We start from the raw sequence: 144,179 nt of genomic DNA, 5'->3' as shown, positions 1-144,179 counted from the left end.
AATCTATAATACATATATATTTATATTTAATGTAGGGTCACCTAATGATTACAGAACAAGTGTCATTACAGATGATGAGATATGACTATACAATTTTTTTTATATATTTAACAAAGTGTATTATCCAAGTTATCAAGTGCTAACTCTTAACATCTCCCCATTTATGAAATTCCTTTGGGATGTTATCATATTGGATTACTTTAAAAATTGTTTTTCTAGGTCAATTTGTCTTTAAGTTTTTCTTTAATTTGTTAACTTAAAACTGTTCGAATTTTCCCCCTTTTGAAATAACAGCCAAAAATCAGCAAATTTGCTGAACCCTCTTCTTCTTCTGTTCTCACTTTGCCGCAGCCAACTTAACTTTTTAACAAGGCCGGTCGCTTTTTGCCGGAATTCTGCAAATATTTTATGCCAACTAATCTCTTAACACTCTATTGAGACATGTAAACTTTTAATAGCATTTGCTGTTGCAAACTCTGTGGGTCCGCCTTCTATTTTGGTGTTGCAAGCTTGACTTGAGTGTTGGGGAGGCATGGTTTGGTTTGGGTAATACTGGGAACCTGGGCCCTTGTCGAAAGTTTGGCGCTCTCTGCTTGTTTTATGGCCTGCAGCAGTTTTCGTGTTTGAACATCAAAAGTAATAAATTCATCGAACCAAAATTTTGCACGCCAACGGCAATGGCGACAGCGAAGACGACGACGTTAATGTCAGGTGGCAACGCCAAAGCTGCCTCATTGTTGTTATTGTTTTAGGTCGCGCCTCCGCCGTACTCAATAACTTCCGGCGGAAGCCCCCAGTTCAGTATTTTCGAGTATATTGCCTCCTGTCGTTCATTTCACTGACCCATCTACCTATTCACCATTCTTCCTGCCAGCTACAAAGTTATTTAAGTAACTGTCTTGACTTGTTTTCGCCTTTGCATTGATTCTACTCCCGTCACACTATGCTAGTGGGTGGAAAAGGGAGATCAGAGAGAAGATTGGGGGTCTTCATAAATATCTGTAATGCATGTAAGTTTGCTTAGCGTGCGGATTGTTCGAAAGTTGTGCGGAAGAATTTTGGAAAAGTCCAGGACTTATTTATTTATTCTATTTGTGTGCCTGGAATCGTATTTCGTCTTGTGGTTAGTTCCACTTACATACGTTTTCCCTTAAGTTGTGAACTCTGTCACAAATACTACTCGGATTTAAGTGATACAATTGAGAATGGGATAAAATATCTTATCAAGCGCTAAACTAAACTAATTGGATAATTTAACGAGGTTTTAAAGTGCTTAGTTGTCGAAATATACATATGTTTGATTGTAGGAATACAATGTCTCTTATTTCAGCTTTTTTCATTTATAGCTAACTAATTTTTTATAAGTTGATGGTTGCAAAAAGTAGTGAATAAGAATTTAAAAGGATCACATGCATAAAAACAAACTATGAATTTATAATTTATTTACTTATATATGTATATGTATATATGTATAATCTATATAATTTTTCTGGAAACGTAACCCACCAAATGTGTAATATTATATAAGAAAATAAACTTTATCAAATGTTTATATTATTTGTTATCAATGCTGCAAGATACCAAAATTTTGGAAAGGAAAAAATATTTTTTAAGCCTAGTTTGGACACCACTGCTCCATTTAAAAGACGTTCTAAGTTGAAGTCACTAGCATATTTTGCTAGTAAAATAATTATATTACCAAATATGTTAAGTTGTTTAATTGACCCACTACTAAATTTAAGCGCAAATTTGTTGTCTAATGGCTTAACCTTACAAAATATTTTCGTTTTATCTGAATTACACGATATAGCGAAAAAAAAAAAGATGTTAAGTGTAGAGGATCAAATACGCGGAGAGCCAGTGTAGATAAATTGCTCATTTCGCCCACTGTGCAATGTGTGCAATAATTACAAGTGAGTACTAAGTATGTACTTAAAAAAGAAAAGGAGAAAAAACATCGGTTAAATAAGAGTCACGTAAGCAAATGCACAGCGTGTCATTTCAATAAAAGCTGCTCGTAGTTGTTGTTGCTGTTGTTGCTGCTGGTGCTGTTGTTGGGGTTCATAAAAATGGAATCGTGGGCTCGGTTAAAAAAGACAAAACGCAAATTGTAGAGACGAAGAAGAAGTGTACAAGTATGTATGTGTTTGTGTGTGTGTATTAAAAGAATTGCAGTGAAATTAAAATAAAATAAAATTTACGTTGAATTAAAAAGGCAAAGGAAACAACAACAGCAACAACAACAGTAAAGAGCAAAACAAATAACTGAAACTGAGCGCTGCCGACGACAAGTCGTGACTTCATTTGCTTGACACTTGCTGAGCAGCGAAATGTGAAGGGCATCGGCGTTAGCAGCGCTGCTGGCGTCGAGTGTGTGCTATAAAAAAAAAAAAGGAAAAAAAGAGAAAAAGAGAAAAAGTGCGAGGTTGCGAGCAGCGCAAAAGAAAAGGCTGCAAACGATTCCTAATTGAAAACTATTAAATTCTGCCCCGCTTCTTTTTTTTTTTTTTTTGCATTTTCACGCTACTTATTTTCTTCTTTGCGCTTGCTGTTGCCCACCCTCATCCTTGCTAGCAGTCTCTTTTCCTCTTTCTCTGTCTTCAGTTCGTTTGGTCCAAATTGGAACTTGAATTTCATTTCGAATGACATTCGCTCCATCACGCGTCAACTGCAGCCAACGTCGGCAGAGCACGTAGTCGCCGTCGACGGCAGCGGAGGCAGCGGCAGCGGCAGAGACGAAGGCGAAGGCGAAGTAGAAAAAAAAGCGGACATTTTCATTTGAGCATATTTAATTAGATGCAATTATTTATGGTATTAAATAGATGAGGCAGTAAATGTGCTGTACACTGGCGTTTTCCCCCCCACTCTTCCCTCTACCCCTCTCTCTCCCTCATTCTATCTCTCTCACAGTGATGTGAAATGCAAAGTGAGATAAAAAAAATAAAAATTGAAATAAAATGCTAAAGAATTGCGTCGTCTTTTTCCATCGTTCGTCTGTTGTCAAACAAAAAAAAAAAAAAAATTTCAATTCCTGGCACAATTTCTGCAGCGTTGCCACGCCCATTCCACTCGTACCACCGCCCCACTCCCCACACGAGCTGCGCATCATTTACCAACACAGCCATAACAATGAGCTGTCTCAGAGTCACAGGACACGGGACACGGGACGTAGGGCCACTTTGGCCGAAGGAGTGCATTTAAATGGCAGGAAATTTGAAAAAAATTGAAATTTAAGTCTTTGATATATGGAAGTCGATTTATTAGCCGCCTTTTTGCCACTCCCAAGTGTTAGTCATTTCTTTAAACTTTGCCACCGACTTGACCAATTCCCCACACCCTTCCCACCATCCCACCTTACTCACCATAACTCCTGCAGCGAATGATGTTCACTGTTGTGCTCTTCTCTTCAGCTTCTTTCTTTGATTAAATGACGTCAGTCGCGCCGTCCTCTTTTAAGAATCCGTAAGTAACTCAACTAAATGTTTGGACGTAGGTTTGTAACAGCTTGAAGATAGAAGCTGTTTTTTTTATAGAGTATATTCTCTAACATTTACATACATACATATATCAAGTTTTAAAAGTCTCTGTAAATTTAGAAATATCTGAGAAGAATCTACCAATCCCTCTTCTTAAAAGATAATAGTATTCTCTATTTATTATAAATATCTGATTTATCTATTGTCGGCAGAAGCTTCTGTTATGAAGAACACTAAAAATATGCACACACAATGGTCTACTCAAGTGCTGATAAGGTTAAGGAGTTGAATAATGATAAATGTACACAAGGTAGACAAGTCTAATCGGTCGGGTGGGTCGTTCCTCCATTAGTTTTTTTGGGGGGGGGGTCGCAGTTAATAGCGCGTGACCATGGCATGCCAGTCAACCCTTTGGCACCTTGTCCAACGACAACTAACGATGGTCAACCGACAAGACAAATCACACACAAATTGACAAACGTTTAACATAATTTACACGCCAAAGCCAAACGACTTACAGTTGACCACACTCACGATGACGACCCAAAAGGGGATAGCCCATAATATGCCGTTCAGGTTGTCGTATCCCAGTATTGACCCTTTAGCCCTGGTCAAACCCTTGTCAACGTTGCGTAACCGAAACTATTAAAAATATCAACAGACACTTAGCCAAAAAAAAAACAGACAAAAAACGGAACAACCTTCTGAAATCCAAGAAGTTTCTCGATGGAGCTGGATTGTCATTTTTCACACGCTGAATGACGTAACATATGTTCATGGTCAAATCGATTAAATAAATCATTAGCATCTTTTGTAGCCAATTTTCTTGCCTTTTTGCCACTTTTTGTGCTCCCCCAAGATTTTTTGTTGTCCTTTGTGGCGCGTGTCGCAAATTTTACGAATCTTTTTTTCATTTTTTTTTTTTCTCTCTCGTGCGTGTGTGTGGAAATTGTTTTTTAATACGAGTGTGGCCGAAAGAGTCGGGAAGGGGACTTGCCGAAGGACTCTGAGTACTCTTTGTGTATGTGTGTTCAAGTAAGTCCCTCCTCCGAACAGTTGACATTTAATTTGTTGCGCTTTTGTTGTGAAACGCAAGTTTGCGGTTCGAGTCGAGTCCGACAGGCAGCGAGCTAATTTATTAGCTAAACTCCCAATAAGAAAACGCCCCACAAATATCCCAACGAATTCAATAGCAATGCACAAGTAAAAGACGTAGCATCGTTAAACCCTTGCCCAAGCACCCTTATCCAGTTGAGGTAGCTTTGAACTGATAGAAAGCTTGAACTTCAGATGTAATCGTTACATGGAGTACATCATCATGATTGTCTGTTTTTTATAATTAATTGACTTTTTCCAAATTGATTAAATTAGTGTCTTTCGTTAGATTAATTTACTAACTTGCTAGATTAATTAATAGAATGTATTTACATTTTTTAATTTTTACAATAGATTTGAAACTTTGGTTACTTTTATTGTTTAATTATAACTAAATTTATAATTACGGCCTTTTTTTTCAGTTAAAAAAAACTGGAAATTAATAAATTAATAATTGTAAGTAGACTTATCTAATTTACAATAAAATATTGTTTTCCTAAGCGTATTGAAACTTCGACTTAGCAGGCACCATACTATTATTAGGTGTATTATGAAGTACGCTTTTTATTCCATGCCATTTCTTTGTGCGTCCCGGGGCAAATCAGTCCAGTGTTTATTTTCTATAAATATAAATTAAATGGGTGGCGTGCAACTGTCCAATAAATTTTGCCATTTTTATATTGTGAGACACCTTTTTATGCGGCCGGCATTGTGGCCGTGGCTTTTGTGTCGCATCCCTGTCGCAGCCACGTCGAACCCTTTTCATTGTGACCGATACCCAACCCGGTTCCGGCTCCATAGCCAAGGCGCTGTTAAATTCCTACAAGAGTCCGGCCAGAGTTGCCGTTGCCTTTGAATTCGAATGGGGGAAAAAATCATGTGACAATAGTTGCTTTATTTTGTCCTTTTTTTCCTGATGTTGTTCGTTGTTCGTTTGTTGTTGTTACCTCGTCTGCCATTTTATTTATTTTTATTGTTTGCTAATAAAATGCAATTTGTTTTATGTTTATATGGGGCCCCCCAATACCAATCAGTCCGTTCTCTATTGTGATAAGTGCTCAACAGGTTACATTTATTTATTGCTGAGGGGGTTAGTTATGTAAATTAAAACTGAACATCAAGCTTAGAGTTGCATTTTAAAAATTGTCAATAAAAATATCGAAAGGTCGATTCATCGACTTATCTAACAGACAAGTGTAGGGAACAAAACATGATTAAAAATCGTGTATGTACAATACATTGTATATAACATGCTATTTAAATCTGTTGCATAATATTTACATTGCACATGATAACGTTAAAATCATGTTTAACATTTGTTATTCAGCAATTATAATAAAATATGAATATATGCACTTATGTACTTGTATTCACAGCTGACTTGCTCGAAAATTCAAACCAAATTTTAGAACTACACAAAATAAATACTATAATTATATGATTTGATAAACTTATTGTAAGTCTCCCTTGGAAAAGATTCAATAAATAAAGGCAATGTAATAAAAAAAGATATACACAAAAATTTTTATCATAGACATCGATTGGTTTAAACCAGTTTATCGGCATAATAAAAATTGAGTAAAAATGTATCATTTTTAATTATTCGGTTATCCAATTTATCTAATATGTTGTGCTGCCAGACTTTCAGAATTATATTTAATATTGATAAAAATCATTCAGGTATATATTAATTACCGTTATTGGATAACTTTTAAAGATTCTACAAAGCTACTTATCGAACATTTATATTTTCAATTTAGCTGCTTGGTTCTTCTTCAAATTGATGTGTATGTACGAATTATATTTATGTCTATTATATCTAGGGAAGCTTTTGTTTTAGTTGCTACTAGAAAAAGCCATTATGCGTGGATATTAAAAAATGAAAATAATACAAAATAAATAAGATATAAAAGCAAACAATTTCTTGTAATTAAAATCCATGGCCTTTTCAGTCGGCCCGAGAGTCAGTCAGGTGCTCAGCTGCGCCAATCAGTCACAGTCGGAGTCAACCACCGAGACAACATTCTGTAAGGTGAGGCAGCCACCCATCCACCCACCCACCCAACCAGCGATTTCTGCCAGCTGCACTTGTCACTGCAGCGCAGACCCCAAAGGCGAACCTTTTTAGCTCTGGTCTATGCAACATTTTCTTCTTTTTTTTTATTTAATATACCCTAACTGAGGGTATAATTATGTTATCAATAATATTGTAACATTAAAATTAAACTTACAAGTAGTGATGTAAGTCCAAACTTAAGATCGAGTTTTATATCGAAATAGCAAATCGCTAAAAATAAGTATCGAGTTGTCGATATATCGGAAAATAGTAAATCGAGTTGCAAATATCGAGTTTTTTCAAAAGAAACTTTTTTTTATTTGAAAACGCAATTGTAATCACAAAATACACGCATACTTTTATTAGAAATGTTATTTTTCTTGCATCGTTTTCATGTTTTATTCAAACTACCTTTGGTAGGTTATTTATTACGGTCGTTCTACAAAAATTGAACGACCAAACTCAATTCTATATATTAACCATGATAAACAATCCTCTGTGAGTTGTCGATTTTTCATGGAAATCGATTTATTCAACTCGATAGATCGTCAAAAAAATCATCGAGTTGAAGTACTCGATAATCGCTTCCGAGAAAATCGAGTTGTCGATATTTCGATATATTTTTACATCACTACTTACAAGGGAGAGATATACCGAAAGTGCTGAAGTCTGTATCTTAGTTAATGTAATTAGAGGAAACATTATTTGTTTTTCGAGAATTTTTCAACGGAAGCGTAATGAATGTATGTACGTATGCAATAAATACTACAATTTTCCTCTTTTGGAAGAAGCTTTCGAAAAGTCAATCTAATGACTTTACTTTATTTTTCATCCAATTTTATCATATTATTTTTATAATACTAAGTAGAGTATTTGAACGTCGTTCAGCTGCTCGATAGTTAAGTAATTTTTGTTATTTTCATGATTTTTTCTGGATTTCCTGTTGGCAATTTTTTTGTATGCATCTTTTTGTTCAAGAATTACTGATTATTAATTCATTTTGAACCAGTGAGGCATTCATATTTCTGCGGAGCAGTGGGTCGACAATGTCCTTCGACAGTGCTCGTTGTCTGTCAATGTTTTGCGTTCGTTACGTTTCGTTTGGTTTGGTTTGGTTTTGTTTTACTTTTTACTGGTATATTCGTAGTCTCTCTCATATACACATAGTACAGGTATATACATAAATATATATATATCTATATTTGTATAGCCTGGCCGGACCATGTCGCGAACCTGGCCAGAAGGCGACGCTGCATTCATTGTTAAATCATTGAGTTTTTACTGCAGTTTGGCAACGGGATTCGACGAGCGTCGCATATCCAACCTCAATTTCTGACGTTCAACTTGTTGTTCAACTTGTTGTTGTTGTTGTTACTGTACTCGTTGTACTTTCAAGTACGAGTAAGGGGTATGAGTACTTTGCCTTTGCATCGCTATCCATGTAAACAAAGTCAGTCAGCAGTAAGAAAACAAAATGTGGACAAAAAAATAAAACTTGCTGTTCGTATCAACTCGTCTTGTCTCGTCTCGTCATCGTTTCCACTCGTCTCACCTTAAGCCCGTCTCGTTGTGCAACTGTAACGAGAGGACACCTGCTCTAAAATGCAAGCATTGCCTGGTCGAGGCTTGGGCTTGTTAGTCTGATTGGGTGGCTGATTGGTTGGACTGGTTGACTAACTGACTAACTGACTAGCTGACTGACTGACTGACTGACTGACTGACGGACGGTTTGAATCTCAGCTTCTCAGCTTCTGCTGTGGCATCAAGGCGTCATCGTCCTCGTCATTGTCGGCCCATTGCAATACCCAGTGACAGTTGCTCTGGCCGAGGCACCAGTTCCTAACAATGAAGCGGAAACAATGTTTACAATTTTTACAACATACATACATATACATATATAAAGATATCAGTATAGAGGTATGCAGACTACTGTGTGTATATATGTATGTATGTATGTATGTACACTTGGGTAGCTGCAACATTCACAATCACACTCACATCCATTCCAATGACAGTCGCAGGCGCAGTCTTATTTTTTCAGTTCTTTTCCTCTCTGCATTTTGTGTTTGCCTTGTTATGCTTTGTGTATTGTATACACATTGTACCTGTACCTCAACCTGTTAACAGCGCTATGTTTGACTGTATTTAGCCAGCGGTCATAAAGTTAATTTGTACAAAACTTGAAAATAATTCAAACATTTTGCTACATTTCTCTGCCCTCGTCACTTCTTTTGTCTGTACAACAAAACGATCACATGCAATATGACCTTATCGAGTCTGACTTGCATTCATCATGAGCATCAAATGCATTTAAAAAAAGTACATTTGGCATTTCATTTGGGAGCTGTGCTAGCGTCATCAAAGTTTCCAAGAAGAACATTCGAATTCAGATAAATTAATGTATTTGTGCATTTGGAAATATATTTAGTATCAGTCAACAAATTTTAAATTGACAACTTGAAGTTTTGCTCCAAATGAATGAACTGAAAATTAAATAAAATAACCTGAAGAACTTTGTTGTTTATTTGACGAAATATTTCTTCCAGCATCAATAAGGAAAAAAAATTCTGGGTAAACATTTGATATGTATGCGACATGTTACGTGCGACATTGATTTAAATTAAATAAAAAATTAAACTAATAAATTTTTTTGAAACAAATTAAAAACATTATTAAAATGAATCAATTCATCAAGTTTTAAAATTAGTCTCATTAAAATATTCCCTCAGGTTTCGCTCACTTTAGTACTTGAACTGTTTGCCGTAATAACGACTTCTGGTTTTGTAGCATGCAAATGCTGTGGTTTTTTGTAATTATTTTAAAAAATCATAATACCAATTATGGTACTAATCAAGAGCTATAAGTTTAGCATTTTGTCAAAATAAAAAAATGTTTTGGCATATGTTTTTCATACTTCTTGCATTTCCAATACTTGAACAGAGAAGTCCATATTTATAAGTGTCTTTTTTGCCTACTCTGTATTTATTCAAGCAAGTGATGAGAATATTCAACGGCAACATTCACATCAAATTTGTAATTAACCAAAAAGCCTATTAAGGCCAACAAGACTAGCACACACACACACACACACAAAGGACACTGAAAATGTCTCTCCGCAGTGCTACACTATTTTATGATTAGGCAACTGACAAACATTCAACACCTTTTAGCGGTGCCTAATGAATCACTCGCTCTCGCACTCGAGTTCGTATTCATATTCGTACTCGTACTCGCTACTCGTTATTGTTGTGTTGCTGCTTAATCCGCAGGAAGCGCATTATTTTAATTATTACAATTTTATATTTTATAGATGAAAGTGTGGGGCGTGGTTGGGATGGAAAGTTGGGAAGGTGAAGAACATATTCCAAAAATTACCAATTTTGTTGCTTACGATTATTACCTTGAAAATGTGCGAGTTGCATTCGTTTTTGATGTTGTTGTTGTTCTTACATATTAGGCTTGGCTTTTTGCTACACTCTGGAGATGACTTAACACGTAGCACATCATTAAAAATTTTGTGCCATTAATGCATAACACACACACGCAACATGATCAAATTGCCAATATGTCACACACACACACACACACTCGCATATATATGTAACTCCTCCGTTGGGGTTGAGTAGAATGAATGTCAAAGAAGGCATAAGAGAGGGTGGTAAATGGAGAGGTAGAGGCAAAGGCGGGTAAACTAATAACGACAACACTGGCGAAACATCATCATCTTATTTACGTCTTTTTAACACCTTACCTGGGCCCAAGCAACACTCAAGGCATATGCCCATACACACACACACACACACACCACCAACACAACACACAAATCCAGGCATCGTATGCCGTTCAACAATTAACAAAAGGTAATGTAAAATTATAATTATCACACAAAAGCACATTTGTTAATTTAAGCTAAAACAAACACCGAGCCAAACAGCAACTGGAATATGTATGTGGGTCTAATGGTTGATGCGCTGCCTCTTTGTCTTGTATCTCTCTCTCTCTCTCTCTCCCCCTTTCTCTCTTTGGCTGGCTCTGCGTCTTATGATACAAATTTTGTCGCCTAGTTTCTTGGCGCTGGGCAAAACGACCGATGCGTAACAATGAAAACTCCCCAATGTAATAAATATAAAAACAGCCGAAAAATATGCTATAAAATTATTTTGAGCCGCAACAACCATGAAACTTCTTGCTAGAGATGGGCAAATACCAAAATCCATTAGAATAGAATATCTATTAGAATGTAAAAGGCGTTTCAGTCAAGGAAAAAACTTATATTCTTCTATTCAATAATAAATAAAAGGGACTTTCGCTCCAACCTAATGTACATACCTGTCTTTTGACCGATTTTCAAACTTTTTTATTACATATGATTGACAATATGAAAATTTAAAAAGCTGATTGCTTGTTTTGCCTTGTGTCTGTTTTGATAATTTGTAAATATATGGGTTAATTAGATAATATTGGAACCTTTGATAAGTGTTTTAAATATGTTTTAGCATCGATATTGGCTAATTTCAAAGAACTTTATATTAATTTGTAATTTTCAACTGTTTTTGATGCTTATTGGTATGCATTTTTTGTTGTATCGATAAGAAAATTGTTGTATTTATTTTCTCAGAATTTAGTTTTGGTGAATATTGGTCGCACTGTTCAAATACTTAACTTACCAAATAGTCAAATACTCTCTCATAGAAATTTACGTCACATATCTCATAGGATTGAACATTCATAATGTAAGCTGTGAAATCAAGCTATAAGTTAAACCCATGTTCTGTAAAATCTGCTTGCTATATCAGAGTACTATTTTTAGATATATTCCACCAATAATTAATTTAAAGTACAATTTTTGTATTCCAATAAGTTTTGTAATATACAAATAAATCTAATTTATCTTTCAAGATTGAACTTTTAGAAATGCAATATGAGAAAAAAAAAAAATTCGTGTCACGCGTCCATCACTAACTTTGCTGCTGCTTAGTGGTCACATAGCGAATTTAGAAGAGGAACAAGTAGACTTAATAGATAAACAGAGGGAGATAGCGAATAAGCGAAGAAAACAAAGATAGGGAAAAGAGATTGGAGAGGTTTTAGACTTCATTGCATTGATAGTCAGTTGCTCAGCTGTCGGTTGATTTTTGGTTCGTTTGTCCTTTTTGCGGCACATAAATTTTATGTGCCAGGAACTCTGCCCTTTTCCCAGCGAAACACATACGCACCCACACATAAAACCCTTTTTGGTGTATATATCACACACACACATACACACACACACACACACACAAATACACACGCAGCTCATTTATGGCTCGGTCTGATAATGTATTATCATCTAGCGAGGAGTCGCTTATAGTTTTTGTTCTTGTCGCGTTGTTTAGTCAGGCGACTTCAAAATATTTACACACACTCACACACACGCCTTTGAGGCGTTAATAATTTTTGTGTTTTTATTGTTGTTACATTTGTTGTTGTTGTATTTTTAGTATTTTTCTTACTCTTTGCCGTAATTTATGGCCGTTACATTGTGGCGCTTCTTTGCATGTCGCACACTTTGGCATTTTAATGGGCATTAATGGCAGGGTGTGAAATCGTGGATGGGGGAAATACGAGTGCCAGTGGGAGTGAGAGGGGGTCTCCAGTTGGGCCGACTCACAAAACACATTAAAATTATTGAAGCCGACAACGGCCATTAATTCGTTGCGCTTAGCGCGCAATAATGCCGCACATAATTGTTTATTAATGAACTATAAGTATTTTTATTGGCATCGCCTTCAGTTCCACAAACCAGTTCCAGTTCGCTCTTTATTTATTTGAGAACTGTCTCCATAATATGCCAAGTATGAAATGATCATTAAATAAAAATATTTAAACTGTGTTTGTGTGTTTAAAATGCATAAAATTATTCATAAAAAGTGTTCAACAGAGTGCAAGAAATATATTTAATTCATCAGCCTTATCGCCTCAGTGATTGTGGAGCCTACAGATTTTAAATGTGATTTTGCATATAGCAAATCTTACAAGTCAATTAAATGTGCCTAAAAGCTACATATGTTATATTTACTTTATTTATTCTTATCTAAGTTAAGCAAATACAATTAAATCCTGCTTCCAGAACATTCACAGTTAATAAGACATGACTTATAGGCTATTTCCACGACCACTCACATTTGCCACATTTGCTCACATTTGAATGTGGCTCATATTTGGCTTTCCACGACCAAATGTGAAACTGTTAAGACACCCAAAGCAAATCAGCTGTTCGGCTTCTGTGCACAAATTATAAGAAGCAGACAATAACAACATTTTATTATTTATTATGATATTATAATTGGCGCAAATTTAATGCCTACCGATTTTATTGATGAAAACAGCTGGTTAAGGTGATAATTGCTTTTTTTACGAGCTTATCGATAAACATCGCGTGTTCGATAAAAAAATACTGAAATTCACCGGGGCGAATGGCAAAAAATCGGCTCATTCATTATGAATGAGCCAAATGAAGTCCACATTTGGGCCAAATGATGAAAATGGCGTCGAATGAGCCAAATGTGCTGTCGTGGAAAAAGTCTATTAGACTACATATTGGTACTCACAACCTATTCTATCTGCCTTTACCTAAAATCTAGTTGACAAAAATTCTACAGAAAATACTAAGAATACTTAAATGACTTTTTTAGCTTAAAAACAGCACTACAAAACTAAATATTTCATTGAAAGTGCCCAAAAAAATATTCTATGATTTTTTATCCATTAAAGAAAAACCCTAATTTTATTTATATTAGAGCTAGAATTCACAACTTTCCCAGTAGACAAACTCATCCAAATAACTTTTCCAAGAAACTGTTGACAATGATTTGCTATTGAACATGTTCGCTGAAATGCATACGCGTACTCCCATACTCATACACACACCCACACAAATGTGCAGTACATACTCACACCCATGTGAGCGAAAGGGTTGCAGCCATTAAGCCAAATTTCCATCCCCCATGTGAATGCGCGCGTCGAAACCGATTGAATACGCATCAGATATCAATACTTGGACACGGACACAGACACACAAAAGCACACACACACACATGCATACAATGGGGAAAAGGAAAGGGAAAGGGAAAGGGGGCTGCGTGCTACCCTATGTACGGAGGATTCGATTTCGGTGCCACACAATGTGGCAAATGTGGCAACCAATCGCATGAGTGCAGACAGCTGATTGGACAAATTTCATGAGACTTTGACTAGTCAAATGGTCAGAAGTCCCAAGAACTGAGACTCTATCTTATACATATATAACACATACACATAAAAAATAAAAAGAAAATCCAGAGCTATTTGAAAAATTACATAATATGCGCTGAAAAATGTGCGTACATTTTTATTTAGCTTTTTATTCGGACTGACCATTTGCTGAGTAGCTTCGTTTTGTTTGTTTTATGCAAAAGTTTTGCGTTTTACAATTCATTGCATATTCAATTTGGTTGGGTCGACAACAAAGAAGGACGACGAAGACGACAAGACGAGGACGAAGGCCAATGGTATGGAGATTGCCACAAGGGCACCCAAAAAGCAAACAAACAGCAAAGGTCCAAAGCATATTAATAAGGATTTCATTAGTTTTATACATTTCTTTTTTATTCTCTACTTTTTTTATTTTTTTTTGTTTTAAACGACATACACACACATACTTATGGGTCGATACTTTTTATTTTCTTTTTATACATATTAATTTTTTTTTTTTAGCCGGGGAGGTTTACTTGGGGCCGCTCTGTACATTTCAGTCTCAGCGCTAATAAATGGCTAAACGTTTAGATAAATGTCTGTTATTTTGTATTATCGTAGTTTGTTTAATATGAAAAGTTGACCAACTAAGCACTCAGTCAGTCAGCCAGTCAGACCGTCCGTCAGTCAGTCAGCCATCCAGCCTGAAAGACAGAAAGTCAGAGGTCAGTTAAAGTTATTCGTATATTTGTCCGGGGACAACACATTCAGTGGGGATCAATCAGGCATATGCTTACCGACAATCATAACAGGGCAAGTGCTCAAAACGAGTTAACGCGACTTGCTAAATATCCTGTAAAAACTGATATTAAAAAAAAAAAAAATATATATAGAGAAAGTTAAAAGCAAACTCAATACGATCAACATAAATAATCCAAAGTATTCATGTAAAAGAAAACGATATAATTTAATTAAAATCTGAATTAAACATATATATATTTAATGAAAATCTGAATAAAAAAAAACAGATATTTATTTAGAAACTACACCAAAATAATTTTCAAAATATTTACCTTAGATTGAATAAAAGGAATTTAAGTTGATGAAAACGAAAGTTGAGAATTTTAAATATATCAAACATAGTTTTATAAGTTTCTTACATACTCAAAATTATTGTCAAAACAAAAAAAAAAAAATATTTGCATACCCTAGATAATATAAATAAGTGAGAATTTGCTATTATTAAGCTAATATAAAGTATATTAAATTCAGAAAACTATCCATTAAAATTTCAAGATTTTTTAAATGTTGACTGATATGGTAAGAAGAATTCTAAGTCAAAAACAAAAATTTCAGTACAATTCTTTGCTATACATTTCAGCTTAAATAATATTTGAGATTAAAGTAATAAATTTTGATCAATCAATTTTTTTTTTCAATGCTAAGGTTTGAATAATAAAATTTGTAATCCAAAGTTTCAACTTTTAATCAACTTCGTATGTCAGTAGTTAGTATAAAACAACACTTATACAACTTAAAATGTTGCAAAATTGATTTGCTGAACCGGTACGTACCGGTACTGATACCGGAACCGAAAGGACTAAACTAAAAAATAACTTTTAACCGAAATAGTTGTTTCAGGACGTACCGGAACCAAAGACCGGAATCAATATTTGTTTCGGTTTGATTCTTCTATAAAAATATTTCAAAATTTTTACATATTTGACAAGCATGCAATCTAGAGTTGCCAAACTTGGTGCTGGCAGATATTTTTGGTTTTTTTCTTTCAAGTTCTACCCAAATCTTCGAAATGTTCGCATCTCTTTCCATTCGATATCTGAAGCGAACTCATATTGCCATATCCGTTGTGGACTCGTTTCGTTTATGGGTGTGTGTGTGTGTGTGTATGTGTATGTGTGTGTTTGTGTGTGCGAAGGCTTTTTGTCTCTATTAAATTAATCGACGCTCATTTTTCCAACTTAACAAAACGCAGTGAAAAAAAGTATAAACGATAAAACATTTGCTGGCTGCCATTTCCCCTCAGCCACTGCATCTACTTATTTGCCAGTGTTGTCGCAACCATTTTACATTTTTTCTTTGCATTTCGCTTCTTTTTTTTTTGCTTTTAAGTAGCACTATTTTTTAAGGATTCTGTTTTGGGCGCCCCCCCTTCCATTGTCCCCTTCTCCTCCCTCGCAACGCATCTAAAACAATTTTATTTTCTGTGCGTTTTTCATGCTTATCAAATACAAAACAAACGCACACGAGGGTTGACTCTGGGATTGGGTTCAGGGTTGGGTTTGAGCTTGGGATTTTTGTTTTTTTTTTTGTTTTCTTTCTTCTTCGGTTGTTGCGGTTGCTGGGGACTGCTTGTGGCATTTATGTTTCATTTGGCATTTTTGATGCGTTTTATTTTTTAATTTTTTGTCGGTTTTCTTTCAAGCATCACATTTAAAGTGACATTTCAATCAATCAGCGCGGGTCACCGGGCATTACGAGTACCGGGGTTAGGGCTTGGGTTCGGGTTCGAGGTCCGTGCCCGAGTCCAAGTCCGGGACGTTTAAATGCACGATTTATTGCTGGCCATAGATTGTCCGATTAGGCCGTCGAAACAGACAGTAAAACTTTACATAATGTAATTGTGATTTTTTTCTGTAAAGAGAGGCATGAGAAACTGTTTAACACATTGCAGTTTTTTAAGCCCTCACTCTCTCTCTTTTTTTTCTCACAATCTTTTAAATTAAATAGCCAAGTTCGCATAATTTATTTAGCAATTAGTTTCATTTCACTGTCTCACACTGTACATTTTTTAAGGCTGTTTTAAGTCTCGCATTCACCAAGATATCACAGCAATCAAAAATCGACCCCCAACTGGCCCAGTTATCGGCTAGACTATGTCATATACCATCATGATATAAGCACTTTTCAGTTTTATGTCCTGTAACATAAAATTCGTTTGAACAAAAGAAAGCGCCTGTGACTTTGGTCTTGAGAAATGCTCGGGAAATCAGTGAAAATCATAAGAAAGGCAGCATAAATAAACACATCAACACAAAGGCAAAACTTTTGCTGCCCCACGGCAGACTTCCAGCTCCAACTCCGCGCTGGCATTGCTGTCTACAGGACTCATCCCCAGAACCCATTCCCAATCGTAATGCTAATCCCCTTCATATGTGCGTGGAATGCTCCTTGGCTTTGTCTGAAGATGACGACAACGCAGCGGAAGTAGAAAACAAAAAACATTTTTTAATTGCTTCAGATAAGACACGGCACACATACATAACATGCCGCTCATACCGCACCCCTCCCTTTGGGGCAACAAATAAAGCACAAAAAAAATGAGAAGAGAAGAATAAAAAAGTAAAAGAAAAGCAAGCGGCAATTTTACAATTCAGCGCACATTTTGATGAGCTTCATAATTTTTGCTCCTCATTGACGTTCCCACTCATATCACTTTGAAAGTAAGTTACCCCTTCCGCACCTTTCTCTTCTCGTTCTCCTTCACCCGCACTTCCTTAACTGTTGACAGAGCCTGGATGGCTAACCTGAACTCATTTACACACTGGAGCTACAAGGCAGATAAGACCTAACAAAAGGGGTAACAAATTGAAGCAGCGGATAGTAATCGATTAGCAAAAGACTGAACGACAAGTTCTCAAAATGTCAAGACTACGAGACAGCCTAGTTCAGTCCTTTAGGTACAGACATATCTATAAAAGCTTTTTACGTTAAAACATTGAGAATTGAATAACAAAAAATTTAAAAAAAAAATAAAAGGAAATAGGGAAAACGAAAAACTGAAAAGCTACTCATGTTTCGAAAAACTTCAGAGCACAAACAAAAGAAAGGGAGATAAAAAAATTGGTATGCGTGTATTCAATACAATAAAAATTAATAGAGGAGACCATGACAAGTAAAAACGGAAAATTAGAAAAAAAAAGATCTAAGTAAAAAGATCTCCTTATTCAAGAAGAGACAATCTGAAGAATTCAAACTGAACACTGATTAAAAAAAATGTTCTAAAATCAAAATTTTGGTCTCAAAACTAAGAATTTTGATCTTAAAAATGCGTCGAGAACATACAATTCTTGAATTAAGAAAGCACATCTTGGTTTTAAGAGTATTTCAAATAAGACTAGGTTCCTATTTTAAGAATAAAAGTTCTTAAGATTAAAATAAACAAATAACAAACTTTAATTATCATTCTTCCTTTTTTTAAAAATGTTACTTTAGTTTTTTATTAGAGTGGGAATCGAACACTTTGTTTAGATCAAAATTCTTAGTATAAGTAATATGGTCTTAAAATGTTCTTGTTTATAAAACAAAATATTTAAGATGAATGTTCTTGATTTTAGAAGTAGGTCTTTTTTTCAGTCAAGAAAATCAATGCTTCAAATGAAAAGAGGGCACTAACAAAAAATTATTTTTACAATATATACATTGAAGATTATGTAGAGAGAAACAGAATAAGATCGACATTTCAAAAAAATTGTAAGTAAGTATGCCATACAAAGGGAAACAAATACTTAAAAGGAAAAACATAAGTTTAGAAATAACAATTTAATTGTAGAGCATTCATATTGTAGTTCCACAAGACCGACAAAGACTGCTATCAAACCTGCTAAGATTTTATGACATTTAACTTGGCGCTGACTTGTCATACATTCTATACGTGTACATGGATATACGAGTGTGTATGTCTGTAAAGTATATGACACACAATTATCAAACGCTCTATCTGTGCATCAGTCAGTCAGAGTGGCACGCCCACAAAAAAAAAAAGGTGGGGGGGCAACTGAAGATGTAACGCCCAGTAGGCAGGCAGTTGGCGTGTTTACACAATTACATGCATTTTACGCTACATAAACGAGATTAGTGCGTCGCTTACTTTTGCCTAACTTCTTTTGACACAATGCCACACGGTACGCGCAACGTCAGCCCCATTAAGAGAGCATCCCTACAAACTCCTTTGCCATTCTTTACTGGAATTGCCAACAGTTCAGCCTAGACGAAAGTTGGCTAAGAGATATAAGGCAACAACTCTTTGAGCCTTGAATGACTCTGACACAATGTGGAGGGAGGCGGCAGCGTCAATTGCTTTTGTTTTTTTACTTGCCTTGAACTTTTTCTCTCGCTCTCTCTTTGTCTCTTTCTATCTATTTCCTTCCCCCACCTTTGCATGAGTTGGGGTTGTGCGTGTGTGTGTGAGTGTGCGTGTGTGTGTGTTACTCGTGCGTTTGCATTGTTAACAAGCGCAAATTTTGCACATCTTTTGTTATACGACAAAAATTTATAGAGAGAGACCGAATGCTTATATGGGAACATACTCCTTCTACACAGACATATCTATATTTTTTATGACTTTTTGTTGATCTTGACAACACTGGCAGGCAACACCGCTTTCAGCTGTCTTGTTTATGTGTTTAACAAGCTCTATCAGCACTTGTAGACTGGAATGCATCTCATAATTTCCATTTTTGGGCATTTCAAATGACTTGGCAGTTGACTTAAGCATCGACTGGAAAACGCCTTACACTAACCTATAAGCGTAACCTTTTCCCCTACACTCAGAAAACCAAATCAAGATTTCTGTACTTAAACAAAGGATGTTTAACTATAAACGATTTCAAAAGCTGTCTGATTTCGGAATATCCAAAATAAAACACAAGAAACCAATTTCAAATCGCTTTTCGCAAGCCCGGAAATTTTAAAATGAGATTTTTCTGTAAGTAAATTTTGAGCTGTTTTTCAGTCAGTAAAAGATCGAAACATTCAAGTTTAAGTACACCAAAATTTTGAACAACTCCCAAAATGTTCTTATTTCTAGTAAACTAAACATTCTCATTTATAAGTTTATTTGAATCTTAAAAGAAATTATAATATTTTAAAAATTAAAGATTAATATACGTGTAAGTACCTATATTTATTATAATATAATTTAAATTTTTCATAATGTTTGAAATTTTTAGGAATTAATACATAAATATTAATAATAATAATAAAAGCTGTCTAAATAATGCACCGTCGTACCTAATTTTAGGATCTTTTTCTGAGAATACTCTTTTTGAAAATTAGCTTGGGAATGTCAAAATGAAAACAACTGTAAAACAAAGAGGTCTACCTTGCATTAGATCAGTCAGTGAATTAATCAGCCAGACAGTCAATCAGGCTATTTAAAACTAAAAAAAAAAAAAGTCTTATCAAAGTGCTTGATCAGTCAGCTAACAAATCAATCAGCTAGTCTGCCAATCAGGCTCTTTAGCTATTATCCTTTCATGAAGAAGATATTTTTTGAAAGTAAAATTTAGTAAATTAATGAAGACGAAATTGAGTTTTTTTATCAACTAGTAAAAGTTAATATCTTTTACTTAATCGAAGTCTTTAAAGCTAATTTCCTTCCTTTCCCTCTAGAATGCATGCACATAAAAATGCCAAAAACTCATTGACTTATGGGGCAGGACTTGTATGCGACGGAGTTTCTAATTGCAATGCCCCGACCCAGCTTTATTGGGGGCAACTTTTGGAGTTAATGTGCTTCGGCTAAGGGCATATTAAAATTGGATTTCTAAATTGGTATATAAGTGTATAAATGTTGTATATATATATACTTATTATTATTATTATTACCATATCTATCTATATGCTTATAAATTAGCATTTCCGGCGGCCGACGTCCGTTCGCCTTGGAATGCGTTATTAATGGCAAATTAAAAGCAATAAAAAACAGATGTGCTTAACGTAGCACATTTTACGCGGCACTTTCCTCCTTCCCCTCCCCCTCCCCCAGTCTCTTTACCTCAGCTGCATGTTAAGGGGGGGTGAGGGGGGGTGGGGGGCAGCCTGGGTTACAGCTCATCAGCTGTGCGGTGGGTGGGGCAGAGGAGGTCTCACCTTAGCCAAGAAGTTGGCGTCGTTGTCGTTATGAAAATGACTTTGCTCTTTGCTGTTTTTTTGTATGGCAATGGAAAGGGGAGGATTCGTGGGGGTTGCGCATGGGGTGGGGGGGTGCACATACACACACTTGTGCAAAAAAGTTTTGCATTCGAAATTTTTGGTCTGTTGCTGCTGCTGCTGCTGCTGCCGTTGGCTTATGCAGTTTATCATTTTGCTCCATCCAGGTGGGTAATTTTAATTTTAAGCTTGAGTAATGACAATATTTACTTCCACTTAAGCGACAACGTCACACGCTTTAATGGCATTTTGATTTGAGCTCTTCTTCTTCTTCGTCGTGTTGTTCCCATCATCATTGTTGTTGTCTTTCGCCTTTTGGCAGTTATTTTTTGTCGCTCACTGTGACCATGCCGAGTTCAACAGCTGTTGACAGTTTCTTCTGTTTGTGGCAACATTAACAAAGCAAAAAAAAAAAAATCGCTTAACTAAATGCATAATTCAAAGTTAGGTGTAGTACAGTAGAGCTTGGACATAAGCAACTGAGTTTTGATGAGTAAATTATATAGGTATCAATTTTCTAAATTCGAAATAAATTATTTTTGTAGACCACTTTATTGTTGTGAAATTAAACCATGAAATATTATAATAGATACATTTACTTTTTAAATGGAACAGCTAGAGAAAGTAAATCCATTTGAATTATAATAATGTATTAAATTGTATAAGATCATATAAGATGGTAAATAAATTTAATGTCAAACAAATAATAGTAAATATTTGAAAGCAATTGAAAGTGTTTAGATTTGTTGCGCTATTTTTATAATGCACTTGTCAAGATTTATGTTAAAAAAAGAGTAATTTATATTGAAATTTAATTGAAAATTGACTTTTAAGTATCTGTACTTGTTCAAAATTTTTGTATAATAGCAAAAACCAACAAAAGAACAATTTTCATCTATAGTCAATTCAATTTTAAGCATTGGAACTGTTTTAGCATTCGAAGAACAAGTTCATTAGCAATTGACATGGGTACACCACGAGGCATTCGGTAGAAGAATATGAAAATTGTTGCGAATTAAGTGTGGGCATTATCAACAGCATTATTAGCATTATTGTCAGGACTCCTGTGTCCTGTACAGGGATGAGGTCTCTGAATAATGCAATATTCAGAGTCAAAAGCGAGCTGAAGGAAATAAGGCATAAGAGTGTAGAGAGTGGGGTGTAGGGTGTAGTGTAGTGTTGGGTAGCGTGTTGAAAGGGAATGCAATGGCTTGCCACTAACCAACCCGTTCGTTGTCGTCGTCGTCGTCGTCGTCAAATGCGAAAATCGCAAGGCGAGCTTCCTTTTCCTTTCACTGGCTGTGCAGCAAAATTTCCAAAAATTCTATTATTATTAATAGTGGCGAAAGCGGGGAAAATGTGAGAGGGTGAGTGAGGAAAAGCTGGCAAATGAATGTGACTGCCTAGGCATAGAGAACGGCGCAAAGGCGACCATGACGACTGCCACGCGAAAGGATGGAGAACAGGAGGGAATATAGGAAAGACAAAGAGGAGGAAGAGAACACTGGCTGTCGTCGTGGTATGCGTTTGTCTTTTGGCCAAGAGTAGACTACAATAACCCGAAAAATGCACACAGTTTGCATTATAATGCGAAATTTTCGATTGCTCATTTGTGGCATTTACTTTTTACTATAAAAGTTTTATAGCCAGGCGGCTGAAGATGGCGCGACCAGTGACAACAGCAACAACAGCAACAACAGCAACAACGACACCAACAACAATGAGAACCACGACAACAACGAGCACAACGACAGCTACAAAATTTTACACAATGTCATCAACGTCGCTGACAAAGTTGGGATGCTGCTGTTTCTGTTGCTCCTGGACAGGGTTCCATTCGGTCCAGTCGGTTTTTGAGGCAGTATTCGACTGACACTACCTTTTCCCTTCCCTCTCAATTTCGCTGCAACCCCTACACCCCTCTCACTATGTCTATGTGTCTGTCTATGCCATGTTCCATACAATTGTGTGTGCAATTTTTGCGCTCTAAACTTAAAGGATTACTTTTGGCTAATTTTCCAATGGAATGGGTAGAATCAGAGGGGCTGGGGGGAAAGGGAATGGTGGTAAGAGGGGCCAGCCTGTTGAAAACTTAAAAGATCGTCCAATTGGTCTCGGCATTTCGACGACAAGTTGCTTAGTTTTTAAAAATATTTAGGGATTAAAAATAAAAAATTATATGAATAAGAAATATAAATATAGAAATACGTTTTTCGAGATATGATAAATTTTAACCTAAACTTTAACTTAAACTTAATTTTTATCTAGTCAGTTATGAATTAAAATTTAATAAATTATAATTTGATTTTTAATTTGTATTTAAAATTGTATTTAAACTTTAATTAGCTATTTTTTTCTCAGTCGGCTGCTTTTAATCAATCTATTTATTTATTTACTGTCAGGTTTTATGCAGCCGACACGTTAAAATTCATTTAAATTAATAATTAAAATATAAAAAAAAATAATAAATTATTAATATATAAAAATGAAAATGTTCTGGGGGTATCTGAAAAGAAAAAGAAAATGATTGGTTCAAATGGTTAATAAAAATCCATTAAAACTTAATCAGACGCAGCTAAACTTAGAGATTAGTTAGTAAGTTAAATTAGTCAACGTTTAATAAATAAATGAATGATACAATATATTAGAGATAAGAAATATGATATATAAATAATATTATATTTGATTTAATCAAGGCTGCAAGCTGGCTCTGAACCGAACCTCGTAGAACCGGTTCGGTTCGGGCTTTTAAGCTGCCTGAACCGGATCATGACCGAACCCTTGATATTATTTACTTTGCGAGCCCGAACCTTAACCGAACCGCTGTCTAAAATAAAAGGTTCGGTTCGATATAAAAATAATAACATAAATTTTATGGTTTTCTAATATTACGCAATGATTTGAAACTTTGGATTCAAATAAGTCATATTTAAATCTTCAAATAAATTTAAATTAACATCAAAATTTGATTTCTATAAAAAAAATATATATTATTAGTTCAAAATTTGGAGAAAAATGTATAAAAATAAAAATAGTTTTTTGTATGAAATTGAACCAAGGTTCGAACCCAAACCTTGGGTTCAGGGGGTACATAAACCAATTCGCGAACCGAATCGATGTCTTGCTTTATGGTTCCTTTAAAATTTTTTTGGAGGCTTGCAGCCTTGGATTTAATATATAGATATAATTTACTATCTTTAACTATACCTACATATATCATGTATACATATAGGGACAGGGTTATTAATAGGAATAGGGACACATTTACTCACACTCTCAATACTTATTTGCCTTGGGGTTCATCTGTTTCCATTTTAGCCCCACTCGATTGTGGTGCTCCATCGACTGTTTAAGGTTTACCCCGACTCCAAATTCAGGTAGATTAAGCACGACAACGACGCAGTCAGCCACATCGTTGTCTCGTCCTTCGCATTTGCTTATATTAAAACCATTTTTCGCTTATTACCAAAAAATTTAAATATTTTGAAAATAATAAACTGCGGGTGAGTTACTAAGTGGCTGACTGCCTGGTGGGTAAGATGGCTGATGGCTGCGCGGGTGGGTTGAGTGGCTGGTTGGTTGGATGGTTGGTTGGATGGTTGGGTGGGTTGGTTTTAGGATCATCGTAAGCATTGGCATTGCCATCGACAAGATTTGCAGGCGGCAGCCGCAGCCGCAGCAACGCCCACAATAGAGCAAACAATGTTGCTGGTTTCTGACTGAGTTGGGAGCATGCCTTTGGGTTTGAGGCAACCAAATGACGCTAAGCATGCGCTGGCCCACCTTTAACCCAACTGGCAGGCTGGCAGGCTGGCAGGCGTCATTACTAATCCTCCAACCCAAAAAACCAAACCAAACGATGACGCTTGCTGTGCGCTATCAGCGCGACTCGTGTTGATTGTCGCGCGTTGCCATCATTGATGCCACACACACACACACACACACACATACACACAGACAACTGGCAACTGCCACCTGCCCTAACTCCGCTTAGCTGCTACACTAAAAAAAAAATGTTCTAAATCAAGATATTGGTCTCAAAACTAAGATTTTTGGTCTAAAAAATAAGAGAACATAAATTTGATCTTGATTTTAAGAACATTTTATATAAGACCAAGTTCTTTTTTTAAGAATAAATGTTCTCAAAATTAAAATTAAAAAATAAAAATTATTGTTTTTATACTTATAATTTTTTTTTTATTTTAGTTTTAGTAATTTAAAAATTGTTATTTTTTTTATGTTCTTATTTTAAGAATAAATATTCTCAAAATTAAAATCAAAAAATAAAAATTATTTTTTTTTATGTTTATGATTTCTTTTTATTTTAGTTTTAGTAATTTTAAAAATGTTATATTAATTTGGTACGAGTGGGATTCGAACCGCCGCCTACTGCTTCACAGCTGAAGCGGTTTCTCTAACCAGAGCGCCACGGGCCACCATTTGAAACCATTAAGTTCATATTTATACTTTCCTTACAATTTAAGATTTTCATTCTTATATTAAGATTTTCAGATTTTTTAGATTAACAATCTTATTTTTAGTAATTTGGTCTTAAAATAATCTTATTTTAAAAACAACATATTTAAGATGAATGTTCTTGATCTTAGAAGTTGGTCTTTTTTTTTCAGTGTAGCCAGGCCAGCATATCCATTTAGCCGGGTGTTGCGGGTCGCCTTTTCAGCTGTAATGAGCATCATGCGTTCTATCTTGTTGGCCATGTCAGAGCTTCCACATCATCATCATCATCATTATTACCATCATTATCATAATGATGAAGTCGCATAGTGTCATATTTTTATGATTTTTATGTTAATTCATAGCCAGCCCCATCGCGGTTGTGCTCACGCGTCGACAGCCGTGTTGCCAAATGCTTTTTAATCCTTTTAATGAAAATTAGTTCCTCTCAATATCATTTAATATATTTTCTTTCGCTTGGGTTTTCATTACTCTGCAACTGCTGCTTCTCTCGATACCCTCTCCCTCTCCCTTCCCCTCCCTTACCGTACCATCCACTCACCTTCTTCACTCTGTTCTCGTACTATTCTGTTGTTTTCACAGGCATTATCATAATTTCTGTTTGCAACCCTAAATCAACACTCTTGCCCCATGCTGTGCGTCTCGATAAAGGGTTACTGACTGGTCCCCCCCCACCCGTGCCCCTTTCGTCGTATCCCATTCGCTGGTATCCTCCCACCCCCTCTCACCCCCTTTGAATGTGGCATATATCACTAGTCGCTTCAGCTAGTGCTCTCCTGATTCCAGCTCCTGTTCCAGCTGCGACTGCGACTGCCTTTGTCTCTGCCTTTGTCTTTGACCTTTTGCGTTTGATTTTCTATGCGGCGTTAAATGCTCGTCTCCGTCTCCGTTCCCGTCCCCATCCCCCTCCCCATTCTCCTCCTCTTTCTCGTCCACATCGTTGTCGTTCACGTGGCTTCTTTGGCAAATTGAAAACCCAAAAGCACTAAAAATTAATGTCCGTAGCGAAGGTGTTGCCATATTTCTTCAAACCAACTGCCAGACCAGCTATCGACCGTTAGCGTAAAGTGGATTTGGCGATGCCACAGAGAAACCTTACACTCAGCGATATTAGATAAATAATCAAAAACTTTGAATTTTTGTTTGCTTAGATATAAACATGTTCTTCTTTTTTTGAAAATATTTAATTATTTTCATTAAAAAAAACTGCAAGATATAGGGTATCTATATGTCGACTAAAGCATGTTTTGATTTTTTTGATGTAAAAGCAAAATGACGCTAAGCTTTATTCTCTAATTATAGAAAAAGGTTTCAATAATTATAGATATTTGTTGTCTACCATAAACACAGAAAAACAATTATCTAGTTAAATAATATAATAAAATTATATGCACATGTTTATTATTTAAAAAAATGCATATATTTATTGAAAATTGTATGTTGTAGTCGAGTACAAGTATCACACAAATTGATCACAAATCAATCCGATAATCCAACCAGAAAAAACGGGAAAAAGAGTAAGGAATAAATAAAAAAGAGGACCAACATTTTTTTCTCAACTGTTTTTTTTTTTTTTAATCCATATATAATCTAACCCAAACTTAAACCATTGGACTCATGCTTCTAAGTGTTCTTTGTTTTTTAATTTTTTGCATTGCAGTTGATAAAACAAAAACACGAAGAATTAAAATCAAAAACATAATGCAAAATGTAGCCAAATTTTGTTATTATATTAAGTGAGTTTGTATGTGACTTTGTTTTGCCAAAAAGATTTTTTAAAAAGCAATAAGATTCTCAGTATATCGAATCGCCATGCATGATTCGAACTCTGGACCTCTTGCACCTGATTCTAGCACACACCCTCTCCGCCATGCGGCACAAAATGCGCCGATTGACCAAACACAATTAACTATAATACAAAATAAATGCGAACTTTAACCTCGTACTTGATTCACTTCGCATGCGAATTATACACATCCCCGACTTATATATTATTCAATTTGTCTTAGTTACTATATGTTGTCGACATTTCCGGCTTGTACAACTTACGATTTGGGTTGCACAATGATCAGTAAGTCAGTCATGACAGAGTTTTCTATATGTTAAGATAGGTACGCTAAGCAATTCTAGTTAAATTTTTAACAACAATTAATCATTTGATTTGATTAATATGATTTGAATTGAAAATTAAATTCTTAAAAAAAAAGCATGCTTTAATTTTATCAATTTTGAAATTTATAAAACAAGATAGATTCCTTAATAGCGGATATCGGATATTTTTACCCGAATGAATACATTTTTCAGAAACGCTGAATTATAGTGCATAGACAAGCAAAACTGTATTAATATATATAGTACATATGCGATTTCGATAAATATTGTTAATTGTAATGAGATGTCAAACATATTGTATATACCAAGTTATTTAGTTTATTGTGTTATAAATATTATTGAGAAATGATGCACAGTATGTTCGAAAAATACATTTGATAGTTTGCAATTAACTGAAGATTTACATTTGCAGCTGATGGTCACTTTGATCAATGTACATATATCTTACTCGTTAATTCTCATTCTCTCTCGTTTGCTAGCTATCTCTTTCCGTTTCGGTTACTGGTATTATGTATCCCGTTTGATGTTGCCAGAGCAAAATGTGCTTTTAATAGCCCTCGCCTTCTGCGACGTCTTCCCGATTCGTTGGATATGGAACGTAGATGATGATGATGATGGCGTTCTTGTATGGCAAGAGAATTTCAGCGGGAGATACCGTTGACGGCGAAGGGGGTAGGGGGGCGGGGGGAGTGAATGTGGAGCATAAAACTATGCTAAATAATACACATTTCATAAGCAATTTGACTGTTTATGGCGCTGGCACTGGAAAACCTGCGGATATCGGGGCAATGTTGGCCATTAAATGCCATCGATTAGCATAGAAATGGAAATGTGTTACCACTAAAAATAATAATGGGGCGAACGAAGAAGTTGTTGCTGTTGAAGTAGTGACTGTTGTTGCTCTTGTTGTTGTAGCTGATATTAATCCTCGTCGTGTTTATCGTATGGCGGGCCAACTTTACGATCCTTGGCATTCTTGCTGGAGTATTTGGATTTGGTTCGTCGGCCAGAATTATTTCTACTGTACTGTTTATCCAACTTATCCTGATTACGTTGCTGATAGGCCAATAGCGCCTGACGGCGACGGTTCTCATTGAATTGAATCGCCGCCTCCCAATCACGGCCCATGGCATCTCGGGTTCTCTCGTCGGGGCTGCGCATGAATTGTTTGCGCAGCGAATGGGGTTCGGTTTGTTTAAAGTCGGGTCTATAGCGACGGGGATCGCGGGGACTTAGCCATTTGGTGTCCAACTGCTGTGGATCCTTCCACATGTTATCCTCGCGCATTATGGGTCGTGGTGCGGTATCTCGTTGCATCGTCGTCGTTGTCGTCGTGGATGTCGTCTTGTTCGTTCCTTTTGTGGGAACCTTGCCAGAGCTACGCGACGCCAGATGGCGTGAGCGCATCTTGGAGGATTGTAGATGGCGCAACGTCAAGAGATGTGGCATGGATAACTGCTGCCACATGCAGCCAAAGAACCGAGTCGATGTACGTTGCATATTGCGTCCCCTTCTTCCAGCTGAATAACATTCATTTTATTATCATTCCTTCTTAACCATTCTATATTCAATGCTCATATTTACCTGAACTAAAAATTTGTATTCTGAAAATGTCGTAAATTTAAAAAAACAAAATTTTATTTTAGCCGGAATTTTTGTAATTAAAACTTGAATTCAAAAATTTATTTCTTCACATGTGCTCTGTACTTTGAACGGGAACCGAATGAGAGTAACTTTAAAATCTGAGCTGGAAAATTAGATTATTGAAAGCAAGGCCTGCTAGGGATTTTGAAAAATGAAAAAACACATCACGAAACGGCAAACTACTAGATCTAGATGGGAAGAAAATCCAAATCGAAATATTCACTTTGAAGTGAGATTAAACCGAAACAAACTGCAAGTTTTGTTCCATGTCACAATCTATGTACACAGCTTATGCAATTATCAGAGTAGGGAGGAACGTTGCCACATCTTGAAGCAATTGCACATCCGTTGCAACAAGAAGAACCATTAACTGCCTGAGTAAGGGGGGCAGTACTTGGACCTATGACTTAAATGCAGACACTTGAACTCTTTTTGATTTTACATGTGCCACACACACACACACACACACACACACATACATACACATATGTATGTTCCACACAATTGCACAATTATGTTAAATATCGACAAGTGGCCAGGAGGCCAGCAAAAGCTTTTGTTTTTGCCGCAGCACAAATATTAATGACGACAGGTATTAAATACTCGAAGCAGCTGCAACTGCACTGCTTGGTGGCACTTGCAACAATCGAAAACAATTCATGGCCTGGGGTATGGGGCATCAACTGTAATACAGGTTGAGTGCATCATAATTTTCTATGCTTTTGTTGCAGCTTCTGGCTAACTGGGTGAAGTACTTCGTACTTGCCTCGTTCTCATACATACTTGTAATCGTTGCAAGTGATGTCTGTATTTGCCACAAACATACATACATACACGTATACGTATACTTGTGACAGCAAACAGCAACCGATTTCATCAGCAATACTGAGGCCAAGCAACAACTTATAAATTCACTCTTAAACATTTGAGAAAAAAAACTGAATCGTCAATTTTTCTATTAAATGTGCATTTTCTGAACTTTATAAACATGTATCGAAACATTTTTACATAGGTTTGATTGACTGGAGTACACAAAAAGTGAGATACGTTACAGAACTCGATTCTTTATATCCAAAAATAGCTTATTTGCGCAGTGCCGAATGTCACAATTTTTTATTTTTATTAATAATTTTGAACTTAATTCAAAATCGTTGGTCACAAAATTGGATATCAGGTATTTTTGGCATGGAAAGGTTTACGACACTAGACTTTTACCTCTTAAAGAGTTTTTTTAAGATAAAAGTCTACACTTATTCTCAAAGCTTTCTGCTCACGTCTTCCACTCTCTCCGCTCTCCTTATCAAAAGAATAGTACTCAATATAATAGTTATCCGCATCATCTTTAACCATTTTAATAGTCTCACTCAATTTTTTTCCATGGTCCAGGCGTGCCCTTTGCTCTTCCTGCTCCCAATGCTCAAACAGTTATGTTTTGATAAGTGGCGCCAACAAGACGCACAAGCACTGGAACGAACAAAATACATGAAAAAAAGGCGCCTGATCGCCAGAACTAAAATTAAATGATTAATAACTGATCTAAGAATATCGTCCAGCTTTATACAGCGCTGAGAACTTCCGAATTTTTATTGCAAATGGGTTTCTTGAATTGATCTCACAGTCCTATAGTTAGAGTCCACAAGTCCAAGTTGAAAAGCGACTTGAAGATTTTCATAAAACACGCGCGTTACTTAATTATGCAATCTAAATGCATTGAATCACCTCAACCAAATGACAATAATCATAATGACAGCAGCCAGCGGGCAAGGAAATTGAAGTTGGGGGTTGTCATTGTAGTGGGGGTTGCAGGTAGTTACATGGGGGAATGGGGTATGTCATCAGTGGGTACAACGATTGCCAAGGCTTTTGCGAAGCGACGCCAAAAATGTTAACTCATTTGTTGTCCTTTTGCTCAGAAGGCTGACAGGCTGAAGGCAAACCGCACAACAGTCTCAAGTCTTCTATGGGGCAGGTGTTATTCTCATTCCGGTTGTTGTTGTTGTTGTCAGGTTCCCATCCTCAACAGACGACAAATCTTTGCAATTTATTTACGTGCCATTTCGTTAGATTTCTTTGGCTTGGCGGAATTCCAAGACAGTCACCAGCTTCCCAGTCTGCCAAGTTGTCGACGTTGTTGTTGTCGTTGTTGTTGTCGTTGTTGTTGTCGTTGGTGGCGGCTCACAAAAGTCATGACGCGCTGATGACGTTGCCAGTGGAAGGATTTAATGGCACATTAAGAATTTTATTACCGCACACAACAACAACAATACGAATTTTGTATATATATATATATATGTATATATATTTAGTGAAGGCAGGGAAAAGGTGAGCTTAATAGTCAGTCGACGCCTGGCATCGCATCATCATCATCCCGCAGAATCCCATTGCACACCTTGGCAGAAAAATTTTTCGCGAGCGTACACACAAAATTTTGACAGTCCCATCGTTGGGCGCCATGAAAATCTTACGGAGTCAACAAAATTTTTCATCGCTTGCACGGATTTCACGAATCCTTCGAATTCCCCCTGCTTTTTGCGACCATGCCACAGTTGTCATTATTACAAGTTTTGCATAAATGAATGAATGAATGACATTTATGTATTCCATTAAGCCAGCACAGCACAGCAGAGCAGTACTACAACCAAATCCAAGAAGCCTGACAGACAGATAGAAAGACAGTCAGTCAGTCAGTCAGTCAGTCAGTCAGTCAGTCAGTCAGTCAGTCAGTCGTTCGGTCGGTAGTAATTTGTCGCCCGAAATAATGCGCGAGTTTTTCAAATCTTTTTGGCCATTGTTTGATAAACTTCTCAAGGCAACTCGGAGTCGGACTCGGACTCCAAATCGTTGGATGACTTGATCCAAGACTAGAGAGAGGCTGTTGTTATGTGTCAGCAAATTACAGTCCAACCACAATTTGAGTCTTGGCATTTACGCTTAATTGAATAAACTTACAGTTTTTGACAGAAAAGCAATGAGGCAGCTTTTAATAATTTTCATTTCGTATTCATCAATAGTAAGCATTCTATTTAATCTGCTGAAATTCGTAATTAAATTATTATTTTAATATAGAGTGACTGTACACTCCTAAATAATCATCTTTAATCCATTTGCTGTCTTATAGGCTATTTCCACGACCACTCACATTTGCCACATTTGCTCACATTTGAATGTGCCTCATATTTGGCTTTCCAGGACCAAATGTGAAACTGCTAAGACACACAAAGCAAAGCAGCTGCTCGACTTCTGTGCACAAATTATAAAAAGCAGACAATAACAACATTTTATTATTTATTATGATATTATTATTGGCGCAAATTTAATGCCTACCGATTTTATTGATGAAAACAGCTGGTTAAGGTGATAATTGCTTTTTTTAAGAGTTTATCGATAAACATCACAGGGTGGAATGACAAAAAAATCGGCTCATTCATTATGAATGAGCCAAAATGATCATTTGGATTTTGTACTGAAATGAAGTCCACATTTCGGCCAAATGATGAAAATGGCGTCGAATGAGCCAAATGTGCTGTCGTGGAAATAGGCTATTACACTTTGAAGCTTCTTTAGAGTTGTAGAGAACATGTTATTCTTTTCGGAATTTATCGACTGTCCTTATTTGCTTTACAAATTATAGACGCCGTTTCGCTCTCTTTATCATAGAATGGTACAGCAATTAACAACCCTTTCCTTAATTCCTTCGACCACCCGCATCCAAAGAAATAACAAGAATTTGGTAGGGCAATAGACTTTTTTATTTATATGCAATTTTGTTTTTTTTTTTTTTCGTCTTGTTGTGCAACCCTTTGAGCACGAAGCACTACCTTGCCACATTACCGTAAGCAAACCACACCCCCACCCTTACCCCCAGCATTCTAAACCTCTTCTAACCCATTGCGTGCTACTTAATTTGAATGCATTTAAAAATGTTAAAATATGAGAACTGCTCTGAACGGCAATAACAAACAACAAAAAAAAAGTAACAACAAAAAAATAAAAAAAAAAACCTTACAAAAAATTGTCTGCAAAGACACGCACTGAGAGCTTAAAGCAAGCGGAAGCGAGACGGCAATAGTGGGCAGACAACGGTACACAAAAGATTTGTACGTGTTGTTACTTGATGAGGTCCCCGAGTGTCATCCGCCCACTCTTTATTCATGGTGTGCTCCCCTTTCCTTACTGCTCGCCAAAAAAAAATTCCAGCGACACACGATGCTCAACGAAGAGTGGGGGAAAGGTGGAGCGATAGTGCGCGAAAGAGACAACGAAAATAGGCATTACAATTAAAAGAAGAGTAGAAAAAAAAAACAAAAAAAAAAGAAACGAAAAAAGAACTCGCTACACACAGAAAACAGAAGGTTGTCGCATTACACGCCCCCTGCCACACCCCATCGTTCACCCACTCCACTCCAATTCCTCGCTCGCCCCCGCCTGCCAGTCGTCCAATGCGAGTGGTTCGCGTTACGCCGAAAAAGAGATAATTTTATTTCATTAATCCTTTTTTGGGACAAATTCGCCGGCGCGTTTCTTTTTTTTTTTACATATTTTTTATTCTCTTAGCTCGGTTTCTCTGTCCGGCTTTGGGCGTGGCTCAAACGTAATATTAGCTTAAAATTGTGTAAATAAAAATTACATTCGTAAGAAGGTCTGGCCGACCGCCAGGCAGCTGAGCAGCAGCTGCTCTCGTATCCGTACCAAAACCGTAACGTACCGCACCAGGCCACATGAATCAGTGCGACTGGCTTTTTCCCCAACCCCAACCCCAACCCTCACCCCAGTCCCAATCTCAACCCCAATTCTTAAGCCCCAGCTCCAACATCCGTGAGTGACCGCAAGTGATGATGGTGTTTGTCTGCCTTGGGATACGCTCATGAATTCGTAACTAGGCTTAAGCACAACTGTACCAACTGCCGGTGGAACACTTAAAACCCTATTCACTTAATGGGATACAACTCTAGATTTCATTCCATTGTTTATATTTATTTAAATTAATTTGCTAGTATCACTACAGCAAGAAGTTCATCCAATAACATTTTCTGTATGTAACTTAGTTGAAACAGTATCATGAACAGGTGCATTTAATTATATTTTAAGGACTTAATGTTTATCTGTTTCAAAGTAACAATTTTTAAGCTTCGTGCCTTTTTATTTTAAAAGACAATCTTTATTAACCACAACATTCATAACTATGTATATTATAATCAAGACATGTTACAGAATCTAGAGGAACTCAATACCTTTAAAAGAGTTTATAGAAAAAATTAGAGTGTACTATGTTGTTTTAAAATTCCCAAATTTTGTTTTTTTTTTTATATATACATTTTATTAATATTATAAGCACGCTAAATGCCACTTAAAGCATTTTCAGTGCAATTTCAAGAATTAACAGAACTGGTAAGTTACAGATTTCTTAAAATGGCAGGGTTCGAACCCAGTGAATTTTCAAACTGTTATTTTTTAAACATCTGAGCCACGGAACCATACACAAAAAAAGTAGAGACACATTTTATTACATACATTTCAGATAACAGTTGGAGAGGTATGAAAACAGTGAGATTTTTTAAAAAGTTGGAGAGCCGGTTCTTCAATGTCTCATTAAATTAAATCAAAGAGGTATTTTCAAATTTGACATTAATTTCTATACATTTTTCATCAAAATATCTCAGATATAAGTAGTTGAGAATACAGGATATGGTTTTAAGAAAATACGATTTATTGCACAAAGATTTTTTAAAGATCGTCAGGATATTTTCTTCATTTCGCAGAATTGTATAATACACCTTTAAGTCTAGCCTTTTTTTCCCCGCCCGAAGAACATCTGTCTCGCGGACGTGTCCCACCTCTCATTTGCATTACACAACTGTGCCCATTGTCAGCATCGATATTAGCACCTTGGCATCGCATTTGTTACTTCTTTTGGCCAATATAATTTTCGCTTAATGGCCCAAGCCAAGGCTCTGGACTGGGACAACAGTCGACTGGCGAAACCCTTTGGCACGCATAATTCAAATGCGAAAGTTTCGAAAGGGAGACGACCCATTCGCAAATGAATGTTACATTTTATTTGAAAAGAAAAAAAACTTAAAAAAATTTCACTGCGCTGCTGTCGTGGCTGTTATAAATAAATTCCAGTGACTGCTGTCTTACACTTCCACCTCTATATCTCTCTCTCTGACTATATATAAATATAAATATAATTTTCATTTCTCTTTCAGTTTCTTTATTTATTTATTTTATTTTACTCTTTTTTTTTGAGAAAATTATAAACAGCCGCGCGTCGTCGTCGCTTTGGTGCTGGTCGGTATATAACTCCGCTCATTAGTTGCCCTACACGCAATTAAGCACAAATGGCTTTTTGAGGCGGCGACATCGGCGCACGCACACGTACCCAGAACTCAGAGCTGAGGACTCGGCACCTTGGCTCAGACCCAAGCCAAAGCCCATAACCAGTCACAGTTCTGGGCAGAGGCAGCATTCACATTCACATCCACATCCATATCCATATTCAGCTTCCAACTGGCGCTTATGCCTTGCCTATGATGCGTCGCCCTGACAACTCAGTTCAGCCCGAGCCAAATCCTATCTAGCTATAACCCACTCCAATCTACTTACCATTCCCATCCTCATCCACCATTCAACTATAAATCCTTGAAGAAAAGTTAGACGCAGAGGAAACATTGTCATTGCCGTTCCTCTCTCTCTCTCTCTCTCTCTCTTACTCTGTGAAACTTTGCGTTTTATAATTCTTTTTTATCTCCCTCCTTTTCCTGGCATGGGAATGGGTTCTTGCTCTGCACCCCATCTATAAGACGTATCCCTACCTGTACCTTGGATAGATTCCTCTTGACATGTATCTAGAAAATACAGCAATAAAAATAAGGTAAATATCTACAAATATAGTATTTTCTTAAGCCCCTCCATAGTAATTTGAATTGTATTACAAGGATTTCGTCATTCATAATAATACAGTCGAAAACTTTCACAGAGAACTAACTAATAGGCTATTTCCACGACCACTCACATTTGCCCCATTTGCTCACATTTGAATGTGACTCATATTTGGTTTTCCACGACCAACTGTGAAGCTGTTAAGACATTTGATATTCACCCAAAGCAAATCAGCTATTCGGTTTCGGTGCACAAATTATAAAAAGCCGACAATAACAACATTTTAATATTTATTTTGATATTATCATTGGCGCAAATTTAATGCCTATTGCTTTTATTCAAAAAAACAGCTGGTTAAGGTGATAATTGCTTTTTTTTTCTCGAGTTTATCGATAAACATCGCGTGTTCGATAAAAAAAATACTGAAATTCGCCGGGGCGAATGACAAAAAATCTTCAAATTCATTATGAATGAGCCAAAATGATCATTCGGATTTTTTACTGAAATGAAGTCCACATTCGGGCCGAATGATGAAAATGGCGTCGAATGAGCCAAATGTGCTGTCGTGGAAATAGGCTATAATACTCCTATATGACATGGAGTATAAGAATTTCTAAAGAATTTGTTTCTTTAGAGAATGAAGAATTCCTTTGACCTTATGTTTTTTCAATGCAAACGTAGATAATAATTACAAAGTACAAATTGATGTCAATTCATGGCTCCCACCTTCAAGGAATACCATATTCATTTCTAGGCTGACCAGTTTTGTTGCAAATGGACTTATTGTGTAGACTGAGATTATATGCAATGCTTAATGTTAATGCTCATAGCCGAACTCATTTGAAGCCTGTTTAGAGTTTCAAGCGGTGCCTCTGCCTTTTTGCCCGGTGAAAATTTGTCGTAGTAGTTCGTAACTTTGGCGGAAGGCGCATCCGTCGTCGCGTCTGGCACTCTCACTGGGTACCCTCTTCTGGTTGGCAAAGTCAAATAAATTTATTACACGTGAAATTTCTGCCGTGCAACTATGAAGCGTCGCCATTTTAACGCTACATAGGCCAACTGTGCAACTGAACTGTGTAGTCTAAGAGCTGACTAAAGTATTCATAATTTTAAAATAAAAATAAAAAAAATTAACGATAAGTTTTTGCAATTTATAAAAATTACTTGAGTGTTGACAACAAGCGAGATTTACCAACACTAGCTTTCATATGCCTAGATAAAATTACTATACTTATATATATAGTAAATTGAGTAGCCGGTGTCTGGAGACTCGACTATAGCTTTCTTTTTATACCCGTGACTGAAAAGGAAGAAAAAGGGTATATTGTGTTCGTTGGAATGTATGTAACAGGGAGAAATGCCTCCTTCTCCCTCCTCTCTCCAACCCTATAAAGTATATATATTCTTCATTAGCATCAATAGCCGAGTCGATATAGCCATGTGTATCTGTCCGTCTGTCCGCCTGTCTGTCTGTCCGTCTGTATAAACAAAAGGATCTCAGAGACTATAAGAGATAGAGATACCAAACTTTCACTCACAGATTTCTATATACCTCACGCAGATCAAGTTTGTTTCAAATTTATGCCACGCCCCCCTCCGCCCCCTCAAATCGCGAAAAAGCCCCCACACCCACAGTTTTTAGGATAGTACGTTTTTTGGGATAAATCACGTTATCGATTAGTATTATCTAATATCCCACTGAATCGCATCAAGATCGGACAAGTAAAACGGCAGTTATGGCGAGTACCAGTTTTCAGCGCAAAACAAGTATTTTCTTTAAAGTACTTTTATATATATTAATGTAAGTAACGGGTATCCTGTGGTCGGGATCTCGACTGTAGCCTTTCCGTCTAGGTTTTCTTATTAAATGGGTTTTATAGAAGTAAATGTACGTATCTGATGGGTTTAATTGATTAATCATCATTTGAGAGTTTGGCATTTGTCAGAAAATGTCATTGGGACATCATTTGAAATGTTGATTACTGATCAACGAAGCATTTGGCCAAGTTAGCAGCCTGTTTTGCCGTCGACTGCATTCAACTTAATGACTATTTTCAACTGTTGCGCTCAAGCCTTGCAGGCAACAAAAAATGCCAGCTAACTGGGCTGAGAATGTCTTTCCTTTTCTCACATCACTACCAACGATTGCCCTGTCTGTGTGTGTGGGTGTGAATGTGGGTGTGTGTGTGTGTATGCAAAATGCAGCCATGTGAATGATTCGTTTATGCTTTTGTCAGTTCGTCAGTACGCGCCCAAAAACACGTTGAAACGTGCGCTGTGCGTTTCACCTGTCGGTACAGTTAGCTCGACAGTCAGTCAGTCAGTTTGTCAGTCAGTCAGTCACTCAGTTAGCCAGTCTGTGAGCTTTGGCCGGCCTGTGTTGAGTAGTCAGTTGTTTGATTTTACAGTTGTAGTCCAATTACGATTTTGAGCGCTTACCAACCGCACAGATTTGTGCCTTTAGCTATGTGTGTGTGTGTGTGTGCAACGTCTGGACTCTGCGAACTGTCCTGCAGCAGCAGCAGCAGTAGCAGCATCATTGTGCCACAGACACCAGCACCTGCCCTCCTTTCCTCTCCCAACTCTCCCAACTCTTCCATTGCTTTTGGGCAGCGCGGTTCGGTTTTTGAGTTGGGGTGTCGGAGGAAAGTCCATTTTGGCTGGCAGTGCAGCCTCTCGCACTGCGCTCTAAATTACATTTTAGCAAGTTAATTGAAATGGAAATTAGTTGAAATTGTAAAACGAATTGAATTGTATGTGATTAGCTTGAACATTCTCGAATTGGCTAACCACCGGCTGGAGCTACCTTGCTTTGAATTTTGACTTTTGGGTCTGGATGGCACCCCTTCTCCCATCCTACCTCACCTGGAGCCGTAAGTGCGTTCTCTACTGAAATACATTTACTTCTATTATCCAATTGGAAAATTGCATGAATTTATGAAATTAATTTAATAATAGTCCAACCAAGTATTTGCAATACCCAGGAGCTGAGCAAAGAGAGCATGAGGTATTTATAAAATATGTAAATGTAATGAATAAAGATACACCCTGTAATAGAAAGCAAGTATATCAGTGGTGGCACATACATGAAATCAAAGGAAAACCAATGAAAATTATAAGGTTTTTGTTGGTTTTCGGTTGGTTTAGATTTCTGAGGCACCCTGTATATATCCTATATATGTAGACGTAATCGCTCACACGACTCACCGAGCTATTTTCGTTGATATGTATAAAAGAAATATTATAAAACTGACTTGATGAGGCATTAAATAATTATTATTATTATTATAATAAGTCAATCACAATAATTAACTTTTTTTTAATTTTGCTTATATCTCCCTTAGAATTATAGATAAATTCATACAAAATTAATAACAGGTAAGGCTAGTGGGTCAAACAAGCTGGCAGCCACTGTAATTAATTTTTGGATTACAATTTCGTATTACTTTAACGTTAAGGGATCTTCACTCACTCAACAAAGTAGCCTAAGACTAAGCGTTGATTACTTTCTGAATAACATTTAATGTGTATTTTTTTTTTGTTTTTTTTTTTTTTTGTCTTGTTAAATGCTGCGATAGTGCGCAGAATAGCTGACAGTATCCTGTGCAGACCGCCAACTATTTGCTTCAACTGCATTTTTGCTCATCCTCACTTCTGACTGCTTTACCCTACTCCCCCCCCCCCTTCCTCCGCTCTCCACTCTCTCATAGCCTTTCTCCTCCCAGCAGCTTGTCAGACAGAAGTCGCGCTTTTATTTTTAACCGTAAGTAATATTAATACCCATTTTTGTAAAAAAAAAAACGAAGTAAAGAAAGCAGTATGAAAAAAATTATGTTTTATATATGCATATGCATATATACATGTGTGTGTGTGTGTGTGTATGTGTGAGTGTGTGTAAAATTATTATCCTTCACGCTTAATATGCACAAGCGGAAGCCGTCATTTGTACGCCGCTGCTGACCAACGGCCATTTAGCATGAGCAAAGTCCCCACTCCTGCCCCCAATTCCCCTGCTCCTTATTCCCCACTCCACCTAAACCATACGCATCTGCATGTGTGTATGTGTGTGGTGTGTGTGTGTGTGTGTGTGTGTGGCAAGCGCTTTTTATGTCAACGTCGCCGTCGTCTACTTATGCGCCACATGCTCCTTTGCCTTTGTGTGTGTTTCTCTCTCTCTTTCTCTCTCTCTCTCTATGTCCAGCTCTCTCTTTCTGTATATATGTGTCCGTCCTTCGCGCTCGTGTCCTTACAAAATTAGTGCTTCTTTACATTTGTATGAACGAGTATAAAAATATATAGCAATTTTTTTGCAATACATTTATTTTTTTACAATTTTTCTCCACTTTTTTTCGGTTTTTCGACCATGCCCCAAAACGCTGCGCTGAGTTCATTTTTTTTTATTCATACTTCTCAAATTGTATACTCTTACCGAGGGTAGATCTCTTATAAAGCTTTTTCAAATATTGAAAAGTTATTGTAATTATCAGACTAAGGTTCAGTTTTCAGTGTCTTGTTATGTATAGAAGAGGCTTGAAAACTATTTAAAAAATATTTTGACCTGAAAAGCATAGAAATTAATGTGAAATTTAAATATATCTTTTAATCAAATTTAAGTGAAGTATGATAAAACGGCTCTAAATCCAATTTTCAATTTTTTAAATCAATTTCACAGAAATCCATTAAGCCTACTGTTTTGAGCGACTAATTAGTATTTTACTTAGTATATAATGGATTACATATTTAATGTGAGGATTAATTCCTCTTATCAGATATCTGTTGCAATTTTTATAAATTAGATTGAGCGTAATTCCATAAAAGGAACGCATGAAAATTTTAATCGGATTTTTCGAGAACCACTCTATAAAAATTGGAATACATATACAGACTAGTTCCGGTTTTTATTTTAAATTTAGGCTTAGTATTTCAGCAAAAATAATGGTTCCCTAACTCGAATTAATATTTAATTCGTAAAGTAAGTATTTAAAGTATTTAATCCGTGAAGTTAAGTTTCCAAAATAACTATATATAAAAAGAATAGCTTACATATAGAGTGTTTAAAGTTCGGCTTTATTTCAGCTTTTTTGGAATTGTTTGTGCCACATTGGCGGAAGTATCGCAGCGACATCAGCGAATCTCTGGACTGTGGCTGCCATGTGGAGCATGCGAAGGATGCGGCCAGCTTTAGCTCCAGACTCACACTCTTCTATCCTTACTTCCTTCAAATACACGTATGTCCACCCAGTAACAGTTTTCGTTCTTGTTGTTGTTGTAGTTGTTGTCATTTCTTTCTGAGCGCATAAAAAATTGAAAATGCTTTCTCATATTAAATGTGTGCCGAGTGCAGCGTGTGGGCGTGTGGGCGTGGCAGTACCAGCAGTTAATAATGAGTGTGTGAGTAGAAGAGAATAAAATTAGGAATATAACATCAGGGAGTGAGACAAAGAGGGGTTGTGGAAGACAATGAAAGATGCTCTCTAGGGTCGCTCCGTTTCCTAATAAAAGACAATTAAAAGATGCAACTCTCTAATTTATGAAACTGATCATCGATTGCTAATTTTTATAGTACTATAGTAAAGTCTGAACGATTAAGAAACCTTAAATAATTTAAAATATATAAAAATTGTAAGATTTTGACATTTTTTCTATTTTGCTTGTGTATTTGTTTTCATACTTGGAATGTAGGTAGAACGAGTTTATTTTAAGATTTACCACGCCCGCCATGGGGGCGTAATTTGCAAAAAACCGAGAGTATTAATACGACTTGCTTGGGAGTTTTCAATACCTGCAAATGTCTGCCTATGTCTCTTACATCCTCACCAATTTTTGTTCGAATTGGTCCACTATAAATTTTATCTGCATTACCAAGGATTGATCGATAATTGAGGCTAAGTGAAAATTGTTGTTGTTCCCAGCGATATCTCAATCTAACTGGCAGATTATGAATATTCTTTTGTATTATACGTCCTGACCGAATTTGTTTCTTATCGGCTCACTATATCATAAAGCTGTCAGTCGAAAATTTAATACAACGTTATGCAAGAACGGCATCTAAGAGCCTAGACACAGGGTATTCTACTGTCGAGTGCGCTCGACTGATTCGCTTGTTTGTAATACAAATTTTTTTATCTAATTGGTCGAAAATCTTTTATTTGTATTTTTGTAAATAATATTAATATAGTACTCCAACAAGTTTCGTTAGAGAATTGATATCTGAAGCTTTGGGAGTTGATAATATTAATAATAATTAAGAATCATTATATAATTTATAGTTTATTCAAAGCTCAAGTAGCGCCTTTGAAAATTGCAGTGGACTTAACTGGTTGTTTCTTTGACTGTGACTCGCTACACTGATAAAAAAAAATATTCTAAAGTCAAGATATTGGTCTCAGAACTAAGATTTTTGGTCTACAAAATGCGTCGAGAACATAAAATTCTCAAATTAAGAGAACACATCTTGATTTTAAGAACATTCAAAATTAGACCAATTTCTTAAATAAGAATAAAAAAAATAAGTGTTCTTTACAATTAATATATATATTTTTTTATAATTGTTATTTTTTTATATTTATATTATTTTTATATAATAATTTTTATATTAATAATTTTTTTTTTTTTAATTTTGATTTATATACATATTATTCTGTTTTAGTAATTAAATAAACGTTATTTTAATTTGTTGCGGAGTGGGATTCGAACCGCCACCTACTGCTTCACAACTGAAGCGGTTTCTCTAACCAGAGCGCCACGGTGCCACCATTTGTTTTATACGAAATAGTACCTATTTATACTTTTCTAACAATTTAAGTTTTTTATTCTTATATTAAGATTTTAAGATGTTTTAGCTTAATAATAATAGTTTCAGTAATTTGGTCTTAAAATAATCTTATTTTAAGAACAAAATATTTAAGATGAATGTTCTTGATTTTAGAAGTTGGTCTTTTTTTTCAGTGTACTTACTATAGTTAGACTCTGAATTCGCCACGCTTTAGTGTGCTATGTGTGTGAGTGTTTCTGTGTGTGTGTGTGTTTCTGTGTGTGCTCGTATCCGTTTCCTGTTGTGGACAACGTAACGCTGATCTCGTTTTTTTTCCATCCTCTGTGCTCAGTACGTGTCGCCTTGTCACTGAGACAGCGGCCTGCGACGTCGTCGTCGTCGTCATCGTCGTCGTCGTCGTCGTCGCTGCTGCTGATTATTATTCCGCTGACCATTTCGTATTTATTTGAAAGGCATTTGCCACACGCTCGCTTAGTGGCAGCAGTGGCACACACACATACACACACACACACACACACACACACACACACACACACACACACATGCTTGGCATATGTACTCGCGTGCTGCTTGGTTCACATCCTTCGTCCTAGTCCTGGCTTGGTGATGTGGTCTACGAAAGTCCAAGTGGTAGATAGAGAAGATTGGAAGGGGGTACGCGAGGTTTTGTAGGGGTAGTCAGGGCCAACAAAACGACATATTCGTCCTGCATAAATGATGTAATTACAGCGCAAGATTTTTGCTATAAGCAATTTTTATTTTAATTCCTTTTTTTTCTCTGTCCTCTTCGCTGTCCCCCCCTCCCACCTTCCGCCACATACTCGTTTATCCGTTTCCATGTTGTTCCGTTTTTTTTTCCTATATGACACACACACTCACATCTTTGCAGTGGCACATAAGTCGTCGTATATGCTCTTGTGAAATATTTCGCATGCTTTTATCATAATTTTAATTAAATGCGCAAATGACTATAAAATTTATGTGTGCACTGCATTTTTTGCCATATATTTTCTTTCCCTTCTCTTCCTTTGTTGCCTCTTTTACTTTTTATTTTTTGCTTGTCTCCCACAATACATTATATTGATGTTGTTAGACTACTAATCATTAAATGAAAAGTCGCTGCTAAACTGCAGTGTATTTACAAAAATATACAACTGCCATGTTCTTACAATCTAATATCTACATAGTCCATATTTCAAAGTAAAGTTACTAAAACAATTAAAAAAATTAGAATAATTAAACCAATGTCAGTTCCATGGAATGGAATGTGCTGCTTATAGTTTCAACCAGGATTCATAACGAATCTAATTTATAAAAAAATACAAAAAAATATATATATACTGATTTTTATTTAGTTCTGTTTATTTATATGAATAAAAAATATTGAGAAGTGTTCTACAAATTTATAACAAATTTAAGAGATTTGACAAAATTAAATATTTATTAAATTAAATAAAAATATCTTTAAATTGAATAAAAACGCAAAAAAAAAAAATATTCGAAAATATTAAATCTCTAACATTTTAGAAACACCAACATTTCGAACGGTTGTTTTCAAAAACATTTCTAAAAAAATATATATACAAGTGTGTTCCAGAAATGTAAAACAACCAAAAAAAATTAAAATTAAAAATAAGAATTATTTAGTTATTATTTTTAAATAAACATAAAATAAAATTGTATTTCAACATTTTTTAGTTTATAGTAGATAAAAAATACAAGTTAAAATAAATTTTTACCATAAAAGCGTAATAAAAACGATTATCTGTTTTGTAGGACACTCCATTCAAAAATAGACTAATAGATATGTCTAGGATTTTTTTATTTATCCAGATATCTATTTTAGGTTTGATTTTGTTTAAATCATAATCAGAAAGATCCAGTAGTAAGAAAATAATTGCCAATTTCCTCGATCCATCAAAGCACTCTTAGCTACAATATATGTGTACATACAAAATATATAGTATATAAATTACCTTTCACTTCTTTAAAGGGGCACGTGTCATTTTATTGGTGCTTGGTTTTTGCTAACGACCGAGTCAACGTCGTACCTGCTAATTAAGAATTATAAACTTTCAACGGTTCGTGGCAATATATTTAATACCTTTATCTTTACCTTGATTGCGCTTGGCATTTGGGACATGGCGACAACCCTTTTGTCCACTCTACAAATTTTCACAATATCTTACAATACTCGTAATGCGTATTCAATGTTCAACTGTCTCGGAGCAAGAACAACAACAACTGCCTCCCTCTTTCCCCTTTCGTGAGTCTATCTGCTGGCACATTGGTTTTAATTAATTAATTTATGAATTTATATGAAAGGTATTCACGGGCCTAATGAAAAAAGACAGCTCAACCTGGACAGCCAAGTTCTTTATGCCCAACAATGTTTCAGTTTATTGTCTTCTCTTCATTTTTTTTTTTTTAATAATTTTCATTTTATTTATGATTTTCTGGCATTTCCATTTGCTATTAAGTATGTGAATTTTTCGTCTGATTTATGCAGTCAAATTTTGCAGCTACCTTACCTTTTTTATACCCTGTAAAATAATTTATATAAAACAAAAGGAGAAAATTATGAAAGGGTTAACTTATTTTGATGATCGTTTTTCTTTTCTATATATTATATTACATCTTAAAAATTGCATAACGACTGGATAAAAAACACAATAACAAGCTATGAAAGTCCTTACAAAGTATCTTTTAGTTGACTAGTGATGTAAAGATACATCCAAATATCGACTACTTAATTTTCGCGAGGCGATAATAAAAAAAAAAAAATTAAATAAAATTTTTATAAAAAATTATAAAAAATTATAAAAAAAATTTTTTTTTTTTTTTTTGATTTAAATTATAAGATTTTGTATTCATGTAACAAGAACTTGGTCTAATTTTAAATGTTCTTAAGACCAAGCTGTGTTTTCTTTCTTTAAGAATTTTATGTTCTTGACGCATTCTAAAGACCAAATTTATTAGTTTCGAGACCAAAATCTGAATTTTAGAACATGTTTTCTGTCAGTGTATACATCCAATATGTTTATTATGCCTGATATTTAATGAGCAAATCTGAAAAAACGCATTATTAAATATATATATTCATATGTACTAGACTTTAAAAAAAAACGCTGTAGATCTTAATGGAATTTCTCTGTATCTATTTATTTTTAGAAATCCAGATCAGCGCACATATTTTAATGGAAAGAGACTAAAAGATGATCTGTTTTTAATGATGTGATCCAGCAGATCATACCTTTGGTCATTTTGCAAAGCACATACATACTCGCATCAATTTTTGCACACACACACACACACTCTCACACACACACACACTTAAAGCGTTTGTTTCTTGTTGGCCAAAAGGGTTGAGGGCGCATTTCACCTGCTGCATTATTCGCTGGTTTAGCTAAGCGAGCAACTGGCAATAATTGTTGTTGTTGCTCTTGTTTTACTTGTTGCTGTTGTTGGTGTTGTAGTTGTTGTTGGTGTGTGTGTGTGTGTTTCGGATTTTTCCAGCGCAGGTGGCAACAGCAACAACAACAACACAGCCTTTGAGTAAAATAAATGATAATGGCCTCAATGATTATGCATCGGCACGTTTCTCATCGCGCCTGCACACACACACACACACACACACACACACACACATACCAATACACACAGATGTTGGCTGTATTAGTGCGGCAAAGGATTCAAGGACCGCTGCTGTTTTTAGCTTTGTGGCGGCATTTAGTCGCCGTTGTTGCTGTTGTCGATGTTGTTCCAGTTGTTGTTGTTGTTTCTGTTACTGTTACTGTTTCTGTTTCTCTTGTTGTTGCTGTTGTTTTTGTTATTGTTGTCTTTTATCGCCACTCGCGCGATTTGGCCAAACAAATTACAAATTGGGTTTAACTACTATTTTTTATGCTGCCACGGCGTTTTGGCTTCAGTCCCCTTTCCCGTCCCCCTTCCCGTCCCCTTCCCTTTCCCTTTCCCCTGAACCCGTCTGCGGATCCGGCTGTTGCTGTTGCTGTTGTTGCCTTTTCTGCGTTTCTGCGGTTACCATTGCACATTATCCACACTGAGACCTATCGCACACACACACACACACACACACACACCCTCCTATGTCCCTGCAACAACAAGTGAATTCACCTGTCCCTCGGTCCCGTCTCTACTCTTTATTTTTTATTGTTGTTTGATTTTCGCGGTCGCGCGTTTGGCTTTTCATTTCATTTAACGCGGCCGCCAATGTTTTTTGTGGCAACGCTGTGTCAACAAATCGCCCGGTCGACCCGGTCAGAGTCCCCAAAATCCCGCTCCCCTTCCTTTGCCCTTTCCACTTTCCCCTTTCCACTTTGGCCGTATTGGGTCCAGTCACCGCAAACAGGACGCACTTTTTGTCATGTTAGAAATGCATTAGGCTGTTGCCAGGACCGACCTCTACACTGGAAAAAAAGATCAACTTCTAAAATCAAGAACATTCATCTTAAATATTTTGTTCTTAAAATAAGATTATTTTAAGACCAAATTACTAAAACTAAGATTATTAATCTAAGAAATCTTAAAATCTTAATATAAGAATAAAAATCTTAAATTGTTAGGAAAGTATAAATAGGTACTATTTCGTATATATTTCTGGTTAGAGAAACCGCTTCAGATGTGAAGCAGTAGGCGGTTCGAATCTCACTCGTAACAATAAAAAATAACATTTATAAAATTACTTAAATAAAACTAAAACAGAATAAAATGTAATTATATCAAAATAAAAAAAAAAATTATAAATATAAAAAATAATTTTTATTTTATTAATTTTTTAATTTTGATTTTAAGAACATTTATTCCTTTTAATTCTTATTTAAGAACTTGGTCTTATTTAAAATGTTCTTAAAATCAAGATGTGCTCTCTTAATTTAAGAATTTTATGTTCTCAACGCATTTTTTTGACCAAAAATCTTAGTTCTGAGACCAAAATCTTGATTTTAGAACATTTTTTTCTTTCAGTGTACACGGCCTCTGTTTGTCTCGTAAAAAATCAGCATCTAAATGTGTATTTGCCGTATTCCCCAAAAACAGCAACAACAGCTTCCAGAACAACATCGACAACAACACACAAAAAAAAAACACAAAAACAACAACAAACAAATATAAAAAAAAAAAAAAAAAAAAAAAGGCAAACTGCGTAAAGTGACTGCAAAACCGTTTGACCGTTTGTTGATTTTGTGTTAAAGGGTTCTATATGCCAACAAATGGTTATATAGCATAAGTGATAGCACTGCGACATGATCTATTTAATGTATGTAAAGATACTTTGAAACTTAATCAGGTGTGCTCCAGAAATCTCTAGAGATTTTTATGTGAAGACACGATTTTTTGAAAACAACCGTTCGAAATGTTGGTGTTCCTGAAATGTTAGAGATTTTATTATTTCAAACATACTTTTTTTTGCATTTTTTTTCAATTTAAAGATATTTTAATTAATTTTAGTAATTATTTAGTTTTGTCAAACCTCTCAAGAATTTTTTGGACATTTGAAAGCAATGGTTTTTTTTTAGCGCTGTTATAGATTTGAAGAACACACCTGAATGCTCTTATATTTTCTTCGTTTTGCTCTTAGTTCTTATGAAGTAGAGACAGTAAAGATTTCTAATTTCTTGACAAAAAAAAATAATATTGTATACTTTTCAGCGCAGCCAGTAAAACATTTAAGGGTGTAGTTTTTAAACAAACTCTGCATATATTATGTAATTTCTCTAGTAATATTTTTTATTAACAATTTTTATTTACATTTCCTCTCGATCATTTTCGCAGTCTCCTTTGAGAGAGACATCTCTCTCTTTGCTTACTCTTATTTTCTTCTTCTTTTTCTTAGTCTTTATCGATAAATACAAATTTTGTATTTCATCGTTTATAATAATAATATACTCGTTTTTCTCTCAGCATTTGATTTTTTTAATTATCTTATGTTGGCTTTCTTAATTGTAATTTTGTGCCTATTTCTCTCTCATTTTGTCATTTATTGTCATTTTATTGCTATTACTCATTGGATTTCTTTTTCTATTCATGTTAATACTTTTGTATCTATACCTTCCTCTTTGTCTTCCAAAATCTTTTCATTTACTTGTCTCTATGTCAAATTATTTGAACGCTTTAATAATAAATGTATAATTTTCTACTATGTCATTCTTATAGTCTCTTGTCAGTTAATCTGCTGGACCGAAATTAAAACCTTAGAAATAAAAATAGTTTCACTAGTAGGCGGCAAACATGTTTCTTTTGAATTCCCGTTAAGCTCTAACGCCTCTAACATTTTTCATATCAGTCTCACAACGTCTAGCATACAGTTCACAGCTGAGCGAAAAAACAAATAATATTATATTTTGTAAAATAATTTCTAAAAGTTTTTCCAACTCATATATTTCATATTCAACTAATGGTATGTATCACATTGGTAAGGTCGATCCAAAGATATTGCATCTATATAAATCACATTCCATAGATGGACAAGTTTAAGGATATTGGACCACAGCGCATGAATCCAATGAGCTCAAGCTCGGTGCGTTCACCGACTCCACGTGACCGTCGGGCAGTCGTCGAGATGTACGAAGGCACACAGATGATGCCGGATGAGGCCATGTTGCCAATGCCGCCGCACAACATTGTCCAGAGTCCCAACGAATTGTTGCAAGGCACTCGCCAGCAAATGATGAGCCGCTTCCAGAATTTCTTGCGTCTTTTGAAGCGTCGAGTTTAAGCAATTATTTTCAATTTTTGTGTTTTGCATTGCCAATCGGTTCGAGTTATTTAAATCTTTCACATAATAAAGGTACATACATGCAATATTCTTCAAATTCCAATTTAAAACGTGCTTTGAAAATTTACAAAATTGTCTGTCATAACATATTTATTGAACCACCATTTTGTAGTACCAATAACTATAATTGCAGCAGAAAAACTCTACAAGCTCTTCAATTCAGATTCTTCAGCCATTTGTATGTCGGATTGGAGGCCCTTACATATTGAAATATCCTTGCAATTGTTTGATAAAAGACTGTACAACAAAGCTGGACGACAGCCAAACTATTATTTTTTTGATTTTAGAATAATTTATGTATTGAATTTAATATCGTTCATCATAAAATTTGATATTAAAAATATTGGGGCATGAATCTAATTTCGACAGTAGACCTTAACCTCGTAAATTGGTTTTTTAGTGTAGTAGTTCACTGCAAATAATGAAGAAATGAACTTCAAAATAGTTATTTTGAAATTTATAAAATTGTCGCCAATAAATGTTCGTTCTCTCTATTCTTACTATTCCAATAACATCCCCAAAATGCCAACAATTGCTTTTACTTTAAATAGTGCTAAAACATCTTAATTTTAATGACTATTAAGAAATTAAAAACTTTTTTACGCAATTTTGAAAGTGAAAAGTTGTTAAATATTAATATTTGTTTAATGAGACGCAATCAATTATAAAATTTAACTCAGAAAAATGCAATGATTTCAATGTCTCACCTCAGACATTTATAAGTTTTTTTTTATATAATAAACAACCAAATGAAATATGTACTTCTTTACAACTACTTTTCCTTACCAAAGGCGCCTATGACATAAAAATATATGTTTTTTATATTATTTGATGCCTGTTACAATAGATTTATTTAAATTATAATAAGTATATTTTTGAAATTGTAGTTGGAGGAACCTACAGAAATAATGAAATGCAATGTGAAATAGTTCTCTTCTTCTAATTTTCTATAGCAGAAGGCGTCTTTTTGTGGCACAGCGAGACAACATTTTTGACCAGGGCGTTACATTAACAAAGGATTTCGGCACCACAGACACAGCGAGCAATTTAAATGTATTAAGGGTCGCTGTCGAGCCACAAAACAGCTGCCCAAATCGCAAAAGGCCGCAGCAACAACAACTGCAACAACAACAACGACAACAACTGCAACAACGACAACAACAATGGGTAATGGCAACATTAAAATAAGTTTTAAAAACTAAGCAGCGCAGCTTATGCCACGTCTCAAAGCAAAAGCAACAACGACAACAACAACAATAACAACAAAGCGGCCACAACATGTAGAATATAAATTTCGTTGAACAAATCTCAGGCGCATCTTCCCCAAGGTACAAAACGACTGAGCAGGAGCTGGAAAGCATGGAAATGGGTTCGGGTTCGGGTTTTTGTTCGGTTTTGGGTTCGGGTTTGGGGCCAGGGTAGACAGGTCACATGTGCGTCGGAAGAGTGACAGTGCTTCAGGCCAGGGTTGCCAGCTCACATAATGAGCAATTCTAACAAGTATATAATATGATCATATCTGTCGACCGATCAACCGATTTGACGGAAATCATCAGAGACATTTCGGAAATACAGGATAAAATTATACCGTTTCTTTTAAAAAAAAAAAAAAAAACTAGTCGGAAAGGCTATAGTCGAAATCCCGACCATAGGATACCCGTTACTTACTTTAATATATATAAAAATACTTTAAATAAAATACTTGTTTTGCTATGAAAACTTTTATTCGCCATAACTGCCGTTCTACTTGTCCGATCTTGATGCAATTCAGTGGTATAATAGATAATACTAATAGATAACGTTAACTATCACAAAAAAACTTATCTTATATCTTAACTGTGGGTTTGGTGTTTTTTTCGCGATTTGCGTAGGCGGATGGGGCGTGGCTTAAATTTGAAACAAGCTTGATCTGCGTGGGGTATATAGAAGTCTGTGAGTGAAAGTTTGGTATCTCTATCTTTTATAGTCTCTGAGATCCTTTTGTTCATACAGACGGACAGATGGACAGACAGACAGGCGGACAGACGGACAGGCACACATGGCTTTATCGACTCGGCTATTGATGCTGATCAAGAATATATATACTTCTTGAGGTCTCTCAACCGATCTCTCGATTTTTTCCCATTTAATTGATATTATCTAACACTCTCGTCCTCTTACTTTTTTCTCATTTGCTCTTATATTTTTCCTAGATGTCTCCCTCTTTCTCTCTTTATTCTGCATTCTATACCTTTTTCTTAATTGGCTTTCTCTCCTATCCTATTTTTTTTTCTTTCTTTTTTTCCCTCTTTTTCTGATATTGGAAGACACTTTAGATTCTCTCTCTTCGCTCTTTATAAGGTACTTCCCATTTATTCGATTTCACCTATTTATCTTAATTTTATTTCATTCTATAGAGAGTGTTATACCATCTATTTCTCTCCCCAATCTATTTTTCCCCCAATCTTTTTTTTCTTTCTCTCTCTCTTACTCTATAGCACTGCTTACAAACCCCATAGAAATGCTGAACAACTCCAATGTAGGGCAACACTTGACTCCCAGGCCCCTAAAGTGCATTTCACCCATTTCGAGTTTGAGGTTTCTTTCTCCTACTCAGTTTCTCCTCTTCTTTTTTTTATGTAGGCAACCAAATGTTGCCACCGAATTACGAGTGCATATATGCATTGCCCACACCCACCTATATAGCCCTACTGCCCCCGCCTACCTTCTCTTCCTTTCCCTTCTCTCTCTCTCTTGCTCCTTCCCCATTGCCCAGCCACTGACAAACGTCAAAATATAATTTTTGCGTGGATTTGCGTCTGCAATAACAATAATAAATGTTGTAAAAACAACAACAACAACGACAACAACAGACAAATAGAAAATAGAACATTTTTTAGCACTTTTACAACTGGTGCCTGCTGCTTATCGCAGTGCTGCCGACGTCGCTGCTTGCGTCGCTGCCAGAGCAGCACATTAATGTGGCCTATGTGACTGGAGACTGAGCTGAACTGAGCGGAGCAGGGGCACAGTGGTGATAGAGGGACGTGAGGGGAAGCTGTTCCCGGCGTTGCATGTCCTACTGTGAGACATAATTTTTAATAATCTACAACACGACCGGGTTAAAAAGCGACGGCACTGGGGGCCTTAGTTGAGACCCTCTCTCTCTCTCTTTCTGTCTCTCTCTGTCTCTCTCTCTCTTTCCCAAAAATACGCGCATGCAAATGGCTTAATTTAATATATATAATTATACCCTGTAAATGACGAGTACCAGACAATTGGCCTTGCCAAAAAGAAAAACATTCTAGGCCTATACAAAAAAAAAAAACTGGGATTCCGTATTTAAATCAATTCCAAACGATGTCAAGAGATCGCTGTTCTCCGATTTTCTTTAATTAAGTACGGCTTAATGTATCGGTATTTTGACTTTCAGGGCTCCAAACGAAAATCACTATACTTTTTAGACCAACTTCTAAAATCAAGAACATTCCTCTTAAATATGTTGTTCTTAGACCATATCACTAATACTAAGAATATTAATCTAAAAAATCAAAGTTCTTAATACAAGAATAAAAAATCTTAAATTTTAGGAAACTATAAATAAAATTAAATTAAAAATATAAATAAATTTCTTAAATCATTTTGAAATTTTTGTTTTTTGATTATAATTTTAGGAACATTTATTCTTAAAATATCTTCATATTTAAAATGTTCCTAAAACCAAGATGTGTTTTCTTAATTCAAGAATTTTATGTTCTCGACGCATTTTTTAGATCAATATTCTTAGTATTGAGACCAAAATCTCTAGAAAATGTTTTGTATCAGTGTAGAGAGTATCTTTTAGGTCATGCATACTTTGTTTAGTTGTTGTCGGCCTTTCAGTGTACTGGGCTCTATCTAGGCACTTTGGTTCACCAAGGTGCTAAGGATAATGTGTGCATGTATAGGAAAATTCACGCAGATTGTCTTTTCTAAGCCAGAGATTGATGCTGCTGCCTGCGACGCTGCAATGAAAATGCCACCCCAATCCCCAACCCCCCGTCCCCACACTCTCCAACCACCTCTGAGCGCAATCCCAGTGCCGTAATTAAATTATCATGCGAGCAACGTAAAGTTGCCTACTTTTAGGCTGAGACATTGTCGCCTGCATATGTAAAGATGCCGCAAGAGCGTGGGAGGGAGTGTAGATGTGGAGGGGGTGGAGTTATACATACAACATGAAGACACACACACGCACACACACACACAAACATAGGCTGCGGTCTGGGCAACTGGATGTTGTAATTCAAACGGCAACAACGGGTTAACATTAGCGCACTTTTTATGGCCACGTTGGAGAAGTTCTCGTTGTTGTTGTTGTTGTTGTTGTTGCTGTTGTTGTTGTTGCTGTTGTGCTCATGCTGCTGTCGCATCTCTATGATTAGCGTTTGAATTTATGCCAACCGCAAAGGCATTTGCGGCATCAACATCAACAACTGCAACACACACGGCTAAAAGTGTCACGCCCACAACAACAACAACTTCAACTGCAACACCAACAACAACATCAGCATCTTGCATAACGTTTCATGCACAAAGTTTTGAACTGAAGCTCAACAATTTTGAATTTTGAAATAAAAAGTATTGCAGTCTGGCAACGCCATGCCTACGAGCTTTGTTTCTAATACAAAATTATTCCTGACTCACTTTTTTTTCTTGCAAAAAATATTTTTTTCTTGCAATAAAAAAAAATTAACATTTTTTCAACAAAGAACAAATCTGTGAAAATTGTTGACTCCTATTTGATTCTCCATTAAAATTGGTAATTTAAATTTTGTTGCATCAGTGTCCATTTTTTCCAATCATTTCCCTCGACACTATTTCAAATAATTCAACGTGTCATAATGTCGTCTATATCAATATCAATTTTATTATTATTTGCCCTCTACATTACTCTTTCATAAAACTTTAAAGTGTCATAACTTTGTGAAGTCTTTACCGATTTTCTTGCGTGTCATTTTTATCCTTTTATGGCTCTTTTTTGGGGTCCGTCAGGTTGTAAAATTGGGCTCTTATTTCAAAATGTGCACAAATAGTAAAAATTATTCAAGTCAACTGTGTTGGATAAGTTCGTAAAGTTGTCTAAAATTTTACCATGCAAATTATCACGTGGGATGTGATGAATTGTGTATTATATTGTCATTTGAGTAATGGTGGACCCTTTTTATTTCCCCAAAACAGCATAAAGAGAGAGAGAGAGAGAGAGAGAGAGAGAGATACATAAAAAAACAGTTCTATACTCTTTGTACCACAAGGTTCCCTACAAAGTTAGATCCTATGAATGCTAAGTACATACAATTTTTCCAATTTGATCTTCGTCGCCAAGACTTTTGTCCCTTAAAATTTACGACTTCTTTTAACTAAGGAAATATTAAAAATCATGCATAAGCGCTAAGTTTATATCAATTATGTGTTTAGATGTAGAAATTTTACCAATAATTTACTACATATGTGAGAAAATCGGTAATTTCTAGAGCGATCTTTTATTTGCCTAGACTACTTATAATAATTTCACCATTCCTTTCTGGTGTGGTGAGTTGGGGGGCAATCTTTCACCACAAACTAGTACATATGTATGAATATACCTACATGTGTCCATTTATGTAATTGTTGTAGTTCTTTGGGCAGCAGCTGTGTTGACCAAATGTGGACTTAGGACGTGCTTTTAATTTTTAAAAACTCCTTTTAAAACGTGATAAAACACATGGAAACTGCAAATAGTTGCAAGAGAAAAAAATATATACATATTTAAACCGCTCTGTGTGTGTGTGTGTGTAATATATGCTAGTATATTTGCGTATGGAGCGATTTTTTATATATAACGCGCGCAAATCCCAAGCCACTGATGAGAAGAAGAATAGCAAAAATAAAGAGTGTATAGAAAGTGGTGAGTGCTGGACACCAAGAGGCAACAGCAACAACAACAGTAGCAACTAAAGGGGAAGGAACTGTGTAAAGCGTGCGTTTACATAATAAAAGATATAGCAATCTGTGACTGTATAACTGCATATACAAGGGCGTACTCAGGTATGGGGGAGGGGGGAGAGCAGCTGCCCATTAAAATGAATAAAAAATGTATACAAAAACATCAAGTAGGGGACTGCAAATAATAGTTATGAATTTAAAAAAATTTACAACCTAAAAATTTTTATAAAAAAAATTGAATACTAAATATTATTTTAGATTTTTATTATAAAAAATTAAAAATAATAATTTATTTCAATTTTTAAAAATAATGTTTTATAAAAATTAAAAATAATTATTAGTTTAAATTTTTATTATAAAAATCAAAAATAAAAATTATTTGTCAATTTCTATTGATAAGTTGAAGAATTAAAATCCATAGTAAATATCAATACCTTAAACTTCCTTAATATACGTCCTTCAAGGTCGTGTAATGTATCGTATGCAATACTTTTCACACATTATAAATATTTTTAGATTTTGAAAGTACGCTACTTGGTTCAAAGGATATTTACATTCAATTTTTATGTTTACATTTTAATAATAGAAATTGACAAATAACGACGCTATGCAAAAAAAAACATACATACTAATATAAAAAAAGAATTCTGGCCCCCCCAAAATTTGCATCCTGGCTACGCCCTTGTGTGTGTATGCATGTATGTACATATGCATGTGTGTGTGTGTGTGTGTGTGTACAAGTCCGGTTGTAGCTCATGGCAAAGGGATAAGCAGCAACGGGACATCATGTGCGTGCCATTTTTTCTATTATATATTTTTTGTACTAGAAAACAAAAAAATTAAATTATAAAATATTGAGGCGAGTAAGAAATGCGCAAAGCACACACACACACACACTAACACAAGCAGTGCAATTGGGTTTGAGTGATGTTGGGTGGGGGTCCTAAAAGCGCTGCTTGGCTGGCGGCACTGCTTGCCCAGTTTGGTTTCGTTTGGTTTGAGTCTAGATGGCGCTGTGAACCACACTTACCGAGCACACACAGAATTAATGTCCTTTTAGATACAAATGCAATTTATAAAGCAGTGTGTGTGAGTGTGTGTGCGAGACGACCCAAAAAAAAATGCTTTCACATGCTTGTCTTTTTCTCCAGCTTCTTTCCCCCCAGCATTTTTTTTGCAACATAATTTTGAATAACATTAAAATTATTAGCTACAAATGCATAAAAAAAAATACGTAAAAAAACGAAAATGGGCGTAGTCCGGGCAACAAATGTGCATAATGAGCTCTGGTCAAATTCACAGACGTCAGGTTGGTTTCTACTGCGGGGGGATGGAAGGATAAGGATAAGGGCATGGGGAAGGGCAAGGGGAGGAGGTTGGTACGGCTTGCCGAGATTTACGCGCGACAGTTTCCTTTTTTTTCTTGCTAGCTCCTCTCTCTCCGCAGATCCTGCGCCGTCGTGGGGCTAAACACTTTTCAGTTGATATCGCAAATCCTTTTTCGCAGCGCTTACATAATGATATGTGGGCAGCGACATTTTTTTCTCTCAGTGCAGCTGCTGCGGTCGCCAATCTGTGTGTGTGTGAGTGTGTGGGTGGGTGTAGGGGGAAAGGATACTGGTCATGCATTTGCATGCAATTTGCGTTGTTGATTTTTCGGAAGGCAGCGACCACTTGAACACCCCTCGCTCACACGGGCCAAACAAACAAAAAAAAAAAAAATACAGTCGCCAGTTTGGGATTTTCCCCAGGGAATGATAAGAATCCGCCACTTACTCAGCATAAATAATCTGCTAGACACCTAAAAGAAACTAAGCACAATTTTGCCAATCTTAAGTCAACATAAAAAAATACTTTTAAAATGGAATGCCTTGAAATTCTTTGTTAAGTATTTTAATATATAGTATTTTGTATAAATTATTTCCATATTAAATATTTAAATCTGTTTACACTGAAATAGTAATATAGCTTTCTATTTATAAGTAGTTATCGTATTCAATTAAAATGCATTCTTTTAGCCCCGTACTTAAAAAAAGTACAAGGGTCTTTTAAGTTTGGTTTAAGGAATATGTGCGTCACAGGCAAAAGGAGGCGTGTCAGACCCTATAAAGTATATATATTTTTGATCAGCATCAATAGCAGTAGTCGATAGTCGATATAGCAATGTCCTTCTGTCTGTCCGTCTGTCTGTCTGTCTGTCCGTCTGTCTGTCCGTCTGTATAAACACCTAGATCTCAGAGACTATAAGAGCTAGAGACACCAAACTTGGTATGTAGGTTCCTCTATATTGCAAGCATATCAAGTTTGTTTCAGAATTCGGCCACGCCCCCTTTACCGTCTAAAAATCGCCATAGAAAATTACATATCCAAATTATAAGAACAATTTAAGCCAAACTTGGTATGTTAATTCCTCTATATTGCAGGCAAATCAATCTTGTTTTTTTTTAGATCGGACCACTAAATCATGTAGCGCCCATAGGAAAATCGGTCGAAAATCAAGTTTTAGTATGAAAAACTTTCTTCCCTTTACTTCCCTCTTGTCATATTTTGACTCGGACAGCGGATTCCGCAAAATTGTCTTTGTCTTCTTGTCAAATTATAATTTCATATAATTTGATCAAATTTAAGGAGACATTGAAAAACTGGCGCTTAGTAAAATATCAAGTTTTATATAAATATGTTATTTCTTCTTCGATTGAACATTAAACCAAAATTCAAATTAATTTTATTCGGTTTTACACTCTTTTTTGTTCCCATTTAAAAAATGCAATATAATCACACGTTAGTTTGGTTTTTTTTACATTTTGCTTTTATTTATTTTTGTATTTTATTATAATTATATCATAGTTGTTGTTGTCGTTTGTTGTGTATATATCAGTTGTAATTACATAATTATTTTCTAACACATAAATTGATGCAACCTTTTGTTGTTGTAAGGGGCAACATTACAATTGCAATGTGGATTGTGCTGTTGCACTTGTGGCAGTTGTTGTTATTGTTGCAGCAGCAGCTGTTGTTGCTGTTGTTGTTGCTTTTGTTGTTGTTGTTGTTCTTGCTTTCATTCTTCGCTTGCGTCGTTTGCGTGACTTGCGACGCAATCGATCGAATTCTTTTATGTGATACACAATAAAATGCTTAAAATCATCGCCTTCATATTGACGACACGACATTGTAAATAAAATAAGCGAATTAATATAGAAAAAAAATCTTATATCATAATTATCCATAGTAGAATTTGTGCCATGCTTCTTGCCACGTTCCTCCCGATGTTGCCACTGATTCCAGTGATGATGATGTTGCTGATGTTGTTGCTGCTGCTGTTGTTGTTGCTGATTGTTGGAATTGTTGTGTTTGCGCACCTTGGGCGACGGATGATGCAGTTCATCGTTGTTGTTGTTGTTGTCGCTGTCGGAGTAACGACGTTGACGTTTGCTGGCAACTGGATTGAAATGTTGACGTAAATAATCGTAAATGCTCATGCTTCTAATGTTGATCAAGTTGATGGTGTTGCTGTTAGTGATGTTGTTGTTGTTGCTGATGATGTTGCTGATGATGTTGCTGTTGTTGTTGTTGTTGTTATGTGTAATGTTCGTGATGTTGTTATTGTAGCTGTTGTTACTGTCAATGGTCATTTGTCTTGTAAATGGTCCCGATTTATGCGGCGCCACATGCTGTAGATACGGCCAACTGTTGCTCTTGTATTGCTTGCGTGTTGGCCATGTTGTTGTTGTTGTTGTTGTTGTTGTGTTTGTTGTTGTTGTTATTGGTAGCATTGGCTTAATAGTGTTTGCATCGTGAACATATTGATCTACAGCAGTGACTGCAACCCGTCAATGATCAGCGATTAAGGGTCCCCAGAACATTTTCGATATTTTGGTATCGTCTTCAGTTAAAAAGAATTGACGTCCCAAATGTACAAACTCCTTGAGCGACAATTGGCCATCGCCATTCTTGTCTATCACAGCGAATGAAATAGCAGCATCCTCCTCGGTGAGTCCCAGACAGCGGAAGAAGAGCTTATATTGTTCGAGATCCAAATGGCCGGTATGATCAAAGTCAACGGCCTGCAAAAAAAAAAGAAAAATATACATTTAATTGATTTTTAATCAAATCTCATTAAATATTATACACTCAGAGAAAAGAATAGTAAATTTAAATACAAATGTATTTTATTTTTTTTATGTACGATTTAAGCAGCGAACGTATTAAAATAAAATATAATACACTTTGATGTAACCAAAAAAAAAACACACTTAAATGTCTAAGTTAATATGAACCAAAGAGAAAGCACTTTAAATTAAAAATACCATATTTATATCAAACTTAAATCATGTTTCTTTTAAATATATGGAAAAGTTAATACAATTGTATTCAATTTAAATATGTTTCGTATTTCTGTTAAATATTTTTTTCAAGTTAAAAAAAAAATTTGGTGTAGAAAATATTTAAGTTCAATGTTTTTCATATTTAATTAAAGACTATCGCCTTTTAATATTCAAGTTAATCGGTTATTATTGACAAAAAAAAAAAAATATATAAAAAATATTTGTTTTTACTCTAAGGCAAATTCAAAAAAATTTGTTTAAAAAAAAGTCGCGTTTGTTTTAAATAAAGTATATTGCATTTAAATGATTTAATACTTAAATTAAATATGAAAAATATTTTATTTCTTATGAAATATATTTAAATTGAATATATTTACATTTAATCTACTTTAAATTTGCTTAAACTATATTTAACGCTTAACCATAGAGCAATATAGTTAAATCAAAGTGAAAATATTAAAAATTCAGAGAGCATTTTTGGATCAGCGTAAATTTGCAATTGTTTATTTTATTACCTTAAACAAATAGGGCAGAAAGCGTCCAATGCGTTTGGCCATTTTCTTATCGTTCAGTCGATGATGCAAATCGGTTAGAAACTGCTCAGCATTTACCAAATTATATGGCGTTATCTCCCCAAATTGCTCCTCCCACGTCTGTTTAATCACATCGCTGAACTCGGCGGCAACTTCGGGTGACAAATGTCCCAAATCGCTGAAACGTTTCGCCAGCAATTTGAAGTCATCGTATGAGATGACACCGTCGTGATTAACATCCATAATGCGATGCAGTGTACGCATCTTGCGACGCCAGAACTCAGAGTCGCCCTACAATAGAATTTAAAAAATTGATTTATTTCAAATTTAAATATTGCACTTTCAAATTGTGTAACTGCTTGAATTGCACTTCTTTGTGTACGGGTGCACTGCTTGCACTGAACGAAACTACACAACGACGATTAGCCAAGACACAAACCACACTGCTTGTGCACTGCGCTTGCGCCACCCACTTGTAAACACATTGCAATATCAACAAAATTAAACAGCGAGTTCAAAAAACGACATTGAGCCAAAAAGAGAAATTAAATGTACAAAACTCGTTTCAAGCATACACAATTTGAATTGTTGTTTTGGCCACGTGTCAGCCTAGTTCGTTCACTTACCCGCTCGCTACGCTTAACATTAGCATTTTGGCGACGTCGCTCAAATTCATCATCCGAATCCGAATCCGAGTCGCTTTCATCACGGCGCAATGTGGCTGTTCCCGCCGTTTTCTTCGAATATTGGCGCACTGCTTGAAGCACGCCTGTGCGGCCGGACATTAAATGCCAATTTGAATTTAACAGTCGCTGCAATGGAGAAAATAGAAAAGGTTACAGTTTGTTGGTCATTGTTTAGTTTAATCTGCTAGCTTAAGTCAACCACACACTGCTTGCCTGCTCCATTTGAAATTTAACTTGTTGATTTTACAATTCGACAACAAAACAACAAGCACATAAATCAACTACATACATAAATGTTGATGTTTTCCTATCTATTGTTGTTTGTGTTTACTGTTGCATTAACAGTGTGCGCTCTTACACAATTTTTGGAAGCTGCCCTTCAGCTGTATGTATGTATGTATGTGTATACGCAAATAATAACAACATGCTTCTAATAATTACATGTGCGTGTTGTTGTTTTTATTGTTAAGGTCAGTTCTGGATTCTTGTTTTGAACCGGTTTCTCTCTAAAGATTTAAAAAAAGGCCTTGAGATCGTCGTCACAGTTTGACAGTCACCCACTGCTAAAAATAACCACGTGGCGCACAGTCAAGCAGTGCACAATGTGCAGAGTAAGCAGTTTAAGTTGTCTTCTCTCCTTGACCTTGTGCTTCACAGTGCACTGGGAGAAACTCACAAATACACAGACAAACAACGCTCAATCGCTTTTCTTTGAGATTTAATAAACTCTGTATCTATTTCGATTCCTCCATATGTGTGTGTGTACATTTTTAATGAGTTTTCGGATTGTGATTGCTGCTGTTGACAGTTTGTTTTTTTAGAGATAACTGTATGCAACGTTTCTTTTTTCTTCTTTCCCTTGTTTTTTAATAACAAGACCCAAAAACTTGTCAACAACTTCAGACAGCTTGAATTTTGTAGACTGTTTTGATAATGGAATGAATATGATAATGATGATGATATCATTACCATCACAACCTTTGAAACTGAAACAAGTTTCTTGGCTTATAACTTGGCTAATATGCAAATACCAAACAAACACGAGCCTCTTTCCACACATACATACATGCATACATACATACATACATAAATAGGCACATTTAAGTTGTCTCAAAAACAGAAACTTGAACAAAAACAAGATCACAAATAACATTTGATTTATGTTTATGTTTACGGCTGTAAGCCAAACAAAAACAAAGTCGAAAGGAAGTCGAAAAAGCAACAGGTCAACATAATTAAGGAAAATGCAAGGAATTTAAAGAAAGGTGCTGGTAGTTGCTAGAATAACGTGGAAATGAAAGAAATGCACATGGTTCGAGTCACGGCTTAAGTTATCGATGACTGCAAAACTGTGCAAAAGGGACAGCAGCTGTCGTCATCGATTTCCGTTTCTCTCGTCAGGTAAACGCAGCATTTGTTTTTGTTTTTGTTTTTCCCTGTTGTTATTATTGTGTTTTGGCGCTTTGCGCATGCTTTGTTGTTGCCCCAGTGTTTTTTTTTTTTTTTTTGCAGAATTTGCGCAGTTTCGAGACTTTTGAGGGATGGTTTTGAAAGATGTCTTCACTCAGCGCTGAAATTGTTGTAGTTGTAGTTGTTTTGTTGTGCGTTTTTGGCAGTATTGATTGGTGGCAGTGTAAGGGGGACTGAAGGGTGGTGAGAGATATTTTTTATAATTTATACGGATCTAAGTGCATACAGTAAGCCCAGAAAGTGTTTTGACAATGTGGAAAGATTTACACTATTTCTTGTAGAAAAACAATATGCAGTGCGCCACAGTTTATTTGACCCACTACATTTTTAACCATGTTTTCTTTTTATTGCTTAAATCAGGTAAAATATATAAAGTTTATTAAATTTAAGCATTAATGAACAAATCTGCGTTTAAATTATACTTCAATTTCCCATTAAAATATAAATTCATTTAAAATTTGTAATATGTTAGAGTAGGGGGTGGAATCAGCTGTGACACACTTTATATACATACATAACTTTAGGTAAGGATTCTATTATATTTCTTATTTTTTTAGGAAAGGAAAACTTTTTTTTAAATATGAAAATAAATATGTGTATTTTTATATTGTCAAAATACTTCTTAGACAAGCTGTATTGTTTTTGTAGTGTTCTTAATTCCCAATCCCAACTCACACAAATACACACACACTCACACACAGAGTGGCCTCATTTCTTGTAACTATAACTGATACCCCTCTCTCTCACTCCCCCACCACCCAGTCAGACGCCCAGCATTTGTTATGCACTACTTTTTTTTTTTGTAACTAAATTAACACAATCCACACACACACATGTTTATAAACAGACGCTTACAGTATTGTTGTAATCGCCCGTTGAATGCGGCAAGGTGGAAAGGGACAGCTGCTGCTGTTGTTGGTGCTGTTGTTGCAGTGCGCCCACCGTTACGCCCATGTTGCGCTCCAGGATTTCTCTTGAAGTGCGCAAAAGAGAACGGCTTACAATGCAGAATGCCATTTTTCTTTTGTTGCCAAATTAGCGGTTAAGTATGGAGATTGTACTCTCTCTTTCTTTCGTTGTCTCTGTCTCTTTGTTATTGTTGTCCCTGGATCAGGAAAGCTGTCGTTGTTGCTCAGCTGCTGCAATTGTTGTTGTTGTTAATGTTGTTTTTGTTGTTGATTTTATTGTTTTAGTTGCAGCGCGCATTTAACAACCGGTTTAGAGACACGCACACACAAACTCTTTTTACAAGTTTAAGATGAGAAAACAACAAAACAAAAAAAGTTGCAGTTTTATTTGCTTTTGCGTATTACACTTGGCTGCTCCTCTTTAAACTTCTTCCTCTTCTTCTTGTGCTTCTGCTTCTTGTTGCTTCTTTGATTTCTTTCCGTTCAACACAACCGTTCACTCACGAGTTCGAATTCGTTTTGACAGCGACTGTTGCGGCGGAAAGAAATGAAAACACAGCGACAGCGACGGCGACGTTGTAACAGAAGCGGCAAATAAGTGTGTGTGTGTGCTGTGCGAGTTAAGAGTGTGGTGGAGAGGGGACTTCGAGCATGGAAGGGCTGTGGCGACGTTGCCAGAAAAACACAATACAAACAAACAGCAGCATATGTATGTACGAATATGTGTGCATGCATATGTAGGCAGCAATATGTATTATCAACAACAACACCAACTACAACAGATGTTGCATGCCGGCCAATGACTCTCAAACCGTTCCACATCTTCTTGTTCAACAATGCAATGAAATAAAGAGAAATTTAATGTAAAAATGCATGTAAATTTACTATAGTTGAATGTTTATTGATCAAGTAAACGAAAAACCTATTTAGGTCGGAGTGACAAACTGTCTGACGAACAAAATTCACACACACACACGCTCACATACATATTTACAAACACGTACGCATACAATTACAGCAAAATGTAAGAAGCGGTCGAATGGTCGAGCGAGTTTTCTGTCTTCTGTTTTTGTTCTACTTCTACTTCATTATTACACGCACACACATACGCATATGTTTGTATGTACATATGTTTTTTGTTGTATGTTTTGCCTTGTTCAAATTGAGCTGCCCATTCCCCTCTCTTAATTTATCACTTTAACAGCGATCCTCCAGCAGGTGCAACAGTGACATAACATATGTAAGAAATAAGAAAATTTAGTGCTAACAGTGTAGGTAGAATAAATGTGCCAACTTAACAGCTGTAATGCATCAGCTGTTATGCGTACATAACCGCATATGCATACTTACATATACACGTACATATGTATATATGTAGCTTTGCCTTTTGGTCTACTAGGCAACCAGCTGCATGTTGGCTTAGACTGAAAATGGCCCCCAGCAGCGCCAATTTGCCGTTGTAGTTGTTGCTGTATTTAGAGTGCAATGCACTCAGGCTTCATGTAAATGTGTTTGTGTCTCTCTGATCGTGTCTGTGTGTGTGTGCATACGTGTATATGAACAACGCGGCTGACTGTCAAAGCGTCACGTAACATCCAAGCGCCACTAAATGCAAAGAATTAACATTAAAACAATAACAACAACAGGTCCAAGAGAATGTGCATTAGTTACCTTGCAATTGGAACCTATCAATAACATTCTCATAGAAATTAAAATATTGTATGTACATGTGTATGTCATACAGTTAATCGTTATTGTTTGGACAAAATTTAAAATTTTCCAAAAAGCACAAGTTTTTTTAAATTCCTTATATTAATTAATTGGTAATTGTCCTATCCAATTGTTTTTAAAATTAAGTGTAATTCTTTTGTCAAAATAATTACATGACAAGCTGTATGTGTGTACATTTATACATATGTGCGTATTCGATTGTCCAAATGTTATCACTCATACAATTACAGCAGAGTCACGCTTATCCAACACACGCACACAGCAGAGCACACGACCCAACAGTAATTTGTAGCTTGGTATGCAGATCAGATCTTTGCTTGCAAAATTCTGTTTATCTAATTAACATAATAGTTGATTTTATATTCTTATTTCATGATATTTAAACTGTAATTCATAACTTTTTTTTTCTCTATATCGACTTTTCTTAGTTGACGCTTAATAAATAAATTGCTGTCAACTTTTAATCATTTTTGGCCATCCGGATGTGAATAAAATTTGGCTGATTTCGGTTAACTGAAATAATAAAGTTGCATGAATAATTTGTTAATAATCATTTAAAAACTGTTATTGTTTTGGAAGATATTTAGTTTAATGTGCAAAAAAAATTTACAATTTATTGTTGAACTTTAACTTGCTCACATTCGTGAGCAGCATAATGTTAATTTACAGGCGCGGGCCGCAACTTGCCGAATTCGGAAAAAGACTGCGTAGTTTGAGAAATGTTCATTTGCATGCTAATTGTACATCAACGGTTAAGTGAATTGGGATGTAAATAAAAAATCTTGTCTGCTTTGCTGTTAAATTTTAAGTGTGTGCGTATAAAAGTATGTGTGTACAAATTTGGGCTACATTAATCTGCGCTAGTGATGGCACAAAATTTCATTGGTCCATTATTGAATCATTTAATTAATTAAAGCCTAGCGATCCTACATTTTTTTTTTTTAATTTCACTGTTTTGATATTTTTACAACTGATTATCGTGAATTGAGGCAAAGTAATCGATTTATGTGTATCATGTGATTAAACGTGCCATCACTAATCTGCGCCCGGCTTATAAAAATGCGGCATACATACATATGTATGTATAAGAACATATGTACATATGTACGCATATATGTATGTAATTACACGCGACAGTTGAGATTGTTGTAGAATACCAAATCTAATGCGTATGTATATAAGTACATACATACATATGTATGTAAATATGTCTGTATGTATTTAGAAGCTCAGCTCAGCTTCTATTTTGGCTCAGTTTCTTTTGATTTAACATCTGTTTTGGTTACTTTATGTTTGTTTTTTTTTGCGTTGCTTTTGTGCGTTTGGCGCTCTTTCCAAGGTTGTCTTCTCGTGTATTCGAGATTTCCGCAACGCCATTTTTTTTTGGCGTACGTGTTGCGCCTCATTGTCGTCGGCCGGCTTCATGACAACAACAGCAACAACAGCTGACAGTTTCACACACACACACACACAGATGTACATACAACATTTGCATGTGTGTGTTTTCAATTTCATTGATTCTGCGCTCTTTGCTAGGGGAGATAGAAGATTTAACCCGATGCAACATGAGGTCGTTGCGTCTCGGCTCTGTTCGGCTCGATTCGGCTATGTTGTTGTTGCTATTGGTTTTTGTATGCGGATTTTGGCACGTCGTCACCGACACACACACACACATCGACACACCAACTGAGGTGGAGTCAGTAGCCTCCGTTAGTCGCAGTGTTTATTTTTTTTATTTCTGTTTGCCTTTGATCTGCTTGCATAAAATGACACAAAATTAATTGTGTCACCTTGTGTTTGTCGCGTGTGCTTCTGTGCGTCTACATATACATATACATACATATGTACAAACATAAGTGCAACGTCTACGTGCGCCATGCAACGTGTCCTTTTTTGTCCTTTTTGCTGTCGTAGGTTCTAGTTGCTGAATTTGAGGACAATAGAAGTGTTATACATACATAAATATAATTACATATTTACACAGATACATACACACATTCATACGTGGATGTTTACAGTTATTCATGGACTACTTAAAATGGTCGCCTTATCAGCGACCTGTTTATGCTATTTTTTCATTTATCGTTGTTGTTGTTGCATTTGATAAAAACAACAACAGCAGCGGGTTTGTTGTCCATCATAATTTTGTAAGTGTCGCGCGGCAGCTTTGTGTAAAAAGATTAGACCAAGAAGTAAACAAAGCGAGGGTCGTTCTAAAAGTTGTATGAAATATTTTTAAATTATTAAAATTAATTTTAACTCGCTTTTTCGATCAATTTTTGAAATAATTAATATCAATAATAAAATCTCAATTTTTATTTCAAAATCATTATGTATATCTTTTCAATTTTTTAAATGAAAATTATAAATAAAATTATTTTTCTTTTAAAATTCAAAAGTAACTTTTAAAATAAAAATTTAATGTACAAATCTTGAACCAAGTTGTGAACTTCCAAAATCAAAAAACATTACATTTTTATATTTGATTTGTGTATAAATATAAATATAATTATTATTTTTTTAATTTAAATTAATGTAAATCATTAAAAATCTTTTGTGTAGTAAAAATAAAAAAATAATTTTAATTCCTTGATTTTTATTTAAAAATTATATCCGTTGCGATCCCTGAAAAATATTTAATGAAATGCATTGCTTAAGAACTTATGTGACAGCTCTCGCATAAATGATTGCCACAAACAGATTTTGAAATTACTTTTGAAGAATAGGAGCAAAATTGGTAAACAATTTTAAATTTATGCGTATGTGTGTGTGTTTGTGAGTGTGTGTGTGTGAGCTGCCAAAGTTCAACTTTGTTAATGGGAGACACTCGTTTAAGTGTTAAGCGAATTTAATGCAAAATCATGTATTGCTAATGCATGAATAAATATTCAAATTAAATACTCTTCTAATAACAACAAATAAGTGTGTGAAGAGCAATTAACCTTGCACAGCAAACCAACAATATTCTAAAGTGGCACAAAAACTAAGACCACAACAAAACAAGAAATCAAAACAACATGTGAAAAGTCTAAACAAACAGTGCAAAGAGAAAAAAAACAAAACACATGCATACTTACTATATGTATATGTATGTAAATATGTACATACTGTGCATATGTGTGTTTATTGTATATTGTGGCATTACATTTTGCTGTAATCCACACCAGAATTGCCCCACAGTGGTAGCCCTGACAGTCTGAGGCGATGAAAAGGCTTCATACAGTGTGCTCTTGATAAAAGAGTCAGCTGAGTGAGTTTAGGGTTGAGTTCAGTGCTGCCAGTTTGGCTTACCATATGATAGAGCTAGAGCTGGATAACGGAAGTTATATCAAGTTTTTATTTTTGGATCGGACCACCTGACTAAACTTGGTTCAAATTAGTCAACAATATCAATATTTCTTTAAATAATCACAGTAATGAATGTCACAATTATTATATGTCCTTTACCTATTTAAATTTCAGATTCTCACCTATTTATATTTCTATTTGTTTTAGCTTTTTTTTCAATCTTGGTCTGTAACCTATTTTATTCCCCTTTTGTGCACTTTTACACCATTTTACATTTTACTCCTTGTGATAGTTGATTGTTGTCAAGAATGATTCATAGACTAGTGTCCGTTACGGAGAGTTCGCACTGTGCTTTGGGGCGATAACCCCTCCCCCGCATTGGTCAAGTGCTAAGTGGTAAATGCCAACTCCCCATTTCGATGGCCCTACGACCAGCTCTATTGTAAATTTATAGTTATTTTTAGCTGCCAAATTCGTTGTGCTTTATCTTTTAACAATAATAAGGGTAATTTGTAAAGTCGGCGACGTTGGAGCTGGCACGTTAGCCAAAAAAATGGAAGAAAATGTGCGTAAACAAAATTGTAAAAAACAGAAATAAGTAAACAACAACAAGCCGTCACAAAGTGTAAAATACTTTATCTTCTTACAATTTGGGGTCGCTTAAAATAATCAAATTGATGGATCTATGTAAGGTGTAAAAGGGGGCATAAGAGAGCTCTCAGTATTTGCATGCTACAGGTGACATAAGAAGCAGCTTGCATAATACGATGTAAAATGTTATCTGATACAAAGTTTACCTTTTTAAATTGGCGCGCATAAGCAGAGTTGCACAGAGATAAGTGTGCTCACAGTTGATAAAGCGCCAGGGTTGCGTCTTAAGGGAACTAAATCTATCGCTAGATTTATAATAATTTGTATTTCAATTTGATGTAATAATTTGTTCCTTCATTCAAATCGATATTGTCACGTTTTAAGGTTATTGATTTATTTTGTTATCTAATTCAAAGTCGCCTAATTTGAATTAGAGCGCATAAGCAGGGCTGCCACGGTTGATAAAGGGACTCAAATGAACGAGGAAAACAAGTAAACAACTGAACTATATGAACTTCAATCAGTGACACAGCTCTATCGTTCATTTTGGAAACTAGTTCAATCGAACTTATTCTGGACGATTCGATACAACTTGGGGATGGCGATATCCAGGAAACTGGCGATATTGATATCCGAAATAATATCATAGCATATATCGACAAAATCGCATTGAATAACATATCGTTTCATGCTAAATAATTGCTTATCAATATCGATAAAATATCGATGTTGTCATCGAAACCCATCCCTAGATACAACTGTAGAAGGAAGATTTGCAACAGCAGTGAAATAGATTTATTGATTTTAATATTCAAGTTTTGGATAAACCACACGCCAAAATCAATTAAAAAATCAAAATTATGGATGCGCTGGTCAACTATAGCAGCGAGGACGACAACGACGAAGATACAGGCTACGAGATAAGGGTAAATACTCCATATAAAATGAAAGGACAGAATGAAAATTATAGAATGCCGATTGTCAGCGTATTTTTTTTTTTTTTTGTGTATACATTTTGGCTGAGGCGTGCGTGTGCCTCCATGTATATAAGTATGCATGTGTGTCTGTATGTATGTATGTTTGTATGCTGGCAAATGCATATGTATATGTATGTCATATGTATATAATAAGCAAGTGTACATATGTATGTACTGCAATACGTATGGCGGGACTTTTCCCAATCCAATAAATATCAAAACAAGTACACCCCTCTATTCCCCGCACACCCGTTACCCTTGCCTCTCTAATAATGTATGTAGTTGTACCTAGTGCTTTAGTAAAATAATGCGAATTTGCTGTTTCTGAATAGTTGCAAAATTCCCCTAGGCACCACAAGCACCAACATTATTGGCAGCAGCAGCAGCAACGGCGGCAACATCACCAACCGCTGCGGTTGCATCCACATCAACATCCTCACGAAAACGCAGCCCGCCCGCCGCTTCACACTCCAGCACACCGGCAACGGCAACGGCATCATCACTGGAGGCATCATCTCTTCTAGCTGCTGCAAAGCGTCAGAAGACCAAAAACAAAACCAACGAGCGTCACAGTCGACGCCATCGACGACGCTCGAGCAGCAACAGCGGCGCCAGCAGCGCTGCCAGTGACAGCAGCGTTGAAAGTGATGGCAAAGACAAAACTAAGAAACGTCTGGCAACTCTGTCGCCAGTTGTGTCCAAGGCTACAGTAGAACATCAAATGGCGCACACACCGCCGTTGCCAACAGGCGGTGGGCGACATGGTCATCATCATCATCATCATCACCATCACAGGAGTAGAAGCAGTCGCAACAACAACAACACTGATGAGGTAAACTTTTGTTGCATTTTGCCATAAATAATGAAATGCCTCCTATAAAGATTTCAAATGTGCACATTTTAAGGATAACTGACTAAGCAAATCCATTCAAAATTTTTTAAATAATCCATTTAATATGTCAATCATATTAGTTCACAATATTAGAAAGTTTTGCAACTAAGAAATGTTCATTATTCTATGTTTAGAAATCTGCATATGTAATACAGCAATTAATCTATTTACAGATTTATGGATTGTAATTGGTTTATACGTAGATTCAATGTAAGGTTGAGATTTTAATTTAAATTATTATTACATATAGCGGAATATGTGAGATCTTTTAGAAAACTGTTGAAACTTTGATATGAGTATGTTGTTTTTTTGTTTTAAAGAGTATAATAATAAAATGAATGTGATCATTTTAGAATAGTAAAGAACTGTTTAGGTATGAATAGAAGAGACCACCAATTTAATATTTTATTTATATGCTATCCCAATGCTTAAAAATTTATAATTTCTGTGGTAAAGTTGCTAGGTCACAAAGATGACAAACTTCAAACTCCCATTCGTAATGCTTTTTTGATTATGATTCGGCCTCTTAATTCAAACTGCATTTAAATTATTTGCATTAAAAAAATTTTAAATTTTTTTCGACCATCATAGGCATGGTTCCACGTTAATGGTAAGGGTCCCCCCTTTGAATTTTTGAAAATTCAAAATTTTAAATCTCAAGTTTTTACTTTTAATCAACTCCTTATACCGTAATTAGTATAAAACGACCCTTTAAACTTCATTCTGAGGACTTTCATTTTCTTGTAAAAAATCATGTCAAAATGAAGACAAATTTTGACTTGTAAAGTTGCTCGGCAGAGGCTTAAGAAACTTCGAACTGACATAACTTTGGCAAAACTTTGCCGATTTTCAAACGGAATGTCATTTTGATCATGGTTTGGCATCTTAATTTATTCTGCGTTCAAATTTAATTAAATTCTTTCAAAAAATTTTATTCCTCTGGATCTAGATATTTATTCGATGTAATAATTATTATAAAACGACACATTATCATTTCAAAATGTTTCAAAATTGATTTGGTGCCGGAACTGCTATCGGTACTGCTACCGAAACCGGAAGAAGAAAACTGAAATAGAACCTTTTACCGAAATAGTTATTTCGGATTGTACCGGAACCGAAACCGTAAACTTTATTGGTTTTGGTGTTATTCCTTGGAATAAGCATTAGCGGAATTCGTGAGATATTTAAAAAATCTGTAAAAACTTTAGAATTCGCTTGTAGTTTCTGAGAAAACTATAATTATAACATGAAAGTAATAATTTTAAAGTAGTTAAGAACTGTTAAGGTATGAGAAAAAGAATGCTACCAATTCAATAATTTATTTGTATGCTATGCAAATTTCAAAAAACTTTTTTCACGATAAACTTCAACATTTGTTAGCACGCATATTGAAATATTTATGAGAGGTATTTATAGTCATAGTTTTAATTTGTTTTACTGTTGTCCATGCGTAAATACATTTGTGCAATAACATGATACATGGTACTTCGTATCGATGCATAAAACAATTTTACGTTCTAGTTTATAATTTTTACATTTGGTGGTTTCGTGCCCTTTCCTTCAAATATTGAATCTATAAATTGATTTTTTGTTTTGTCTGGCTGCTTTCTTTGGTCCGCTTTCAAGAGCTCCTCCACGACTAGCAGTGTGTGTGTGTGTGTGTGTGTGTGTGTGCGTGTGTGTGTGTGTGTGTGTGTGAGTATGTGTGTGTGTGTGTGTGTGTGTATGTGCAGCAGCTGTTCATGGCATTTATGAATTTATTGGTGTCGGAGTCAAGGTTGTTGTAATTACTCTCTATTAGCAACTATTTTAATCCTAATTCTTATTTCGTATTCGTATTTTGTTATTAATACGTAATTAAGCTTACAACTTTTATGCAACCTTTATATTTATATATGACTAAAATATACCATTTTGTTATTGTTATTATTATGTAAACAAACCAAAACCAAACCAAAAACAAAAGAAAGCAAAAAAAAAAATGAAAAAGTCTCGACCTCGACCTAGACTTGAACCGCATCGCGACCTCGACTTTGACATACATACTTACATCAGGACTGATGTTACAATAAACCAATAGACGCGACAGTTTTAGAGTTATTAGAGTTGTTCCAACGCGCCCAACAGGGTATGTGTGTGTCCCACTCCTTTAACTCCTTGAAACACACACTCTGACCGCATGGTTGCGACAAAGAGAGAAAGATGATCGAGACGCATCAATGTGAGTATTGCCACAAATAATAACAATAAAAACAAAAAAAAAAAAAAAAAACAAAAACTTAGCATATTTAATCTACACATTTATCAACCAACAACTATCAACTGGAAATATCGCCCCCACACAATGTGAGATCAACGTAGCGCAAAAGCTTTACATCTTTTCCAGCATCGGAGCAGTCGACAAATCTAATAAACAACAACAAGAACAACATCAGCAGCCAGAAACAATTTAATCGCATCCGCATGGACAATCTACAAGAATGGGACAAGAACGAGTCGACGCATCTTTTGTTGGGTTCTATTTGGGCTGGCGGCCTAACGAATTTATCATTTGTTTCATTTTGAATTTAACTATAAATTTGATTTAACCAACTCTTAATTTTTCAGTTGCCGACAAAGCATTAATATAAGATCCTGCCGCTTGTGTCTTCTCATTGCAGGAGGCACACGGACGTGGCCGACAGCGCGACTCAGAGCGTAACAGGGATAAGGATCGCGACAAGGATCACAGCAAGGTAAGGCTCACCTGTTGAGATAGTCTCTGGTTAAATCCTTGCATTAAAAGAGGTTTGGCAATTCCCCTAAAATAAATCTAGTTAGCTCAGCAATTGTTCGTACACTCAGCTTAAATACTTCAACGGCTATTGTAGATCAGGTTATCATAGTAATGTTAAATTTATTTTTGTAGATAATAAGAGTAGGAGAGTGAGGAGTACAATAGGGAATTACTTAATAGAAAACGATATTAAACAAATACAAACTGCAATATTTTTTTTTTTATAATATATGAAAGTATAATAATCGGGAAATTAACACCTCTATATGGATGTAATTTTATTATTTCTGTTATTGTGTGACTTAAATTGATTTTCAGGCATTTTATTGAACTTTAACTGCCAAAATGTGACACATTTATGCATTAGGGAAATTAACGATTATGTACAGTACAGATTACTATACCATATAACAGCCTCAGGAACAATTGTAGTGTAGTGTAATGCTCAGATCTTACCGAAGACAACCCTTCATTCCCTCTCGCTCTAAACAGTGCTATTTGGCATTTACTGAATTGTAACTCCAATTTAATTACAAACACTTTAATGTTTTTCAGAGCGATCGCCATCATCGCACCAAAGAGAGCAACAAGGACAGTGATTATAAGCGTGAACGCGATCGTGAGCGTGAGGATCGTCGTCATGGCAATGGCAGTGGCAGCGGCAGTGGCAGGGACAGGGACAGAGACAGGGATAGGACGGCATCACGTCATCATCACAATAAGGAGACACGCTATAGCGATAGCTCGCGCTCACATAACTCATCCACCACATCCTCGACGTACAAATCTCAGTCGCAGCAGCATTCGCAGCGTCGCTCCTATGACGAGCGCAGTCGTCGTCGCCGAGATTCACGTTCCCGCTCTCGTTCGCGTTCTCGCTCACGTACGCCCGTTGGCACGCCCCCGAAACGCAGACGTCAGTCACCGACTCGGACATCACGCAAATATCGTGGACGCGGATCCCGTGACTCTAGCAGTCGTTCCCGATCGCCAACTGATCGGTCAAATTCAAATGCAAACGCAAATGCAAACAGGCCAAATGATGTTGAATCGCAGTCCAGAGGCATGTCGTCAACTGGATTGCTGCTCGGCAAATCAGGAGCGCCATCGCTGTCGACTGCAGCAGCTGTTTCAGCTGTTGCTGCTCCCACTACCGCTGGGAGTTTATCTGTTGGCGGAGGAGCAGGAGCTGGTTTGTTGCCCACACCCAACTATGCACCCAAGATACCATCGTTAATGTCCTTAGAGTTGAGCACGCCGCCAACTGTTGAGACGCAACCGGCAGCTCTACAGCTGCCAAAATACTACAATCCTGGAATTATCAACGCCAATCGATATGCGGAGCAACAGCAGAAGCGCAAGCTTCTTTGGGGCTCTAAGAAGAGCGAAGACTCGGCCAACAAATGGGGCAATGCTCATTTCTCTCAAGACTCGGATGGCAAAGTGGCATCCAAGTTTATGCGATTGATGGGCATTAAGAATACCAATAATAACAATAATAATAACGACAACAGCAGCATAAATAGCAGCAGCAGCAACAACAACAACAGCAACAGCAACACTGATAACATGGACGAATCAGCGACAGAGCCAAGTAGCAGCAATGGCAGCAGCAGTGTCGCATCTGTCCCCACAGATGTCCAGCTTCGTCAACGCATGTTCTCCAACATGGAGCAACAATATGAGGTGGCTCGTGCCGCCACACACACAATGCGGGGCGTGGGACTTGGATTTGGCTCTCAGCCACGTAGCTATTGAAGATGAAGATGAAGAAGAAGGAGAAGAGCAGCAGCAGCAGCAGCACTACAAAACTTGGAACTATTTGAGTGCAAGTTGTAAATAGGACGACGTCGCATCCGTCACTCAATAGTCACATTCAACTGTTCTTAAATAGCAATATTTATTTGTTATAACAAAATATTTCTCTATATTTTTTTTTTATTATTTCAAATAAATTTGCAAGAAATGTTCCAATTTTCGATCTTTTTTTTATAAACGGGGAGGGTTATGTTCTGACTGTTTAACATTATATAGCAGTTTTATGTTACTTGGATTCAAACAGTTTATAGCAGGGATTCCATGATCTTGTAATAAAAATTATTCATGAACTGTAAATATTGATTATTTTGTTTTTTTTTTTTGCATTTAACAAAATCAATCATTTTTGAGAAAAATTTAAATTGGATTTGGCCCCTTTTGACAAGTCAAGACATATACAAATCAAATATAACTCTAAAAATAGGTGAAATAAAATCTACATTAAAAAAGAAGTGGGCGGTTACAGTCGAGCGTGCTCGTGAGTAGGATACCCTGCGCCCAGGTACTCTGTACTGAAAGTTGATTTTCGACCGACAAAAAACTTTTTCATACAAAAACTTTATTTTCGATGTATCGTTCCTATGGCAGCATATACATACATATAGTAGTGGTCCGATCCATAAATAAAAGCAAACTTGATCTGCGTATGGTATCTAGGAACCTACATACCAAGTTTGAAGTCAAGCCTTTATGGTTTCTGAGATCGACGCGTTCAAACAGACGGACATGGCTCAATCGACTCGGCTGTTGATTCTGATCAAGAATATATATACTTTGGGTGGTCTGCCACGCCCCCTTCCGCATGTTACCTACATTCTGCATTATACCCTTTGTTGCCCATTATAATGGGCTCAGGTTATAATAACTACACCATAGGAAAACAACAAATTGCCTTTTATCACATGTATAAAAACCTGTAATTTCTTTTATTTTATAGTTAGAATTTTAAAAATTTTAGAATTTTTTTAGAATTTTGTCAAGTTTCTGAATGTAACTAAATTAAACTTACTTACACAACTTCTACCCCTAAGGCTAAGCGAACGCCCAGCATTCATAACAAATTTTTAATTAAATTGTTGATTTTCTGCCAAATTATTGCTAAAAAACGAAAAAAATAAATTGAGCGCCGTTTGCAGATTTTGATCATTGAAATAACCAGAGCTAGCTATAAAATAGCTAAGCTGAGCGTCACAGCATCGAGCATTTTGGCACGTACATCAGACAAATATCGAAAGTGCGACTATCGATAGCAACGATGACAATAACAATAATCAGCTGAAGCAGCTCTTGTGCCACGCAAAATAATAAATGAGTTATTTTTTAATTTAAATCATATACGGCCAAGTCAAATAGGTAAACATTGTGCTAGGGAGCGTGCAGCAGCGGGACGAAGACAGCAGGCAGCATGTCGTGGCTTAACAACAGCCTAAACACCATCAAAGGACAACTGACGAACTTGGCCCAGGAGGTGTTGGCCGACACCGCCGGACCCGGCGATGAGGAGTACCGCGGATCGGATGTGAACACCAAAACGGCACTCGAACTGCTCACCGAGACGCAATTGCAGAAGGAGCAGCTGGACAAGGCGTGCGAGGATAAAGATCGGGAGGTAAGTGAATGGTGGAAGGCGGGGAATCTTCCATATATTGTATGTATGCAATATGTGTTGTTGTTGTTTGTTATTGTCATTGTTGTTGCTGGTGGGATTGCAGTTCATTGAAGCTGCAACTGACCAAGTTGAATGCACCGCACTTGTAGGCCTTCCTGCCCCGTTATTCCTGCATTCCTTTTATGCCACCAGCAACTGACAACTTGCAACAGACAACTTGCAACTGACAACTTGCAACCGATTTGTATTTGTTTGTTTAACATACCGCATCTTTGCCCAACAGATTGTCGCACTACGCAAGCAGATTTCAACACTGAAAGGCCAAAAAATTAGCGATAGCGACGCAAGTGGCAAAGTTGATGCCACATCGGCGAGGCACAGCGAGGCAAAGTCGTCGGTGAGTTGTACAAATGATGCAAAACACTTTGGTTAACATGTGAAGGCGGCCAGGCGGGGCGTGGCAACATCATGAGACTACGCCAATTGGCAGCAGTCCAAATGGAGTCGGCAACTGTTGCAGTTGCAATTGCAGCTGCAGCAACTGTTGCTGCTGTTGTTACTGTTGCTGTTGCATTTCCGGTTTGCAACACCGACCCAATGGACCGTGTGCACCATACGTTAGTTTTATATGTACAGATATATGTATATATAAATATATAAGTATCTATATGTTTATATGGGAACTTGGCTTTCCATATCGTTGGCTGTTTGCCCGAGCTGTTTGCACGCAGCGATAAGCAAATGGCATCGCCATTCCCATCGGCGTCGGCCTCGGCATCGGCATCGGTTGCACGTCAAATGTTCTCTCGCTCATATCCCTAAATTAATATTTAAATTATGATAAGCGCTGGCAGCTCAGGAGCAGGCAGTGCCTTGTTGGCTTATCTGTTGCTCCAGCTCCAGCCCCTGCTTCGTGTCTCTGCAACGTGTTGTTGTCTTATCAATGGTTACCTGCTGCCACATTATGTTGCGCACACCGATAAGCAGCAGGCAGCTTGTCTATTCCCCCACCCCATACACCCAGCTTAACCCCATGCAACATACAACTAAGTATTATTTACATGACGCTCTTCTGTGGAACTCTACGAATTTTTCTATTTGATTTCAAATTACGTTCTATTTACTCGCTCTCAGTCATAAAGCGGATGTGGTTTTTGTAGTTTATATTTTTTTTCTTTCTTTTTTCGCCCATATGCTCCACTCCTGGATATGCCATATCTATGTATGTACATATATGCCCATGACTAAATCCTCATCATTTGCCCGCCACCCTGTTTGTTTAATTTACCGAATTATTTCTGATTAGGTCGCCTATCAATCCGTATCCCTCTTTGCACCCTTTTGTGAACCGATTACCCTCACCCTCACTCATACCCTTACTCTCACACTTCCCCAAGCGACCTGTGACCCAACTGATACCATTGTTGGATTGGGTGGGGCTCTGTGACATGGGCTTGGGCTTTGTATCTTTCTTTTATTTTTTAATGCGATTGTTTACCCAGCTTGTGTGCGACTGTACCTACACGTAGTTTATATCCATTGAAATGCCTTGAAAAGGGTATTATAAAGTTTATATGAAGATTAATTATTGTTATAAAGCATACTGCTTATCCTATTATACAATTTTCTTGTTCATATAAAGCGTAAAACAATAATTCAGAACAACTATCTTATATTTATGTTATATTATTAAAATAAACTTCAAATATATTTTTTGTGTAACAAGTTTGGTATATTTTTTAGTTCATTTTAATTTTTTTACCATATACTCGTATATATATATATAACAGATTAAAACTGCTTAGGTTTATTAAGACAAGAGAACGATATTTCAACTACACATATGGACATAGTGTTATCTGCACTTCCTCTCTATATCTTTAGTCTCCAAAACATTTATTCAAACACTCGATATTTTAAAATATTGTCCTTTATAAATGAATAACATAATAATAATAATAATATAATATAATCATAATTGGTGACTTCATATCTTTATTGTTACAGTACTTTTACGACTTTAAGCCAGGCAAAGTAATAACAAGATATCTTTAAAAAAAGTTAACTATAAATTCGTAACACTACACTGGCTGATGTGTATACTGTTCTCTAGAGCTTGAAAATAATTTGTTTGAAAATTGCTTTTGTTCTTAGACATTTGGCCGACTTTTAACAGCTGGTTTATCAGCTCATTTAAATTTCAGACCTTATGGTCTCTTACTCTCTTACTCTTTGTAGTAGTTATTATATTTAAACCGCCATCCACACGTCAGCTTAGGAACTAACCTGTTATAAGTACTGATAAAAACAGTGAATATGCAGTGTTTTTTGTACTTAAGTGTCGATATTAGGGTATATCGATTTTTTCACGAAGAAACCATGGATTTAAAATCAAATCCTTGTCTTCGCTTTTTAAGTTGAAAAATTTTGTGTTTTTTGTCCTTGCATGGACGAAAATTATGCTTTAAGGATAATGGATCCTCTGATTTTATGATCCTTGTCAGGATCGGACTACAAACACTTAAGATATGCTAATAATAACATGCTTAAAATTTCATAAAAATACATATTTAAATTTTAAAAGCGGGGACCAGGAATTGATTTTAGAAAACATCTTAGAATTGACAGTTTATTACGAATTTGGGTTAGAAATCGAATGAAACAAATCGATGCACCCTAATGGAAATACTATTTTAAACTAAACAACTAAAAAATAAATATTATTCTAATGTTGGTTTTCTCATAATTCAGTTAACTTTAATTTTTTTTAATTTGACATTATTTTCTATACACTTTGTAAACTTTGTTCCAAAATATACTGAGACCTTAACTGGACATTTTTGCAATATTGTATTTTAGCATTTGGAAAATTTCTTGCTCATCTATTATATTTATGTCAAAAATAGTCCAGGTGTCTCTGTGTTAGACTAGATGTCGGATGTTATCTGTGGGTGTTTTATTTATTATCTATCTGTGGAATCGATCGATAGTAGCCGCCATATTGTTTTGCATAATTGCGCCAGGCGGGTTGGTGATAAGAGACGACGGCTGGGAGACGAACCCATTAACTATTTGAAGCATTTGTGGTTAAACTTGGTCGATTGTTATCTTATCCGGGCGTACGGATGCGATGGCCAGGATTCGATGGTGACAACTGTTGGCTTATCAATATCGGAAGGTTTTTTGTATTTTGGGGGGGTTGCAAATGGGGTTGCTAGGGGTTGGAATGGTTGCCTATAAAAAGGCGACTCACCTGCTCATTGTCATTCATTTCATTTCGTGCGATCGTCCAACGATTCTCCCGGTTTCCGACTCCGTCTCGGACGGATTCAATTGCAGCCCGCATAAAGTGTTAATTTCTTTAAACGTTTTTTAAGTTTTCATTTTTACTTGTTTTTTAATTTATTTTTATTTTTTTTTTTTTGGTAGTGCGTTATTGTTGTCGCTGTTGTTAATGTTGTTGTTGTTGTCGTTGTTGCTTGGCCTAAAAAAACAAAAACGCAATTTGCATTTGAAAATCGTGTGAAAATTTCCGAAAGAAGGTCAACAGACAACACAACTACAAAAGTATTTGTCCGTCGTGCGAGTTTTTCTTTTCATTTCGGTTATTTTTTTGAGTTTTTTTTTTTGCTTGTCTTGTGCCGGAAGTTGCAACTGCAGTTTTCATTTGAGGTAAGTAAAGGTGACCCCTTGTCATCCCCATGCTTTTAAAATTAAAAAAAAAAAGAAACAATGATAAAATTGAATACTAAAAATGTGTATTTGCCATGGGCCAGCAACTCATAGCCAAATTAGTTTAATTGTTCAATTTAAACGCAATGATTAGACGAGTGGGGACAGCTCGACGAGCACGCACCCTGCCGTTGATAATGAGTCCAAGCGGAAGGATGACGGGGCTGCAGTGCGGGGGCAGTGTATCGCAGGGGAAGCAGCATCAAATTGAAAGCTAATTGACATGTGGTCAGAATATGAAGCGCTGCTCAAAGCATCGCAAGGAGATCACAGAAACTACAGATGACAGAGAAATGAAGAGAAAGAGAAAGAGAGTAAGAGCGAGAGAGAGAGAGAGAGGGAGGTTTATGGGGAAGTTGGCATGCACTGGGCCGGAAGCACGCCATGTTGGCATCGTCGCGTTCCAACAACAAATATAAACTATTTGGCATTAGTAACTAATGTTACATGTCAGCTACAAAACGAACAACTAACAGGCGGGGCAAAAGGGAACGTAGAAGGGAGTAGCAAAGGGAGTAGAAATTTGGTTAGGTATCTAACGATTAAGTTAGATCATCATCGAAAAGTTATCCAGGCCGAACTGTCATATGTAGATACATCCACGTATATATAATACATCCACTCCATGTCCAAGCGACGCTAATCAGCTAAAGTTTTCATGTGGAAGGGTGGTGCTTGGGTGGTGGTTAGTTGCTGGCTAGCTGGTGGTGCTGCCATTTTGGGGCCACGTCAGTTTCAACAGCGAATCGTGTTCCATTTGACAAAGTTGATTTGTTACGCTCGGTCAAACTGTGTCAAATGGCTTTCAGCTGCAGTTGTTGTTGTTGTTGCGGTTGTTGTTGTTGTTGTTGTTGTTGCTTGTTGCTTGTGGCTGGCGGATGTCGGTGGCGGCGTCGGCGTCGGTGGGGCTGCCATTGGTTCTGCCTGTTAGCCATGGATCGATCAGAGGAGCCTTGTCCAATTTGCGTGCCAATCGCTGATCATCACATTTTCTGTGTTTTGTTTTCATTCTCTTCTCAAATATTCACTTGTTCTACAAAAAAAAAAACAGACAGAGAAAGGAAGAGTGAATGAAAGAGAGAAGTACAGAGATTGAAAGAGAGGGAGGAAGGGTGGAAGGAAGGGTTAGGAAAACATTTTCGTGGTTTGATTGATAAAAAAATTAATTTGGAGCTTAACTAAAATGTTGATCGTTAACTTATTTTCTGGTTTCAGTTATTGACAAATATTCGTAAAAACTAAATTATTAAGAACTTCCCATTTCGTAGCACATCTTCTTTGTGCATAGATTTCAAATTCCATATTTGTATTTAATTTTCTGATTTTGAAATTAACGCTTTCATCAGTTATCTTTCTGTGTCTTCCTTCCGAGTCTTTCAAATCGTTAAACTCTTATTAAAAAGGCTTTCTATTGCAAAAACTAATTATCTATTTATAAAACTCTTCTTAAAGATTGTATTTCTATCAAATCTTAATAATGATCTACTATATGCATTATAACGTCTTGCAGTTCATTGTTATTCCTAATTTAGAATAGATAGAACACTGCTCGATAGAATTTCTTATAAATGCTAAAAAAAAATAAAAATCTATTTATAGACATTGACTTTTGCTTTCCTTTTCTTGCTTTCCATATATCTGCAATCACTGATCCATTGATAATGATGATGTTAGGCTATCATCACGATCGAAAGGTCGTTTATATGATCGATAGCACATACATGTATATACATGTATATGATTAAACAGCCAACCAGCGTGCCAGTTGTCATTCAGAGCCTAACCAAAGTCGAGTATTCAAATGGTCAAGCAACGAGTACCCATTGAATAAAGCTGCAGTTATGGAAGTTATTAAACCTCTACCCTTAGCCCCAACTCCCCCAACAGCCTGATGGACAAATGAAAATGACAATATATTTAAGTATGATATTTCTGTGCATACCCCTAACCGTGCCCCCATCCCCACCTGAGCTGAACTGACCCGCACCCAGATGGATGTCAAAATGTTGCATGTCGCTAAGTGCAGTTGGTGCTGTTGTTGTTTTTGTTGTTGTTGTTTGAGAGACCTGCAATTATTTTATTACAATTTTGTTTTTTGTTTTTGCCTACATTTGATAGCTGACATTGTTCGTTGTTGTTGTTATAGTTATTGTTATTGTTGTAAGTTTCTATAAACAATCAACGAAGCGAGCGGCAATTTTCACTAACTGCCCAACTGAGAAGCTAACAATGCCATTGCACAGTGTCCCAATCCGAGTCCAAATCAATTTGGGCCTGTGAACACACACACACACATGCACATGCACATACAGTGTGTGTGTGTATTGTCATAATTCACACACAGATGGCGCTGCTGTAACAACGATTGCTCCCCATTTCCGTTGTGCTAACTTTGCGGTGTGGTGCGGTGGTTACACGGTTTTCAAATTGTCAGCCACGTCGTCGCGTGTGTGTAACGAGGCTTAGACCGAGACCTAAACGATGGTTTAAAGTTGTCGTCCCCAACTTCACCCCTCCCCCACACCCCTAACAACCCTCCGTCATATCTTGATGCGGGCAACTGCAGCTGCAGTTGAATTTGACTTGGGTTTCATTCAAATTTGAATTTTTGTATTTTGTATTCGATTCTGAAGTTTTTGTGTGTTTTGTCTCGTATTCCGTTTCTCACTCGCATTTTGTCGTTTGTGAGTTTAACCTTCGTCTTAAATTATATGGGTGCACGTATGTGCATTTATTCGTGTATGTGGACGACGACACATGCACCTCATTGTTGCCACGTGTGCCACATAGCATAATTTTAAGTTGCATATCTGTCTAAGTGCTGACAATCAATTACTTGTTAGTATATATACTTATCTAGTTAGGAACTAGCAAATATCGATAACTTTAATTGAATAGAGGGAGCGGAAGAAGTTTACAAAGCTTAAAACTTGGATCTATCCTTGAAGGTAAAACAAAACTATCAGTTTGGTTAGGCTGTCTTAAAAAACAAAGAACTTTTTTATACTAAAACTTGATTTTCAACCGATCGGTCTATGACAGCTATATGATATAGTCGACCGATTTGAATGAATTTCAGCCAGGATGGACAAAACCAAGTTAAATGCATATTCTATCAGTTTGGTTAAGATATCTCAAAAAACAAAAAACGTTTTTCATACTAGGGCTTAATTTTTGATCTATCGTTCCTATGGCAGCTATATGATATAGTTGACTGATTTTAGCAAAATTTGGTCAGGCAGTATAATACCAGCCCAGATGCATATTCTATCAGTTTGGTTCTGATATCTCAACAAACAAAAAATTTTTCCATACTAAAAATTAATTTTCGATGCATCGTTCCTATGGCAGCTATATGATATAGTTGACCGATTTCAACCAAACTTGGTCAGGATGTATAATACCAGCCCTGATGCATATTCTATCAGTTTGGTTTTGATATCTCAACAAACAGAAAACTTTTCCATACTAAAAATTCATTTTCCTTTTTTGCCCTTTACAAAATGAAACAATACAAATATCTTATCGATAGCCGCACTTTCAATAGCTTTGTAATTTTCAGAATATAGTCATTAACAGTATCGTTTCGATTTCGAATTTGACACTCTTGCAGATAGAATTTCCCAAAAAGCCTTCTAAGCACGCACCTATGCCACAAAACAGAACTACTGTGCATTTAGCATTTTAGCTTCACGCCAGTACGCGCAAAGAGTTTCATATATATATATATATATATATATATATATATATATATAGATATAATTAACTATTGAATTCCGCCAAGTAACTTTTCACCTGTGCAACCATTTTCACTGCGATTTCATGTGGTTTTTCACATGTTGTCGCATAATCTTCCACTTGACTTTGGTAAAATGAGAATAGCTTTGGTTTTCTGTACACAGTCTAAGCAATTATTGGCAGTACCAGACGCATTGCCTCTCGCTCTTTGCTCTAGGGGGGTAACCGCACTGTTGTCTACCCTCTCCTTGTGCTTCCCTCTACCTACTAAAGTGTTTCTTTCAAGCCAAATGCTAATAAGCATTAAATTATGAAAAGATTTTCGTTTGCAGGCCAGTCGGGCCATAAATGACGAAATTTAAGCGCCCATATTTATAGCCCAGACTTTTTGCACTGGAAAAACTACGTGCGAAGCTTTTCTCAGGCTAAGCAACCGCAAAAAAGGCGGAAGGGAAGGGAAGGGACGGAGGAGGAGCTGAAGGTGCACATAGAAACAAAGCTGCGGCGTGTGGCGACTGGAGGGGAGAGGGGAATGGAGAGTCACAAAAGCGAATACTGCGTTGAAGTTTTTATTGGCAAGTCGCGTAGTTGCATAAACACAGAGAAACAGAAACAGCAACAAAAAAACATATTTTAATTTTTTTTTTTTAATTTTTTGCTGTTATTGTTGTTGCTGCTGCTGGTTCAGTTGGCCTGGCCAACTAAAATCGAAAATCCCTGAAACTAGAACGCCCAAATAACCCACGGCCCATAAAATCTTTAAACAAATTGTGCAAAGCGTCACGTCGTCCACGTCGACGTCATCTTCCAACTGACAACACAAAATGTGCTAACGCATTTCTTACTGTTTTTCCAATTAGCCAGCGATGCTCTAATGCTGTGAGTGGTGCTGTGGTGCAGTAGTGCAGTGGTTCTCCTCATATGCAGACAGCTAGGGGTAGCAGGAGGTTGTAGCTAAAGTGCAGGAGGCCACTGGGTCAAGTCAAATCAAAGAAAGAAAAGATCACAGCATAGTTTGCAGCGCTGCGAAAGCAATTGAAAGTGAAAGAGAACAATTTATCGAAAATATAAAATTGAAAATCAGTTAACATTTATTGAAATATTTTTCTAAATAATAGCTACAGCCTACAGCTGTCCTTAGAAAATACATTAACAGTGTTAACATCTAATTAGAAGCTTAGTAAACAATTAATTTTACTAAACAAAATACATTCTTTGTCATTAAAGTATTATTTCTCTTTGTAAATTGAAGAATTCTTAATTTCTGATGAGGAAAAGTAAGCTATTCAATAATAAAATATTTTTTAAAAATTTCATCAATTAAAACAACATTATTTGTAATTAACCAACATTTTTAAATAATGTTTTGCTAGTATTTGTTCTGTACTTTCTTTTTGTACTTGACTGGCAAGATGGCTGCCGGATATCCTATTACACTGAGTCCAATTTATGTGCGAGTATGTGAATATTCATAGCTACTCACAAACTAACTCGTCTGTGCTCGGAATGTCTGAGAAGTTGAGCTTAAGATATTTATGTATGCTGCGTGTATCTCAATGCACATACATGCTATAGTATACTTGGCTTTGTGCTCCGCGGTTGCAACAACATCCGCCTTACACTGTTGCCATCTCTTTCTGAATTAGAGATGGACTTGTGGGAACCGGGATGAAAAACACGAGAGAAAATTTAAATTGTTTGATACATGTTTTACACTTTTTAAATGACTGAGTAAAATTTGATGAGATATTTTTAGTTAACAATTTGCTGAGAGAGGTTAACTAAAGGCAAGAGAGAGAGAGTGAGAGAGAAATTTCGAATGAAAGTAAGTTATGCTTTTATTATTATAGCTTGTGGAAAATTTAATTAAATATGATTAGAATAAAAAGAAGTACAAATGAAAATGTTTTCTTATAATGGTTGTGTTTTTAAGCATATTTTAAAAGCTTCTTTCATATTTAAGAAGACTCAAAAATTGAAAATTTTGTTAGAATTGAAGCGGAAATTATATTTACTAAGCAACGAATAGAAATACATAGAAGTTAAGTTAAAATACAAAGTATTTAAATACATGTGAAGCAGTTATTTTACTTTGGCAACTAGATAAAAACTAATGGAATAAGGAATACTTTTAAGTATTGGCAAACATACATAAATTTAAATTTAGAAAGGGAAAAGCTAATTTAAAATATGCTCGAAACAGAAGACTTGGAGCTAGAGGAATTACAGTGCAGCAAAAGTTCGTGTTCCATTACAGATCATGTTATCCGGATGCAGAACTCTGATCTCTAGCTAAGGTATATCTAATGGTGAGTCGTCGGGACGAGCTGAGACCGTGTTTGGGTTCAGCTCACCTCAACTCGACTTGGTTCGTTGTGGAATTGAAGCGCGTTATTTGAATTTGATTTCTTGTCTGAATTTTAACAGCAATGTGTTAAATGGATGCCAATACAAAGCGGCTCGCCGGTTGCCCATTTGCTCTTGTTGATGTTGTTGTTGTTGTTCTAGTTGTTGTTGTTGGTGCGGCGACTCACAGTGACGTGCCACCAGGTACCGAAGATCATTCCAAGTGCTATTTACAAAATGTGCAAGCAACAAAACATATATGTATCTGTATCTATGTTTCTTTATATATCTTTGTATATCTGTATGTCTGTTTGCGCCGCTCTAGATAAACTTTAAACATTTTCATAGCTAACAACAAAGACGCAAACGTTGACGTTGACGTTGGCGGAGACGCAGACAGAGACAGAGACAGAGACAGAGACAGAGAAGGAGATGGAGACAGCGTTTCAGACGTTGTTGTTTTTGTCATTGATCATTATGCATCCGCATCCGTGTACGCGTACATACATATGTACATATCTTGTACGCGTAGTATCTATAGCTATAACAATATCTATGGATCTATGGATCTATGGGTCTATGGAGTCCCTCTTCTTCCACAATATATTGTTGAACGCTTTCTTTAACTTATGCGGCTCGTTTTTCACATATTGATCGAACGTGTGCAAATAAAATACAATTTAAATATTTATTATCTTTGCAGTTCGTTAGCATCTTGTATCTGTTTAAACACAGCTCGACTTGGCCTCAATTTTCAATATACGGTACATAGAGAGATCTTTAAATACATACATCTTATATATGTATGTAGCATACACATTATACAGTTTTCCTGAAACATCAAAATTTATACAATTGGGTCGACAATTGGCGCCATTCGGACGATACCTTTATGCCTCTTCTTTCCCCCTGGCTTGAAGAAGCTTTGGCGTTCTGTTTATTTTTTACCTTTTCATAAAAATAAAAAAAAAATATCAAAGAGAATAACCTGGCAACAACAATTCGATTTGCATTTGTAACAGAACGAAACGCATTAGAAAAACATGTAATGTTAGTTGCTGCCGTTGTTCCTGTTGCTGCTGCTGTCGCTGTTGTTGCTGCTGTTGCTATTGCTGATAAAAGAAAAGCCCCCAAAACTAATTAACGCCTGCAACGTGTGTAGTTTGTTTTGTTGTTGTGCGGGTCTATGGCAATGCTTTGACTTTTGGGCTTGGAACGGCAAATGGAGCCGGCAATGCGTTGCTGTTGCCGTTGCCGTTGCCGTTGCTGTTGCTGATATCGTGCCAGCAACTGCTGGCCAATATGTGCGAAAGGGAGCCCAAATTTAAGCGTAACAGAGTGCTCGAAAGGGAGAGCGATATGACGAGTCAGGTATACTCGTACTTCATGGGTTGGCTGTATTTTTATCTGCTAATTAAACACAGACGCTCGATCGCAATAACAAAAAAAAAAAAAAAAAAACAAAAACAAAAAAAAAAAACAACTATAACAACAACAAAAGCTACATTAACAGCCCCGTTTAAAAGTCAACGACGTGGCATATAGAACGGTTATGTACGTGTACATATATATAAAGACTTACGTTTATATTCATATATCTATATATGTATCTACCTATGCATATTTCAAGTTGTTGCATTAGAAGAAGCCTACAATGCTTAACAATTTTCACAAATTTGCTGACACAACAAGAAGAACAAGAGTAACCGAAAAACCACGTTGAAAATGTGCTAAAAGATACAAATACATATAGACATACAGGTATTATCCAACAGGCCGAGCCCGCCATTCTCATCGGCTAAATACTAGCTGAGTATCCGTAACTACACTGAAAATAACTAAGTTCAATTCAATTTCTTTAAAGAAGACCCTTGTTATTTTATTATTATTATTATTATTTTAAAATATCACTTATACAAAAATCAGTAACTATTCACTCTCTTAAATGAAATGTAGTTTCAATATAAGCGAAAATTAGCATATATATTTTTACATGATTTTTTACATTTCTCAATTATTATTGTAGCGGGGAATTGCAAATTTGCTTTAGTTTCATAATATCTTTAAAGCTAAGTGAAGTTCTATAATAGCCACAGCACTGAAAGACTTAATATACATAGACAGTTTTATTAAATTGATGATCAAGAATATAAGAAAAAGTAAGAAATTCAATCAGATTATTAACACTTCAAATTTTTCAATTTTCTCTCAGTGTATGCGCTTTAGCTTGCTTTACTTGAGCATATCTGCCCTAGACTCCATGCTACATGGCGCACATCTAAGACTGTCCACCTAGAGAGCCACTCACGCACACAAACATCTATATGCTCACACACACACACACTAACACACACACATCTGGGAAATACACCTATGTTAATGTTTGTTTGCCTATTTCCAACAAGTTGTTGCTATCTCTAAAACTGAAACTAAATTTCGAGATCACTTGTGGCTACAGATACAAAAAGCGCAGAGCAGCCAACGTCGCAGTCAGCGTCGTCGTCGACGTTGGCGTCGGTGTTGAGAACAAACAAAATGAGCAAAATAAGCAAATAAAAGCAACGACGTTGTCGCCGTCTTCGTCTCCGTCGCCGTCTCTGTCGTCGTTAACAACAACAAAAGCAGAAATAAGTACACAAACAACAACAAATACAGCTACAAAAAACCAAGAAATATTTTTTTTTTTTTTTTTTTTTTTTACCAAAAAGCAACAACAACAAACGTCACTTAATTTCAAGTTAAATAGCCGACGCGCATTATTTGAGTTTTGAAATGGAGAGCACAAGTCGAAGTTGGATCGCTATACACTCTGCATATACATATAAGCACACACCCATACATACATATATGAATGTATATATGTACATAGTGGCAACTACATGGATATAGCCATATGGTTGGATAAGTACTTAGGGACATTTGAAAATGTTAAATGTGTATGCACAACTGGACGGTGACTTGACGGCGGACTCTGTTTGTATATGATTAGATGATAGACGTGCATCTACTATAATAGATTGTTAATCCCTCACAATCGAACCGATCCCAACCAAATAGAAACGAGCATAGGGAATAACATTCTTCAGTGTGGCAATAATTAATGGAATCTATTATGTACAAAATTTGTTGAGGATCCAATAACAACTTTAGCAAAAGTAGATTTGTTTATTTCAATATTTTAGTTAGAATAACCTTAAAATTAGCTCAAAGTTTAATTGATCAGTTTATGTACAGCTACATAGTTTATATATTTAAATAAGTTAAGACAACATCTAGTTGATATAATCAAATAATCTATACGTAGCTTGCAGTACTGAATCAATAACTGACAGTTTATTTTCAAAATAGATTTTTTATGATATTAGCTTAATATTTAAAATATATTGTGATCCCAAATAGTTCATTGTTTGAAAATCAGTTAATATCAAGTACACATATTAATAATACATAAAATGAGTTTTCAGGTTTTAAAAATTTGTTCAATCCAAATTTTTTTATTTTTTACATATTCCTATCGATTGATTAAAATCTAATAATCTTAGATTGGTGTTTTATAGTCCACTTAAATATAGGGTAAGAGATATTTTTGAATGAAAAAAAAAATTAATTTTTTACATTTCAAATCAAAATTGCTTTTAGGTTTATAACTGAGTCTTTAATAACAAATAATTGATATTGTAAATCTCATCTTAGTACCTATGTAGTGAAATTGATCTTTAATGTACTTTTGTAATCTCATTATATGCAACACACGTTGTAAATTCTAATGCTAAATGTTCTTAAATTTCAATATCTTAAAAGGCTTTGCATGGCTTATTAAAATCAGCACTAATTTATGAACTGAATTTCTTTAAATTAAAAATGTTAATCGCGTCAATAGTAATAGTAATAGTAAAAATTAAATAGTAATTCGTTCATTAAAACTTTATATCCACTTGAAACAGGCACGAAATATAAAACTCCATTTAAATAAAAACTGCTACGTATAAATTTATATAAGGAAATAGGTAGCTGCATTGTAAACAAGTATATAGAAGAGTTTAAACTGATAAATACAACGATTTTTGATATTTTACAATTGATTCATAAAATTGAAAAATTTTTTGATAAGCTTTTATAAAATTAAAAACTTGATTTTGTGAAATATTTCGTGCATTAAATAAACGCTGCCTAAGCTCCAGTTGATTGACTGAATGATCCGCACAGTTGTACACCCCATTTTTACACACACACACACACACACAGACACACACATGGAAGAGGCTACTCTCAAGTTTACGGTGCAATGTGCTGACGGGGCGGCGCTTGGCCGACAGGAGTCGCCACTGAGCCACCGGACGCTCAGACAAATACACACACACAGTTGAGAATATGTGTATATGTGTGTGTGTGTGTGAGTCAACAGTTGGCCGTTGATCGTTGCGCTGCTCTTTGCCGCCTCTGCTAATGCGCTGCAGCGACGACGACAGCGACGACAGCAACGACGCCGTCGGCTTTAACTGTGGACATAGGGGCATAGGGTCGGGGTAACCGGCGCTGGGTTACTTCGATACCGATCGGTGTGTGGGGTATATGTATATGTATGGGTAGGTATCGGGTCTCTGGTCTCTGGTCTCTCAACGCTTCGCTATTTTCACCCATAGCGCATTGCACGTTGCGTTCACTCGTCGATCGGTCGCGTTGCGGGAAAGACGTGCACCCGGACCAAGTTTCTACAGCCGGGAATCGTTAAACATTAAACATTAAAACGTTAAACGTTTTTCAACAATTCGATTTTCCTTTTTGTTTTTTTTGGAGGTATATTTCTTTAAATATTTTTTTGTTTGTTTGTGTTTTTTTACTGTTTTTACTCATTACGTTAAAAGTTAAAAGTTGTACAAAAAAATAATAAATAACTAATAATTAAACGATCGCTAACGTGTTGCCGTCGCCGTCGTTGACGTCGCTGTTTTCCCCCGTCCAGTGCATTGTCAAGTGAAAATTAACCGGGTTTTTTCCGTTCTATGTACTTTACAATAACTTAGTTACAGTTTCTTATTTTTTGCTATTGTTTTTTTTTTTTTTTTTGTTATTATCTTTGTAATTTTTTTGTGCGACAAAAAACTGCAACTGTATTCTTGCAAAAACAAAAACTAAAAATACAACTGCAAATTTTAAACTGTAAACTCTAACTTAAACTAAGACACAAAACTGTGTGACAGAGACATAAATTTTCTGAGCTGCCAAATTAAGTATTAAAATTTTGCTGACAGTCGACAAAATGTAAGTTTTTTTTCAGTTTATTTTTAGTATTTTTTTTTTTTTTTTTTTTGCCAATTCTTATTATATTTACATATGTGTAAGTACGAGTTGTTGTACTTACTTATGACTGTTTGACTGAAGTGTCTGGTCAGCAACGAGATATTGTCGTCGTCGTCATTGTTGTTGCCTTGACTTCTCGACTTTTGTCTTAACTTTTGTCTCAACTTGACATCTTCTCTTATTAGTGTTTTTTTTTTTTGCACTGCATGCATTAAATTAAAATTTTTATACCCTGTACCCATAAAATGTTTAAGCTTGTCTACGTACTTATATGCAATTCGCTAAAGTAGGCTCTATACAATATGAGCTATGGTTGACAAGACTGGTATATAGGCCTTCATATACTCTACGGCAAGTATAACACTAGTTTTTTTTTTTTTTAGTGCAGGGTATCTTTCAGTCGTACACTCTCCTGTTGTTATTTATTTAGTGCTGTTGTTGCAAGTGCTGAGTGGTATTTAAAGAGCGAAAATTGCTCAATTTTTTGCACGTCCCTATATTTTATATACTCACTTAAATATTCATGAGAATATATGAGTACTTATTTAATGCATTTGTTTAAGGTGTACTGCGCTTAGGAACAAGTTTAAGACAGCTAGCTCAAAATTTTAACATAATAATTTATTTTTTAATTGCTTCGAAGGTCTAAGAAGTTAGTATTTGACGATGATTCGGATATCTATAATTTGTTGTAGTAAAACATTTGCAATGTTAGAGTTCCCCAGTGACAAGTAAAGCTTTAACAATTTAAAACAAAAAATAAACTATATTTGTAAATTTTTTAATACCTTTATGAAGTCTTGATAAAAAGTAAAGGATTTCTATGATTTACTGTGTATAAGATATGCTCGTCAAGTTTCGTTAAGTTCGCTGCTTGCAACGGACAGTTCCTATGGCCGACAAAAGTCTGCTTGCTATGACACAGAGTGAGAACTGTTCGTATTTTGTTCGCTTCTGTTCTCAGTTTGCCACCTGTTGAATGCTTGAGATTCAAACAGATTTAATAACTCTTCCGTTACATTGGGAGTATTAGGTGCAGTTCTTGGTATCGTTTTTTGGAGTGTGCAATAGAGTTTCGTTTCGGGAGAATGGAATCAAACACCAGCTGCCAGCAATGGGGAACCGGCAATGGGCAACCAGAAACCCAAATGCTAAATTCAAACCAAAATTACTTTGGCAAATGGTTGAGTTTCAGTATATGTACATGTATGTTATATATTGTAGATATGTATATATTTATATATTATTTGTGGCTCCCCCGGGCCTCGTTACTGTGTGCCCAAGCCAACACCACGTCCCCTTGCCGGAGTGGGAATGATTCAGTGCGAGCAATAAGTGCTCCAATATTTATTTATAAACAATCAAATTGGCACAGACTTACACATATGGTTTAGGCAAGTATGGAACTCATCGCAGCTCGATGCGGACCTGTTGGGCTGGGGTTTATGGTACTAGGCACGCCGGCAGCGATAAGATAAGCCATAGTCCCAGTCCCAGTGCCATTCCCAGTGCCATTCCCAGACCCGATCCCAGTCAATGCCAATGGCAATGAGCAATGGCCACGTAAAAGACTCAACGAGTTCTTTGACAAATAAATCGATATAGTGTTGGCCTACAAATTTCTGTATCACCCTCTTGAAATAATTATAAAACGAATTGTTATTACATTATTTAATGACATTTGTACATACTTGAAATATTTTCTAGATTTGCTCATTAATTTGACTCATATTTCTACAGAATTTCATAGCATGTTTCCTATATTGTATCGATATTGATAAGACTTCTAACAATTCCACAATTTTGTTGTTGATCGTGATTTAGATTTCTTGTTGTTTTTTTTTTATTTACAATTAAATTTGTTGCTTTAACAATTATTTTTACGTTTATTTTTATTGTACACTGCATATAAAATTATTTATTTGATAAAGTTTCGTTAGCATTAAACTTATGTGAATTGAGTTCAGTTTTTATGCGTTATTTCGTATATTAATGAAAATAATATGACGTCATTGAGTTGTTTTTATAAAAAGACTGTTATTTGCTCTTTGTAAATTCTGAACCCAAATAATGATACTATTTTTTTTATTTTTAATGAGTTACAGTAATCATATAAGGCTTTTGATTCCCAGAAATTATATATTCGTATATACTTTTATCTGTATGCAGAACAAATATTTTACAGTCTCTCAGTCATTTGTCAAGCTTTTTTTTTTTAAATATTTAAATTGAAATACTTTTGAAGAATATCCTTAAATTGCCAATTGATATTTATCCATATTGAATAGTTAACTAATGCTTAACAGCTCGTATCGAGATTGCGCTAATTTCAATGTCTGACATTCTTTGTTTTCAATTACTTGAAATATTTAATTTAGTAAGTTTTTAGTATGTTTTATTCTTTTCACGATTGTTAAGCTATACAATTTCAATTGGAAATATGACTACAGTTGAATATATTTTTATTAATTTAGACACTTTTTCACTTTTTTTTTTTCTGTTTATGACTACCTCTGGTTTTTGGATGCGAATCCGTTAAGTCTACCCTCCCCCTCTTAAAAAATTAACTCACCAGCTGTCAGTTGTCTGCATTTAGACACTACATAACTTGTATCTGTATTTGATATCTTTACCTGTATCTGTATCTGTTGCTTTTCCCCTCGACGTTGGCATTTTCTTTATCTTATCTGCCGAGCATTTTGTTGTTGTTGTTGCTCTCGTTTATTGTTGTTATTAGAGGCATTGCCGTGTTTGCATTTCGGTTGTCTATGCTATATACTCACTGTGTACATAAGCCCATGCCCATATCTATACAGATATATATGCTATATCTTTTTGTCTCTAGGTTTGGATATGCCTCGAACAGACTGACGCACAACAAGATCGATTGTGTGTGTGTGTCCTGAGAGCGAGACAGTAAGACTTCGCAGTATTCGGCTATATGAATAATTTAACTAATATTTGTTTATGAAACACAAGTGTTTTTCACACCCACACACACACACACACATGGTTACATGTCTGTTTGTCTGAAGATAACCCAGTTTGTACAGGTGTCTATATAATGTACATACTAATTAAAATGCATGCGTGTAATACATATGTATGTACATTGTACATAGGCATATCTATAACACCATAATACATGCATATCCACATTCTTATGTACACTTAACAATTGTTAGTTATATGTTAGTTCTTATCGTTGCCACGCCCACATTTCTTGACATTCTTTTTCGCTGAATTTCAACAAATAGCTGAAACTTTCGTCGCACATGTTTTTTTGTTTTTTCTTTTCTTTTCTATTTTTTTTTTGTTGTTTGTGTTTTGTGCTAATTTTTATGAAATTTACCCCGCTTGTGATCAGCCATTTTTGCGCCCAGGCGCCCAACAACCGAACAACTGAGAAGTCGAGCAACCGAGCAACCGAACAACCGAGAAACCAAACAACCAGTCATCATCGTCATGGGTTTTATGGCAATTTTGTTGTCGTTGTCATTGTCGCTGTTGTTGTTTGTGTTGTTTCTGTGTTACGACTCACCTTATCGTTTTTTGTTGTTAAATAGCTTCGTGGCGGCCATCTTTCAATTTGACTCGACTCGACTCGACTCGGCTCGGCTCTTTTATAAACTCATTAACGTGATCGTGTCTCACGCGGTTAAACCACCGATCAGCACCTGACACGCTTACAATGAGATGCTTCAAGTATCAGCTATGACTAAACTATAATTTCAATTTGGTGTTGAGGATGTCACAAGTCTAACATCTACCAATTCCCGGTACAGTTGTGCTTAATTTCAAATAGCTTCAAGTTGAGTCATTCAACTTTTGTGACACATTTTGTTAAAAATCTTAATAATTGTTATTACATAAAAATACACTTAAACTTCTCTTTACCAAATTTGTGTGAGATTAAAATTTATAGAATGTTAGGAAAATCAGCGGTATAAAGAAAAGTCATTAAGTTTATTAGAGGTGATTTTTATAAATTATTCACTTTTTTAAAATTGAAATTTAACTTGCCAGTAAAGAAATTAACTTGAATCGAATATTAAATTATATATCAAATGTGGTTCTTAATTCTTCAGTTTATATATGGATATTATTTTTATGCAATTTTTATAATGTATCATCGATGTACAAAATTATAGTTTTCTTTTAAACTACTCAACTTGTTGAACTTACAATTTCTTATACTTAGCAAGTTCAATTACTGTTTTTAGCTTTGTGGCCGATTGGAATTAACTTTCTAAACTTTAAAGGTAGCTTTGGCTTCCTTTTATATCTTAGAAAGAGCATCCTAAATTTGCTTATGTTTCATCCAATATTCTAAGTGATATAGGCTTTTAAAGTTAGCACTGGTTCCACTTTCCACTTTTTCTCTATCTCACCAGCATTTTGTATATTCTTTCTCTTCCACAGCAAGCAGGAGATGATCAGAATGTGGAGGATAGTTGGTGCTGGGAGCCTGCGGGTTCCGAGGCCACGGGCACAACAGTCAAAGGGACTACAGTGGAGCCAGGCATGGTGGACGTTGCACTTGTCAGTGAATCGGATGTGGCCAAGTTGAATGCGATAATTGCAAGTCTGGAGCAACAAAATGGAGAGCTGCGTAGTTCACTGGAGGAATTGGATGCACAGCATGAGCTGGCAATGCAGGATGTGCTCAGTCACAAGACGCAGTTGCAGACGCAGCTGACGGAGTTGAAGAATCTTCAGGCGGATCACCTGGTGGAGCATGAGCTGGCGATGGCCAGGCTGCAGGCGCAGCTGGTGGAGGAGCGGGAGCGACAACGAAGCGCCGCACAGGCACAGTTGGAGTTGGAGCAGCGGGTGGCGGAACAGGATAAGGAACTGCAGCGCAGTGTCCTGGAACTGGCTGAGATGCAGCAGCTGCTGGACAAACGAGGCGCCGACAATGGTGAGCTAATCGAGCGAGTGCGTCAGGCTGATGGGGAGCGAGAGAAACTGCAGCGGGAACTGGACGAGCTGGCGAAATTGGCCAAGGAGAAGAAAACATCCGAGTCATCGAACAGCTCATCGACCGGGAAGCACAGCGAGGATGAGTTCATTGTGGTGCGCAATGCGGATGCGGCTGGTTCCAGCTCCGATCCAGATCCAGATCCCGATGCGGATGTGGATGCCACCACTCCGCCCTCCAAGGAGAAACTGCGCGACAAACTCGTCTCGCTGGAGGCACACATTGCCGAGCTGAAGGCGGACAATCTAAAGCTGCAGGATGGAGAACTGGAGCGACAACTCTCCGGCAGTGTGCTCAACGAGCAGCTGTCCGAGCTGGAGAAGCGTCTGCGCATCAGCGAGAGCGAGAAGGAGCAACTGCAGCTGGAATTGCAGCGCAAGCTGCAACAGTTGATGCTCCAGAATCAGGAACTCAAGCTCAGCGCTGAAGCGGATCAGGAGACGCATGCCAATGATCTGGAGCAGCAACTGGGTGCACTGCGTGCAGAGAATAGTCAACTGCGTCAGGATCTGGATGCCAGCATTGCCCAGGCCAAGTTTCGTCAGGCCATTGCCGAGGAGAAGCAGGAGATCACGGATCTCGATCTGGATGTGGATGATCCCGCTGATAATGATCCGCACAAGCTGCGCTCCTTGTTGGAAGCTCTTCTCGCCGACAACTCGGAGCAGTCGCTGGAACGCACTCATCGTTTGCTGAACGAACGCTGGCAGCGATTGGACAGCACCGAGCAGAGATTGGTCGATCTGCAGGATCAGCAGTTGATCGCCGATCATGAGAAGAAGACCCTGGAGGCGGACATCTCGCAATATATTCTACAGTGCGATGAGCTGATGAAGAACAATGAGTTGCTGCTCAATGAGCTGGACAAGTTCAAGCGCAACAAGCTGGAGACCATCGAGGAGCATCACGAGGAGACCATTGCCCAGCTGGAATCACAGCTGGAGGAGGCCCAATCCCAACTCCAGCGTCAGCAACAACAATTACAGCAGTCAACGACAGCTGGCGAAAACAAGGAGCAACTGCAGCATATGGAACAACTGAGAGCAGAGCTTAAATACAAGGAGCTGAAATTGCTGGAGAGCACAGAACATAGCCTACAATTAATGACGCAGCTGGAAGAGCTCAAAGAGCAGCTAGAGCAACTTGAGCAGATGCCCGAGAAGAACTCCCAACTGGCTGAGCAGCTGGAGAAGCTGAAGGCAGCTAAAGCAGCTCAAGAGGAGCAGCTCCATCAGGTGACTGATCAATTGCAGTTCAAGGCACAACAGCTGGAGGAGATCGATGTCCAGCTGACAGAGCAAGCAAAGCAAATGAAGCAAATCTACCTGGAGCTGGAGGAGAAGACAAAGCAACTCCAGGAGAGCACACAAAATGGCGAGAAGCTAAACTCACAGCTGGAGCAGCTGAAGGCGCAACTGAAGCAGGCCAGGGAATCCGTCGAGCAGAGCAATCAGGTGGAGCAACTGACACAGCAATTGGAGCAGCTGCAAGCAGAACTGGAGCAATCAAGGGAACTCCACTCACAGCTAGAATCCAAGCAGAGGGAACTCCAGGACTCCAAAGAATTTAATAAGCAATTAAATTTAGAACTTGAGCAGCTGCAAGCACAATTGGAGAATCCCGAACACAGCAGACAATTGGAGCAACTGCAGCAGCAGTTGGAGCAGAAGGAGCAGCAACTATTAGAGCTGGAGGAGAAGCAGCTGCAGAGCGAGCAGTTGAAGTTGCAGCTGGAAGAGCTCAAGGAGCAACTGCAGCAGGCTACGAAATCCGCCGAACAGAGCACACAAATGGAGCTGCTGTCCAAGGAGGAGCAGCTGGAACAGCTCAAGGAAGCACTCACACAACTACAGCAGACACTCGACACGCTGACCAACGAGAAGCTGGAGCTGATCAAGGCGCTGCAGCAGAAGCATGCGGAGAATACACAATACTATGCGGAGATTCAACGATTGCAGCCGCTGGAGCAACAGCTGGCGGAGCAGCACAAGGAACGCGAGAAGCTCTGCGATCAGATTAATTTTCTCAAGGAGAAGTCCGACATACTCACCACAAATCTGCTGACGGAGCAAACGAATCAACGGCTACTGCAACAGCAGCAGGTCGAATCTCAGGAGCAACAGGTGAATGTGCAACGTGATCTGGAACGCTTGCGTGCCCATCTGCTCGAGATCGAGGAGCTGCACACCCAGGAAAGTGTCGAGTTGCAGCGTGAATTGGATGAATCACGTGCCAAGCAGACGGCTCTGCAACAGGAGGTATCCAAGTCCAGCACCGCTTACACCTCAGCCAGGTCAGTTGATTTTCAATTTGCCAGGCTACCGTTGTATATCAGCTGTAGGGTTGCCACCTACGCTAGTTCTTCGCCAGCTCCAAAGCTTTATATTGAAAGATTTCAAGAAGATTATGCACAAAACTACTGGAAACTTTTTTAATACTTTACATTTTGTTGGTAGAACTATGAACTATACTAGTGAAATATTTTTTATTTTCTATACTCAAAGTACTGTTTTTTTTTTTTTTTTTTTTTTTTTTTTTTAATATTTAAAGTCTCAAGCTCTTAAAATCTCTAAGATCTAGGTGTTTATAAAAATACAGACAGTGCTTAATCGACTCGATTGTTGATACAGGTCTAGAATATATACATATATATGCTCTATAAGCCTGGAACTGCCTCCTTTTGCAACCTTTTTGGCTATTTGCATTGGTTATAACATTAAGTAAACTTGTATAGCACTTTTTGTGATCTTTTTTTGCAATTATTCCAACGGTAGATATTGCTTTCTCAGGCCCTAAAGAGTTGACTACACTGATCAGATGCGTCAGCTGTTGCGACGCCATTTTGAAATGCAATTCGCCGCAAGTTACGCTGCCGATAAGCGATAAGGCGAGACAGCGAGACGAGACGATGTCTGTGTCTGTGTCTGGATATGCTAATTGCATTCGATATGCGATAGGCTTGGCATATTTTCGACCTGTTTCAAGCTAATGCGGTCATAAACATATCGATCATTATCGATCACAGCTGTTTAGACTGACGAAACGTGCTTTTGCTAAAATAGCAGTTGCCTTTTGCTAAAATATGTGCAAGCTGTTACTTTAAATTAATCAATGACAGAAATAAAATTTAAATCAATAGAGAAAAGCTTTTGAAAACTTGCATAATATTATAAAATTCAATAATTTCACTTAAATTCAGTTTTAATGGAATGAGAAAATTAAAATTAATTTAAAGTGAATTAATATTATGTTTAAAAAAATAAGTAATTTTTTTTGAAATTTTAACTAAATTTCTGGTAGCCAAATTTTTTTTATCAATAAAATTTTTGACGTTTTAAGAAAACATAGATATTTCCTTCAAAAGTTTTACAAAAAAATCTCTCATAAAATCTTAAGAAATTTACTGCCTACATTTAGGCGTTGATCTAAACTAAAAACAGCCATAAAAGCGATTGTATTTATTCGGCCTTGACGGGATTTAGTGGGGTGATTAAAAATGATAAAAGTAAACTTCTTTAATATTATTCATGTTTTAATTTTGAAGAAGTTTGTGTGCCATAATTAGTTGATCTGTTAGCTCTGAGATTCTGGTGTTTATGACTATATCTACTCGACTGTTGATGTGTACAGGGTATAAAAACATAATTTGCTTTTGATTTAGGCAATTTTGAAAGCACTGTAAAAGCCTGAACCTAAACTTGAGCTTAATTAACGCTTATGCTGTCCATGTCTTTTCTGCACAGCATTCGAGCCAATCAGCAGGCCGAGACGTTGCAGGCACAGCATGGTCTGCTCTTGCAACAACGCGACGAGCTGTTGGCCAAGTTGGGACAGTACGAGGATCGCGAGTTGAAGCAACAGGCGGCGTTGACCAATCTACAGTGCGCACTGGAACAGTTCCAGAATGGTGCGTATGCTCACTCTGACTCCCTCTCTTTAATAAATAGTTAAATAAGTCAAATGGCATATTTAGACAAGCAACATGACATTGAGACGGCCAAGCAACGAATGCGTCGAGAGTTGCAGGTGCAGCTGGAGGAGCAAATGTCGCTGCAACTTGAGATGGCTGCAATGCAGCAGCAATTGGCGGATGCCAATCAGGGATTACGGGCTGCGGCACGTCTCTCCGATCAGCTGGAAGCCGGACAGCAGACAATTGCCGTGCTGCGGGATGAAGGTGAGTGTTAACCGATTTATCGCCTGGTGGCCCATGGAATTTTGACTAACACGCAAAGTATCAAAAGTCGTTCGTGTATCTTAAAAAAAAAAAAACACATCACGTATATCTAAAAATATCAGCTATCAGCTACAAGTTACCGCCTAGCAATTATTAAATATTCAATTACCAATAACCTGTTACCCACGATTCACATCATGGTTTACCCAGCCTCAAAATAATAATATAATAATACCCTTGTTTAATATATACTTATCGATCACGCATAAAACACGCACCAAAGTTATATTTCAATGTTAATTGTTTTAAAGAGAATTTTGCAAGCATGGGTATGAGTGAGTGTGAGCGAAAGGGAGAGAGAGAGAGAAAGAACGTGAGAGAGATTGAGAGAAAGTAAGAGAAAGATGTCACTTCACCCGATTCCGAAAGGTAAATATCAGCTGGTAATTCTGGGAGCAATGCCAAATATGAAACACTCGGAATTTCAGTTGGTATCGACTTTTTTGAATTGCATTTTATCACCAAAAAAGCGCAAAAAAACCAAAAAAAAAAAAATAATAATAATAATAATAATGACGTTTGTACAACAATAAACAAACGTTAACACTATAAAAAGAAATTCGTAAGAACGCACCTACGGCATGTGGCAAATATTGGCTGTAAATTCTACTTAAGTTGGTCCTTATAGAGCAGGTAATAAGCATATCCACCCACTCGGCACACATAACCACAATCAGCAGCCCTCTACATTCCCCCTTTCGGGTCCGTCTGTTCGGCTTCTTCATATGAATAGGTGTGCGTGTGCGTGTGTGTGTGAGTGTGTGTACGTACATATGTGTATTATAATGCTGCACTAACTGAACAATCCAAGCACCTACACTGGCATCTCTGGAGTCAACAGCTAACAACTTTATTTATCCATATGCTGCTAAACACATACATGAATACACGCTACACACACACACACACACATACCCAGGCACACACACTTACAAAACTGTACAGTGTACACCCATATAAAGCAACCAAAATTATATTTAGCCTGCCTTATATGTTGTATTCTAAAAAAATGCTTTAATTTCTATTAATTTTGATTTGTAGCTTAGCTTCTTAGCATATGTATAATCCTTGTCTTGGATTCTGAGCAGCTTTGTTTAAATACCAAATGCACTTAAATACCAAATCGTTAAGAAATAAAAAAAACTTTTTTAACAAATTTATTGTTTTAATTATTAACTGCTTTTTAAAAGGCTTTAAATGCTTAGCACTTTTTTGGTATTTAACTTTACCATATTGGTATTTTTCTGGTATTTCTGCAAAGGCTCCATTTAAATGCACCTTGCTGTTAATTTTATGTGTTTCAATTATAATTTATTTACGTACTTTGTTGTTTGCCTGCCATTTTTGTTTATTAGTTTATTTACTATGATGTATTTACAAATATAATAATTGTTATTATTGTGAACCAATCTGTATGTATTTCTAATATTGCTTATAATTATTATTTAAATTATTATTTTATGTATGTACTTTAATTAATTTATCAGTTTTGAAACCCGTTTCGAAAGTTTTGAGCGTATGAAATGCCCGTAAACACCAGTACCGTTATATCGTAAAACCGTATATTCGTATATCCGTAATGCGTCACCGTAAAAGCCGTTAAACTAAAAAAAAAGAAACAAACATATAAACAATAGTTCCTATACATTGTTGTTAACTTATCTGCAGTATTGATTAATCTCAATTTGTAAATGTGAGCGATTTTTATGAATTTGACGCACTCACTTTGCAATTGGAGATTGCTCGAGATTGCAGCATATGCCACATTACATATACATATACATATACATATTGTATTCCTTATTATACACACTATATACTTATAATAATGTTTAATAATTTATTGCTCTCTGTTGTTGTTTGCCTGCTAGCTAAATTATTTGATTTCAATTGTTGTTTTTTTTTTTATTAGTTTCGCAATTTGATTTGAGTTTTTTTTTGTTTATTTATGATTTTGCGTTGTCTTCAATGGAAGTCAAATAGTTTCCCTTCTATTAGTTAGCTGATCGACTGACTGGATGACTGACTGACTGACTGACTGACTGACTGACCGACCGACTGACTGACTGACTGACTGAGTGACTATCAGATTGACCACAGAGGTTTGTGCAGCCGCATCTTAGCCACAAGCAGCCAGCCGTCGCATACCAACCGTAACCCGCAACAGCCGCAACCACCGCAACAAGCGCAACCACCGCATTTGCCACACCCATCGCATCAGCGTCTGTACGGTTGAGTATTACATCAGGTACTGGTGTGCCATTTAACCAACAACCAGTACTTATGTCATACTACGCCGTGCAGTAGGCGCACTAACCGCATGCCACGCCTACAAAAAAAACAAAAAAAAACAACAACGCCCAAAAAAACAGTGCACGTGAAGCGCGCGCGTGTCCGTAAAACATTTAAAGTTACCTCTTTGAACCTCTTTTTCCTGCTCGCCAAGATCAAAGAAGACAAAAAACAAGCGCTTTTTTTGCAGTCAATAACTAATGCTCTTTTCTGATATCATATCTTGCACACAGTGGACAGTCTGAAGGATGCCAATCTGAAGCTGGAGAAGAGTCTGAACAGCAGCGAGTCTAGTCAGACGGACAAGATTGACAAGAGTCTCATTAAGAGCTTGTTGATTGGTTATGTGGTTAGCGGTCATGCCGGTGATAAGCAGCAGGTTCTACGCATGATATCCTCCGTGCTGGACTTTAATGCCCAAGAGTCCGAAAAGGTCGGTCTCAACAAGCCCCAAAACAGTTGGCTTGGCAACATTCTAGGCGGCAGCAGTGGCGGCTCCTCTTCCCAAAGTTCAGGTAAGCAAGTATAGTGTTTAAAACGTGTGCAGCTCTCAAACTAATACTCCCTTTCTTGTTGCGGCAGGTAATGAGAATCTGTTGCAGGCATTTGTGCAATTTCTGGAGCAGGAATCACAGCCACAATCGTCGGCGCAATCGCGACCTGCGTTGCTGAGTATGGCCAAACAGGTGGAGGCAGCTCCAGCCACTGGTGCCACAGGAGCAACCCCAGGAGCAACAGCTGTGGCAACAGCAGCAGCTGCGGGAGGGGCAGCTGGAGCAGCAACTGGCAGCAACATGCAGCAGACCGCGTTGCATGCCACAGCAGCGACGCCCCCAACGCCGCCGATGCAGTCGCTGCTCATGAGCAGCAATGAATTTGCTCCGACACGCAATTCCAGCTCGATATTAAAGGATATTCTCAACGACTCCTGATTGTTGTAGAATGTCCTGGCAGTGTGTTTGTTTGTGTGTTTGCCTGTCTAATTACATCTTTTTTTTTGTTTCAATTAAAGTTAATTCATATTAAATTTAATAATTGTGCAATTTAAGACCCCAAAATGCGTATCGTTTATCCCATTCGAGCATTCTTTAAGGCTAACTATAACCCCCTCAAATAATGTAACCCCTCCTGAATGTATGTATGTGCTACGCAAGCGCAACTGTAAATATGTAATATGCAATATAATAATATCATCGTAAAGGACACCGAACGGTTTTTGGTGTCCCGATATGCGATCGATGCGCCTTAGTAGCAGCAAATGAAAATAAATAAAAACAATAATATATTATGTAAACTTCAAAAAAACATGTTATCTTTATGAACTATTAATTTTGGAAGCTTAATAGGCATGAGATCAAGAAGTAAGTTATGACAGTTTGAAGTTGGTCAGACCGCGGATTTAAACATTTTACAAGTCCAAATTTTTGTTCAATTTCACATGATTTGTAACAAAAAAATGAAAGGTCTCAGAATCAAGTTTAAAGTATTTTTTTATACTAATTACGATATAAGGAGTTGATTAGAAGTGAAAACTTGAGATTTAAAATTTTGAATTTTCGAATTTTTAAAGGGGGGACCCTTAGCATCGAAATCATTATCTAGTAGAATCTAGAGGAAAATATTTTTTTTTAAGAATTTAATTAAATTTGAATGCAGAATGAATTAAGAGGCCAAATCGTGATCAAAATGGCATTCCGCTTGAAAATCGGCTCAGTTTTAATCAAGTTATGACATATTAAAGTTGGCCATACTGCGGATTTAACAATTTTACAAGTCCAAATTTTTGTTCAATTTCACATGATTTTTTACATAAATATGAAAGGTCTCAGAATCAAGTTAAAAGTGTTGTTTTATACTAATTACGATATAAGGAGTTGATTAAAAGTGAAAACTTGAGATTTAAAATTTTGAATTTTTAAAATTTCAAAGGGGGGACCCTTAGCATCGAAATCGAACCTTGGTCGAAAATAATTAAATTTTCTAAATGAACAAAATTTGAATACAGAATGAATTTAGAGGCCAAATCATGATCAAAATGACATTCCGTTTGAAAATCTATTCAGTTTTGATTAAGTTATGACAGTTGGAAGTTGAACAACTCTTTGACCTAGCAATTTTACCACAACCGAACCGGTAGAAACGTTTCCGTATTCGGTTCTTGACAGAGTATTTTCATTCGGTTACGGTTTCAGTTCCGGTACTAAAAATGAAAAGGTTATTTTCCTGGTACAAACTGTAATCATAAATTCACTTTGTATTTAAATTGGTTTAATTCTGACCAATCTTTGCGTGTATGGGCTTTTGGTTGGTTTTTGGGTTACACCCCTGGTAAAAGTTAGTTTTGGTTTGTGTCTTTACTAGTTCTGGGACTCGACTTTGGTATGGGTCTGCGCTATGTGATGTACATGCAAAGGAATATTGCACAGTGGATCGAATACGATTAAATATGATCAAATTGTTTGAAGGCTTTATATACAAAATTATGTCAGCATTCCATAAGATTATTCTAACAGAACCTTTGCCTCTGTGTCCTGATTAGAATTGATGCATACTATTATTACCAATTTGGCTTTTACTATCTATTCAATCACATTGAACTGAGTATAGCATACTTTTAGGATAATCAAAAAATACAGCGAGTCCGGAACCAAGTGAAAAACTCTTACCTTTATCCTGCTACAAAAAAAGCTTCTATGGAATTTATTATGCTGTGACACTTGAAACGATTTTGATATGATAAGCATTTAAGAAATAAAACAAAAACCAATTATTTTTAGCACCATACAAGAGTAAAAAATGCATGTCAGCTTGTGGATATTTTCATAGTTGGAGATAAGAAAAGAATCCTTATGTTCATAATTTTGTTGTTCAGCGTCATAAGGCCTCGGTGGCGCAGTTGGCAGCGCGTAAGTCTCATAATCTTAAGGTCGTGAGTTCGAGCCTCACCCGGGGCAGGTAATTTTTTTTTTTTCTATTTTGCAACTTTTTTTTGTAAGATAGTCAAATGAAGTAGCATGTTTTATACCTCATTGACAACTCCTTATGTGTTCGGCCGGGTGCATACAAAATAGTTGGATCTAATGAAGAGGTGCACAGATAGGGCCTTCGAGTTTACCTTTCTATTCAGTATCATCAAATATACCTACAAAGTATAGTAGTTTGACTGTGTTATTTATTTCAATTTGTCTTGCATTTTATCGTAAAATTATCAGCATTATCGCGCATATGCAACTGAATCAGATTGGAATTAAATTCCTGGACTTTGAGTCACCCCACAGCCAATCACACGGAGGCTATATACAACTAAAATACGTGCCTTTTAAAGTGACGCGACGACTGTTAATATAGCGTGACATTCATTAACAGAACAAGCTTCTTAATATAACATACTCGTAACTAAAAACATTTTTAAATGAAAGTTAATATTTTGATTAAGAATAATGAAGATAAAGTTTGTAAATTTTTTCGAAACTCAATCATCGCCTGATCAACTTCCAATTTTATCTTTAAGAACACTACGTTAATTAATACATTATTGAAAAAGTGAGTTCAATGTACAATCGTAAATAGTATATATATTTATTCAACAACCATTTTTTATCAGCCTTCTTTTTACCTTGGTAATTACTAATTTTGGGGGCAGGTCTTAGCTGCTATATGTGTGTATGCTTATATTCGGTATACCTTACTATATCATAGAAATATATTTTATTATGCCCCACATTTATTAGGCCCCATTTCGGAATGAAAGACACACCCACCTCGCACTTTGCTCCACAGCTCAAGGCCCAATGCGAAAGCGTAATTAATAATTTTGCTTATCAAAAAACAATTGTAAATTGAAACCATTACGGCTTGTTCAAAGGTCCGAAGTGGAATGTTTTTTTGGCCAATAACTGAAGAAGCCGCTTAATTTACAAGATAAGTTAGTTGCGACTCACATTGACACAATGAAAATCAGACAAACAATTTTAAAATACATAATCATTTAGTAAGCCAGACAAGCTCAAACAATGAATAACATGTGCATATATAATGATAATGCCGAAATAATGATACAGATTAGAAAGGTGACAGCAGAAACAGCAGAAACAAGCTGTCAAAAGTTTTTTTAAGTTTTAAGTTTTTATTTTCAAAAAGACGAAATTATTTTAAAGGATGTAAAAACTTCAGTTATTCTTGAATTAATTTATTATAAACATTATTATTTAGTTTAAATTAAAAATGGTTGAAATGTATTCCCATTATTGAGAATAATATACACACAATAACTGGAAGAAAATGATTTTTAAATGCAGTTTCTATTAATAAAGATATGTAAAGCTCAAGAGCATAATATCATAGATTTGCTTGCACTACAATAAGCTCTAAAGTTTGGCCTGCTAAGATCGCAATAACAATCAGTTTATAATGTAATGCAAATGGCAACAGCCACCAAACATTATATACCTAAAGATCATAGATAAAGACACAAATCCATATGTTCACACATATAATTATACATAGATATGCTTCAACATAAATATATGTATGTATGTGTAGTGTGCTCATTTGCATAAAAGCTATACCCTTGACAATGGATGCGTTCACAAAGATAACTTTGGGCTATTTGCCAGATACGAGAGACGCACAGTGACATGTGAGCAATTTGCACGGTAAGCAAAATATAAATAAAAATAGCTTTGAAATCTATAATAAAATAACTAAGTAACAATTTTATGAAATCTTACAACAATAAATAAGTGTTAAATGCTAAACACTTTTAAAGGTAAATGTAATGTTTATAACAATACTTTTTTTCAGCTTATTAAAATATCATTACTTTCAATTGTGTTTTAATTTAAGAAAATAATGCTTAAATCTTATTTTGTAGCTAAATGTTTTATAAAGTTGGCTTAGTCTGTTGGATTTACAAATGAATCTGAAGACACTGTGGCCCATGAGCAAATCAAATTGTAATCGGTATTTCTAACGTAATGTATTTATGAATATGAATTTAGGTAGTACATGTTTATGTCCATATGAGACTGAATTTGTGTGAGTGTGTTTTTACTGATAATCACTTCCCGCTCCGAAGCTAGCAATACCAGCAATAAATACAGCAGAAGCGCAAAAATTCTTATCAGACAAAATGTTATAATACATATAAACATATGTATATATATAAATATATATATGTGCATGCAAATTGATGTTGATTCTGTGTGTTTTTTAAACAGTCGAGCCCAAAAAGCTAATGCCGAATATTAAGAAGAGGCGAGGCGGTAAAACCTAAGACCAAAATACCACAACTACATGCGTAAAAGCGAAAGTAAATGAATGAGAATGGCGTTGTATACATGTGTCAAATAAATAGCACAGCACACACACACACACACACGCACACGCATGTAGGTAAAGAGAGAGAGAGAGAGAGTGAGAGAGAGAGGTATATTTATGTACATATGAGCGCCCTTGTGTGTATGTCTTTGTGTTTCGGTGTTTAATACTATAATTCACAAATTTGTTCAGCTCAGTTCGCGCTGGAGAACGTTACGGAAAAGTCGTCTTCTGTTGTTTTACATTTTTTTTTTTTGTTACGTTAACACAACTCAGCGACGCACTGAATAACAACACCAACAACAAAATTTAACTAAAAACTAAAAAAACAACAACAGAAAGCATTCGAAAACAAAAATAAAACGTATGCCGGCTAAGTGTGTGACGTGAAAAGTTCATGTATTTCTAAGAGTTAAGCATTAATTAACTTGTTGTTGGCTAACCTTTTGGGCCAGGCTAAGACACGTGTCTGTCTGCAAGATCCTGTCGACCAACAATACTTGCATATATTCGGGTATATATGTATGTACTACATATATTTATATGTATGTATGTATGTATATTGTGATTCATGTAGCATGTGGTTGGTTACATGGCCAAGCAATTATAGGTATTATCGGTGCAGACCTCAGGTGTCGTCGTTATCAGTCATCAATCAAAGTCCTCAACTGATTTAACTTTTGACATTGCGTTCGCGCACGCGCATTCCAACAACACCTTGTTGCCAGTCAGCCTCTCCCTCTCTCTCTCTCTCTCTGTCTCGGACTCTGCCTGTCAGTCTGTCCGAATTGCCCGCCATTTGCTAATTGCTAGTGTTTGAGTTTACAGTGGCCAACATAAAGCAAGCACCGCCTGCCGCGTGCTGTAAAACACTTTTATTAGCATAATTCACTAGTGTTGCGGTTTTATTGTGCAAATACAGTGTTTATACCCTGTAAATAACCTTCAGAGTGTGTACAATATACTTGTGTTTATCTATGTAACACATGTATGTATATCGGAAGTCAACTGTAACCATATAAAGTTTATAGGCAATTGACTTAATCTTTCAGAATCAATAAATTGTGGTATGTACATAGTTTGGTTTTATTTGAATAACACCGTGGCTAACTTTTAATTTTATAGTAAATGTTGTGGTATTTGGCTTACTTATTTATTTGCTTACTAATATTGTTTCCTTGAAATTGTACAATATTCGAATGATAAATAACAAAGATATTCTACAGAATAAACAGGGTACTTTTTATTCGAGTACTCTAAGCATAGGTTTTTTTTGTTTATTCTTCTTTATAGCGCTTTAGTAAAAGCCTCATATAAATTAGAGCCTCTAGCACAAATGTTTGTTCTTAACTCTGTTGTTATACAGTTAATCAGCTCAACAGTATTCTAAGTTCATAAATAATAAGGTTGGTTTGGGACTTTGAAGTCTACAAATTTTCCCACATGCACATTTACTACTGTTTTGTCATTCTCTGATGATTTGTGATGGCATTCAATTGATAATATATTAGGCGTATACGTTATGTATCATATATAGGAAATTAAAAATTAAGATGAATTTCAAACTCATCTCAATAGATTCTCAAGGGTTAGAAATTCTTTTAAACATATTGTTCATTTGTGTTTTTTATACAATTTAAATAAGTTTGCGGAAGTATGGTTTTTTTTTTCTTTAATAAACTGATTGAATGGTAAATCGATGCGGAGTTTATATCGTTTTGGTCACCTTGAAATTGACGGTACCGGGTGTAAGTGTAAGACTACCCATGGATATCGTCACCTAACCACGTGCTTTTTGATTGATTACTTTGACAAGGTTTCTGGTTCAGTATGACAGTAACCGTTCTGAGCTGATTCGTCTTATCAGGAGACCATGGTCTGACAACAATAACTGCAATATTTTGCTCATTACATTAAAAACATCGAATAAATTATTACTGTCACAGTGTTACATTTTAGTATATCCTTTATAATGTATATATAAATAATATTGTCTGATTGAAAAACCTCTGTCTTATGTAGGTGTTTTTTTTAGATAAAAAAAAAATATTTAAAGTTATGTTTGGATTCAGATTTGTTTGAAATGCCTGTCTGAATATACCAATTGTTTATTGCAAATAGCTTAATAAACAATGAAAATATTCGAGAAACTATTTGTATACCCTTACTGATTCATACATTCATACATTTCATTTTATTAAGTTTATTATATGAGGGTTAAGGTTCATCAAACTGTGATAAAGTATTTAAGCTGCTGTGAGAATTGTTTTGTAGAGGAATGAATGAAAACCGCTTATGCAGTGAAACAAATATTTTTATTCAATTTTGCATTCTCTTATGCTTACTTATGTCACCCACTGTTGCATCAGTTAAAAGCTTGTTTAATTTCTTATAACGTTATTTGAGTTGCAAAATAATTGTAGTTACAATAACAGCAAAAATTGAATAAGCGACCTTCACTAACTGACAAAATGCTGCATTATAATTATAATATTGCATGAACAACCGGACAAGGGGACAAACGGGCAATATAAACACGATTCCCGGGGCTCGAAGCTCGGGTGTTGGGTATCCGAAGAGAGCGAACTCGGAAGTGTTTAGCTTATAATCTGTGTAATGCCTCCCGATAGTTGGTACGGTCAGTTTATCTGCGATTGTGGAACTATTAACAGCACAAGTTGCCGCGTACAATTAAAAATCCAAACATTGATTTGAATGCAGGCTCAGATATATGTACGAGTATATCTAGATCTTCGTAAAATTCAGATTTTCGTAAAATCTAGATCTTCGTAAAATACTGTGTTCGATTAGAAAACTTTCCGTAAGTCGTTCGATCGATTTCTTGTCGCGCTCGCGATCGTGTTCGCTGTCGTCAGTCCCGTCTCATTGGGAGATATCGTTGGAGCTTTATAAGTAGACTGTTACGCAGGCTGCCAAAGTGGAAATGTTTGGCTTATCAGCGCGTGCCATTTTCAGTGTTCGGTTGTCAGTTGTTGTACGCGTTTGTTCGGTTTTATGACGAGTCATACGAAGATATCTTTGACTCGATATCGCCCCCATTTGGTGTCGGCACATGCATTTATGAGTTCAGGCCACTTGGTCACCGCTTTTATGATGCACTCGATCGGAGGACTCAAAGTCTCAAGACCCAATGTGAGCAGCTTTATTTGTGGATCACCAAACTCGATACAAATTCCAACCCAAAAAATCGCAACTTGGCGTCTACAACACGGCGATAACAACGAGAATAACAGCGAATTGCCGTTTATTTTGTTTTATACATTTTTTATTATGGTATTTTTTTTCGGGTTATTTATATAATGGGTGTTACTTTTGCGGTCGTCACGTTTTCACCCCAAAAGAAAAAAAAAATAACAGGAATTCAATTAAGTTAAAAAAAAAAAAAAATGAGAGCAGTCGAAATATCATTTGTGGTCAGTTCAATCAGTGACAACGTCGAGTTCGGTTGGATCGTTGAGGCCTGATCCCAAGTTCTGTTAATAATCTGACAATTAATTAAAAGTTCACAAGTAATACAGTTAATATAGTTATGCAACAGTTATGAAAAAAATTAGTATCGCAAAGTAATTAACTAACACGATTAAAAAATCAACATTAATGTGACGATTAGATCTGATAGTAAAACTTATAATAATTATTTACTTTTAATGAAATAAATATAGTATAAACTCACACATATGTGAACTAATCTTATCTGTGCACATTCAAGAAATTAACAAACATTCCGAAGAAAAAACTTAAAGTTAATTAAAAGAACATTGTGTTTGGGATCGTATCTATGAAAGTTGAAGGGCCCTCTGGTTTGGTAACGTCAAATGGGGTCCACAAAATCTGCACTGCACTTACGGTATCAATTTATATAGTGAAAATCGTTGGATAAATTTACTTTGAGACTCATGTGGTGTTAAAACAATTGCAACAGATTTCTATGTCTCAGTTTTTATTAATTGAAACACTCTTTGAGCTGTCTTCAATCTGACCACTTGATTTCATCATTTTTTGAAATAATTAGTTTGCGGGTGAAGTATTTCATTATGTATTATATATCGGATTATTTTACTATGCAATTTCCTAGACCTGGGAACGATCACAATAAAATTCTTGATCTTAGATCTAATTTCTCTCTAATTTCAACATTCTCTAAGCTTTCATAAATTATATACATATATATAGTTGCAAAAGTAATGATTAGTTGAAAACAAATAATTGTATCATATATAATTGGATCGGAATTAGAATATGTTCATTTTAACATTTCAGTGACAGGGGCACGATTGCAACAGATCTCAGTTGTCGTCAACTACAAGCTTTCTATAGTATATTCTGAATATATCTCTGTATAATAGAAGTTACATCATTGATGAAACAACAATTGAGTATATTTATTTATTTTATATATAGTATTTATGTATATGCGGTGGCAATATCGAGGCGAGACAGTCCCAATGATATGCATAATTTGTTAATGATTTTAGTTGTGCTACTTTTCGACCTATGGCTATGGTCTATGCGATCTGTTAGACACAGAGTTATTAAGTCGCGCCTAAATGGCGCCAAATACTCTTATGCGAGGCTTGCTAATAGTTAAATATAGATTTGAAGTTTGGTGCATTCGCCTCATACAATTAATTGTAAATCTTATGCTATTCATCTTTATGTTGCAGACACAGAGAATACCTACTCTACACCAAAGATCAGTGACCACCCAGTGATGCAAGAATAAAGTTAGTAGTTAAGATGACTGGTAACAACATTGGAGTCATCAGTGGCCCGGGCAGCAACAACAACAATATCAACAACAACAATAACAGTAGCGCCCTACGACTGAATGTGCCCAAGGAGCAGACCGAGGAGCAGAGCCAACAACAATCAAAATATGATGAACAACCATCCAAGCAGATAACAACAACAATTACAACAAAGACAACACATTCTCATTCCACAAAGAAGAAACGTCGGGACAAAAGCGATCTGGGAGATGATTTTGTGGCGCCCGATGGAGGTTGGGGTTGGGTTGTGGCCGTTGCCAGTGGCCTTAATATTGTAAGTATTCGAATCGATCATTTGAGGATCACTTATTGATCCATATCCACGTTGTTCCATTGCAGCTGGTGACGTTCGCATTGGCCCAACAGTTTGGCATTATCTTTCGTGGACGAATGGAGATGCTCGGCATCAGCACCTCCCAGCTGACCACCATTATAAACACACAGATTGCCGTCTCCGCCTTTACGGGTGAGTCAAGGAATGAGTTTCTTAGCGATCTTCCGCGTGAAAACTTATCAAATCAATTCGGGACATGTATCGAATTCTTTCCTTTTTAGAATTTTAACTGATCTAGCTTTCTAAAAATTTTTAAGAAAATATCTTTAACAGAGTAAAAGTATTGTTGTTGAATGTTGCAAATTTTACTTTAAAATTAATTTGAATTTCTTTATTAATTTGTCAATTTCAATTTTTTAATATTTCAATGAATTTGATTTAAAAGTGAAATTCAGAAAATAGGAGTTTTAATTCCCACGTTGCAATCAGCTTTAAATTTTAAACTTTTAGAATAATTTGTCAGAAATATTAATTTCAAAGTGAAATTTAGATGTTTTTTTTTTGTCGAAAAATAACTGGGTTCGAACCCTGCCATGTTAAAATAAATCTGTAACTTACCTGTTCTGTTTATTCTTGAAATGACGCAAAAAATGCTTAAAGTAGCATGTAGCGTGCTCATAATAATTATAATAATAATAACCGTGTCAAAAAAAAAGAAAAAAAAATGGTTTTAAGCGATTTTCGAATTCGGAATGTCCCCAGCTTGAGCTGACTATTACAAAAATCGTTCTGCTGAAATTCTGTTTAATGTTTTGTTCATCCATCGACAGGTCTTCTCAATGGTCCACTGTTCCGTAGATATACGTATCGTGTGGTGGCATTGGTGGGTTCGGTCCTCACCTTTGTGGGTCTCTTCTGGATGGTGTTTGCGGACACGTTCACACTGTATCTGCTCAGCTTCTCGATCTTTTATGGCTTCGGACGGGGTCTGACAACATCGGCCTCCTCGCTGGCAGTCAACACGTACTTCAAGGTGAAGCGACGCACGGCGACGGCTTATCAGTTTGGCGTTGCCGGCATGGGACCCATTGTCTGTCCCTTCTTTGCCACTTATATGCTGCAGTGCTTCGGTGTCCAGGGCACCACGATGCTGTTTGCCGGCGCCTCGTTGCATACGATCGCCTGTTCGTTGGTCTATCAGCCGGTTAAGTGGCATGTGAAGAAGCGGGACAAGGATGCTGAGGCGCTGCAGCCGGCAAAGACGCAGGCACATTTGGAGGATGAGGACGATGACATTATCAAGCATGTGGTGGAGCCAGAGACACCAGTGTTGCCACGAGCCAACGACGGCTGGTTCGGATCACGTGCCTCACTCAACAGCAGCGGTACAAGGAATCGTGTCAACACCTGGGACAAGCAACAACAATCGAATGAGAATGGACATTTCGAGTTGAAGCGATTAAATAGCCGAGGCTCCACTGGACGCCAGCAGCGCAGCATCTCGCTTAGCCACAGCATCAAGGAGGAGCCCAACGATCATGGGGAAGTGGTGTACGAGTTTGTGAAGGAGCTGGATCAACAGCAACCGCCGAAGTCGGCAACTCAGCTAACGGAAAAGGAGCAACAGCAGCTGGAGGATGAGATGGAGCAGCAGCGTCGCAAGAAGTTGCCATTCTACAAGAAGATCGCCATTTTCTTTGATCTCGATTTGTTGAAGGACATCACGTATGTGAATCTTGCCGTTGGCATCACATTGATCAACTTTGTGGAGATCAATTTTGCCATCCTAACGCCGTATATTCTCCATGATCTGGGCTTTGACAACGATCAGACAGCGTCTGCCATGTCGCTGTTGGGATTCTTTGATCTGATCATTCGATTCGCCATACCGTTCATCACGGGCAAATTCAGTTTTAGTAATCGCACCTTCTTTGTCATCGGAATATTGGGCATGTGCATCGGTCGTGTATTCCTCTCGATGACCACCAGTTTTAATGTGATGATTGCCATCTTTCTATGGCTGGGATTGAACAAGGCCTTTCGTACCGTTTTCTGGTCCCTGATTATACCCAGTCATGTGCCGCTGAAGCGTTTGCCTGCTGCCGCTGGACTTCAGCTGCTGATGTCGGGCACATTCTCGATGGCCTTTGGTCCTTTGATTGGTGAGTAATCTGTAGCATGTCTGTGCACGTCATGTCGCGCTACTAATCAGACAAAAAAAAAACGAATATTCCCAATCGAATTTATCTCGCAGGTCTAATCAGAGATAATACCAGCTACTCATTCACCCTCAACTGTCTCAATGCTCTGTGCATCACGGCCATTGCGCTGTGGTATCTGGAGGACTGCATCCGAGCCCGTCGTGCCAAATCCCCGGGCCTCAAGTGAGCCTTCAAGTACTGATATTGACGATTGCCTGCCTTCCTGCCTGCTCACCTCAAACTCCAACTCCAACTCTAACTCCACAATCACATCCAACTCCAACACCTACTCCTTCCCATCCCACGTAATGTGTAGTTTAGCAAAGCTTTCTGTTTGTTGTTGTTGATTTATTATTATTATTATTATTATTATTATTATGAGGGATGCCACAGAAGGCGAAACTCCAAACTCCATACTTTTTAGCGAGATTTCCAGTTGCTTTCCTATTCTGTGGCACACCTGTATATAAACTTATATATAAATAATGTTTTTTTTTTTTTGAGCACGTTTATCATTCGTGTACATGTTGTATATACTTATGTATAATTGAATGTAGCAAATTAATTTTAATAATTATAATAACTGTTAATAATATGCGTAAGATGTCCAATTTGAAGATCTAACGAGTATTTGATTCTCTACTAACTGTTGACTCGTGCCCCAATCAATTTTCATTTGATTTGTATACAGCGGCATTTCAATTTATTTAGCACCCTACATTAAGTGGGGTTGTTGCGACCATACCATCAAGTTGGCAGTTGGGATAGCTTGATACGTTTTCCAAACAGAAGGTTGAAATTTTGTAATTGCGGACTTCTTTTTACGTAAATATGTGGATTATGTGGTGCTGTTAGTATTTAAATAATACTAAGTTTTTGCTAAAAACGAATTAAAGAAGCTTTTAAACAGTCTGGAATTCCAAAAATACTAAGACTGAAGGAATAGAGAAAATATGTGAAATCTATTTTCGAAATAAATCTAGTTATTGAGTATTTTAATAATGCTACTACAAAATATACTAACAATAATTTAGTGGAACTGCGTTATAGGCTGGAACAGGTTGGTGAGCATGGGGGTTATTAATTTAAATAAAAGATTTTTAACAATCAATTTGAAAATGTTTGTAATAATGTGGTACCATTAAAAAATGGAATTGTTTTCAATTTATATTAAAGGGGTTTGAAAACTATACAACAGATATTTTGACGTAAAATGTATAGAAATCAATGTCAAATTTGAATTAATCTATTTTATAAAATTTAAGAAGACATTGAAAAACCGGCCCTAAGACTTTCTAAGCTTAAACATTTTTTCATAGCGATTTTTTGTGCTATTAATTAAATATTTGGGAATACAAAAAAAAAACAAAATAATTTTCACTAAAACTTTACTTTTTTGAAAAATGCTTGCAAACAAATAACTGAACAATGACAAATGTTAAAAAGGAAGGCGAGTATATCTAGTCTTCGACTTGAGCATTAATTGGCTCTATCGCGCCTTGAAAATGTCAAGTCATGCCGGCAGCTCATCATTGAGCGATGTGTCATGCAATTGCCGGTAATTGGATAGCGTGGCGGGCATTGCCGCAACTTACTGACAAAGTTGTGAAATACGTGCTGTCTGTGCGAATGTGTGTGAGCAGCCAAGAGCCCAGCATATATATGTATGTATATATAAAATGTATATTACAAATACTAGCCCTTTTGACTGGCTTAAATTTGACTGATTAATGAAGAGCCTTACTCTTACTCTACCCCAGCTGGTCAACTGATCTTGGTTTGGCCAATAAACCGGTTATTGGGTTGTTCGTTCGCTCGTTGTTGTCAGGTTGTCTGGTTGTCTGGTTGTCATTTACCGCCTGAACTCGGTCAATAAACTAACCGCAGATATGAGCATCCTCCACTGCGTAGACGACGCTGAGTGGAAAAAAGTGGCAGTTAAATTAAGAATTTGCATAAAATCGTTAAAGAATTGAAAATGCCAACTAAGGATACCATTTGCAAGTAAGCCCCAATAGGTCGTATACCTAATCGACATAGGTAACAACCAGACATCGAATAAACATTGAAATACGAGTTAATGACATTGCCATATACTTGCATTTAATAAGTGCGTTTTAATAGTTCAACAAAAGTTTAAAGACGACTTTATTTAATTCAATCCACTACAAATTGACAAAACTCAAAAATTCAGCTAGAGTACTTGTACATACTTAATGCAATACCACAAATAATATTCTTGAAATATTTCACTTGCTATGAGTCAGGTAGAAAGTCCCGAATAATGACTTTTGAATATGCCACAATTTGACGCATTACAATGAATATGTTTAAAAAAAAAGCAGTGAGCTCTTAATTGTAAATATTTGCGTGTATGATTATTCCAACGGCTTTATAAAAAAATATTTGTCCTATCTTTATGGCTCATTTGGGACTTGACTGAATCTCGTTTAGTGACTCGCCTAAATTAACGTGCAAATATTTGTTTTGTGGCAAATGAGAGCTGCTACCGTTGAAATTCTGGACTTTGCCCTTCCTCTAATGGCTTGAGTTCTATTTCTTGGATTTCTAATGCTATGTCCTTATGTAAGTAAGCATTTATTTGCACTTTTGATTGAAATTGATTGCCCTTATCAAAGCCATGGTAAATTAAATGAGTAATTAATGGCTGTAGTCGGCATAATGATACCCTAATGCCGCGATTGATGGTGAGCGGCTAATAAATTTTATGTTTATTTTCCCAATAGCCATGTATCTAAAAATTTAAAATAGTAATTATATTAAAAGTTAAAGCCTATTATTTAGTGCAAGTTCTCTGCGAAAATTGTTTCTGCATTATTTGAAGATTTCAATCTGCAAGTTGCAAAGAAATTTCAGTTCACATGGCAGCTGACTTTGATCGAGCCTTAAACATTGAGGGTAGTCCCGAAAAATCTAATAAAATTATTTTTCTTCTATCCTGAGTATCCAGATTTAGAAAATCAACAAATTTCAGGACAATTCATAACAAAATCTTTTAATTAAAGGCAAAGATCGGACTATTTTCTAATAGTGAAAGCAGATACTATATATATTATTTTAAGTACAGGGTAGAGCCTGTACATTTTTAAACATATATTTAAAACTATCTAAACAATAAACTAAATATAAATATAACAAGTGCTTGTAATTTTTTTTTTTTAAATACAAATTCATGGTATTATTATAAGTTCAAGATTATAAAATCAGTTATTATGTATTTAATATTTTTATATAATTTCTATCAAAACAGAATAAAAGAACAATAAAAGGCTTATTCTGGTCAGCTATTTGACGACTTCCAAGACGATATAATTATAAATTATGACGCTCGAACGATGTTTTCCGTACTATAAAATATTCCATTTAAATATATACATATTCAAATACATATATGCAAACATGTTTACGTGTCAGTGCAAATTAGATACATCAAAGCAGCTTAAAACAAATAAAACGCGTGCACTGCTACAGATACAGATAATAAGCAAACCTTAGGCTTTGATACTTGAACTCTAAGTACGAGAGTCATATTAAAAATAACTAGTAAAAAAGTGAGAAATCTCTAGTCGTGAGGTTACGTACCCTAATACCCTATGTACGTTGTATCATCAGTATTACCTACTTCTACCTGAGTAAAAATATATCTTCAATATTATCTGAGTGTATTTGTATTGAAACAATTTTTGGCTTCTGACTGCATCTGCTTAAATCCATTAAAAAATCGAAAAAAAAAAAAATTGAAAATTAATTATCGGATGTTTATCGGTCGCTATAAAGTATTTCAAGCATTTCTAAGCTTACTTATACATACAGTATATGGATACCATCCTACATAAAGATTAAATATTTTTAAAAATGTTGGTAGTTTGCAGCCTTGATTATTTAGATTTCTGTCTTTTCGTCTTATCAATGAAGTATACCCTATTTAAGTTCTCATTGGTACAGGGAAGAAAAAGATAAGGAATCAAAAATAGTCAAAAAACATTACAAGCATAATACTTTGTATCTCAATCCACTATCAATAATCATTATTGCGGTAATTTGCACAAAATACATATACAGGGCTATATGTGGCACCCCTGATAATTTACTTTATCATTATGATACTAAAGTGTGATTCATAATAAATAAATGAAGCGTATTATTTTTGGAAATGGATGTACTATACTGATAACAAACATATGTAGATAACTCTAAAGCTGACTTGAAAACTTTGATGACCACCCTCGATCTAGATGACGAGTGAGTGAAACTTATTATTATTTAAAATTTTGAATTCTCATGGTGAATAATAATATGTATAGCTTCCCAAACACAATATTTGTATGTATTCATTTTGCGATAATTGCACACTATATCCGCATTTGTACAAACGTACACACATACGTGAATCTAAACTATACTATACTATTAAAAAGCTTGTATTTCATTGTAGACAGGCATTATATATTTTAATACAATAATTATCTTCTTTTATGTGCTTTGTAATTGACTTTATGACGCGACAAAACCACCTGTTACCACCGAGGGCGCCACCATAGCAGAGAAAGGGAAGTACAAAAGACAGTGAGAGAGGTTGAAGAGGGGGAGCGCTAATGACGCGAAGTCATCAATCAATGCATGCCCTGAGTGTAGGTACATACATATATCTATCTACTATCAGAGAATGGAAACTGATTCAAAATTATTGTTAGTTTATTAACAAAATTATATTACTGCGTTGCGTCACTTTCTGATTATGAATATACATATGTATATCAATTGATTAGAATGCGACATTCATTCAATAATTTTTCTTCAATTGAAATTGAGAAACTAAACTAATCTGAGTTAAACATCTGTATGTCTATTGAAATTGCTAGTTACAGTTAATTATCCATCAATCTTTTGGTTTATTTATCTACCTGATTTTATCTATGATTTGTGTTGTGTGTGTGGCCGCCGATGGCAGCAGTTGGTCACAGTATTAACTCAAAGATTTCGACAGACGGTCGTCAGTGTTAAAATCAAAGTGCCGCTTTCCGCCCGTCGACCGAACGTCCGTCCAACCGAACAGCCTTAACATTGATAGTTTCAACGTCAGAATGTTAATGCATGCATGTATAGTACACATATGAATGTCTGTTGTTGTTGTTGTTGGTACTGCTGTTACTCTTTCTACAGAGCAAATTGCAATGCGAGAGCAATAAAAATGAGAGGGAGAGAGCGTGCGAAGTGGTCAAGTGCATGGTCTGATCTTCAGGCAGTGTGTGCTCCTGTCTACGAAGCCCGGTTTGTCAGTCGCCAACCCACGCATTCGGTTAACAGTTAATATTTTGCAGTCACTGCCATTCGTTTTGCTCTCTTTGCTCTGTTCAGCGTTGTGATGGTGATGCGCGTCTATGCATGTGTGTGTGTGTGTGTAGGTGTGTGTGCCTGCGTATAGAAAATATAAAACACGACGCTTAGAACACCCTGTACGCAATTTAACTTATTGAGCTCAGTGAACTTGAATTCAATATTTGCAAATTTACTTACATTACAAATGCGTCATTAATTATGCATAAATTATAATTAGTTTAAGTTTTATTATAAAAATTGCAATAACAATCATTATTTTTGAACAAAAAATAAAACTCAAGGAATAATCATTAAACAAATATCGTAATTTAGCGAAGAATATTGGTGGAAGCTCTCGCTCTTTCAAAGTTACTATAAGTGAATAAATTGTAAAAAAAAGAAAAAAATTCATTATTTACACTCACTGATATTATGACATATAAACAATGAAATAAAGTAAATAAAAAGAATTTTTTTAATTCAAAAATTTTGTATAAAGATAATATTTCGACTAAATAAATATGGATAGTCTTGCTTTTTTTTTTTAAATAGAATTTACTATCTTTTGTGTTTCAATAGGTTACCCTTTTATTCGAACAAGTGTTATTTTTTTTAAACATTTTGAAAGCAATATGTTAAAACGGAGAAAAATTGGATTTACTATTTTTAGTGAAAAAAGAAACAAAGAAGGCATACATCGATCTCACGCACACAGCCATCATGCCCGTCAGACAGCCGCACTTAAGAGTGTAGGGTATAGAGCTATAAAGCAGACAGCACTGCCTTGTGGCAAACAAGTCGAGTGCTGGACGCGTAGCAGTTAACAACGACAACGACAACGACAACGGCCAGCAGCGGAACCAGTGCAGGCTCTTTACACGTAATTACAGTTGTGTTAGCGTTAACATTAACAAGTAACATTATAACGAGATTAACAGTGCATAAGTCGTAAAGTTGTTAGCACTCGGCTGATATTTGTATTATTTTCTTGTCTATAAAAAGTTCAAACAGTGAATCAAAACAAAAAATTAAATAGCAAAATATTATCGTGACATTTTTTTCTAAGTTTATGTGTGCGTCTATGTGAATGTGTTTATCAGTGAACGATTTTTATTAAAAAAGTCAAAGTCCCAGAAAAAAAAACGTTAATTTTAACAAGTTGAATTGAAGAACCTACAACAAAACTCTTGAGTGTGAGTATTAACATTGCAGCAGCAACAATTTGTCGCGTAGGTTGAACAACAACAGCAAAAGCAACATCAACAACAAGCAAGAGCAGCCTCAACAAGTGTTTCATAAAAGCAAAACAAAAACAAAATACCTGTAGCCATGTCTGGGGCATGCGCCCTAAACATTGGCCTTAACGGGGGTTCCCGCGGGCCCTGACAAAATTGAGTTTGTAAAAGGTTTGCCAAGCAGCGTAAAAAGTGTTCGCCAAATCGAATTACCAATCTTGTTTTTTTTTTTTTTGTTATTTTTGTTTTTGTGCATCCTTTCTTTACTCAATAATCTGTGACTTCAATTTTTTCGTGTTAAGTTGGTTGACATCGGTTGGTTGACATGTACAGTTATAATCAAATTAACCAGCCAACATTACCTATATTACGAATTTACATACTTAAGAAAGCCTTCAAGTTGAATATCTGCATATGGAAAAAATTCGTTATAGTATTATTCGCATATTATTTTTAAGTTTATAATGCTTTATTTTCATTTATCTCACTTGGCAATTTGTATTTCAAGTGTTGTTAAAACAAATGGTGCTAATTTTAAGTGACTTACGTTGTTTGTTAATAGGTTTGCTAAAGCTTTTGCATTGGTATTTGATAAGAAAACTGCAAGCACAACCTTTAATCAGACATTTTTTGCTAACCATTAACAGAGCTTTAAGCTTAAAGCTTTTAACTGCTGTTTTTGCTTGATTCGTATTTGAAAAATTGAGAAATTTTCTGCTGCAGTTTGTAGATGCTTTCAGACATTTGCATGCTTGTCAATTTTAACATAATGAGACCAATTAAACTAAATATGTATGCTCACAGTATACGCATACATATACATACGTGTACATATAAAGATATATACAAACATAATTCGAATTCCTTTTCTATTAAAGGTCAGAAATTGTTTCCATGCCATTTAATACGTTTTTTACATATTAGCAAAAATATTTCCATTTAATTTATACCCCATGATAATAATTTGAGCATAAATGGGTATATTAAATAAGTGTATCTTGTATACATCTTGCTCAGAAGTAAAAAATAATCAAAGCTACGAATACGGTAGCTTGCTCTTGAAATCTTATTTAGTTATTCAGTGTTTTTCCTATGTAAAGTAGCAGCATATACCCTATGCCAGGAGAAATATCAACTCTGTGTTTCTCTTTGATTTTGTGATTTCTGATAATCAATAGTAACACATCTGTACTATCAATACAAACGTAATAAATAAACTTTATTATGTCACACAGTCTAGGTGTGGTACACTCAGAAAAACATACTTAAGTAAATTTAGATTGCAATTGTGCAAATGAGTGAATTATAAAGCGGAAAACTATGTTAGTAATTTGCACAGAGCTGCTAAACATTTTTTCGCAGTGCAGACAATTCTTCCTACGAAACGAACAAACGTGAAATGCAAATGCGGATTATAAATGATTCCACTGATATATACATTTGACTTTCCATCGATAAAAGTTAAATACTATAAGCGGGCACTATTATCTCATTGGTTATTGCATAGATTGAAATCGAATTTAAATGGCATTCGAGTCGATAAGATTCTGCTGCAAATACATTTGATGTTTTTCAACAAAACATGTACAATAAATAATGAGCTCTAATAGTCAGTCTGATGGATAGATGGGATAGATTGTTTTGGAATAGGAGTATTCCTTTTATTTGTTTGACAAATGGGGACACTCATATTGTTTGACAGCACACCCAAGTGGAATTAGCATTGGGTAAGGGGGCCAACTTTTGGGATAGATGCCTCAAGTGGCTTTGGCTGCAATTCGGATTGAATTTCAGTCGCATTCTCTTCTTCATAGAAACACTTAACGCACACACTTTACCGGAGTCAAATTGAAGTACGTGAGTTTATTTGGGAAGGCATAGCGAGAAGAAATACAAAAAAAAATATATACGGAAAAGTGTCTAGAAAATGAAATGACTTGAAATGCGCATTAAATGCATAAATAAGCAACTCGCCACTGACATCGGGGCCTAAAACCCAAACCTTAACCCAAAACCAAAGCAAACTATAAGCTACGGTATGGCATGGAACGGGGACAATGGCGTGACACATGTGAGAATGCGCCTGGTGTTGGGATTATTTTGTGGCTGAACTGTTTGAGGACTGAGGCAACCTTTGTACGCAGCTGTACTGCAACTGCACAATCTGAGCACGCAGGCCAATAACAATAATCGAAATGCAGCTAAATATAGCAACAACATATTACATCGACAGCAACAACAAACGACTACACACCTCCCATAATCAATGACATGAAATGTGAAATGTAAAATGTAAAATGTAAAATGCGCTTCACTGACACCCAAGCTGATGGAATAGCTAATCCGTAATCCAAAAGAACCAGACAGCTAGGAGCCCTATGAACTATCATAGTCCAAGAATAGAAAATTGTCTTTCGAAACGACTGCTGGGAATTTTAAGGCTAGTTGTTCAAATCCAATATCTTAAGTTCTCAACTCTACAAATTAAAAAAAAAGTCGATTAACTTTCTGTTTTCTTCCAGAAAATCACTGCTGAGCAAAACTGACTTTAAAAAAAGTAATATAAAGAAAATAGGGAAAAATTCAATAAAAAATGCTTAATAAGGATTAGATTTAATAGAAACAAAACACAAAATAAAATTTATGATTTATTTATTTTGCTTTAATATAATAAACTTTGAAACCTCCCGATAAACGATAAAAAAAAGGCTGTTTTGGCAGCAGTGCAGAAAATGTTTTTTACTCTCATTTCAGTTCTCTTAAACAGTTAAATCTCTTAACAATCAATGACTGCAATAACAATACGTTATAAACTTTAAGATCAGCTGATCTTAGCTATAACGTAGCCAAAGGGTTCAACTAATTCTCTATTGTATTACATAAGCTCCTTTTAATTGGAACAGATTAAGTCGTTTCAATTTACTAAACGAATACAGCAAAGATCACTGTATATCAGCTGATTGTAATTAAATACATATTATTGAATTGCGTAATCTTCGATTAATCCACTACCATGGTAATTAAATCATTGTCAGATCTACTTCAAAAAATGAAAAATAAAAAATCATTTAAGTGTTATATTATAATAGACTTTAGTTAAACACTGTTAGATCACTGATCAATTAATTAACTCATTAGTTTATTCGTTTACCACCTCAAAGATATCACGTTCTAGATTTTTTAGCTAATAAAATGTACACATATTTTATTAATGGTAGAATTCCCACGTATGTATCTCGATAAAGCGATTCGAAAACCCATTAGAGCACAATCAATAATGAACTGTAAATGTGTGCGTAACTCAACGGCTTTAATCAACATTCATTGACACAATTTAATTGTACGACATGCGAAGTGAACAAAATTAAATGAAGAGCGCAATTGACGATCCTATTCTACTACACTGCGCCAAATAACATTAAACATAAATTGGTAGCTCTATAGTAAAAGAATCCGCATATACAAATAAATTTATTGAACGTTAAGACAACAAATAGAAGCCTATGATAATTGTGCGATTTCGTTTCGCATTTTTTTTAGTGTATAGCCATATACATGCGAGTATAATTGAAAAATTGAGCCGTTCGATTAATCTCAATTAAATGGCGAACAAGCTGCCAATTGGCTTGCGAAATAGTCGTAAATAAAAAAAAAAATAAAGGGAACACAAAACGAAGCCTGAACTTCCGCTTGAACCGTGTCGATAAATATAGCACGTCAGACACAAGATACAAATGTCGATTCAAATACAGAGATAGTAAATGTATCTGTAGACACGCTCTCTCACATCTTAGCTACACCTGTTCTCTGTGTCTTCTCCAAAGTGTACAAATATGTGAACTTGAGACACAAGTGTTTCACTATTTGTCTTCTGACTCGTCGTCACCTCAGACTGATAACACTGTAATGTAGACCCAGAGAGTGAGAGAGAGAGAGAGAAGATGTAGACGAACAAAAACCCAATCAATAGCGCCGACACCGCCCGCAATTTTTATGCCTTTGTGTCTATGTTTTATCTATGAAAAAGACAACGGGTCAGACTAATTACCTACTGGACAAAGTTTGATAAGCTTCATGAGATACTTGTTATTATTATTACGGTACCTAAGGTATTTTATATTCTCAAGTGTTTGAACTGCAGCTCTGATTTTGTTTTTATCAACTTATCGTAGCGATCATCGATATAACACATTATTTGTTTTAGTGCCACTTGTTTTCTTTGTTTTCTATAAAAAGTTTAATTTAAAAGAAATGTAACATATTGAAAACAATATATATCATATTCGGATTATGAACTTTTAAATTTGTTAAATTTTATACTTTACCTTAGCCTAGAATTATAGTCAGAAGTTATTCCTTACATTATTTTTGGCGTACTAATTTTTCGTTTGTGGGAGTTCTTTTTTTTTATAAGCAGTGTAGAAATTATCAATAAATTTTAAGTATTATCGATTATCATATAATTTCTTAAGCCGTCTAGTTTCCATAATAGATATTTGTATTTTCTCGAATAGATATTTAATAGTAAATCACTCGACTTGGCGCCTCTTTTTATAAAAATATATTATCAGCCAATTAAAAATTATTATCAGCTCTAGCTGAGGATTGATCATTGTAAAACTCCAAACATTTAGACAAACTAAGAAGTCCACGGATAATAGAAGAATTCAATATCGAAAAAGAACCCGTTAAAAATAGAAATTATAAATACAAACAGCAAATGAATATCAACAACATTGACAACCTCATCATTAGATTATGAAATTAATACTCGCTGAGTATTTGCTTAAAACATGAATACTATGAATACTTTTGTTTAATCGTTTCTCGTATTGCGTATATTTTTGAAATTCATTAATGAATTCTCTCGTTGTCTTCGTACTATGCATTGCCAGTCGATTTATCGCTAGCCTACAGGTTTTAGATCTCCCCAAGCAACTTAGTTTAAAACTATAGGATGATGATAATGTTAACGATGACAATGCTTTTTCTGAATGCCTGAGTGTGTGTGAGTGTTTTGTTAATATTACTTTGTATATTATTGTCCAGTCGGCATGATTTGCAAAATAGAAAAACGAAATACGAACGATCGAAACGACGACAAATCACAGCAATTTTGCAAACCGGTAACGATAATTTCGTTTTGTTTTTTTTTTTTTTGTTTGTTTGTTGTTCGGCTTTTTAGTAACTGTATGTACAACTTGTACAGTAAAAGTATTAATGCATATATAAACATATGTTTGTGCGTATAAATGTTGCTTGAGGATCGCTTGAGTTGGCTTATTCAGTTCAACTCGTTGGATAGCTAAGCGAAAGTTTTGTCATATGCCCACAGTCGACACGCACTTGATCGATGGTTTGAGTGTGTGAGGCTGTTAAGTGCTTCTTTGCTCTTTTTACCTCCTTTTTCTTGGTCTGCAGTCTGCAGTCTGCAGTCTACGGACTACTCTCCTGCCTCTGACAGTGTCTGTTGAGATCTTTGACAGCGGGCGTCAATTTATGGCACGCTTCGATGGAGTTCAATGGCTAACAACACTGACAATAACGAACACAACGATCACGTTCACTATCTCAATCTGAATGAAGACATCCAAGTGCCGGTCTCAGTCTTCAGTCTTGAGTTTCCAGACTCCAGTCTTCAGTGCCAAGTGCCACCATTCAGACACCGGCTGCACCAGTTGAGGACCAAGTCAATGAGTTTGTCTCCGAATTATCGCTGCATAAATAGAAGCCCTGGGATGTCAAGCAATGAGGGCGACTGCATCTCCCCATTAATATTACAGTCTCTTCATTATTTTTATTTTTACAACTACAGCATTTTTTTCTCTCCTTCTTTTTTTTTATTATTTTATGAAGGACCAAAAGACGACGGCAATCGATTCCCCCTTGTCTGTCGCTGCGGTTGATTCTGGTTTCCATGGCGAGTCTTTGACGCCGCTGTTGTTGTGATTCAATTTGATACCCATGAAGCCTGTTCCATAGCATTGCAGTGATCTCATTGAACCGGGCACACCCGCTAAGTGATTTCCTCAGCTGTCACCATCTTGCTGCCTTGATCTTAGAACAGCACAAAGTCTTCTCCTGGCCACTCTAGGCAATGCTTTGCATACTTAATCGCTAGATAGATCGCACCCATATGAGGGGGAAAAAAAATATGAAAATCAAATCTACAAAACTACACCTATAATGGGCCCGCCCCTAATAATGGGACAGGCATTGCGATAGCCTTGTCATGCCGCCAATTGTAATACCAATACCAATTTGCAATTAGAGCATTATCTGGTATTTGGCAATAATGACAAGGTGTGCCATGACTTGCTAGAAGGATCCAAACATGTAACAATATTAATAGCACAATTGCCTTTGAAATAGCGACAATTTAGAACTGAATCAGTTTCTTAAATAGGCCACTCCACGATTGCCTGCAATCTATTCGCATAGACAGAGGGTCGAGAATGACGTCAATTAAAATCAACTCAGGAATTTGTTTGTGGTTTGACAGTAATATTTAATAGTAGGGTGTGAAATTTATTCGAGTTATACTTCAAACTCGCAACGTTTCTAAATATTTTATATTTTCAAAGATTATATTTTCTATTTTTGTTGTTTTCTAAGATTATCTCTATCTCTGCTGTAAATATCTTTTACACGCTTTATTCCTTCTTTACCTCAGCTTGACTTCCAAATTGCTGTATATCGCGAGTCCTTGTCTTTCTCTTCATCTTTTCTTCTCTCCATTTAAATTTCTTTTCCGTTTCATATTTGGCTTTAATATTTTTACCTAAACTATAACATCTTTTCATCATTTTTGGTGTTCTTTCTTCAGATCTTTTTTTTTCTTATCCTTCCGCTGCATTTCCATATTTATCAGTATCTCAGCTGCAGATCGTCAATCCCAGTACTAGGCATTATCTACTCGTATCTTCGTCGAATATTCAACTCGAAATATTGCCTTACAACTCCCCCAAAAATATATTTTAGATAGTATGGCTTATTATTATGATAGAGAACTTGCCAGCAGAGATCTTTATTCTTGAAATTTTGTTGCACGCTTGTTGTTTGCTTATCTTAATGGACTTACTAGGAGGATTTCTAATTAAAAATCCATTACAATAAAAAATGACAAACTCATTACTCAACGAAATTTCTTCTTTTTTTTCCGCCTGCAGTCAACTGTGACGCCGTCCATTATCAAGAACACCAACATGGAGAAGTCAACGTTAACGCAGAAGAATTACGCCAGTGTGTACAATGAGACGACGAAGCCAAAGAAACCGAAACGTCGCGACAAGAGCGATTTGGGTCCCGATTTTGTGGCGCCCGATGGCGGCTGGGGATGGGTAATATGTCTGGCTGCGGGCTTTAATAATGTGAGTATGATATTTTGTCAACTGGCTAAGTTTAGCGGCACTAACTAAGTGTAATATTCCATTCGCAGTTCTTCATGTTTCCCGCACTACAGCAGTACGGTCTGATCTATAAAGAACGAATGACTTTACTCGGTTTTAATCCCAAGGACACGACAATTATTGTGAATGTGGTGATGACGCTGTCCTCCCTTGTCGGTAAGTTGAAAAAATATGCCAATGAGATTGCAATATTAATTACCCATTTGCAGGTATTTTTAATGGCGCCATGTTCCGGAGATTCACCTTCCGCCAGGTGGCTATAGCCGGCACAACTCTTGGTTTCCTAGGAATATTGGGCTCCGCTTTCTGTACCACCGTCTGGCAGTACATCATCTGTCTGTCCCTGATCTATGGAGTGGGTCTTGGCCTGGCCATGGCCGCCGTATCATTGGCAGTCAACACTTACTTCAAGCAGAGCCGACGACGTGCCACGGGATTCTCTTGGACTATTACAGGACTGGGTCCCATCATTTTTCCGTTTGTGTCGAACTTTTTGGTGGACTATTATGGCGCCCAGGGCACCATTTTAATATATTCTGGCATCGCACTGAATGCCGTACTCTGTGCCCTAACGCTCCAACCCGTGATGCGACATGTGCGCAAGCCGGAGAAGCCAGATGTCGATGGAGTCGATGAAAAGGAGAAGCCCGAAATGCTCGAGGCCAATGGGAATTTGTTGTTGCCGGGAAATGATCCATGGTGCGATTATGAGTGCAAGTACTGTCAGTATCAGAAGCGCACCAAACGTGGCCTCTTCTCCTCGCAGTATCTCTTTAACGACGACGATCCAGAGCATCCGGGATACGAGATCACAGATCCGGGCACACCGATGCTAGCTCGAGCCAACGATGGTTGGTTTGGCTCCAAGTTATCCCTCGCCTCTGAGCGAAGACAGGTGCTGCTTCGTCAGGTGTCTGTGACAGCTTCCGCATCCGCCACGAAGGGCAGTCGCGACAATCTGGACAAACTGGAGGAGGCTAGCGAGCCGGATCCGCACCAGCATCAGCATGACTCATCCGCTGCCCTTTACAAGCCCAACTACTTCAATCGCGAACGAGAAGATCTGGGTCGTTATGCCAGCAAGACGAGCGTCTACTCGAAACCAGGTGGAGAGGAGCTGCTGCGTTGCACCTGCGCCGAGGACAAGGCTCTATTGCAGAGGTCCGCCGAGGCATTGAGGCTGGATAAGCTGGCACTGCAGGTAGCCGAAGAGGCCGAGGAGGAGGCTAAACGTAAGATGACTTTCCGCCAGAAGATCACCAAATTTTTTGACCTCGATCTGTTGCGAAATCTGACCTTTGTGAATCTTGTCATCGGCATGAGCATCATGATGTTTGGCGAGATGAACTTTTCGGTGCTGACACCGTTCATCCTCAACAGCTTTGGTTATAGTCCTCAACAGTGCTCCGTGGTCATGGCCCTGTTGGCCTGCATGGACATCTCTGTGCGATTCCTGGCCCCCATCTGTCTCGAGAAGGTCAAACTGGACAACCGGGTGCTGTTCGCCTTTGGGATTATCTGCATTGCCGTTGGTCGCGTCATCGTCACAATGACGACATCCTATAATGTTGTTGTGGCCGTCTTTCTACTCATTGGATTTGGCAAAGGTTTCCGTACCATATTCTCACCCTTGATAATACCATCATATGTTCCCCTGCGCCGTCTGCCCGCCGCCTCTGGACTTCAGCTGATCTTTAATACGTTCTTCTCCTCAATCATGGGCCCGCTTCTAGGTAAATATCAATGGAATGTTCCATATACCAATTATTAATTATTATTATGTAAAATGATTCTAACATCGTCCCATTCTGCAGGCATCATCACTAACTCTTTCGGATACAGCGCTACAATCCACAGCATTAATTTATTGACAGCTATCGCCCTGATCATGTGGATTGTGGAGTCGATGATTCGACGGATCCTTGGAAAGCCGTATAATCCACCAGAGGAGTAGTCAGCATACCTATTTCGACGATCCTCCAGTCTTAAATTAGCCTAGACATCCAAGTGACATACGTCTACGAGTTCAATACACTTTCTGTACAATATATATTCTTAAGACACTCGTAAGACTCAACTTTAAGATATAACTGTGAGCTTACTATAATTACGAACTTAGTATATATATATTTATTTTTTAGTATTCATCATATATATAGCTTAGGATGTACAGTTTTTTTTTTTTGTTTTTTGTAACATTTGTTAATTATAATTATTTGTAACTATACATTGTAAACTGCATTCACATTCAATGAATGTGTATGCTACTGAACTGAACTATTGTTGTAGACTTTTACTGTAGTCGTTTGGTGATTATTTCATCATATTAAATATCAAACTCTTGATACCTATATTTTATATTTTATTTATTACAAAAGTCAAACTTTGAATGAACGAAAATTATGAATTCTAAAATGTTTGAGAAATTAGACTGTATTTAGTAAGCCCAAATACAATTTAATTGCCTTTTCAAACAGGCAAATAGGCTCGAGTTTAAATATTTAACCTATGCAGTTGGACAGCAATGTAATTGATTAAAGCTAACAGCAAGCGACTCTGTTAATTAACAGAGTCCTAACAGCGATATTAATTGATACCTGCAATAGACGACACTTGTCGGTCTCTCAATTGCTTTGCCGTTATGTTGATTCGTCAACAGCATCGATATTGACATCGACGTCAGCGTCGACGTCGACGTCGCCAGAGGCGTTGACAATCGGCCATTGGGCAGCGGCCATCGGTTTTTAGTTTGTTTGAGCAGCTAAAAGCGTCAAGTCGCCAACAAATTGCGAATAGAACCAATTTGAATTCGCAGCGGAAAACAGTATTGGAATCGGTATTGGAATTGAAATCGAAATCGGAAAACATTTTATATTTTCGTCGGATCGTTTGTAAATGAGAAGTGAGTGACCCCACCCCCCTCAGTGCCACTCAGTGCGTTACGACCTTGAACTTAATTAGGTGACACTGAAAGTGCAACCCAAAAATGTAATTTGCAAAAGTTAAGTGTGTGGCATCTGTGAGTGTGTGTGTGTGTGTGCTTGAATGCAGAAATAAAGTAAAAATAAACTTGTGTAAAGGCGAAAAGGAAAAGCCAAAGGCGACTTTTTATTAGCCATGAAAGAAGAGATCAGGTGCCAAGTTTCGCATGTGCCAAGAACAAGAACGAGGCAAACCAATTTAAGATCCATATATCATTGATACACACATACATGAATACGTAGACTTCCTGTGCATAAATATATCTGGGCAACGGTTAACGGTTAACGATTACATGGCGCCCGGTTTGGTTAATTGTTAGTACTAGAAATACACGCTCTTATCACGAATGAGACTCGTGCGGTCGTCATACGGCATTCTCTATGAGATCAGCAGCTCACCTGGCACTATCAGAGCGTCATTTATTACACATTAAACGAAAAGACAGATGTCTATAAATACGTCAGTGACAGTGAAACCTAGTAATATAGAACAATTCCTTACACCAGAGATATAACCGTTACCGGTACCGGAACCGTTAACCGGTATTAACCGATTGAAATTGGAAACCTTCATTGAAAACGAAATCGCAAAAACAAAACATCTTTTTTTTATACCTAAACCAAATACTCGAATTTATTCAATTATTCGATTTATATATAACGGTTAAAATTGGTTCAATCAAGCATTTAACTTAAATATGCCGTTATTTGATTTTTATTTTTAATTTGAATGTTTTTATTTGAAATTAAAAAATTACATAAACATATTTTGAACATTTTTATACATAGTTTTTTTAACCGAAATATTACCGTTATTTTGAAACAAAAACAAACATTAAACTGAAAAACGTTACAAAGTCGATATTCATTTCGGTAAAATATATTGATGTAAAATAATTTTAATCTGTATTCTGAAAAATTATATTTGTTAAAAACAAAACAACCTTTGTGCATTCGAAATTCGAAACCGTGTTGAAAAATCCAAAATCGTTGGCTATGATTTTTGAATATCTTAGATGAAGATTATAATTTTTTTAAAATTAGACTTAGCGAGAGCTTGCTGTTCTGTTCAAGATCTCTGGAATTGCCAAAAGGACGCTAGTACAGTTGTTATCAATCTTATCAATTTCTGATCAATTGCTTACACACACACATACTGTTTGTTATCTCACTATCTGTAACAATTGTTTGCCTCCAAGTCAAGTGTGTGTATGGGATAGAGCAATATGGTTAACGTATTGGGTTTTATGCAGGTTAACTTCATAGCTATCAGATAATGATAAGCTTAATAAATAGGTTCAAGTATTGATTTCATTCAAATAGAAAATATTAAATAGATAATTTATCAATACTCCTTATTATCTATACTACTTATCAGTACTACAATCTATCAAGATTAAAAACGACGATTAATAGTTTAGACCATATTCTGTATGGAATCGTGATACACATTCTTTCTATACTCTAGATCATATTCACTCTAAAATCATATTTCTTTTATGAAATAGATCGCATTTAGTAGAGCTTTGGACAAGCAAATCATTGATCACATCTGATCACTATAGACACAATGACATTGTTTTTGTGATCAGCAGAGACAGCTTATATAAATACAGTTAGAGCCACGCCCACATTAGCCGAGCATGGCTACACATATCAATACCAAGTCTACCGCTTATGTATTAACCTTGTGCATGTGTCTTCAGCATATATTCTATATACATATACATATTCATATACATATATAATAATAATAGTATGCATATATAGACTCGTACAGCAGCTGCATTTGAAATGATTCACACACGAAAATCGCAAACAATTTGCGCGCTAAGTTTGTGGACCGGAGTCTGGACATGTCATAGTCATATGACGATGCTGATAAGCTGCGATCAAAGATTTGAGCTGCGGTTACCAAACGCTCCAGCCATGAACCCGGCTCTTCAAATTGCGCAAAAACAACACCAATATGAACATAATATTCGAGTACTTTAACCATCGCTTCCTTCTGCCAGTTACATACGTGTATATTCATTGGCTACCCTTTGGCAACACCACAGTGTAGAATAGAACTGGCAGTTGGCAATGATGCGGAACTCAATTATTAGTTAAAACGACGTCAGTCTCTGATTGATTTACATCCCCCATTGGCAATTGCTAGTGCAGCAGTTAAACGATCACTTTTCACATACTATATACATATGTATGTATACTAGAGTGCATCGATTTGTATGGGCCAAAAAAACTTGACAAATGGTAACCCAAGGTCGTAATCTACGGTCAATTCTAAGATGTTTCACCAAAAAACCATAGTTCTCAAATCAATTTCTAGTTCCCGCTTTTTGAGTTGAAAAACGTGTTTTTTTTTTTTTTTAGCAAGAATTATTACCATATTCCTAATATTTTAAGTCCGACCCTAACAAGATTGTTATAAAACTCGTGTTAAAGAATAATTTTCGTCCTTGCAAGGACTAACAACGCAAAATTCTTCAACTCAAAAAACGGAATTAATTTTAGAACTAAGTTTCTCGGTAAAAACATCTTAGCATCTTAGCATTACGAATATGGGGTACCATTTTTTTTTTTGAAAAAATAGATGCACCCTAATGTATACACTTAATGTGTAATATCTTAACGAATAAAATTTTGATAGATATGTGACATACATTAAATACCGCAACATTTTGCTACGTACAGCATATTGAAAACTCTTATAATACGTGTGTTTCTTTTCCTCATAACTCGCGAAAATGTGACACAAAAACTCTATTTCACCAGTAGCATTTCACATAAGTACTTCAGAAAAAAGTTTAAGGGTACGCCCAAAAGTCCTTAATGAGGGCTTTTTAACATATCTGTAGCTTCCTTGGCTTGGAAACTGCGAGTTTTAGCGTTTTCCCACTAAAATGGCTGTGTTTTCAAAAAGTCGTAAAACAAAAATATCTAAATATACGATAAGGAATAAATACTGATAACAAAATCTAAGCTTTTCAACGCCTTAATAGAAACAAAACAAAAAAAAACAAACAGATTTTTCATATCATTTTGGGAAACAAAATAAAAAATTTCAAAATTGATTATATTTTGAACCAGTTGTCGGATTGGGATGATCTAAGTATAATTCGACGCGTTTTTTTTTTAAATTAATAAATTTAACCAAAACCAGGTAATGTACAAAAAGTTTTAGTACGTATTTTTGTTAGTTAATACTATACCTATTTGATCGTTATATAGCTCGATCTGATTGGAGAGTCGTAGCAAACTTTCCATTCTTCCTGTATATATTGTCGCATTTCAAACCCTTCGTGAGGCTTTCGTCACTAGCGTGGAATGTCGTTCACAGTGATACACCATGTTAATAATTATAGCTTTTGATTTTATAGCTCATTTTAAAATCTTTATAGATCCATCGCAATGGTGCCGGATGAGAAGAAGGTCTATGAGGATACCACACAGCCATTGCCCAAGCGAGCACGCACAGGGGGATACTATAATCGTAAGGATAAAAGCGATTTGGGCGTTGACTTTGTGGCACCCGATGGCGGCTGGGCGTGGCTCGTGTGCGTAGCTGCTGGCGTTTCCAATGTAGGTGAATGTCAACCACAAGAATAGCAAGCGAGATCTGCCTTCCTAATGGAGTTATCATGCTTCATTTGCAGCTATCACTGTATCCTTGTCTGCAACAATTTGGTTTCATGTTCCGGGAGCGTTTAATTGATCTGGGCATGTCGAGCTCACAAGTGACAGCTATTATCAATACAAATCCGGCGGTGTCCGCCTGTACGGGTCTGCTCAATGGTCCCATGTTCCGGCGATTCACCTTTCGCCAGGTGGCCATGGTTGGCTCCTTACTCTGCTTCAGCGGAATTGTACTGACCGCTTTCTGTGAGACATTTGCTGGCTACATATTCGCCTATGCGATACTCTACGGTATTTGAAGTAGCAGCCACTTTATGCCAGGATTTAATATGATCTTTGTTTGCAGGATTTGGCATGGGTATCAGCGTGTCGGCCTCGTCATTGGCCATCAATACATACTTCCAGCAGAAGCGCAGACGTGCCGCTGGCTTCTCGTGGACCATCACAGGATTGGGTCCCATCTTTTTGCCCTTTCTGGTGACCTTTATGCTAAGCGTCTACGATGTGCAGGGCACGGTTCTTCTCTTTGCCGCGATTTCCCTGCATGCCTTTGTGAGTGCACTCATCTATCAGCCGGTGCGCTATCACACGGGAGCAGCGAGCACGGCAAATGCATCTCTGATGCTGGAGCAGCAGCCAGAGTTGTTGTGCTCTCACTGTGCGCTTCAGCGCAATCGTGAACCGGGTGGCATTTTCTCCAGCCAGTATCTGTACCAAGATGATGATGCTCAACGACCTGGTTACGAGATCATTGAGCCGGGCACGCCCATGTTGTCGAGGGCCAATGATGGCTGGTATGGCTCCAAGCTATCTTTAAGCTCTGGACGCCTTCGTTTTCGTACAATCTCCAGTTCCAAGGATCTGGAGCACACGCAGCGCTTACATTCACCAATTAGTGAGGATCACCAGTCGGAAGAAGAAGATTTCCTCCGACCCAACAACTTTCGACGAGAACGCGAGGAATCCCACCTGGAGTCGAAGCTCTGTTGCACCTGCGCCGAGCAGCGAGCACTTTATGCTCGCATCCATGCTGAGCAACCAGGCCAAGAACCGGAGCCAAACAACAATAACGAAGCGGAAAAATCGAATCCAGACAAGATGAGCTTCATTCAGAAGGTGGTCACCTTCTTCGATCTGGATCTGTTGCGGGACATTACATTTGTGAATCTTGTTGCCGGCTTGACGGTGATCAACTTTGGAGAGCTGAATTTCTCCATTTTGACACCGTTTATACTCACGGACTTTGGGTTCAACACCTCACAGATTACCGTGGCAATGTCCTTGATGGCCGGCATGGACATCACAATGCGATTCCTTGTGCCGTTTTTCACTGAAAAGATACCCTGGGATAATCGTGTCTTCTTTCTAATTGGTGTCGTGGGCATAGCAATCGGACGCAGCGTCGTTGCCAGCACGAGATCCTATGGCGTTATCCTAAGCTGTTTTGTGTGGATTGGTCTCTGCAAGGGAGTACGCACAATCTTCTGGCCACTTATTATACCAGGCTATGTGCCATTGAATCGTCTGCCAGGCGCCTCAGGTCTCCAGTTACTTATCTCGGGCCTGTTTACGCTCTTATGCGGCCCGTTTGTTGGTGCGTATTTAGTGATCACATTATTAACATTATTATAATTTTCTATTCTGATTCTTACAGGTCTTGTAAGAGATCGCTTTAACTATTCGGTGACGTTGCATTGTCTTGACGCGTTGTCCTTTATTGCAGCTGCCTCTTGGGCTTTGGAGGCACTGTTACGACGTCGCAGACGAAAGATGGTCAGCTGATTGAGTGCTTCTTAGAATTCGAGCTTGTTTTTTTTTTAATAGACTTAAGTTGTACATTACAAAATCTTTATAATCAATACAAACACATAAATAACTATACAATGTACAAATAGCCATAAAGTACAAGTACATAAGGCACGTTCCACATGTAACTTTTTTTTTTTTTAATTGTTTATCAGGGCTGTTCAAGAAATACAGACCAATGGAAAACCAACCAAAAACTCATATGCAAATGGGTCATTCAAAAATCTATAGCATACTTTGCAGCGACTCTTTGAATGCGACTGCTAAGAAATTGTAGCATACTTTTGTGCATGCACTTTTACTTATTTCTAAACTGCAATGCAATTATTTGCTGCATACTTTCAGGCTCAAATATTAAAAGAAAATTCAAACATTTCAAGTACAAATTTTAATTTATTAGTAAGTATGTATATATATATTTGAAAAAATTGTAATTTTCTCGATTTATGCGCACTTAAAAATTACATTAAATACATAAAAGTGACTTTGATTGGTATTGTTGTTCTTAACATTGCATTTCCATAATTTGTTTTATTTGCTTAAATAGTTATAACACACACACACACAACTGACGCCCACGCGTGTGGCTAAAGAGGCGTGGCCAAACTAGACTTGCTATAGATTTTCATATGCATATTATATCAAATATATGATATAAATTTAATATTATAGCTCTAGCAAAATAGGCGTCACATTTCACACAAAAAAATACAAAACAAAAAAAAAACAAATTACCAAACATATATAACTAAATGTAAGTGTAAAGCTACCAAATGCAAGAATACTCTAAAATTGGTTTAGGCTTACAATATAAACTCGACACAGGATTACACATTGAATCATTCGTTCGATCCCATTGGCCTGGGGAAATATATTACAATAGATGTTGCATGTTGCGTGTTGCTTGGGGCAGGCTTGTAGGCTCATCCTCTCTGGTCTGTTGAGATTCCTTTATCTGGAAAGTCTATCTAGGCGAGGGCGATATCGTTGACTTTGCTGTTGGCCGCTGCAGCGCAGCTGCTGTTGGCGCCGACGTCACAATTGTGATTACCTGCATGTGAGTGTGTGTGTGTGTGAGCGGATACGGATGTGGTTTATGTTTTGATGTTTTGCGTATAATGAGATTTTTGTGTACGTGTTTGTGTTTGAGACAAAACAAGAGTTAGAATTACATATCAAAGCGAACTGCTGGAGCATTGCGATTTACTTTGGAATTGCCATCAATGATCTCCACGGGCTCGGCTGGCACATATGCTGAGAGACCCATAAGTCCAAATATATCCGGCGTATAGTTGCGCTGTTGCTCCGTTGCGGGCGTGGGCGTGGCAGCCATCAGTTCACCAGCTGTGAATATATTTTTGAAAATTATTCATTAATGTTAACCGTAATAAGTGAGTGATGATAATGATTTTTTTTAAATAAAAAAAAACACCAACTTATAACTGTCGTAAATAAAATGGATTTACACCAAAATCTTTATAATATTACAATCTCTGCATTTCCGCCATGATTTTTAAATTTCTGATTTTTTACATTTTTTTCAATGATAATCATTAGTTGTGAGTAACTAAATAAAACTTAAATAATCATTTTTTTTGATAAAAAAGAAAATCAAAAATAATCATTATTTTTGATCAAAGAAAATAAAATTAAAAAATAATCATTGTTATTGATCCAAAAACTTAAAAATCAAAAATGATCATTAATATTGATAAAAAAAAAAATAAAAATCAATAATGATCAAAATTGTTTTTATTTTATTCGCTCAAAATGAAACTTAACAGTAATTTACGGATTCTGTGTTCGACTTTTCACCAATATTATTGCATATCCTTATAAAGGAATCACAAAGCTAACTCCCAGTACTATTTTTGGGTTTTATTTTGAGCGAAAAAAATAAAAATCATTTTTGACCATCATTTTTTATTTATTTATTTTTTTTTTTGATAAATTATTTTATTTTTATTATTATTTTCTATTTTTATTTGTTTTGATCAAAAATAATGATTATTTTTTATTTTTATATGTTTTGACCAAAAATAATGATTATTTTGATTATTATTATTTTTTTTTTTTTTATCAAAAATAATGATTATAGTGTAAGTTTTATTAAATTACTCAAAACTAATGATTATTCTTGATGAAAAACATAAAAAATTGAAATATTAAAATGATTATTTTTGATTTATATATTTTTTTTTTTTGATAAAAAATAATGAATATTTTTTATTTTTATTTGTTTTGATCCAAAATAATGATAATTTTAAATTTTTTTTTTTTTTTTGCTTAAAAATAATGATTTTACTGTAAGTTTTATTAAATTACTCAAAACTAATGATTATTCTCGATGAAAAACATAAAAAATTGAAATATTGAAATGATTATTTTTGATTTTTTTTTGTTTTTGATCAAAAATAATGATTATAGTGTAAGTTTTATTAAATTACTTAAAATTTTATATGTTATTCTTGATGAAAATCATAAAATATTGAAATATAATCATTACCAAGTAATTTTTATAATATAACTTATAATGATTACGGTACCAGACTCAAGTTAAAGATTACCTGCTGCTGTTCGCGGAGTGGGTCTCACACGTGGAAATCTGGGCGCTGGCGTTTGATAAACCGGAGATTGCGCCGATGCGGAGGCGGACAACTCGCTATGCTGCGGCTGATGGCGAGGTTGAGGGGTGACCACATATACCTTCTCATTCGTTTGCGGCAGTATGGCCACCTTAGCCTGTTTCCACAGCTCCATTGGCGCCGGCGTGGTCCTCACATAGAGTGGAGTTATCATCTCTTTTGTGGTCCTTGCCGTCGGCGGAGTCGGCGTTGTGGTTGTGGGCATGGTTGTGGTCGTGGTGATGGGAATAGGAGTTGTGCCGCGAGTGGAATAGCTCTGGCGATGTTGCGTCTCATAGTAATCGAGCAATCGATTGTCATCGATGGGCGGAAAACGCTTCAGCTGCAGTTGCTCCAAATTGTTAATGGATGTGGACAAGTCTCCGACATTGGCATGATTGGAGGTGGCACTGCCGCCCAGTTCAAAGCCACCACGTGTGATCTTGGACTGCCGCATGGATGAGGAAGTTGCCGTCGGCGTCGCTGGCGTCGTTGTGGTCAAGTACTCCGTGGGAATGTGCTTGGAACGGCCGCGTATGGTTGGCGTGCTGGGACGATGCGACAGCGAGTTGTACTCCTGCTCCGTCCAACCGTCAATGTTGTGCTGCAGCTTCGAGATGTCCACGCCAATGGTGGACGGACGTCGCTTCGTCTCCCGCTCCCGTTTCAGCAGCTCGCGCAGATTGGTGGCCAGAATCTTGGTCAGATATTTGGTGGTGCGTCGTGCGTTTGGCGGTGGTGCCGCTGTCGCCGTGCTCACCAGCTTGGACTCCTGCTGCTCATGCAGCTCCACATCATTGTCCTGCACCTGGGCAGGTCTCACCCGCCAGCCAGGTGTCCATTTGGATGGCTCAAAGGGGCGTGGCTTCTGCTTGGTCGTATATGGAATGATCACCTGCTGCGGTCCTGGCGGCGACATGCCCGCGTATTGTCCACTGGCATCGATGGCGCCATACGTCGAGGTCGGCGTGGGCGGATGCGTGGGTTGACCAAGTCGAAAGCTAAGCTCGGCGGGATCGCGTGTAAATGGACGTGGTGGCGGTGCCACTCCATCCTGCACATGATTAATAGGCGAATCCAACAGACGTTTCGGCGTGTCTCGTTGTCTGCCATCTCGCACCACAGACACCAAATGATTGTTTAACTCCACAGCAGCCGGCGGCGTCGGTTGCTCCGTCGTATAGAGAAACTGCTCGTACTGTGGCGTCACCGTGCTCGTCTCCGCCAGCTCCTGATACTGCTCCGCATAGTACAGATTCTGTTGCTCCTGCTCCTGCTCCTGCTCCTGCTCCTGTTCGTGCTCCTGCTCCTGCTCATGCTGCAACTGCTGTTGGGACGAAGCTGCCGGATAATTGTCCGCCGGTGGTGTCAATGTTGTCTGCGGCTCAAAGTGTCCCAGTTCCGTGAGCAGCTGTGAGGCAGGCAAATGTTGATGCACTGCACCACTGCTCAAATCCTCCAGTTGATAGCGTACTGTGCTAATGTCCAGCGGTTGCAGTTGCTCCTGCTGCTCCTTGTGATTTGAGGGCAAAGGCGTTATTGAAATGACTGGGCTATGCTCTCCCAGATCTATGGAATGCGACTGCACAAACGTTGCCGGATACTCCACGGAGGTCACAAAGTCTGTCACCTGATGACTCTGCACAATCTCAAAGTCGCTGCTTGTTTGCTGCGCCGGCTGCGTTGAAGTTGGTGCTGTTGTTGGCAGAAAAGGCACAGGACGCAGCTCCGAGTGGGCGCCCACATTCTCAAGGGGCAGCTGCTGTTGGAGGTGGTGCAATTGCTGCTGTTGCTGTGAGTGTTGCTGCTGTTGTTGTGTGTGTTGCTGCTGCTGTTGCTGTGAGTGTTGCTGTTGCAATTGCAGTGAGTGTTGCTGCTGTTGTTGTGAGTGTTGCTGCTGTTGTTGTGTGTGTTGCTGCTGTGTGTGTTGCTGTTGCTGCTGTTGTGGCTGTTGCTGTTGTTGCTGTGTGTGTTGCTGTTGTTGCTGTTGCTGCTGCTGTTTGTGTTGCTGTTGTTGCTGTGTGTGTTGCTGCTGTGTGTGTTGCTGCTGCTGCTGTGTGTGTTGCTGCAGCAGTGGACGAAATTGCTGTGCATTATAGATCGGTGGCAAGGCCACTTGACTCAATGCCGGCACAGGCACAGAGATGGGCAAAAAGACGCTCTGTGACGGCGCATGGAACTGCACAGCACGCTGACGATGCTGAGATGCCTGCGCCAAAGGTTGCTGCCAGCTGGCAATCAGCTGTTGCTGCGGAAGCTGCTGCTGCAGCGGAAATTGCTGCTGCTGTTGCTGCTGCTGCGGCAGATGCTGCAAATGCTGCTGTTGTATGTGCAGCGATTGCTGCGGCTGCCCCATCATGGGTACCCAGGGATACTTGTTGCATAGACCGCAAGGCTTTCCAGCTGCATCAAAGTTCTGCGCCGGCTTAGGATAAGCATAGCTCAGTGAACTGGCGCTTAGCTGCTGATCGCGTGTAGCTGTTGCAGCAGCGCCCAAGCCAAACCAGCGTGCAACGCGTGTCATGAAGCCACCTTCCTGTGCCGGCTCCGAGTAGCCCGCATGCGTCAGCCGCTGTGGCACAGGCAGAGCAGCCAAAGCTGAAGTTGAAGCTGAAGCTGACGCTAAAGCTGAAGCTGTTGGCGCTGGTGGTGGAATCAAATGATCAGCTGGCTGCGGTGGCGGTGATAGCGATGCTGTCGTCATCAGCAGCGTGGAAAAGGCAAGTAACAAAGTTGCCAACTGGCTGTGAGTTGCCTGAAACGAGATCAGAAGACAGTGAGAGTGGAGTGCACTGAGAGAAAAACTATGCCAAGTACAATTGAATGGTAATTAAAAAGACTTGAGTTGAAGTCTAACTAAAGTATAAGAAAATACATTTTAGCAACAGCTTATTTGTATTTTATATTTATTAATT

General features: G+C 36.6%; 9 protein-coding genes and 1 non-coding gene across 17 annotated transcripts; 7 read left to right on the top strand and 3 right to left on the bottom strand.

Annotated features, from left to right (window-relative positions):
- Positions 1 to 27,673: 27,673 nt before the first annotated feature.
- Positions 27,674 to 28,994, bottom strand: LOC117793839. The gene is made up of 2 exons (XM_034634262.1): positions 28,963 to 28,994; positions 27,674 to 28,898 (listed from the first exon to the last, which is right to left on the bottom strand). Exon 2 carries the CDS (start codon positions 28,876 to 28,878, stop codon positions 28,300 to 28,302), a length of 579 nt encoding a protein of 192 aa, XP_034490153.1. The 5' UTR covers positions 28,879 to 28,898; positions 28,963 to 28,994; the 3' UTR covers positions 27,674 to 28,299.
- A 20,004-nt stretch (positions 28,995 to 48,998) lies between these two features.
- Positions 48,999 to 49,511, top strand: LOC117788825. Its single transcript, XM_034627712.1, has 2 exons — positions 48,999 to 49,094; positions 49,158 to 49,511. Exons 1-2 carry the CDS (start codon positions 49,092 to 49,094, stop codon positions 49,410 to 49,412), a joined length of 258 nt encoding a protein of 85 aa, XP_034483603.1. The 5' UTR covers positions 48,999 to 49,091; the 3' UTR covers positions 49,413 to 49,511.
- A 9,514-nt stretch (positions 49,512 to 59,025) lies between these two features.
- LOC117793634 (sarcoplasmic calcium-binding protein) lies at positions 59,026 to 63,972 on the bottom strand. Its single transcript, XM_034634001.1, has 4 exons — positions 63,285 to 63,972; positions 60,900 to 61,085; positions 60,256 to 60,564; positions 59,026 to 59,479 (listed from the first exon to the last, which is right to left on the bottom strand). The coding sequence occupies exons 1-4, from the start codon at positions 63,444 to 63,446 to the stop codon at positions 59,246 to 59,248; spliced, it is 891 nt and encodes a 296-aa protein (XP_034489892.1). The 5' UTR covers positions 63,447 to 63,972; the 3' UTR covers positions 59,026 to 59,245.
- Positions 63,973 to 69,693: 5,721 nt separating this feature from the next.
- On the top strand, positions 69,694 to 75,364 carry LOC117790613 (arginine/serine-rich coiled-coil protein 2). Of its 2 annotated transcripts, XM_034630111.1 has the most exons (4): positions 69,694 to 69,873; positions 70,274 to 70,756; positions 73,477 to 73,551; positions 74,148 to 75,364. In XM_034630111.1, the coding sequence occupies exons 1-4, from the start codon at positions 69,808 to 69,810 to the stop codon at positions 75,348 to 75,350; spliced, it is 1,827 nt and encodes a 608-aa protein (XP_034486002.1). In that variant the 5' UTR covers positions 69,694 to 69,807; the 3' UTR covers positions 75,351 to 75,364. The 2 variants fall into 2 exon arrangements, with proteins under 2 accessions (XP_034486002.1, XP_034486009.1); XM_034630118.1 differs by lacking the exons at positions 69,694 to 69,873; positions 70,274 to 70,756 and adding an exon at positions 72,510 to 73,326.
- A 1,313-nt stretch (positions 75,365 to 76,677) lies between these two features.
- LOC117794208 (myosin-2 heavy chain) lies at positions 76,678 to 104,943 on the top strand. 3 transcript variants are annotated; one of them, XM_034634755.1, is made up of 8 exons: positions 76,679 to 77,019; positions 77,303 to 77,416; positions 96,559 to 98,530; positions 98,930 to 99,410; positions 100,861 to 101,024; positions 101,091 to 101,294; positions 103,880 to 104,161; positions 104,229 to 104,943. In XM_034634755.1, the coding sequence occupies exons 1-8, from the start codon at positions 76,816 to 76,818 to the stop codon at positions 104,576 to 104,578; spliced, it is 3,771 nt and encodes a 1,256-aa protein (XP_034490646.1). In that variant the 5' UTR covers positions 76,679 to 76,815; the 3' UTR covers positions 104,579 to 104,943. The 3 variants fall into 3 exon arrangements, with proteins under 3 accessions (XP_034490645.1, XP_034490646.1, XP_034490647.1); XM_034634754.1 differs by having other exon boundaries at positions 76,678 to 77,019; positions 96,559 to 99,410; XM_034634756.1 differs by lacking the exons at positions 76,679 to 77,019; positions 77,303 to 77,416 and adding an exon at positions 91,652 to 92,097 and having other exon boundaries at positions 96,559 to 99,410.
- Positions 104,944 to 106,527: 1,584 nt separating this feature from the next.
- On the top strand, positions 106,528 to 106,600 carry Trnam-cau. Its single transcript has one exon. It is a non-coding gene; the product is annotated as a tRNA-Met (tRNA).
- Positions 106,601 to 109,164: 2,564 nt separating this feature from the next.
- LOC117791465 lies at positions 109,165 to 116,849 on the top strand. 3 transcript variants are annotated; one of them, XM_034631229.1, is made up of 5 exons: positions 109,165 to 109,329; positions 113,651 to 114,029; positions 114,095 to 114,221; positions 114,860 to 116,191; positions 116,284 to 116,849. In XM_034631229.1, exons 2-5 carry the CDS (start codon positions 113,724 to 113,726, stop codon positions 116,415 to 116,417), a joined length of 1,899 nt encoding a protein of 632 aa, XP_034487120.1. In that variant the 5' UTR covers positions 109,165 to 109,329; positions 113,651 to 113,723; the 3' UTR covers positions 116,418 to 116,849. The 3 variants fall into 3 exon arrangements, with proteins under 3 accessions (XP_034487120.1, XP_034487129.1, XP_034487138.1); XM_034631238.1 differs by lacking the exon at positions 109,165 to 109,329 and adding an exon at positions 109,595 to 110,032; XM_034631247.1 differs by lacking the exon at positions 109,165 to 109,329 and adding an exon at positions 112,679 to 112,791.
- Positions 116,850 to 122,354: 5,505 nt separating this feature from the next.
- Positions 122,355 to 132,565, top strand: LOC117782431. 2 transcript variants are annotated; one of them, XM_034619526.1, is made up of 5 exons: positions 122,355 to 122,450; positions 129,975 to 130,175; positions 130,244 to 130,370; positions 130,424 to 131,947; positions 132,029 to 132,565. In XM_034619526.1, exons 2-5 carry the CDS (start codon positions 130,011 to 130,013, stop codon positions 132,166 to 132,168), a joined length of 1,956 nt encoding a protein of 651 aa, XP_034475417.1. In that variant the 5' UTR covers positions 122,355 to 122,450; positions 129,975 to 130,010; the 3' UTR covers positions 132,169 to 132,565. The 2 variants fall into 2 exon arrangements, with proteins under 2 accessions (XP_034475417.1, XP_034475416.1); XM_034619525.1 differs by having other exon boundaries at positions 122,355 to 122,763.
- A 376-nt stretch (positions 132,566 to 132,941) lies between these two features.
- Positions 132,942 to 138,768, top strand: LOC117782457. 2 transcript variants are annotated; one of them, XM_034619527.1, is made up of 5 exons: positions 132,942 to 133,116; positions 136,600 to 136,780; positions 136,855 to 137,125; positions 137,181 to 138,428; positions 138,489 to 138,768. In XM_034619527.1, exons 2-5 carry the CDS (start codon positions 136,610 to 136,612, stop codon positions 138,614 to 138,616), a joined length of 1,818 nt encoding a protein of 605 aa, XP_034475418.1. In that variant the 5' UTR covers positions 132,942 to 133,116; positions 136,600 to 136,609; the 3' UTR covers positions 138,617 to 138,768. The 2 variants fall into 2 exon arrangements, with proteins under 2 accessions (XP_034475418.1, XP_034475419.1); XM_034619528.1 differs by lacking the exon at positions 132,942 to 133,116 and adding an exon at positions 133,185 to 133,202.
- Positions 138,769 to 139,547: 779 nt separating this feature from the next.
- LOC117787288 (ataxin-2 homolog) lies at positions 139,548 to 143,968 on the bottom strand. Its single transcript, XM_034625781.1, has 5 exons — positions 143,591 to 143,968; positions 143,334 to 143,485; positions 141,208 to 143,030; positions 139,848 to 139,984; positions 139,548 to 139,691 (listed from the first exon to the last, which is right to left on the bottom strand). The coding sequence occupies exons 1-5, from the start codon at positions 143,966 to 143,968 to the stop codon at positions 139,605 to 139,607; spliced, it is 2,577 nt and encodes an 858-aa protein (XP_034481672.1). The 3' UTR covers positions 139,548 to 139,604.
- Positions 143,969 to 144,179: the final 211 nt, after the last annotated feature.

This window comes from Drosophila innubila, chromosome X (assembly GCF_004354385.1).
Source record: "Drosophila innubila isolate TH190305 chromosome X, UK_Dinn_1.0, whole genome shotgun sequence".
In the NCBI taxonomy this organism is placed as follows: Eukaryota; Metazoa; Arthropoda; class Insecta; order Diptera; family Drosophilidae; genus Drosophila; species Drosophila innubila.
Note: the sequence above shows the minus strand (reverse complement) of the source record. Positions and strands in the feature narration are given on the sequence as shown.

What these genes read in the sequence shown, in the direction of transcription:
- LOC117793839 (XM_034634262.1), bottom strand. Translation starts at nt 28,878, where the DNA reads ATGCAACGTACATCGACTCGGTTCTTTGGCTGCATGTGGCAGCAGTTA.
- LOC117793634 (XM_034634001.1), bottom strand. Translation starts at nt 63,446, where the DNA reads ATGGCATTCTGCATTGTAAGCCGTTCTCTTTTGCGCACTTCAAGAGAA. An exon ending in ATGTTAAGCGTAGCGAGCGG is followed by an intron (nt 60,565 to 60,899) that starts GTAAGTGAACGA and finishes ATTCTATTGTAG; the next exon opens with GGCGACTCTGAGTTCTGGCG. An exon ending in TTCTGCCCTATTTGTTTAAG is followed by an intron (nt 59,480 to 60,255) that starts GTAATAAAATAA and finishes TTTTTTTTGCAG; the next exon opens with GCCGTTGACTTTGATCATAC.
- LOC117790613 (XM_034630111.1), top strand. Translation starts at nt 69,808, where the DNA reads ATGGATGCGCTGGTCAACTATAGCAGCGAGGACGACAACGACGAAGAT. An exon ending in ATACAGGCTACGAGATAAGG is followed by an intron (nt 69,874 to 70,273) that starts GTAAATACTCCA and finishes AAATTCCCCTAG; the next exon opens with GCACCACAAGCACCAACATT. An exon ending in GCGACAAGGATCACAGCAAG is followed by an intron (nt 73,552 to 74,147) that starts GTAAGGCTCACC and finishes AATGTTTTTCAG; the next exon opens with AGCGATCGCCATCATCGCAC.
- LOC117794208 (XM_034634754.1), top strand. Translation starts at nt 76,816, where the DNA reads ATGTCGTGGCTTAACAACAGCCTAAACACCATCAAAGGACAACTGACG. An exon ending in GCGAGGATAAAGATCGGGAG is followed by an intron (nt 77,020 to 77,302) that starts GTAAGTGAATGG and finishes TTTGCCCAACAG; the next exon opens with ATTGTCGCACTACGCAAGCA. An exon ending in ACCGCTTACACCTCAGCCAG is followed by an intron (nt 99,411 to 100,860) that starts GTCAGTTGATTT and finishes TTTTCTGCACAG; the next exon opens with CATTCGAGCCAATCAGCAGG.
- LOC117791465 (XM_034631229.1), top strand. Translation starts at nt 113,724, where the DNA reads ATGACTGGTAACAACATTGGAGTCATCAGTGGCCCGGGCAGCAACAAC. An exon ending in TGCCGTCTCCGCCTTTACGG is followed by an intron (nt 114,222 to 114,859) that starts GTGAGTCAAGGA and finishes ATCCATCGACAG; the next exon opens with GTCTTCTCAATGGTCCACTG. An exon ending in GGCCTTTGGTCCTTTGATTG is followed by an intron (nt 116,192 to 116,283) that starts GTGAGTAATCTG and finishes TTTATCTCGCAG; the next exon opens with GTCTAATCAGAGATAATACC.
- LOC117782431 (XM_034619526.1), top strand. Translation starts at nt 130,011, where the DNA reads ATGGAGAAGTCAACGTTAACGCAGAAGAATTACGCCAGTGTGTACAAT. An exon ending in GACGCTGTCCTCCCTTGTCG is followed by an intron (nt 130,371 to 130,423) that starts GTAAGTTGAAAA and finishes ACCCATTTGCAG; the next exon opens with GTATTTTTAATGGCGCCATG. An exon ending in AATCATGGGCCCGCTTCTAG is followed by an intron (nt 131,948 to 132,028) that starts GTAAATATCAAT and finishes CCCATTCTGCAG; the next exon opens with GCATCATCACTAACTCTTTC.
- LOC117782457 (XM_034619527.1), top strand. Translation starts at nt 136,610, where the DNA reads ATGGTGCCGGATGAGAAGAAGGTCTATGAGGATACCACACAGCCATTG. An exon ending in CGCCTATGCGATACTCTACG is followed by an intron (nt 137,126 to 137,180) that starts GTATTTGAAGTA and finishes CTTTGTTTGCAG; the next exon opens with GATTTGGCATGGGTATCAGC. An exon ending in CTTATGCGGCCCGTTTGTTG is followed by an intron (nt 138,429 to 138,488) that starts GTGCGTATTTAG and finishes TGATTCTTACAG; the next exon opens with GTCTTGTAAGAGATCGCTTT.
- LOC117787288 (XM_034625781.1), bottom strand. Translation starts at nt 143,968, where the DNA reads ATGACGACAGCATCGCTATCACCGCCACCGCAGCCAGCTGATCATTTG. An exon ending in CGCAGCAATCGCTGCACATA is followed by an intron (nt 143,486 to 143,590) that starts CAACAGCAGCAT and finishes AGCTGGCAGCAA; the next exon opens with CCTTTGGCGCAGGCATCTCA. An exon ending in CAGCAATTTCGTCCACTGCT is followed by an intron (nt 143,031 to 143,333) that starts GCAGCAACACAC and finishes GCACCACCTCCA; the next exon opens with ACAGCAGCTGCCCCTTGAGA.